Raw genomic sequence first — 128,089 nt, forward strand, 5'->3', positions numbered from 1 at the left:
ACGCCTGTGGCCTTATTTGTGCTATAAAAAATTTTTTTATAGTAGTTTTAAAAAAGATATTTTTTTTTGCTTGTTATAATCTTAATCAATCAGTGTCTGACTAATTAATGTAATTTTATTAGTAGATTGGTGTACTAAGAGTAACAAAGTCTTTTCACATAAACTGCGCTAAATAAGCAAAGAGTCAAAAATGATAAGACATTATAGCAATAATAAATCCTAGTACTTTGGACTTACATGCATTTGAACACAAATACATTTTTATTTTTATTTATGTGAAAGTTTAAAGGGAGCAGTTTTATTAAAGAAAAAGAAAACAAAAAAACAAACAACTAAATTGTATTGTATAATCTTATATAGCTTATACTCCACTATTTAAATGGATGATGTTGCGGCCAATTATCAAAAGTAACACATTTGATAACAATGTTAAAAGTTATAATGCCAAGTCAAAGAAACAAACTAAGTTCAGTTCCATGGAAGCACATGATTCATGTCCCAAGAACCACTTCAATCATGGTGTTCTGTCCTTTTGGCACATTTTTTTTTCTCTTGAAAAGCGCTCAAAAGCAAGATATGTTGTTGTCATTAATGCTTTAGGTGTGCTGGTACTAATGATACTTCTGTGAATAGACTGATATGACTGTATACCAGAACATACTGTATATTTATTGCATGATAGAAACATAATGACAAAAAGTAAAAGAAAAAAAGGCACCACACTAACTCGTTCAACACACTTGATTTTCTTTATGCATATTGCTACATAAGAATGATTTGCTAGTTTGATTGTTGTGAATATGAGGAAAGGCTGTGCTCACTCGGAGCACCCAGTGCACTGTAGTCTCTACACTCTGGGAGCGTTCACGGCTCTGTGGGAAGCACCAGAAGTGAACACTGGGCGACCCGGAAGCGCTGCAGCGTGGAGGCGCACAGAAAGAACACCGAGGTCTTTTAGGGTTTTTTTTTTTTTTTTTTTTTTTTTTTAATATTAAGCTTCTCCTGCGAGGGAAACTGCAGTCCGAGCACAAGGTTTGTGTGCACCATTTTTTTCATTCCTCCTTTCCTATTCCCCCCCAGTTTCACTGGCACGAAGGGCTTTCCTCGGCGCAGAAGAATTGTCTTTTATGTGGGCATCGGCATGCTAAATTCGCCCCCAGACGTCATTATGCGAATCTCCGTCTGCAGCGGTAAAAAAAAAAAAATCTTTTCCGTGCGCGTTATACTATGCAGCGTTATAACGCGCTCGTTAACGCGGACGCTGTCCGGTTCCAGCTGTGAGCACGCCGCAGCGTTTGTAAGCCATTTTCTTCCCCCCCTGCACGGCATGATTGTTGTAGGAAGTGTCATTTTTTTTTTCAAAGGGGCCGGGCAATTCAAAGGTGCAAATCTGTGTAAACAAATACACACATTAGCACTTCGGACGTTGTCCCTGTTAAAGCATAGAGCCAGTGTCAAATGAGAAGGGTGTGTGAAATATGGCGTCGTTCCATATGAAAATAAGACAGGCTGCCATTTTTTTTTTCTTTTGTCTCATTTTTGGGTAAAAGTCTGAGAAGGCCTGCATCAGGGTTTATTTTTTTACTCATCAGCGCCGACTTACTCATTAATGACTACTTTCACACAATCCTGGAAAAAGTTCTGCAACTTTGACATCTACAAATTTGACATTCACGCCACAAATGTACACCCTGGACGAATTTATTATTATTTTGCTCTATAAGTGCACATCAGTTGCTGTGTATATTTGGGAATTGTCGAAATCCCCTTGAACACACCCCCATAAACTGGAATCAGTTCTCACAATACACAATATGTCATTTGTGAATCATTTATTAGGTTTAAGCTTTTTGATTTTTTTATCCCACATAACTACAATATTTAGATCACTTTTCTTTCAGTTGAATGTTTCTTTGGTGGTCTGTTACATTTATATGAATCAAAGACTGGACATGCTGGTGAAATAAATCATTATAATAAAAGTAATCGTGTCACGTGAAATGCTGACTGTTGTGTTACGGTTGTAATAGTAGGATTTTGGATTGCATATTGTGCAGTTTTTGTGCTTATTACATTTGTGCTAAAGTAAGTCATTTTTATATCAGAGCAACTATTAGAAACTTCTGGTTGACAGCAACATCCAATTTACCTGATCAGAACTTTTTCATTACTGAGCCATTTTTTAAAAGGTAGAAAAAAAGGTGAAATCTGATGCAAGAAATTGATTTCTAACCAAACCAGAGTTTGAAGTAGTTGAGTAAGAGAAATAAAGTTGGTCAGCGTTTACTGATGAATCCAAACCAGGATTAAAAATGATGGCATCTAAAATTTGCCTGTGAAATGGTGAAGACATAGATGTCAAAGAATTTTGGATTCATTTTTGCATAATGTACAAATACAAATTTCGCACTGTACACTTTAATATTTCACTTTTTTTTTAAATATATATATACTTTTCTTCCCTTCAAGGCATGGCAGAACCTAGATTCAATAATCCTTATTTCTGGCCACCACCTCCCTCTATGCCTGCTCAGGTGAGACTTTACCTTTCAAATCATTTCAACTTGCACTGTCAAATTCTCAACATTCATTTTAGTCATCAGATTTTTTAAATTTGTTAGATTTTTTTAAATGTGACAAAAAATGTTCTAGATTGTATAATTTACTTATAATTAACTATTAATAATTAACTCACCTGTGTATTACATGTTATAATGTGGGTTATAATTCTCTAAACTTACCTGTGTGTGACTAATACACTGCTTATTATATATTAATAAATCTCAGGTAACAAGTTACATTAATATAAATTGCTTTAAAATCAAAATAAATGTTTGATGGGTAGATTATGTACGGTTTACTTGGTATTGTCTGCCATCTGCTTTCTTATCAGCTCTTACTATTTTGGATCGTCCTACAATGAACCACCATGGATATTGCAAAACACATGCCACTTACATTATGACTTGCATACATATGCAAACATATGCAATAAAGATCTCCTAGCATATGGTCATAGATCTTAGTATTTTTTATTTATTTATTTATTTATTTCAATTTATTAATTTAGTATTTTATTATTTTATTTTTTAAATAATGTCCCCAGTTTGAGGATAACCAATGATTCTTACAGCTGGATAACCTGGTACTAATCGACAAGATCAAAGAGCAGCTGATGGCAGAAAAGATCAGACCTGCGCATTTGCCACCCACCACTCTTCCCTCTCAGCAGACGCTGCTGGTGGCCTCGCCGCCCTCGGAAGCCGCGCAGCACATGATGCAAATTCCCAAACTGCAGCAAGTGCAGAGTCTGCAGGCCCACAACTCCACCCAACCCGACATTGCCCTGCATGCACGTCCAGCCTCCAGTACTGTTCCAGGTACTGAACCTGTTGTATGACACTTTGACGACAGCAGTGTATAGTATATTTCTGGATTTCAGAGAATGGTTTTGTACTTTGTAGGTGTTATTTATCACAGAACCATTGGGGGCTGTTTGTAATATATTGCATGTGGATATGTTATCAGCATTAATGGTGCATGGTGTTTTTCTTTGTTCTGTTTCTGTGATCAAGAAATGACCATGGATGACAAGGCAGCTGTGAAGGCTAAAGGATTATGGGAAGACTGGCACATGCGCCAAGCTGTGGATCAGGCTGCTAGAGCAAACCATCGTTCAGGTATAGGTAATCTTTTTCATTTCTGAAGCTATGTTGGTTGACTTCATTTTTTATTTTTTTTATGTGCTCTCTGAGAACTAGCGATGGGAGGAACGCCTGTGCCTGACCATAATAGAAACAAATGCAAATTTAGTCTTTTAGGAATGGGTATTTAATCCTGAGAAAGGACGTGTCCTGACTGCAGGCATATAAAACTTGACCAAGCTCACCCTTTTCAGTAAACATGTATTTTCTTGCAACCTTAACATTACTCTCTACTTTATTTTAAACATGCCTGTCTGTCACATTTATTGAGTTTTAATTGTAGCATAGTATTCCATGGGTAAACCATGGGTTCTCTTGCGGATGAAACGTTCCTTCTAGGCCAATCTCTCTGGTCTGACAGAAAAAGCACATTACAGTTACACCTGTGTATCTAAGCCAGGCCCCTTGGTAACCCTCACATGCAGTAAAGATATGAAGTAAAAGGAGCAGGTGTTTGTTTTCTTCCTACCCAGAAAGGCACCCTATGTGGACCCTATTCGAGGGTATGAAGGTCCAAGCCACTTGCCAGCATCCTGGCCACTTGACTAAGTTCTGGGGTTAGATGTCTTTTGTGACTGTTAGGAAAACCCACAACTCCACTCATTTTTAACCAAAGGCCTGGCTGTTTGTGTTATTTAGGGTGAGTTAGTTCAGGTTCTCAGCCAGTCATCCCATTTGATATAATTTTTATTCCTTTTGGCCTAATAAGACTATTGATGGAACATCGTAGTCCGTGGGAAGCGGACCTTCTCAGCTATGGACATCCATCAGTTGTTCACTGCCCAAAAATTTTAGGTGCTGACTCTTATGCTGAAGTGAGTCTTGATGAGGTATTACACTTATAGACCATAGTACATACTTCTATACTGCATACCCCTTCTATAATGCATTTTGTCAGCATGTCAAGTACAGATATATGAAGGGAGTAAACTCTTTATTGCCATTCAGTTGGCAGCTTATTTGGGATCCATCCTTGGTGCTGGAGGCATTATTAAAGCAGACATTTGAGCCAATAGAAGGTATTGATTTAAGACTGTTTTGAAAGGTCTAACAGTAGCAAATCTTAGCCAATTGGAAACTCACAACCATATAATAATTGTAATTGTGAAGATGGAAGTATTCCTGATACTGTTAGCGATTACCTGAAGTAAAAGCTAACAAAAGAAAGCAGTGTTTAAATACCAAATCTCTACATATGTTCTACTTGTTTAAATTCAGGTCTGGCACCTACTTCTCGTGCAGACAGCCACAGCACTTCGCAGGCCATGACGTCCACTACCACATCCAACAGTCAGAGCCGACTAGGACCAGCATCCTCTCTGAATGTCATTTCAGGCCTGGGCAGTGCTCCTGGCATGGATCAGGTGAAGAACGCAGGCTTGGCGGGGATGCTGGGGCCACAGCCCAAACCCCTACGTGGACGCAAGAAGATCAAAGCAGAAAACAACACAGGCCCCCTGCTGGTAGTGCCCTACCCTATTCTGGCATCGGGCCCTGACCAGTCAGTCACCATCGCAAAAGAGGGGAAAACTTACAGGTCTAGTACTAATAGATATTATAGATGACATCCCTTACTGGAAATCCTGATGACCAATATATAGTTTATTTAACTAGTCAATAGATATGATAATTTTGTATGCAAATTAAGTGGTTGTTTTCCTTTCCTTTATTGAACATGACTGTGTAGTTTGTGTCCGACTTACTGTGTGTACTATGCAATGCCATACTGACTGTGTTTCCCTGTAAAGACTATAGCAATTGCTTGACTTTTGTCGGTGTCTATTCTGTGCAGGTGTAAAGTATGTCCTCTCACCTTCTTCAACAAGTCAGAGATGCAGATCCATTCCAAGTCCCACACGGAGGCCAAACCGCATAAGTGTCCTCACTGTTCCAAGTCTTTTGCCAATGCTTCGTATCTAGCGCAGCACCTGCGGATTCACTTAGGGATCAAACCTTACCACTGTTCCTACTGTGAGAACTCTTTCCGCCAGCTCTCTCACCTGCAACAGCATACCAGGTCAGTTATACTGACAAAACAGCTCCCTTGAGGCCCGGATGAGAAATAACAGAACAGTATTGTCTCATTAGTACTTGGCCTGTCACAACAAGAAGTACAAATTCAAAGGAAAGTTTTTAGTTTTACACAAAAGTACTGCTGTGAAATAAAATTGAATTAACAAATTACTTAAAAATATTTAATATTAAATAATCTGGTGATTAAGATGCTGTGCACCATATCACATGGAGCACAATGGACATAAGCTTCTCAGAAAAATGTTTCTTCCTTAAAACTCGGTTGTGCCTCAGCTATGCTTAATATCAGCATTAGGTCTGTCAGGTAAAGATTCCACAAGCATCTTGATTTCCATTTGTTTATTTATTTATTTATTTTTTATTTTTATAAAACTTGCATTCATGTTTACACCAACTGCATTTATTCTTCAACAAAAATGTACTTTTTTTTATTTATATAGGATTCATACCGGAGACAGACCTTATAAATGCGGCCATGTTGGATGTGAAAAAGCATTCACACAGCTGTCGAATTTACAGGTGAGTATAACAGGAATAAAAATCTGATAGTTAGTCGAAAAACTAGTGAAAAATAGGGATTGACTGTAGACTAATTTGGACTAGCACAAACGGAAATTAAATATGAAAAGTAGTATTATTTATACTGTCTTGTTTCTATTCGATCTATAACTGCTGGCTGTCACTCATATCTGAGTATACGTAATTTGTCACTCAACATTTCTCATACTTTTCACCCCAATATGCCCAATACTATAGAACCAAAAGAACCTGCTTCAATGAAGGCTTGCTTTGGTAGTGTTTTTCTCAAATGACAGACATTTTTTTTCTTTCATTGCTTAGTCCCATCAGAGGCAACACAACAAAGACAAGCCGTACAAGTGCCCGAACTGCTACCGTGCCTACACAGACTCAGCCTCTCTACAGATCCACCTGTCAGCCCATGCCGTGAAAAACGCTAAAGCCTACTGTTGCAGTATGTGTGGCCGCGCCTACACATCAGTGAGTAATCATCTGCACACCTCTGCAAGCAGGGATATGGGATCAAATCTTTACAAGAGCAGTTAGGATGTTCTAAGCAGTGTTACCATACAACACAGTGTTTTTATTTGGAACTACAAACGTTTTCCATTTGGATTCTTTCTCCCATTATTTTTTAGGAGTAATACATTTAGTAAGCTAATAAGAAAAAAATGCAGTGAAAGAGGCGAATCCGCTGCCTGCACAATGGTTAATGCACAGCCTGTAGTCCAACAGTCACATCAACATGTACTTTTTAAGCACCAAGTGCTCCTTCAGGTTACAAGAATATGAGGTCATTGAAACACTATGATGTAATGGTTTTCACAGTTGACTGGCTCCACCAAATCTTGCTGCAGCATTCTGTTGAAATCAGAACACTTGCTTGAAAAATGAAAACAGCTGGGATGTTTGCCAAGCCTTGAGGCATCATAATATATTTTTAGTACCCCATGGATATGGAGAAGGCAATCTTACATAATATTGTACAAATTCTTGCTCAGTGAAAATGTTCCAGTGCCAGAATCAAAAAAAGGCAAGGAATAATTAACCTTTTTGGTGACCTGGTTTAGTTTTCTGTTATCACTACACATCTGGAGTCCCCCCACAGTTTTCTCAATGAAAATGAAGCTCTCTATCAGAGGTGGTTAAATGAATGCCTGCCTAAAGGTCCCTGGCAGACGGTTAATAGCAAAATCCCACTGGAAGTGTGAAGGGAGTTTGGTGCCACCCTGCTTACTGAACAGCATTTCTGCTATCGACCAGCTTATCCTAGGATCATGTTGTATTAGCTACAGATTACCTAGAATGATAGTTTGCCCCAGTGAGTTAATGATGAACAGAACGGAATAATTCAATCCTATCTGAACTTCATGCAAGGGACAGCATGAGTATATGGATTATTATTATTCAAATTTTTTTTTTGCTCTAACAAAACATTTAACAATAAAACTGCCCTTGTCCTGAGAGTTGCTTGTGTCTGCAAGATCATCCCAGCTCACCTGAATGCCAGAATTACTGGTGAACTATAATGTGTGGAGCTGTGACTTACCAATCAAGTGAAAGCCTGGTCTCATGACAGGAAAGGACACACTCCCTAAGCAATAGCTAGGTGCAGTGCAATTCTGTAGCTTCCATAGTTCTAGGAGGACCAGCACTGTTTCTAGGCATAGGTAAGCTAGGCGGTCGCCTAGGGTACAAAAAGTTGGGGGTCCCTGCAGCGCAGCCGTCCTTCGCCATTTATTTTACCATTTTTCTGCTGAAGTTTCATGTACAGTACATGTTTACGTGCTTCAATTCAGGCATGTTTGCAATGCTTATTAAATGTTATATATTTTTTTATGGAAGATTGCGAATGATTTGAATGGTGTGGGGGTGAAGCATTGTGGTGGGAGGGCAGCGCCATTGGGGGTGACAATGGGAATCTTTCATAGGGTGCAAAAAAGGCTGGAAATAGCCCTGAGGTTAAACATCTTTTCAACATTGTTTATTATACAATCGTCCTTTATTTATATATATATATATATATATATATATATATATGAGTAGCCAGGTTTTTATTGGCATTTTGATAATACATACTATATAGTTGTATAATTGAGCATGAAAGAATAGTATAATTGAGTATGAAATACAAACTTGATGGAAACATTGTTACTGTCTCAGAACTTAGACAAAACTCAGAGTTAACACACACGATGTGCTTGTGTTCAAGAAATGAAGTGTTTCACTCATCACTTCCTTTTTAAAGCTCACTCAGGAACTTTAGTATGTCTAGATCTGTACAAAACTGACTTTTTCTTGTTTTCCTCCTCCCTCTCTTTTTCTCTCTATTTTTTAGGAGACCTACCTTATGAAGCACATGTCCAAACACACAGTGGTGGAACATCTGGTTAGCCACCACTCTCCACAGAGAACAGAATCTCCCAGTATCCCCATACGTGTCTCTCTCATCTGAGTTTTGCTGTGCTCTTCTTTTGACCTTTTCATCTTATTCTGTGTGCCAGACTGATCTTCTGTTTAGAAAAGAAAATAGAAGACAGAAATGGAATAGACAGTACTGCGGTCCTCAAAAGGACACCTTGTCTGCCATTTTATTAGATTTTTTTTGCTTTATTTAGCTGTTTAGCGAAAATTAGTGTAGCGGCTCGACTGGCTGCCATCTGAACACCAAGGTGTCTGCTGCTGATTCGCTACGGACACCAGTGTAACTGACATGCATTCCAAAAAGATTTTTTTTTTTTCTTCATTTGTTTGTTCTTATGTTACTGAGGGTGTTTTAGGGTGGCATCCAAAGATAAGCTTTAAGCACTTTCCAGTCTTTGGAGTTCAGCTTAAATGTTTAAATTTTCAGACAGGACGTAAGGCCTTGATTTGGGGCTAACAGTCTTTTAGTGTCATGGCTGTTTTGTTTGTCAGTTTCTGTCTCTTTATTTGAATTTTTAAAATTTTTCATAAGCATATGGCAGAATCAGATTTTACAGGGTTAAGTGTTTATTGTTAGTGTGGATATGACAATGCCTCCACTTTATGCTCCTTTAACCATGGATAAACAGATATCAGACATTGGGATAAAAACAAGTAATATATCATTCTTTTTTTTTTTTTTTCTTTGCAAGTTAAAATATTGTGATGTGTAAACTTGGCAAGGTTGATTCGACCTAATGGGATTAATTTGTGGTCATTGTGTTCAGAGAACAACAATGATAGACTTGGTGATCAATTATTTTAGCTTCCTTTTATTATGTACACACCTTACATAAGCATTTTACCCACACCTTATCAACTCTAATGTAGTAGGCGTGCACCGGGGTTATGTGGTAAGAGTTCCTTTTATTTTTATACTATCTCTTTAAGGCATTTTTCTATGGAGGCACTATAGAAAAATGTACAAAGAGCATCAGTATGACCCGATGCTCTCTAAAATTATAATCTCGTCTATGAATTACATCACAGATGTACAGTGTATCCTTTTTATCGTGCAATGTGATGGAAATCGCTTTGATTTCCTGTCCTGTCCTTCAAGCCAATCCTAATGTTGTGAGGAAAGCTTTTTTTTTTTTTTTTTTTTTTTTTTTTTTTTATAAGCACTTCATCATACGACATCTTACGCTGTCCATCAAATGGGTTATTGTATTGATGCGGTGCAAATCAGGGGGTGTACGTAACTCCTCAAAGCCTTTTCCAAGCTTGTAAAAATAAGTACTGTAGATGCACCTCGACAAAAGATTGAGAAGCTGCAAAGAGCTTTGGGATTAGAGGACAAGAAAGCAGCAACCTAGTGCTGACCTTTCTAGTAGTGATAAAACTTACATTTTTTTTTTCTTTTTCCTTTTTTTGAATGCCAGTGATGGAAAAGATTCACCTGTAAATGCATTATAAGTTTTGTCTAGTTTTAGAAGATCAGCTATAGTGAGGGTTTACTTAAAAATAACACTTTTCAATTGGAAAAAGTAAAGGAAATAAAGCAGCAACAGTATTAAAATGGACTCGCTCAAACAATATAAAGTACACATTAGAACGTAATTGTACATTTGAGAACTTCTCAGCTGAATGTTGTGTTCAGTTAAATCGTTTGGGTTGAGATAAACAAGAGCGTTTATTTATCCAGTACCAGCCAGCTGAAGTGCTAGAAAAACACTCGACTGCCTACAATATAGACTATTAGATATATATGAATACAGTTTCAATTTGATGTAAAAGAGATTACATTTACATACAGTATATTACCCACAATCCTAGCCTGACTAGTGTATTTCTCAATTTTATTTCTCAATAAATATCTTGATAAAATAGACATTAGCATACAGCCAGATTTATAGTGGGGGGAGATAAGTTAAAGCTCATCCTGGTTTGAATCAAGTATAGATTCCGTATGATCAGTGTACAGGACAAATGTTTAGTATTCAGTATTCTTTTTTTTTTTCCAAGAAATTCCCCTGAATGTGGGCCCAGACAGGTTGTTTGCAAATGATTTAAAAAAAAATTTTATAAAAGAATTGAAATTGTAAAGTATACATTTGTTTGTAAAATCTTAAAATAGTAAATACAGTAAAGTTAAAGTGACCCAACATTGTTTTTTTTTTTTTGCAGTTCAGTAAAGCAGTACTCTGTATTCTGACTTTCTATGTTGTCAAACACAGCAACAACTTCAAACAGCAAAAACAGATTTTGTTTTCCATCAGTAATACCATACCAGTCATTTGTTAAGCTCGTACTGTTTTTTCAGTGGAAATCCTTTAGGCAACCGCCAGAAAGTTTCTATCAGCATGTAAATGTTCTTATAGGTTTTTATTTTTATTTTTATTATTGCTGTTTTTCTTGGTTACTGTTTTGCATGTGTACAGATTTCACAAGTTGTTGCTTCCAATAGGCCGAAATTACACTGGTCTAAATATGGATTTCTTCAGTTTTCTGATTTAACATAGTCAGTTTTAACTTGTAAGTGGCCCAAATGTTGCTTTTGAATTTAGAATTTTGATTTTTTTGAGGTTGCATTAAGTAAAGGAGTAATTTTGTGATTTGTCTGATACAGTGACATCTCTGCAATTCAAGAAAGCAAAGGGGTATACAACTATTCCTCATTCTCAAGGCTCAAGTGTTGGTTTGATCCCATCTCAGTGTGTCTGTGGCCTACAAATGAATGTCCTCATTGTGTTTAAAAAAAAAAAAAAAAAAAAAGAAAGAAAGAAAAAAACCTGAGTAGAAAGCTGTACAATGAAACTCAAGCATGTTTACATATCAAAGCCCCAGTCAGTATGTTCTGCCCATGTTGCTTTTCACATTTCTTTTAGAAGACTGGCAGAAACTGATTGTGATGTTCAATTTTTTTGCACATTAGTCCTGTTTTATTTAGCTCTCAAACAATACATCCTAACTGGGACTCCAGATTACGTTAGCCAGTTGTCCACTTGCCGAAATCTCTTTATATCAACGAGATGTGTACATTTATTATAAAATATACCATGTATTCATCATTAATAGTGCAAATAACAAGCTTTAGCTAGTGTACTTTGTTTTCAATTTGTTTTTTCTTTTTTGTTTTCCATCTGTATTTCCAGTTATTGATGATTATCTCTGTAAGTACTGATTGTTTTTAATATCCATTCTTTTTATCACTTATTTGTACCTTGAATATTCACCTTGATGGTTGTATTTCTTCCCCTCACTTCCTTCCCCTCACTCCCCCCATGTTGACGTTTTCAGTATTCAGTGTTAAGCCTTTTTTATGTTTCCGCATGGACTTTCTCCGACGGTAATTGTTATTAACTGTTAACGAATATATGACATTGTTATATATGTCTGGAAATTATTACATTTTCATTTGTCTTGCATTGTGGTCTCCAAGATTTAATTCAATATGCACAGACAATACAGCGAGATTTAATTTAGAAAATATCAATGTCAAGAACACTTTGTATCTATCTTGTTTAATAAACTCAGACTGTTATATGTGTGTGCACATAACTACAACTTTTTTGGTTAATTCGGGTAGCAAAAAAAAAAAAAAACAAACAACATAGGACAGAAAATTAGGTTTACTGCTTTTGTTTTTACAAAGTACACAAAGAACCAACGGTAAAACTTTGCAAGCTACATTATTTACGATAAAAGTACTTGAATAAACCATGAACTTGAACATAAATAACCTACATGTAACATTAGCAATGTAATGAGCACATGAATTCCCTACTGAAAAAAGTCTTTTTTTTTTTTTTTATTTCTTTTTTTTGTGAAACATGAAGGCCACATTAGGCAGTATGAATAAAGTGGTGAGATTCAGAACTGCATCTAAAAGCAATGGATAAATACATGGACATGGTCTCAAAGCAGCATTACAGAAGTAAATATATTACGTATATACATATAAAAAATATGAAATAAGTCCCTATACGTTTATCCCTAATGAGCAAGCCAGAGGCGACAATGTAAAGGAAAAACCAGTATGAGGAGGAAACCAGTTCTTTATCATGGGGTTTGGGCATAGTGTAATAAAAAGAAACTGCCAGTTTATGTGGCCTCATTTTTAATCTTGAACTGTATTATCCAATGCAATGCAAGGAAGCATAGCAGGTTTTTTGGGGTTTTTTAATCAGTAAATAAAATTGGAAAAAATATTAAAAAATATAACGTTATAAATATATTTGGACATTTGTCAGTAAACACATCTTAAAGTAACACGGAACATATTCCCCCCCCCCCTACATTTTTTATTAATAGAGACAGCAGCTATAGTAACATACTGTTTAACTTTCAGTTTATTGTCAATTATTTATTAAATTCAACAGATCTTTAAATTCAGGAACAGGCATAATTCCTAAAAAAAAAAAACATACTGTATTTCAGGCAAAGGAGATGGATTGTGACTGATTAAAATGCTAGAACAAGATTTGCATGTATACCATATGCATGTTCTTTGAACTGATATTCAAATGAAGGCTTTGTGCTTTGGGCTTTATAGATGCGAACTTTCTATTTGGTGTTTGGGGGATTTTTTTTTTTTTAAGTTGATTCATAATGTTTGTTTATAGGATATGCTTTTGATATGAATATGCTGTTCTCTTAAAAATCAAATGACTACAACGCTGAAAAAATATAATCACTGTTTAATAAGAAAATACACATTTTTGTGCTCAATTGTTTCACAGTGGTATATAAAAAAAAAAAATGCCATGAGCATTCATTGTCAAAACATGCAGGATAGTGATTTTTTTTTTTCTGCAGGTGATCATGTAATAATACTACATCACACAATAAAAAAAGAAAAGAAAATCAATACCCCTGTACCTCATTCTGTATGTACAAACACTGTAAGGCGCTTTAAATAAAACTGGAGATGATAACATATACTGTAGTGCAATACCTCAGACGGTGAAATAATTGTTAGAGTACCGTGTTGACTAATAATCTAGTCAATTTAACATTAAGTACCCTTAGTTTCCAAAGTGTGGTAAAGAAAAGTGATAACTGACAAATATAATCAAATCTGATTAGTAAAAGTCTTTCCCCTTTTTAGCAGTGTGTATTTTCATGTGTCACGATCAAACAGGACCACGGATATGGAGAATACTTGTACATTTTTGGATAAGAGCAAGTTAAGTACAAGATCAGAATACCATCATCAGACAGTTATGGAGAATAGACATATTTATATATACTGTATGAACAAATGTATTAAAACACCGGAATTGTGTAGTCACATTCGGTTTTCCATTATAACAATGCCCCTGTGCACAAAGCAGGTTCCATGAAAACGTGCTTTGCATGGTACGAGAGGAAGATCTTGCGTGGCCTGATATAGAGCTCTTACATCAACCCAATAGAACACGTCTGGGATCATTTGGAAACACTGACTGCACCCCCAGGCCTCCTCACCCTACATCAGTACCTGACTTGACTAACACCCTTGTGGCTGAATGAGCACAAATCTCCCTAAATACACTCCAAAATCTAGTGGAACATCTTGCTAGAAGAGTGGAGGTTATTATAGCAGAAAATGCGGACTAAATGTGGAATTGGATGTTCAAAAAGAATCTTATTAGAATCTTATAATCAGGTCCACAAACCTTTATCTATATATTGTGTATTAAAAAAAGGGAGGGAAATCTTAACTATGATTTATTTTACAGTGTAGATCTCAGTTATCCAATGTTCCTAAAATGCTGAGATTTGACACATGAGCTGTTTTAAACTTGCCATTCTGCTTTAGACCCTGTTGCCAATCACCCGTTTTCTGATTGTAAACATATTCACAATTCTTCCTTTGACATTAAAAGTGCTTAAGCTAAATCCCTCTTATTTTTAATACCCATCATAAAATGTCTCCTTTATGGATTATCATATTATAAACACAGTAAAATAAACACACACACACACACACACACACACACACACACACACACACACACACACGGCATATTACAGCTGCACAAAATAAAACAAAATGTTTCCTATCTTTTCCCCCCAGCTTTTATAAGGCTATAATTTGTGCTTTGGCCTTGATATCATATAAAGTATATTGCTTTTACATTTTGTCACACATTACACATCAATCCAGCATGGGAAAGTCTTTGACGCTCGAAGTCAGGAAGCAGGTACCTGGATTTATTGGATCTCGAAGCTTAAGAATTCCTGCTCAGGTTCTGGAGAATCCTAATCAGTTTCCTTTGACATTTCACAGCGCTGAGAACAGGAGGGTCAGGTGTGTCGCTGTGGAACTCTGACCACATGACTCAGCTTTATGGCCATCTGGAATACAAGTCCTCAAAAACTGGATTAAAGACCTCTACATGATACGAGTGGCAAAGGCAATAAAAGCTGAGTGGTAATGACCCTGAGTAAAATAAAAGGTAAATCTAATACATTATTTAAAAAACTAAAAAGTTCTAAAAATGATAATGATTGCTTAAGTCACAGTGAAGTTGTTTACTTTATGTATATTCATTATAATATATTTACTATTCATAAACATTAGCCCTCCTTTTTGGGTGTGAGGAAGCATTTGTGAAAAAAAAGTGAATCACCTAGAAATCTGATGCAAAATAACAGGACTTGCACTTCAGATTTCACAGTGAATTTGTACCACAATTCTAACAAAATTAAAACACAGGGCATGGAAGCCAAAACGTATCTGTTTAGTCTAGTCCTGTTACGTCTCGAGTTAATGTCTACAAAATCTTTGATCAGGCAACTTCTTACCCATTGACACTACAGACTGCTTATAAAATCTGAACATAGTTGGCAATCTTGGTGATGAGGTGCAGATTCTTTAGGCATCTTCGCTGGAGATGCTGTGTTTCTCCTCCTGATTCTGGATGACATTCGGGGCCATGGAGGAGCTCACGTTCAGGTAGCCAATCTCCGATGGTTGAGAGGTGGCCAATGAGACAGACGTTTCCAGGCTTTTGACGTGCTCGCCCACTTTAACCCTGCAGATGGCATCCAATAATCCCCACGAGTCGCCGAGCCCCAGCTTTGGACTTTTTATCAACATAAGATGGCAGAATTTTTGTAAGACAAAAACTATATGATTACTAAAACTATATGATTGACACCTCATAAAGCATTAGACAGATTCATCAACAGCATAATGATATTGGAATGCATATTTTTCACTGTTTTTCCCCCCACACTTTTTTCTTTAAAAATAATTGCCAAACTATACAGCATTTAGATGTAAGCCTCATATACAACAAAGATTTGCAATGCCTTAAAATGAAAATTGTCCAGTTACAATGCACATCTGGAAACAGCAGCTAATGTGACATCTATCATTTTCCTATATATGTGAAATTTGTTTTTATAAATAAAGGCATACCTTGATGTCAGGAAGAGGCCATCAGGAAAGGAACCAGAGGGAAAGAACCTTTTAACCTCCTGTCAAATATATATTAAATATTAATATGAATCCATTCCAACTATTTTAAGGACATTTATACACAGGCAACATTAATTAAGCTTTACCTCCGCATTACATACTGACTGAAGATTTCTCAGTGCACGTTCTAAAACTCCGATTTGGTTTGCCAGCATCAGGGTTTTGTCCTGAAGCTGCTTATTCTCCAACTCCAAGAACTTCACCCTATGAAAGAGAGATGAGCAGATCTTTATCAGGAATCCTTAAACAATGATCTTAATGAACTGAAAAAAATGTATACCTCTGCTTAGTGTCTGTAGCGGTGCGCATTCCGTTGTTGCCCATCTCCTCAGCCTCGTTCATTCTCCTCAGCAACTCTCGTCTCTCCAGCAGGAGCTGTTCATTCTCCTCAGTCACGGTCCTAATCCAATGCTTTTCCTTTCCAAAATGGAACAAAAGGACAAAATATTGCACTTTGCATATTTTTGAATTTCGGAATATGAGAAAGACACTCTTCTCACTTTCTCCGACAGACTCAGTGCAAGTGCTAGATCATTCTCTAGCATCTGGATCTTCAAGTCTCGCTGAGTGGTCGCCTTCATGAACATCTGCTTCGCCCTGCGTAGCTTGGATTTATGTACAGAATGTTTTTCATTGTATCGCCTAAAAAGAAAAAAAAAAAGGGGACAATTTAAAACACAACTTTCTACTGCAGCAACGATTAAAAACCTTGTGAAATCAAAATTATTAGTATTAAATAAATACAACATAAAAACAAAACAAAAAAAACTGTGAAATTCACTAAAAGTTTTCTTTATGACAAAAAGATAGATATAATGTCAGAAATGATTTACTCATTTTATATGATTTTATCAAATGGACACAATTTGGCCAAAAACTTTTGCAGACACCTTTTGCAGACACTTTTGCAGACACATTTTCCGCAGACTCTTGCCACACAGTTGTACAGGAGTTCTTTACATGCTGTAGCATTACAGTTTTCCTTTCATTTTTTCTAAGGTACAGAAACCAGCATGATATTTACACCTGTGCACAAAGCAAGGTCCATGAGGATATAGTCTGCCAGGATTTCTGTGGAAGAACTTGAATGGGCAGAGCTTTGACCTGGACCCTACTTAACACCTTGGCCTCACATCACTAATGATCTTGTGGCTACCGTATTTTCCGGACTATAAGCAGCTACTTTTTTCCCCACGCTTTGAACCCCGCGGCTTAAACAACGAAGCGGCTAATTTATGGATTTTTCCCGGGTTTCACAAACTTCAAGCCAAAACATTGAGCCCCATAACATTAGACCAATGAAATTGCCGAACGGGTTCAGATGAAACAACTCTTATATTAAATCAGATGCGCTCCCACTGAATCGGGTCGCACCACATCATAAATATGGATAAGGTTCCTCCGACGTTTGACCTGCCGCTCACTCGGACTGTCTACAGGAAAAGTGAATCATTCGTTACGCTGAAAACAACCGGGCATGAAAATACACACTTCACCTGTGTTCTGAGCTGCACGGCATCGGGAGAAAAGCTTCACCGATGATGATTTTTTAACGCACGACGATGCCAAAAGATAAACTCCCGAGAGAATAGTTGTGAAAGGAAGGAGGAAGACAGTGAACAATGAATTTCTTGGTAGGCTACTGTTTAGATACACGCCGTGTAACAGACACTGTCTTTCGTTAAAGCCTGTGTAAAGTTCATTAGTTTCAATGTGCGACTTATAGACAGGTGCGGCTTATTTATGTTCAAAATAAAAATCTTTGTAAAATTCAGTGGGTGCGGCTTATATTTGGGTGCCCTTAATAGTCCAGAAATTACGGTAAACCCAAATAGCAATACGCCAAAATCTAGTTTAAAACTGTTCTAGAATAGTGGAGGTCATTATAACAGCAAATTCCAGCAAAATCATGAATGGGATGTCCGGGGGAAAAAAATAAATATGGACATGAGGGACATGAGTGTCCATAAACATTTGGCCTTGTAATGTACATGCATACATGATATTTGTTTATGGTCCCTACCTGATGTTGGTATCAAGCTGCTGAAGAATATTCTGCAGTTCCTCCTGCAGCCTTTCTGACTCCTGCTGGGTGGACATGAGTTGCTCCTCCAGGTTATGGCAACTCTTCTGACTGAGGCTCTGCTGCAGGAGGAAACAGACAACAGCATGAAAAACTGTGACTAAAATAACTCGCATCACAGATCACACCATGCAGAGATTTACAGCAGCCAGCTTCAACTAGCTGTCAGCCCATTAGGTCTGCCTCATTAACACTCATCTCCGCGACACCACAGTGGTAGACGGGACCCCTAAAAAGCCTTAAATAACAATCACGCTTCTGATGAATAAATATATAAATAAATAACCAAACCTGCTCCTTGGCAGAGCTCAGCTCGTTCTCAAGCACCGCCAGCTTTGTCTCTATCTGCTGGGTGCGGTGGGAGAGCTCAGAGTTAGTGCGACCGAGGGTAGCCTCTTTCATCCGCAGAGAGCGCACCTGCTGTTGCAGCTCTTCTTCCCTCTGCTCCACTAACTTCCTATCATCACAACAACAGGGATAAGTCAAAAGCATGTTGTGAACACTAGTGTTTTGGCACTTATTCACATATTAAGTTGTTGGGATTTTTAACGCAACACATTTTTTTCATATGAAGTTGAATTGTGTGCCTCTAAGTTATGGTATGTCTGGTGGTGAGCTCACCTTTGGAGCTTTTCTTCCTGCAGTTTTGCTCGAAGGGCAGACAAGTTATCAGACATGTCTCTGGTGTCTCTTTCTAACTTGCTGGTCTCTCCTGCTCTGGCCTCCTCCAGACGCAGCTGATGCAGAGCGTTTTTCAATTGCTGCTGAAGCTCCAGCACCTTCGAAACAAGAACAGCATTAAGTACATATTTATATAATGTGAGCAATAAGCAGCTTTTTTAAAGCTCAGCACTAACCTTCTTGTCTGCAACAATAACACGTGCTCTCTCAGCACTGAGCTCCTCCCGGAGGCTACTGCTGCTCTGTCGGTTTTGGCTGTTCCTGGCCAGTTCCAGGTCCAGATCCCTTGCTCTCTGCTGCAGCCGCTCCAGCTCTGTTGCCTGTGCTGCTGCATTGGTTTCCAGCTGTGCCAGTTTGGCCTGAGCCTGCTTCAGCTCGGCACACAGCTAAACACCACAGAGTTGTTATTCAGCTTAGCACAGCACAAAAGAGGTACAGCAGAATGATCGAACTGCCATCATAAAGATTTAGGGGTGCAAAAATGAATATTGTTTTGTGCTCAAATAAACAATTTCCTAATGATCTTGATGAGTGAATTTTACCACTCAGCATCTGATATGGCTAATAGTAGTTCAATAATTAACATGGATTATCTTTTAAATAAGCAATCAGACTTAACCATATATTCACCATGAATTCCTATTAGAAGTACCTTTAACTTCTCTTGGTCCAAAAGTGCATTATGTCTCTTAAGGTCAAGATTTTTCTCCCTCTCATAACGCAGCTCTCGTTCAGCAGATGTAAAGAGGTGCTGGGTCCTCTGCAGGTCCTGCTTAAGCTGCTTGTGCTCCTCGGCTTTCTGCTGCAGGACAGAGTCCTGAGCCTGGGAATAGATTCAGAACTAGAATTGAAACAGAATTCATATGAAAGTACCATAATATGCATGTTTCTAGTGCCTAGGTAATATGATTGTAGCTGTGTAAGGACCTTGACCCGGGCCTGAGTTTCACTGATCTGAGCCTGCAGTGCCAGCTGGTGCTGACTAGCCAAAACTCGCTCGTGCTCCAGGGTGGTTTGCAGCTTACTCATTTCTGACTTCACACAGATCACCTGTAGAAGCAAAACACAAGCACTGGCTTAAGGCTTTCTTTCTGTGCAAGCTTCCAAAAAAAAGCACTTAATCCCATATAACCTTTCACAAATTAAACAACCATTGATTTAAATCTTACATACACAAATCTACCCATAATATCTGCTGTAATTGACATACTGTGCTAAAGTTTACTTCACACATGCAAGCCAAAGCGGCATTCTCGGCTCAGTTAGTGAATTAAGAGACTTGCCTGGCTGAGCTCGTCATCGTTTCCTGTAGAAGATTTGGGATTAGGGTCATGTGTTCTCTCCTGCCTGACAGCGTGAAGCTGTTCTTTTTTGAGCTGCAGTTCCAGACCAAGGCGCTCGGCCTGGCCCTCGGCTTGCAGCCTCTCCTGGGCTCTGATACTCAGTTCAGCCTGCAGCGTCATCACCTGCCTGCGATTCTCTACCATCTCATTCCTAACACACAGCACAACACATCCACCGCTGAAGTACTTTTACTGCATAGTTAAAATTAAAAAGATCTATTATTTTATAAATGTCTTGCTTCACTTGAAGTGACAGACATTTAGCCACTTAATTATAATTATTTCCACACACTAGATAAAGCAGTTATTAATGAAGAGCCATATGCACATTTGCGCAGTGCTCGAATTGAGGGGGGGGGGGGTCTGGGGGGATCCGGGTGCATGTAATAAACAGTCACTTGGGAAGACTTTTTTGAGGGGTAATTTTCACTTTCTGTCTTTCTACTATATTTATTTACTCCATGTCAAAGGTTTTGTATTTAACATAAATTACTAATTTTTTATTATTAATAGGCCCGGTTATGCGGAGGTGCTCGGGCGAAAGCATTCCTCATTTGAAGCTATTAGCCTATATTTGTGGAAAGAATTTGGCAAAAATCCAGTACATATTTAAGTTTTTTCTTATTCTTTCGGCTTCTCACATTAGGGGTCGCCACAGCGGATCATCCTCCTCCATACCCCCCTGTCCTCTACATCTGCCTCTTTCACCCCAACCACCTGCATGTCTTACCTCACACACATCCATAAACCTCCTCCTTGGCCTTCATCTTTTTCTCCTTCCTGGTGGCTCCATCCTCAGCATTCTCTTACCGATATACCTCATGTGCATTCTTTTCACATGTCCAAACCATCTCAATCTCGCCTCCCTCACCTTGTCTCCAAAACGTCCTACATGCGCTGTCCCTCTATTAAACTCATTTCTAATCCTGTCCATCCTTGTCACTCCCAATGAAAACCTCAACATCTTCAGCTCTGCTACCTCCAGCTCCATCTCCTGTCTTTTACTCAATACCACTGTCTCTAAACCATAAAACATAGTTTGCACTCAAAAACCTGACAGAAACCACACACACACACACACAAGAGGACTCAATTAGAGCACTACACTTGCTACATTTGCACCATATGCACATTTGCAATTCCTCAGTTGCACACGGATGTATAATGTGCAACACTTTCTAACTTATAGCGCTCCTTACCTCAGTGTGCCATTTTCTTTCTCCAGTTTACACAGCTCTGATCGCAGCTGTTCAACTAGAGCATTAAGATGTTTCACCTGCTCCCTGCTGTCTCGCAGGTCTTCCTGCACTTTGCTGCCCTCTATGTGCTGTGCCAGATCGTCCTGCAGCCGTGACCGAGCGCGCTCCAACTGGGCCACCTAAAACATCACGTGCAATTAATAACCACTTCATGTTATCTGTTTATGATTTTCTGTAAACAGGCTGATATTTAATGGCAAGTCAGTTATTAGTCAACATACTGACATCACCTTTTCTTCTAAAATTCCCTTTTCTCCCTTTATCTGTGTGAGGCTTGCGTTGAGGGATTTCCCTTGCTGGCACTCAGCCTGTAAGCTCTGCACCTCAATGCGCAATTTCTTCAGCTCCTCGTGCTCTCTCTGCAGTGCCTGAGGACAAGAAGTCCATATTCTGTATATAAATCAGTGTACTCTTTAAAATAAAACAAGCATTTTTTTCCAAAATTCTATTAGAACTGTATTGTACACTAGGTGTGAGTCTCACAGGCAATTTCAACACACACCATTGAAAAAATGGATAGAAATGAGCTGTTTATTAAAAACTTTTTTTTTTAATAGAAGCGAATATAACTATAAACTATAAAAAGACAAAATAACATTCTTTAATTAAGAAACAATTATTGGCAACCTGCTGCAGCATAAGAAAAATAAAACAAATCAACCATGTTTTTTAAAAAACAACAACAGCACATCCTCACATTTTTTTCTTTACATATTGATGAAATTCAACAAAAGTGAGTATTGAGTTAAGGGTTTTTCCATTGCCTTCTCAATTCAATATAATACAAAACATGTTACTGTAAAATGTAACTGTGGTATCTGTGGGAATTGTACTTACCCTACAAATATGGTATATAGTGCATATAGCATGCATTATATATATATATATATATATATATATATATATATATATATATATATATATATATATATATATATATATATATATCACACGTACATATGAATTTTCTACTTATTTACTTTAAGGCTTTTACCAGTAATAAATGCGTTTAAACAATTTCAATACAATATAAATGTTGCCTGTTTCATTACTTGTTTTTCTTTTTTTAGAGCAGACTGGGCGACTGTTAAATCCACTTCTAAGCGTTTTCTCCAGTCCTTCTCCTCAGCAAGCCGATTCTCAAGAAATGTCAGCCTCTCTTGAACACCACCTTGTAGCTTTGGATTCAAACAAGTTACATAATCATTCACATAAATACGATGTCTTAACAAATGCAAAGTGACCACTTGACATTTTCAATCTGTATTGTCTGGTAACTAGCAAAAAGAAAATGGATATCTGATATGTAAAATCCAACACTGAGTTTATTATGAGCACAACAGAAGGGAGTAGGCTTAGTAATGGAAAGATGGTTCAATCGACAATCTCTCCATTTTTTACTCTCCACATTTTTCATTTACTCTATTTCTGCTTGTGACAAAACATTAGCAAGCTACAAAGTCACGTCATAATCATGTCTTCCTCAAGTCATAATCTGAACCTCCATAGTTTTACCCGATCATGTAGTGTCCATTATCTACAAACAATAAAACGGAGTGCAGCTACCTCAGAGATCTCTTTAGTCTGATCGCACTTCTCCACAGGTCTCTTCACATTTAACTCTGCCTCTATGTTTTTAATCTGCAAAGACAAATTTCATTTTCACTTTCTCCCAAAGTGAAACGAGAATTATAATTGTAATTAAATGAGTTAATTGTAAAGTGTTCTCCCAGCACTTTCTTTGCGCTGACCTTTCTCTGCAAGCTGTCCACCTCACACTCGTGAGACTCTCGCTCCTCTTTCGCGTTGTTCTGTGCCTCCCCCAGCAGTGCTTCTAGCTCTTCATTTCTCTCCACCAGCTCCTCATATTCTTGCTGCAGCTTCTGCAACCTCCTCTCCAGCTCACGAAGACGGCAATCTTTGTCCTCCGACTCTCTTCGACACCTACTCACAAACACAGACAAATACATCCGCAAAGCTACGTACAGAAAAGTACGATCAGAAAATAAGTGTGATGGAATTCCACAAACAATTTCCTTATACAGCAGTTTTATACAGCAATCAGTCAACTAAAACTCATAAGCTTTATTAAGTATTTAATAAGTTTTTCCAGAGCATAACTGATTACCTAGTGCCATGCTGTTGATCATGCAAGTTTACATTCTTTTGGCCTGGAAATAGCTGGAACAGAGCTCTGCAATTTTCCTTATAAAGTAACGAAGTATTGGTGTAACCGTACACAAAATTTACGGTTCAGAACGTACCTCAGTTTTTAAGTCATGGTTCGTTTCAATTTCGGTACAGTTAGGGGAAGTATTGTAAAACATAAAAATGCTTGTCGTTTTTTTTTTAACATTGTTTTTATTCATTATTCATTATTATTAACATCTTTGAACATCAACATTAAAATTATTTTTTTTTTAAATAAATGCCTGCTTGGTTTAATTTAAATATATATCAAATCAAAATAGAATAAATCAAGTTAATACAATACAATTTGTTAGTATTAAATTGGCACAAATTAATTGTTTAAATAAATTAAATTTGTAATTAAATAGTTTACATTTGTTAGACCCCATTTGAGTAATACAGACGTGTATATAAGAGTGTGTCGTGTTTTTACATTTAATACACATTTAATATATACAATTTTCTAAAGAAATTTTCTACTTATTTCAGGGTACTTTAACAAATGTCTGCATTTAAGAAATACACAAGATGGTTATTAATTTATCCATTACATTTATCAATTCATTCCTTCCATGCTTCCTTCATTCACTCACTCCCTCGATATGCAGAATTTGTCAGGAATTTTCCTCTTATGAGAAATTATTGAAGCTATAGATTAAATGCAGAAGAATCCATAATCACTAGACTATCGTAAAAAAAAAGATTGGTGATGACAGAAAGTAATCGATTTCGCACATGCGCAGTATAAATCATATTTCCGGTACAGATCAAGAAGCCACGGTGACAAAGCGCCCAAAGTGCGAGGTGGAGACTAAACAAACTTGCAGTCAACCACTTAATATATTTGTGAGGGAACATTATTTTAAGCATGTTCCGCACGTAAAACTGAAAGGGTAAAACCGAAAGGCCCTATAATGAAGTATACAGAGTGGTGGCTCAGTGGTTAAGGCTCTGGGTTACTGATAGAAAGGTCGGGGGGTTCAAGTCCCGGTATTGCCAATCTGCCACTCCTGGGCCCTTGAGCAAGGCCCTTAACCCTCTATGCTCCAGGGGTGCCATTTCATGGCCGACCCTGCGCTCTGACCCCAGATTCTGAGCAAGCTGGGATATGCGAAGATCAAATTTCACTGTGCTGTAATGGTTATGTGACAAATAAAAGTTATTCTTCTATTCTTACATTCTTTCAACAGACAGGGTAGGAGGAAGCAAATTGATTATTGGTGTTTGCTATGGAACTGCAATCAACACAAGTAAACAGCTCAAAAAGATTTTAACTGCCCGTTTCTATCTACCAAAATATGACTATTATTACCTTTTATGGAGTTGATCCTTTTCATTATTTATCGGTGGACCTGACTGTTCTGAATGATCAGCATTTCCATCAACCTAAAACACATTATTTGGTTTGTAGGCTAGCTTTGTTCAAATGTAATAATAATAATAATAATAATAATAATAATAATATTTTGGCAAGCACTGAATTAAGAAAAGTAAAAAATGGAAGCACTTGTTACAGTAATTCACCTGTACAGATCGAGGAGATCCATGATCCATTGCAGGTTTGGCTTCACAGTTGGGATGTATTTTAAAATTCTCAATCTGTAGAGACAAGACAGTGAAGAAGTAAAACCATCCCTAAATGTTTCAAAACCCATTAATGCAACTTATTAGTCTATATCATATTCTACATAAGATGTTATAGGAAAGAAAAAAATCTATTCAACCTCAGAAAGGTAGCACTCACAATTCTATAAAGAAATATAACATACCATTTTCAAAAGAGTCTTCCTCTCAGAGTCCAAAGAGCGTACCCTGTCTCTCAGTGCACGAATCTCTGTATCAAGTCTCTCATTGTGATCCTTTGCCTTCTGTAGCTCCACCATATCTGCCAAAGAATTATGTTTTAAAAGCAATGATATTTGCTTACAGCATCAAAAGTATTCAAACTTTTAAACAGCTCTTACCACACTGCTTTAACTGTTCTACTTCCTGTTTTAGCCGTGCCACTTCCTCTCCAGTTGTCTGCAGGTCAGGACCTAACATAAACCCAGTGCATCATTTACACATTTACAATTATAATAAACTGTATAAATAATGAATAAGCACAAGTATGGTAAAGAGGACAATTCAAAACTTGTGCCTCTTCGTGATGCACTCACCACAAGCTTCCTGGGTTTTCCGAGCCAGATCTAGCTCGTCGGTTAGGTGCCGAATCTCCTGATGAGCCATACCGAGTCTGCAGGATGCTTCTTCGAGATCCCTCTCAAGCTTCTTCCTCTCAGTGAGCTGCTTCTCAAATTCCACACTGTGGGTCTAAAGGAAATAAATGGCATTTACACCTCTGTGGTTGTTAGGAGTCAGGTCAGCATCCATGCAGCTCACCATGCATCTGACACACTGAGGAGTCTGAGTGAAGTTCAATGGGGACCATGCTTTAGTGTGAGCAGAGCTGAAAACAGCCACTTCGGGCTCATACACCAGCTATATCTGTTTACATGCAGCCTAATCTCATGTTAATAACATATGTAGTTGCCCAAATGGAATAAAAACAATCATGTGCCTACTTCACTTGAACTACAATTACTATCCAACAAAACAAATAGAATCTATACACTAGCCCATTAAATAGAGGAATAATCGCCACAATGGTTCTAATAGCTTTCATAAACTGAATACCTTTTGAGAATAAGCACAATGCTTATACAATTCTGACAGAACTCACAGGTTGACATGGTGATGTAGATTCTAGTGTCATATTTACATGCATGCTAATTTGGTTCTAAATGTATTATGGATAGAAAGTCAGAGTTTTACAAAAATGTAGGCTGTGTTTAGGTTCATGTAAGCACATTCCAGATCTGTAATTACGGTTCCCAAAAGGATCTTAAGCATATAAACACAGCCAATAAGAACCAATAAAGAGACAAAATATTCTTAAAAACTAAGTTCTAGCGGTTAGACATGGAAAGACATGCCAAAAGCTGCATACATTCCGTTTATTTAGGGGTGTCAGCTGAGCAAGATCCGCATAGCTGAGAGAATACACATTCCTCCTCATAATTAAAGTTTCAGGCAAGAGCAAATACAGCAGTCATGGCAACATACAAGAGGGAGGCTCTGTGCCATTTTTGTTGCCTTGTGCACACCAAAAAGCTTCCTCCATGGACTCTGAGCTGCAGATTCTTTTTCCTTGGAAATAAAATTCAAGATGTAGATTCATAAAGGCTTGCGCATTTTTCAGACTTACTGACAAAAAAAGAGCATCTGTTCAAATGAAGGTTTCAAATAGAGAACAGCCAGGCATGGAGCATGAACTGAGATTGAAGTGGCCTCACCTTGGTCATACTCTCTTTCGTGATCTGCATCATTTCCTTTTGCTGCCTGAGCTCCTCCTCCAGGGTGTGCCGGATGTGGTCCAGTTCCTCCTAATTCCCATTAAAGACACCAGGCAAATGACCAATTCAACCAGAGTTCATTCTAAATTATATTCTAAACTTTAGGTCAAAATGTGTGACGCTCTCTGTTTGTTTCTGGTACCTGTAGGTGGACCTCTCTAAGGTTGCCTGTGAGGGTCTGAGTATCAAACTTCCTCTCTGCAGCTTCCAGCCTCTCTAGCAATGTGACTCTTTCAACCAGCAAGTAAGCGACCTGCTCACTGGAGCTGCTGTTACTGATTTCCGCCAAGCCTTCCTGCTCAAGCATCTCCATCACCTCTTTATATTGGCACTCTGCAAAACATCCACAAGCATTTTTTTTTTTGAAAGCTTGTGCAATGTAATGACAGTAATGTTTACCTTTTCTAAACAGTCTGAGGGTAGAACAACTTTGAAGTCTAGAGACTCAACTCAGTTTACTTGTATAGAGCTTTTTACAATCTATTATACGGTCACAAAGTGGCTTTTCATGACTAAAACACCTTAAGAAGAACCAGACAAAAAAGGAGCCATAAAATTAAATAAGTATTGAAAGCCTTTGTATTTGCAGCAAGTACAAGTCTATAGAATTGGCTTGAATAATGTCCACAATGTACTGGAAATTTTAGCCCCAGATAATAAGAACTGTGATTTTTACATTGGCAAGTCCAGGGTTTTAATTTGTATAACCTGGTGATTTGTGCCCAAAACTGGCAACCAACAGAAAAAATACTTTTTTCTCTTTTTTTCCCCTCAAACTATGCAAGTAACATTTTAAATATGTTCTTTAAAAAACAATGAATGTATAAAAATCACTTGTTTTGTAAGCAAGTGAATGACTGACACTTCAGTGCGTTGATTAACATTTTTAAAATCATATAAAGTAATATAACAATAATAATAATAATTTTTTTTTAATCCCCTCAGACAAAGAAACAAGGTTAATCCAAGAACTGCTTCCATGTTGGGTTTAATGCATTGATGCACACTAAAATGAGGATGTCACTTTTTTCCACTCACCGCTTAAGTTGCTGTAAAATGAACTTCAGCCCCAAACTCGTTTGTTCCATTATGAAAATGATTATATTAAAGTTAAACAAGTCATATCAAACTTAATTAATAGCAGCCGCTCAAAAATAATTGGATTGAGTAAAAACTTGTAGACACAACATTTTAAAAGACTTGCCTTGCTGGTGCTTTATCTGCTCGAGCTCAGCCCGGAGCTGTTCATTGTCCCGTTCATACTCAGCTGTCACACACTCGCGCTCCTCCAGCATGTTTCGAATATGCTCCACATAACTCTCCACCTATATGACACAAACACCCTGTTTTACATTGCTCAACCTTTGGTGATGATCTGTTTATTCTCTGTGCAAAGCAGAAAATTGTGAATGCAAAACAATGTATTATAAACAACACTATGGTTGCAACAAACATTCATATATTTAACTCAATGACAGTATTTTCTTCAATACTCTCTCTTGTTGTGTAATTTAATCAAAATGTTTCCATGGAGATCTCTTTTTAACATATGAGCTGTTCATTGTTTAACAGTTCGACGCTCTGAACTGTGTGACAGAAGCAGCGTGAAAGTGAAGGTCAAGCTGATGACAATGTACTATATGTGGGAACTTGTAGCTCAGTAGCTGAGGCTCTGGGTTACTGGGGGATCAGGGGTTTAAGCCCTGGCAACGCCAAGATGCCACTGTTGCCACTGCCTTTAACTCTCTCTGCTGTATACTGGCTGACCCTGTGCATTGATCTTCCCAATATGTTGGGATATGCAAAGAAATAATTTCACTGTATTGAAATGTAACAAGTAAATGCATCTATGTATATTGTCTAAGTGAGAGATCAATGGAAATGAATCTTCAGGATGACATACCTAAATAGCAGACACAATAAAGTTAATGTAGGGATGCACTTTTGTAGTGATTTGTTGAATTTACAATTATTTCTAGAGATGTTATAAAATACATTTACCACAAAAGCTAATTAATGTGACGGAGACAGAATTCGCATCACAACTCTGTAGAGGGAGAAAATGGAGAAGGGAACGAAAAAATTTTTTATTAAAAACTGGTCATTAGAATGTAATTTGATAATCATCTATAATTAAGGCAAGCATTTCAGCTTGATGAAAATAAGGTCAAAGTTTAAACAAGATCATTGAGTAGGTTAAATTTGGACTGAATTGCATGTTGTCCCACAAAAGATTATTTAAATGTAATATCTTTTATTATTGTTGTTTAATACATTTTTCTAACATTAAAACTCTTAATAGAATATTCAAATATTCAACTATTGTCTGTCAACTAAAATAAAAGCCATATAACTTATAGTATCAGTTAGAAACACTGTAAAATCATGATCATCTCACTTTGTTAAGAGCCAAGCCCATATAATCATGATAAAACGTTGCTGTAGGAGGGGATCATTAACTGATCATTAGCTATGCATTACAGTGGCTCCTGAGCCTGCCATCTGGACACTCACCTCTTTTATCTCGTTGGCCTGCTGTTCACGGAGAGCCTGTAGGTCCTGTGCGGCTGAGGCTAGACTGCCCTCGCTGCTCCGGAGCAGACGCCACAAGTGGCACTGACGCTCGTCTGCCGAGGCCTCAGGCGGGATGCCGTCCTGCTCCAAGCGCATGCAGAGCTCCTTCAGCTCGGTTTTAACCTTGACGAGAAATCGAAAGATGCTTGTTCACACACCAACAAGCCATCGTTCATAAGAACTGAAATTGTACCCAAGACCTGGGTTAGTCTATACACCAAGATAAAGACAATCTACACATTGCATTGTGCAAAGCAGCTAAGCTGTATTATGATGAAGTTTAGAGGTCGGAGATCCAATACACCCTCTTGTCAATTGTGCCACAAGCATCTGGTGTCAAATCGCACACAAGCCTTAACCATAATATCGCAATATCATCAATGCTTTCATGCATAATATACAGTGGATCAGGACAAAATAAATTAAGTGTGATCCAACATGGATCCAATGTCAATGTTTTAGGAGTCCGCTATCAGAGCATCTGTACACCAATATGCTGAATTTAAAGCTGCCATGAAATGACCTGATTTAATATGTCGATGTATTTCTTTACAGTAAATCAAGAAATTGCCCACTTGTCTATCAAACGCATTCAGGTCCCACCCTGAACACCAACCCGGGTGGATAAATAATGAAAAAATGTTTAACTGTTAAGGATTTTTTTTTTACCCCCACTCTATGCCTGTCAGTGACAGATGGTGATGGAGACTGTCAGGTTCATCACAAAAAGGCATGTGGCATGTTCTCAATCAATCTGAGCTAGCAAGATATTCTTGAATGCAACAAAAATTGGAAACAGTATTTCCACAGGCACAATGTGAAGGAAACTCAGAGGACTTAGACTAAACAGCTGTGTAGCCTTAAGAAAACCACTTATCAGTGAGGCAAATCAGAAAAAAAAAAGGCTTCAATTTTCTAGGGAGCATAAAGATTGGACTCTAGAGCAATGGAAGAAGGTCATGTGGTCTGATGAGTCCCTGATGCACCCATCATGCCTAGTGCCTACCGTACAAGCCTGTGGGGGCAGTGCTATGATCTGGGGTTGCTGCAGTTGGCCAGGTCTGGTTTCAGCAACGTTATGTGCCCAAAGAATGAGGTCAGCTGACTACCCGAATGACCAGGTTATTCAATCAATGGATTTTTTTCTTCTCTGATGGCACGAGCATATTCCAAGATCACAATGCCAGGATTCATCAGGCTCAAATTGTGAAAGAGCGGTCCAGGGAGCATGAGATCTCATTTTCACACATGGATTGACCACCACAGAGTTCAGAACTTAACCACATTGAGAATCTTTGGGATGTGCTGGAGAAGACTTTGCACATCGATTCAACTTTCCAATCATCAATACAAGATCTTGGTGAAAAATTGCTGCATCTCTGGACAGGAATAAATGCTGTGACACTGCAGAAGCTTATCGAAACAATGCCACGGCGGATGCATTGGAGCAAACGCTAAATACAAGAATCAAGTCAGCAAATTACTATTTCATTATTTTGCTGTATGTTTCTCCCAATTAGATTGGAAGCATTTTCTGCATTTTATTTCATTTCATTTCATTTTTTCTGCAAACTGGCAGACAGAAGACTTCAGAATTGAGTTATATCATCCATAAAGATAAGTGAGCTTGTTAAATAAAGATAAGTAAGCCTCCACCCTGCTCGTACATTTAAACAGTGAGATCATGAACAGATCCTATCTTTATTCACACTACGGATTTTCCATCACTTTTTAGAGGTTAATCTTTGTGCCTTATTGTTTTTTTTTTCTCTGCAAATTCCAATGTGAGCTTCTGATTCCTACTGCTACAGAAATTACAGCAAACAGTGGATTGTGATACCTTCACTTCTGCCCTGTAGAGGTTGTTGGTGTGGTATTTTGTTTTTAGATTTATATTCACAGTTCTCATAATGTTTCTGTCATCATCTAACCTAGTTTCTATGGCCAGATCTGTTCAATGTCTGGTTGTAGGAACAACAGAGCTTTCTTTCTTTTTCCAAGACATTTTGTAGTACAGGAAATGCCTAATCGCTTCGCAATGGCTCTGATAAATGTCTCCTATTGTTCATAACTTTTAAATGGCTTGTTTTTCTATCACTGACAGCTCTCTGTTCTTTGTGTTGGTTTATCTCTTTTAAAATATAAAATAATAGTTTTTACAGGTTTTTACAGGTGAAGCACAGCACCTGAACCAGACATTTTAAACTATCAATTGCTTAAAGAATCCATCTAACAGGGCACATCAGGGCAAGAAGTAACAAGTCTCATGTTCCAATATCACTTGAAAAATGGAGGGTTCAAAAAGAAATTCAGATGTAAACAACAGGTCATGAAAGTTGATATTCTGAGGTATTCAGTGTACAGCAAAACCAAAACGAAACAGTTGCAGTTTAATAGATTGCATGTCCTTGAAAGCAATTAAATAGAAAACCTAAGCCCAGTACTGAATGAGTATTCAACATTTTTAATCATTTAATGAACTATAAACCTGAAACTAGAATGTTTCCTAAGCTTTTTTTCCCCCTAGATGTCCTATTCTAGAGATAAACAACAAAGTTGGTCAGTATTGACATTTGATGTGACCTACTATACCGTATATAAGTATAGAGAGAAAAAAGGGGCAAAAAAACAGACACTGACACAGATCGTCTAATGTAATACAACAATTTGTGTTTTATTTTTAAGCAGCAACATATTCAGCAATACCTCCCTCTGTGAGCAGACATTCGGTCTGAAAAACTGTGTAAACCGAGATATCGGATTCTCATCTACATAATATGTAGAGTTTGTCAGGAAGCAAACTCAAGCCCAATATGGAAAAACTTGCCTTTAATTAGAAATCACTGACATTACAAGCATATGGCTGTATTGCTTAGAGCTTGAATAGCTGTATTAGGCTTTGGACTCTATATTTTTACTTCTATAGACTATTTTTATTGTACTATTAGTTTTCCCTAAAGTAGAAAACCTTACAAATAAACCACGATTAAGTTATGCAAGTTACAGATGAATGTTTTATTTTGTTTGTTTGTTTTTATTATGATATCATAAATGTGAAGAACCAATGCAAATCATATTTTAATTTAATGCAGTTTGGTATAATGAAATCAAGTCTGATTTTTGGCCTTTCACAAAAATAAATAAATAAAAAAAATAAATAAAAAAAAAAAAGTTTGGGCACCTCTACCCTATTGTAAAGGTGTTTAGGTTTGTGATGATTATGAAACTCAAGCTCTCATGATGTTTGCAGGAGCACTTAAAGAAATCAGGAATGAACTGATCCATACATGAGAGAGAAAAAAAGCATGCAAACATTTCCTACCCGTTTCTGTTCCATGGCCAGCTGAAGTCCAGGCCACTCATCACCAGTAAATCAGCTCACAGAGCAGTGAGAGAAACATCATCTCAGCATGAAGGGTCCAACATTTAATATCCCAAGCAAGCTGATCAGACATTCTCCTGAAAATCATCCTCTATATGGCACACAAACTGCTACAGCTCCTGCACACACTGTATAACTAGTGCAACCGTAAACCTGTTGCTCATCGTCCTCAGCTTTTTTACAGACATTAACACAAAGCCCTCCGAGACGTCTAGTGTTACAGCATAAACCTGATCATGCAGATATAAAGCACATATACGTTCCTGTTTCAGTGCAAACACCGCTATTTGTCGTCACTGCTAACAGTATCTAGCTCTAAAGCTAGCTAAACTTGGTACAGCTGAACACTTCGAACCTAACACAACGTATTAGCAAGCTAAAAAGTTACCCATGGCTTCATAACTATTCGTCACAGCCTACAAAATCTTCAGAAATCAACTTAAACAAAAAAAATAAATACATAATATCAGGTTATGCGGCTAGCACTGAGTGTCAACAGTGCAGAAGGATCGCGGTGGCCTGCTCCATATCTTTGTAAGGAGCTTGGGCCAAGCACCTTGGTAACGGAACATACCATAGAATAGGGGAGGGAAGTGATGAATTACTTGTTTTCCAAAAACAAAAAAAATAATCATCTGTCCAGCAGATGGCGACAAAGTCACTGCTATGCAGTCCTAACAAACCTCTAATGGACGATACCATCTATTTTCCTATAGATCCGATACCTTCAATTTCAGTATCATCGATATCGGTACCATTATCAGTATTTTTGAAAACTATAATTTATTTGTACGCAATAAAATAAGATGAATTGACTTCTTTTGTGCTGCATTTAGTTCAAAACGTTATTATTCAGACTAACTACATTTCCTTCCTATTTTAAGTTTTCATAAAGGAACAAAAAAAAGTCAACCTTTTTCCTTTCAGCCTGCTTCTTTTTAAACTGAACTCCTGCTTTGTTTTTTTAAACAAATTCTATTAAAAGTACAGATAATGCAGTCATCCCAATATATATGACTGAGTGGCGGAATGCTGACTTGCTTGTACAATGTACGGATGTACAGCGAAGTTCCTATACTTATGTTAGATATATTTTAATCCTACTTGTATTAAAAAAAAATCTCCCTGTACTGATCTATAGTGTAGTTAAATGTGAGAACCAAAGCTCTCTGTACAACACAGATATCAGAAATACTGATACTCTGGGATCAATCCACATCCCTACTCTCATAGTAATCTTGGGACAAAGTGATGACCTTATAATGATGGTGATCTTATAGTAAAGGTGAGACAAAGTGATGGTGATGTTCTAGTAATAGAGAGACAAAGCTTCTTGAAGCATTGAAGCTTTACAGCCACCTTCACTGTGAGCGAAAGGTTTGGAATATCTGACCCCTAGAACCTTGTGTGCTTATTTAGCATCCCATTTCAGATTTATACTGCTTTGATTTTATAATAACCTCCATGGATCTGTGAAGCCTTCAAACTCGAAATTTTGAGCATAGGGATTTTCTTATTCAATAAAAAGAGTATTAGTGAGATCAGGAAGAAATGCAGGGTTCATCCCAAAGGTGGTTAGTGGGGTTAAAGTGCAGGCCACTCAAGATCTTCTACACCAAACTTCACAAACCCTTCTGGGGCCTTGTCTTGCCTATGCTGGAATAGGTTTGGCCTCTTTAGTAGCAGTAAAGGAAATTGTACATCTTAAACAGTTAGGATGTACACAATTTTGTGATTACAGTTTGGGGAAGTCACACATATCTTGGTCATGTGTCAAAAAATCCTTTGGCCATATAGTGCATTGCATTAGGGTTGAAATATTACCAGTTTCTCAAGAGAATAAGGGATCACTGTTCATCTAATGGTGAAATATATTTGAGCCTGTGAATACCATGTAAAACTGTTTTAAATGAGAACTGCAGGTCTAACAGTTATATTACAGAAATAAAAAATTGAAAAAACGAAGTTATATATCACCACGTTTAATGAACAAGTCAGTCGCTGAAATTTAAGCCAACTGAGCATTGTTTTTTTACTGAGTGAAGCAGGTGTAAGCAGAAAAGTCCTGGCACCGCATCTAAAGAGAGAAAACGCAGCATTTGTTGATGTCCATGGGTCTGGACTTCAGGCAGTCATTAACACACATTAACACATACAACGCATACAGAAGGAGACACATTTACTACAGTCTTATGGATTAAGACATTACCAAAGCCAAAATACAGTCATACAATTTGATGGATTCATTTCCTGTTTACATAGATGTAGCACATTTAAAAAGAAAGCCTAGTAGAAAATGTTTAAACCAAAAATAATTCCTGTACATTAAATAAAACAGTATTATTGCTGACATTTCATTTGGACTGAAAGCTTCACTGAATTCACGCTTCTTCTAACATGTTTTGGTAAACACCTCCACAACTTCTTTCTGTTGGGAGTGGAAATGCCCCACTAAAATCTGGCATAACATTCATTTCCTGGAGGTCATGCTGTTTTTAAGTTTGTAGAAGAGAAGATATGCCTGGCTGGACCGAAGCTGATCCGCAGATATTTGTGCAACACTGTGAGAAAAGACAGAAGAGAATATATAAACAAAACTTGTTTTGGAATACACAAGTATTGGGACACCTTATTTTCCCAGTCATATGTGGTGCTTCCCAAATTGTTACCACAGAGTTCTACAGGCACACATTTGCATAGGATGTCTTTAGATGACATTGTATTATCTTTTCCCTTCACATGAGCTAGCAGACTTAGCATGACAATGCCCCTGTGCACAAAGAGAGTTCCATGAGGATATGATTTACAGGTTGCAGTGCAAGATCTTGAGTGGCCTTCACTAGAGCTCTAACCTCAACTCTGAACTCTTTTGGGATGAATTCGATTGCCGACTGCACCCCAGGCCTCTGCACCCTACATCAGTACCTGACTTTGCTAAAGCTGTTGTGTCTGAATGGGCTCAAATCTCCACATGTTCACTCCAAAATCTAGTGGAGCATCTTCCCGAAAGCATGGCGGTAATAATAACAGCAAAAGGACACTATATGTGGAATGGAACATTAAAAAAAAAATTAAAAGTCAGGTCTCCAAAAAATTTTGTATACATAGTGTAATATTGGGTAATCAGAGTTTGCTCTGATTAGAAAATTATCATAGCATCATTATAAAAAAAAAAATCTTATCATAAAACAGAGCAAAATCTACACAAAGTATACAAACTCCAAAAAAGAAAAATCTGTATATAGAATATATTTGTTTTTCTTAATTTCAATATAGTTGCTTTAAGCACCTGTTGTTGTTGTTTTTTTAAGATGTGCAGTGAATTTATACCATTCTATATATTCAAAATGTGCGTTGTGTTATTGATAAGACTCCCAAAATATGATCAGGGATTACTGTAAGAAAGGTTGTGCACTGACATAACAGTATTAGTATCAGAGTGTTTTCCACTCACCATGAATCATTATAACAGCACCAGCCTCCTTCTTCCTGGCAAAGAGCTGTGTAGTGACCCATATTCACAGTACCAGTGTGGTTGCATAAGGCATAAAGGTCATACAGCACCGGGCCTAAACACACAAATATTAATCTGTTGCATATTAATGTAATTATGGTTCATTGCTGAGCAAGGCGTATTGTGTTTTGTGGGTCATGTGTATTTAAGGGAAATCTGGCTCAAAATGAGGTAGTATCTATTGTTTAAAAGGCAGACACGGTGTCCTGAGTTTGGATTACTGTCTCTGTGAGGTCTCTGTATGCTTTAACAATCAGAATGTATAAATAAGTGATTTCAATGATCCTGACAAAGGCATGGCAGATGGCAACTAAAATAACCACTCATAACTATAATCCAATAATGTAATCCCACAAAATAAACCCTGGTTTACCAAGACTACACAGGTAAAGATCAAACAATGTCACCTGGTCTGGTGGACCTTAATGTTGGTTTCAACAATGAAGGTGTCAGAATTTAGCATTAACAGTTTAGGCTGGTGGAGGTCTTGGAATGGTGTGGGGAATGATTTTTTTAGTAGGCCTTGGGTCAAGAACCACTGGAATATCACAATTTATCAGAGTTTAGCATATATTTATAGCCACTATTTACCCATCGTATAATGACTTCTAGCATGATAATACATCATGTTACAAAGCACACACATCATCCAAAACAGTTCCATGAACATAACACTGAATTCATTTTATTTAACCAGATCTGAATCTGGTGAAATAAAAATAAAATGGTAGATTCACAGCAGGAACATTCTGCTGACAAATCCAGAGTGGATTTGTAATGTTTAACCAGGCCAAAATTCGCAAATGAATGTCTTCTATATGCAATAAATGCACAAAGGATCGATGGTGTTTCTAAGGGTAAATGTTTAGGGGTTGGTTCTACACAGAATTCATGTAGCATTCTTTAAACAAAATATGACCAGTGTGTGTGTCTATTTTGAGGGCAAATATTTGCATCCCCTTATAGAGAATTCATAGTATAGTGGCAGGAAATTGTACAAAACCAATTATTAAATTGAAAAATGTAAAACATCAGTGCAGATGTTTGCAACTCCCTTTTTTAATGATCTAAATGTTCTCTAATTATTCTTATGTCCACCCTTTGCCTCACACCTGCTATGTGTCCTCCAAACAGCCTTCGTTTAATCAAAGATAATGAACTGTGAATGATTAGATTAAATGTTGACCCACTATCTGAATACTCACCACAGCCACTGGGTCCAAATGGTCCCAAATCAAGATCAGTAAGAGGGAATGACACAGGTATGGTGTTTTTCCGGATTGAATATCTTGAAGCTGTAAAGCGTTTCAAGTCTAAGAATGGCAGTTAAGTGAACTCCTATGAACACTTACAATATTACTTAATGATTATATATATTATATAAGTATAGATTATTATATCACTTTTGTTAATTGCCATTATCCTGTAAATAAAGTGTAAAGGATACGTATCACCAGGATTTTAGGAAATCTCTGGATGGTCAGGCTTTTTGTAGCCTCTGTATGATGATTACACTTCTCACACATCTAAACCACATTAAACAAATTACATTAAGCAAACACATAGAGCATTGCCCATGCAGAAGTATGCATGAGCATTGCCCATGCAGAAGCTTGAGATGACTACCTACAGCCGAGTTTTCTTTGCTGAGTGTTTCCTTGTGTGAGAACAGATCCAAACAGTCCCGGAGTGTCACACCTGCTCTGGTGTCACACATCTAAAACAGAAGACAGGTGAACGTCAGGTCTACGCATGTCCCAGACAAGGCCTAAGGAGGGGGTGCGAGTTACCTTTGGGATAGGCAGTGAAAGATCACAGAACACATCGAATGTGTTGGAGGAGTGTGAGCATACAGAGCAGTGCAATGAGCTGCGCAGCTGTCCTGAGAACAAATCTGTAACCAGTGCAAAAAATCAGAGAACAAACAGTATAAGACTCATGAGCAGTTAAATTAAAGGTGCAATCGGTCATTCTGAAAAGGGGGTTTTAGAGCAAAGAAAATCATAGCGTTTTTCTTTTAAGTACCTTTTCCAGCTCTGAAATTACAGCTCAAAGAGAGCTCAATATAGCAAGCTGCTTCAATTGTATATCTGTTGATACCAGCTGTTAGCCAACACAGTCTCAGCATATTTCGTGATATAGTAAGTAATTTTAATCTATTGATTCCTGTTCATGGACACAAATTTCCCTCTTTTTGCTGACAGAAATACCAAAGGTAATCTTTTTTTTTATTTCCCATTTTCCCCATTTTTATCAGAAAATAAGGCAGAACATTTACGGTTAGGGTAACAGTAAGGTTTATAGTGTAATAAATGTGTGTGTCTCTAATTAACGCAGTCTCCTTAACTAACCGGGAGAATGTATTTACTGTATTTTGACTGGAAGGAACCACCGTCGATGGTTTATAATAACGAGTAGCTTAATGACTACAATGCAATAAAGACAAGGATTAAATCCCCTGCTTAAATGTTAAGCAATAGTGCTTGAACATTAAAAACAATCAATAACAAACGAGGAGGGAAAAAAAAAAACAGCGTCTGTGGTATCCAGTGGCAGAAAGAAAACTGGCGGAGGCACCAAAAATACTTCCTATTGAAATACCTTACATAGAAAGCCATCCTCAGTGAAAAATAAGAGAAATGTATGTCTATGAGCATAAATCAATAGATTACGGTATATAAAATGCCATGAGACTGGACTGTGTTAGCACAATGTTTAGTATGAGTGAGCATTAATTTATTATTATAATTACTTGGCAAACCTGAACAACACAGTTCCTATTGTAACAATGTATTGTTAAACTGAACGTCCAGGCTCGGAACATGTAAACAGAAGCCTGGAAGCAGACACTAGGTTTTGCAAATTACAATTCCTATCTTGATTGTTTTAGGTTCTAAATATCTTTCACATATTGCAAAGCGGCCCTTTAAAAAAAAAGGAAAATATTTTATATTGCCACTTATGCTTACCTACAATCATACTGTCCTCTTTATCCACATGTCTCTTCCACATAGCAGCAGCAGCTTCTGAAATTCTAATTGGAATAGTTAGTGTAAGAGTTAATTGACTATACCGATGAAAAGCTGCTAACTTTTGATGAGATTTTTTCTGTCTGTACCTGAACCGAGTGTTGCTGGGCTCAGGAGTGGTAGAGTTGGCAGGGTGATGTGAGGGTCGGCGATTGATTTCTGTATGTAATCGGTCCAAAAGGAATCGCAAGAACTCCTGAGCATCCTGCTGACTGTGGGAGTAGAGGAGTGAGGAGGTAATGTTTATTAACTACAAAATGTACTGTGTATATATATATATATATATATATATATATATATATATATATATATATATATATATATATATATATATATATATATATATATATATATTGTATATCAAATATAGTTCTGTGGATTGCTCCATTCTGATAAGTCAGATGGTGTTCATTCATTTTCTGTAACAGCATGGCTTATAAAAAAAAAAAAAAAAAAGTGTAGTCATTGATATAGTGTAATTTTTTTCCTATTTTGAAACATTTATGTAGCCCTTTCTGAATGACTATCCACTGTCAGCACTTTGTAATAGTCAGAAATAAAGCTGTCAGTTATCAGACAAAGTAAAATTTCAGGACAAACAGAATCACGGTTTCTTTGTAAAACAGCAAGCTGTAACTTCAGGTGAATGAAACCAGAAAGGCTGGTGAAGAAATGACTGTTTAGAGCTTTTCTAACGGAAATCATAACAGGAAGTAACTTTTTCGTGGTTGTTTCAAAACCATCAAACATTGTTATGAACGTATGAAAATTAGATAAATGAGCCATGCTGTTTTGCTTACATACTACATTGTACATTGTTACTACACGTTGTAATGCCACTGCAACATTCCTGGTCAGTTCTGTGAATCCAATTAACAATATAACACCAGCTATTAGAATAGATTGCTGGTGTACCTACTTGTATCCACTGAAGTAAGGCATAGCCTCTTTAAAGACATGGTAGAAGCGTTCAGGATTGACTGTCCTCTTCGCTTCATCTGTGCACCACAGCTTTTCCAAAACTTTAGTGAATTCTGAAAAAAAGAATTAAAGATAGTATGGCTGACAGAGTATACTTAAGTGAATTGAATTTCAGAAGTTTAAAAGTATTGACCCTTTAATTATATAACATAAAATATTACCAAGTGCATGAAATATTGCAAAACTTTTTGCTGCAAACTATTTTTAAAATATCAAATCGCATGTACTGTTTAAATTTTTTTTTTTAAAGCTAATGGAAACTGTCTTATAACTAATGTGTGAAGCAATGAAAATCAATTGGACATAATGAATTATCATAGGGAACACTGCTCACACCATTCATCAGCTCTGGCTCTTGACTAGAGCACATGTCCTGGATGTAGGTTTTAGTCAGACAGTAGTCTCTAAGGCCCTGAGTATGCGAGAGACACTGTACAATAGCATTCAGGAAACACTGAGAGAAAGAGAGCATAAATAAAAATAACAATATTTGTACCACAATAGTATCGAATACTCAATGAGGCAATAAGAAAGCAGTAAATATTATTTGACATTACTTTAACATACCATGTTTCCAGAATTATGCAGTCCAACTTGTCCACTGCAAAGAGTTAGCTCTTTCTGTAGGGTGAAACTTGAGATTGGTAAACATCCCTTATAATCACTCATGTACATTATATGGACAAAGATATTTTGGAACACCTGACTTTTCCAGCCATATGTGGTTCCGCCCCATACTGTTACCACCTAGTTGAAGACACTCGATTGTACAGGATGTCTTTGGATGTGGTAGTATTACATTTTCCTCTTCAGTTGAACTAGTAGACCCAAAACAGTTCCAGTGCACAAAGTGAAAAATCCTGAGTGGCCTCCTATAGAGCTCTGACCTCAACCCTATCAAACTCCTCTGGAATGAACTGGAATGCTGACCGCACCCCAGGCCTCCTCACCCTACATCAGTACCTGACTTTACAAACACCCCTGTGACTGAATGAGCACAAATCTCCACAAGCATACTTCAAAATCTTGTTAAAGGTTGTTATCACCGCAAATAAGGACTAAATGTGGAATGGGATGTTCAAGAAGCACAAACCTTTGTCCATATAGTGCGGCTAAAGACGGATCATTTCATTCTACTTCATAATAAACCATATCAAATGACCCTGTCAGGTTAAAATCTCTGGTTAGTGTACAGTTTCCAATTATACATATCTAATCCTATTATCACATACAGGGAACACGCTCATTGAGGTTGCATAAGTTAACTACAAAAGCATGTACTAAGTTCAGACAGTTTTTTATTCAAACTTGTGCACATGGGTTTTTGTTATTATGCAACAATAATGACTGTAATGTAAATATGCTACATGCGTAAACTAAAGGTCTAAGAAACGCTCCAATTTAACCTTCAAAATACAACCAGGTCAAAAAAGGGTAAGAGAATAAAGGAAAGAATCTGACCAGGAACACGGTTATTCCCCAGATAGCAAATCTTTTTCAATAATAACATTTCCCACAAATTTTTCATTTCATTTATACCCCCACATACTGTATATGCCAAATATCGTACATATTTATTTCTTTTTTTAACGAATGACATCATACTTTACGTGCTTTATATTTAAATTTTTATGTTGGAAAACATCTACAAAAATATTAGTTCTGGTTAATTATAAAAGTTTGTGAGAACAATTTAATAAAATTTAAAATATTGAATAAAACAAAAGAATGTGCAACACCTCGACCATTCAATACACAATTTCTAGCACATTATTTAAATGAATGCAAATTTGTCATATTGAGCATGTTAACTGCTTGATACAAAGAGAAATCTTTTTTCTGAGCCTTATCCCCATCAGCGATCCACATGGACACTCGGTCTGTATCTACAGAAAACAATAAAGACACCATTGTGCACAATGTCCACGTATGTGGACACCCAGGTCGTAGGAGGTTAAAGCAAAAAATGGAACATAGCAAATACTGCAATTCATGCAAATATTTCTAAAATTCAATTTTACATTAAAGTTGCAGCTGATCATTTCATTTGTAATTAAAAACCATGTTAAACTAAAAAAATAAATAAATTAATTAATAAATCTGAACAGAAGCATGTCTTTTTAGAATCCAGAAAGTACAACCTACTGGCCTGCTTCTATCATTGTCAAGTGTCACCATAGTAACTATTTAATTATTTTATTTTTTCATTAAAAGTTTTTTAAATCTGTTTTATTATTACAGTTTATATAAATGATTTTACAGCCTAATTTAATTACAACTTCTTGTTAAAGCTGCTGATCTAGCAAAAGTAAGACATTTGACCAATCACATCTAAGAATTACAGAGCACTGTGGTATAAGGTATGTTAGAATAAAAATAAAAATTAAAAAAATTTAAATTAAAAAACAGTAAATGATAATCTATTCCCCTGAAAAAACACTAAGCATCTCACCTCTTTGTCAGCCACCAGCAACAAGCCCATGAGAGAAGTATACAGCACCGACTGTGAGATGTCCATGTTTTCATTCTGGCTCACCAGTGAGCGACACAGGGCCTGGCACGAGGTGTCCATCTGAGCCTTCAGCATTGAGCCGTTACACTCTATACTTACACCATGCAATGTGGAGACGAATTTGAGGATTGAATCAATCAAGCATTAGCCTGTTTTCAAAAATGCATTGCATAAATACCCCACAAATAAAATTCTATGAAATACTGCAATACCGAAAAACACTTAACTGGTCAAGGTACACAGATGTTACTATATGGTTATTGTCTTTACCCAGGTTTGTCAAGTCTTTCGGCTACATTCCACTCTCACTATAGCTGCCAATCACCAGCCACCATTCAGACCAGCAAACCTTTAATCACCACTAATCTTTCAAGTCTCTTAGTAGGAGTGTCTATTTTTAGCCTTTCAGTCGCTTGGACATTTAAAACCCATAGGTTCAGTACTGAAATCTAGTTTTTTTTTTTTTAATTTACAAATATTAACTGAAAAGTTTAGTCATGACCATCTTATCTTCAAATGTGATGTGAAGAAATGTAGAAGATCAAGAACATCAAGAACAAGATGAATAAAAACCAGAATAATCAGAGGATCCCAAAAAATGAATAGTGAAAGATAAAGATTTAAATGAAAACAAAAGTAAAAAGCAACAGTTATGAAGAAAAAGTTTGGAAACACACATCAAAGAACACAACATTGTCTTTATGACATTTTAACATACATCGTTTTGCCATTTTTGTTATATGCAGTTAGAAGTGAACAGCACTGTAACTCAACACATTAAGTACAACCCAAGATATTTCATCTCGTCTTCTTCTTTCCCTATATAATGTGGACTTTAAAGTGAACCCAAATTACAATTGAATTTACAATCAACAAAGTTCTAAAACATAACAGTCGAAAGCATGTATATCAGTGTGTACAAGCTTGTTATTGCACTTCAAGCTTATATACGTCTATAGATCATAGAATACCATTTACTCATAAGTACATTGAGATCTCTTTCTGACATATTGTCATGGTTGAAATTCAACTTCGCATGAATCTTGTCAGTTTAACAGAGGGAAAAAAAATATTTTTTGCACCTACATTCACATTCAACATCAGATCCTATCACATTGCTCACAAGCAGTAACCAAAAGGGTAATGTACTACAAATCATTATAGCACAATTGAAATTACTTTTTTGTGAGTCTTCATTATACATCTATAAGCTACATAAGGAACAGTAATGAGCTCATAGGCTCATTGCCTAATAGACACTTATTTATGCAACTATTTATAAATACCGTTGACTTCATTAATAAGAAAGTTTGTAAACTCGATCAGGTCCTTACATGAAAGGATTGTGACTGCATGGACCAGGAACAATAGCTTTGTCCTTGTCACCTCTGACCTATGTGTCTATCATCTCCACATCAGAATTCAGGCTCAGTTCGGCGATGTGGTCGAGCGGGGGCTCAGAACTTCGCTGAGCTTTGAATTGGCTGGTCTGTGCATCTCTGTCTCGCGATTGGATGATGGCTTGGCGCAAGCAGGAAATCCATTGCTGCTTGTTGAAGGTGTCGTTGGCCTGCAGGCTGTGCGATTGAGCCTTAGTGCGCCCCCTGCTGCTCACACGGAAGCAGTTCTTCACTGTGAGTAATGGTGAGAAAGAGGTTATTAGCAACCAGACAAACACATTCAACTGGTGATGTGGGTTTAAAATAACACTCCTAAACTGATATGCAGTGACTTACAAATCTTACTTCGATGCCATAATAACAATGAATTGGATGTAAATGGAACTATTGATATGTTTAGCTAAGTCTAACAATATTTATATTTATTTAAAGTGACAAATTATACTTTTATCATTATACTTTTTAGCCCTCAATGGTCACACAACTTTCTGTAATCACTTCCATCTAACCAGCTATAACTAGTCATTCGTTCACCAGAATATTTCCCCAGTCTTGCAGCCAATTACAAGAAAGAATGCAGTTTGTTGTCTCACTTAGAACCACAAAAGCCTTATAAGTGATAACGGAAAACTTCTGACTGTTTTGAAGCAATGACACTGAAGAGAGCTTCATAAACTGTGTAATAAATGTATCCCATATAATAATGTATTATAACAGTCAAATTAATATGTTAATATTAATATGTTAATCATCGAAAGCACACGGTTAAATTACTCATTACAAGAAAAAATGCTACAAATGCTAGTATAATAATAAATGCATATACCAATATATAAGTTTAAAACCTTTTAATTTGACAACTAATATCCTTCACTAGGATAACAAGATCACTTAGACTCCGGCCGTGTCGCACTCACACCTATTTAAACAGCTGTTCACATTATGCAAAGAAACATACTGTACATTTTACCTTTGTCGTTGCCAGTAAAGGCACCACGGAACGATCCGGAACTGCTGGCCTCTCCATCAGGCAGGTCCTCCAGGAAAATTTGGGCAGCAGGTAAGGGTTGACGGTAAACCTGGAACTGCACCATGCCATCCTTGTCCTGCACCACTGGCCGAGTCAAAACCAGCACCAGCTCGAACAGGAACACGTGCAGCTTCTGCCGAGGTCAGGTAGTGATGAAACAAACAAACAAACAACAAAGTGTTTTGTCTTATGTTGTCTGTCTGCACTGTCTATCAGTACTGTTTTTCGTCTGCACTGTTTGCACTGGGTTGCACTCGATGCACTTTATGTAGCTTTGTGTTGTGTTGTAGCTCTATGTTGTTGTTTAGTGTAACACCAGGGTTCTGGAGGAATGTTGTCTCGCTTTTACTGTGTACCACTGTGTATACTAGAAATGACAATAAAAGCCACTTGACTTGACTTGCTGAAAAACAAAAAGTATAAGATTATCTTTACCTGTCCTTTGGTGCTCTTGAGTTCCCCGTGGCAGTAGAGAAAGCGTGAGGAGTGAATCTCTGGAACTCTTTGACCCTCCTCTGGGTAGCAGAGACCTCGTTTGTAAAACTGACACTCAGCCTCACCGGTCTTACTGTTCACCTCAGTAATGATGCTCTGGATTACCTCCATCTATATGCATAGACAAATTCAGGCTGTTTACATATATTATATTAATATTATCTCTACCTATAGTGCATTAAATATCTGTATTTAAATAAATATAAATATACTAAATATAAACTTAAAAAGTTATCTTTTTAGCTCTGACAGTTTCTCGGCCACAGAGAGAAGTGCTGGATGGGCTGGATGGTTTTTATCACCCTCTCCCACCTCTACCCATGTTTAGTCTCATTCAAAGCACCACAAATCAGCTCATGCTGTTACTAAGGATGAATAAATGCTGAAAATGAATGTGTCTTATAAAAACCCGTTTAGTTTTATTCCGTTGTGTCCCTCCTATTTGTATCTGTTCCTCTTTAGCTCTTTTTAACACATTATCAAGTCATTTCTTAATCATTTATTCACGTTCCCTAGTATTCACAGTAGGTTCGATTTGGGAAGAACTCACAGCCTGAGGCAGCGTGTCCTCATCAGGGTGATCGTGCGGCGTACTCTTCAGGATCTCCTTCAGAAGCAGCGGGTATTTCACCAGGCGACTGCGTGGCAGATCCAGGAAGTTCCACAAATCCAGTTTCCTGCTGAAGGATGACTCTTGGCACAAGCGGAGGAATTCCTCTACACGTCGTACCTGCTTTTTCTGGTCTAGCAGGGCTTTGGCACCCACTTGGTTACAGCAGTAAGTGACATATGCATCCAGGCAAGGGAACTAAAATAGAAGGAATACTGTAGTCAGAGTTGCTGAATGACAAAAATCCACAAAATCTGTAAAATTATCTATGAACTTCTTTTGCGAGGTCTGCTCCATTATAAAAGCATGCTTTTTTTTTTTTTTTTTTTTTTTATAACACCTACCCAGTCCATCAGGGTCGGCCCAATCTCCCCCACTGTCTTCTCTGACCCTCTCAATCCTTCCAGACGAGTCAAAAAATCTGCATCAACACAAAAACATCAATAACCTATGGTTAACTATGAACCAAGTATGGCCCAAAAGTATTGTATTCAAACAGCCATTAAAAAAAAAAAAAAAAAAAAAACACAACAAGGAATACAATGTAAAACAATTAGACATAAGAAATAACAATAAATGTATTAATAGTGAAGAATTTACATTATATTAACTTAATAATTTGTGATTCTTTTTTTTATATAATATAATTGGAATTATACATGATGGGGTTTTTCCAAAAATATTAAACCATAGCAATTTGCTACAAACAGATTATTTAATAGAAGAAAAAAACATTGTTTTATCATTTTCATGTTTTAAAATACAGCAGCCACACAAAGTCCATGTGTACACTGGCACAAATAGAACCAGCACAATCCTTTTTTTTGTTGTTTGTTTTTTTTAAATATGTACTTTCTGACCAATCAGAATGAAGCATTCATTAGTTATAACTCATAAATTATATAAAGTAAAACTAATGCTTTGTTTGCCAGTTTCTTTTGTATCTTCTAAACAGCACTTCAACCCCTTGAACATTACTGTTGACCGCTTTGTGACAACTTAAACATTGCTCACTGTATTGACAACTATTATAATTATTTTTAATTATACACTGATTTCTGACAATCAAGCCTGTAGAACAAGAACATCTGTACCCATTTGGCTTGTTTGCTAAGTAAAGGTACATTTCACTTTTTCTATTGAAAACCAATTTAAACAAATAAATTGGTTGCAGATTTACAAACACACCTTCATGGAGTGGAATCAATGAATCCAGAGTCCCAAATATTTGACCCAGTTCACTTTCAGTCATGATTTCCAGTTTTAGCATCGGCTCATAGTAAACCTGGAACCACAGAGCAGGACAAAAGTATTAACTAACAGAGCACAAAGAGCAGACTAACTGCAACATATGGTTACTGCATATAACAAACCTTTTTGACCAAATTGAGGTCTTCTATCAGCTGTTTCTCTCCTTGTGTCATTTCATAGATCACCTGTGAGACACAAAATAAGATCCAAAAAGTTCAGCTTTAAGCCACTGCATATTTTCTAATTATGGAACATGTTAAAATAGATCAGAGAAGAATGACTTAGAGATGAAAGGAAATCAATAGAAACCAAAAATGAGCGCACTTTACAAGTGTGGTGAGTAGAAAAACATTTCAGGACACACAACACATCAAGAATAAAGAATCTGCAGCTACTATGGAAACATACACCCCCTCCCCCAACACTTCCCCCAAATTGTACAGTTGAAGTCTGGAATTTTGCTTATCTTTAAGTGTACAGTTTGGGGGAAAACTGTTCCCATGCTAGCCTTCGATTCTTGTTCTTGGCAAACAGAAAGGAAGCCCAATGTGCTCTATTGCTGGTGAAGCTGATCACGCTCAAGGTTTGATGGTTTGTGCCGGTTTACATGTTTTTCTCCTCACCGTGGCAAATTCATTTAGGTTACTATACTATTCATGGTATGGAGTTCAAATCAATTATTTTCCTCTGATATCTTTTATGAACAATCAGAGGTGGAAAGTAATGAATTACAAATACTTTGTTACTGTACTTTTTCACTATTTATTTTTCAGACAACTTTTTACTTCCACTCATTACATTTTTACACAAAAGTCTTTACTCTCTACTTCTTACATTTTCAAAACAGGCTCGTTGCTTTACTGGTAATCTACTTGGTCACATGATCGATATCTTTTTTTTCCTCACTGCCTATCAACCTATTTCTTGTCATTGCGCAGCTTTTACAATCTACCACTGGTGTATCATTTCCTGGCTCTTACACACCACAGACGTAGGCTAGTTTACGAAGCTAACAACGAGCAAGGCAGAAGGCAGCAAGAAGTATAACTAACATGGATGAGACAGAGGGAGACAGTGATGTAAACATGACTGAGAACAGAGATCCCACTAATCATCAACTTTGCACTGCTTGTGTTCTATATGGTGGTTGTTCAGAATGAATACATTCATTAGATAACATTTTAAATTCTTTTGGATCAATATGATGTGAGGGCGACACCAAAACCTGTAGTGGAAATGGCTACTTTTTACCTAAGTACATGTCAGAGCCCAAATTTCTTTACTTTAAACTGTGTGAAAAAGTGTAGTCAGTACTTTTACCAAAGCCCTTAAAAACATGAGAATCTGTACTTCTACATGCATGAAGGATGTGTACATTTGCCATCTCTGTCAACAATTTATTTCCATTCCCAGAACTTTTGCTCATGCAGTGTTTTTTGCACCATTCTTTGTAGACATTTTGTCTTTCTCAGATGAGAAATACTTGAACCAGCTCATCCGGTACTGACAACCATGCCATGGTTAGTCACAGACCTCAAACTTTTCTTCGCAATGTGAACATTAGCTAAAGCTTGATGTGTATCTGCATGATTTTTTTTCTTTTTTTATTGTGCTGTTGAAACATGATTGACAATGTTTTGGTGTTGTTATTAGAGAGGAAAGTGAGTCTACTAGGCATCTGTGAATTTAATTTAAAAAAAAAAAAAAAAAAAAAAAAAAAAAAAGCGCTATACATCGTATGCTTGTCCTGGCTGCCAGAGCTATAGGCACTATAGAGCTCTCTATTCCCTAAGAGATGGGACAGTTTTCAGGGATGCCAAATCCAACTCATGAGTTAATCATTAGGTTTAGTTAAAGTGTTAAAGAAAGAAAGCCTGTTACCATAGACTATAAATCAGATAGCTGGTAATGCATAATAATGCCATTATACAATGCTAAGCAGCAGTATTAAAAGCTATTTATATAGTGTGACTGTTCATACAAACCAAGCCAATGACAAGTGCTGTGTTTGCTGAGGTGGCTCTACTAAAATCTGAAAAAGAGAACATGGCTCGGAGGCAGCTCAGTAACTTCCTGTTTCATAACACACATCCCTCAGTGCCACAGCCTAAATGTTGCTGTAGCAGTTCAGCAGCCTTTTAGAGATTTTGCAATATGTAAAATCTTGGATGCTGTAAAGGAACCTGTAGGAACTTAAACTGATCACCAGAAAAGAAATAAACACCTTTTTTCTCTGAAACAAATCAATTGTGAGTGGCAAACTAGTGGTTTCTTGTATTCCACTACCCAGTGGTGCAACTGCACATTTGCTGAGGGGTATGCAAGATCATGGTTGGCGCCCCCTCCCCCTCGAGAACAGAATGGTAAATACGAGAATAAAAGCACTGCGTAAACTGCATACCCTATTTTTGCGCCTCTGCCACTAACTACAGTAGAATAGACCCTTGGTTACTAGTACAGTATTGAACACACTACAGATGTTGACCCTGGTAATGTTTCCAATCCCCGGACAGCTGTCCTGCCATACCTCCTGTCTCTTAATCTCTTTAGCACTAAGATCCTGGCTCAGGCTGTCCACGGTGTCACTCCACAACTGGCTGCTGCGTCTCCGTGGGAATGAAGAAGCTTTCTGTCGGGTTCGAATCGGCATTGGTGGCATCGGCCTCGCTTCCGTACGGAAGCTGATGGATCTCTAGTGGTATGAACACAAGAATTTGCGCCTGTCGTTAGGATTTAAATCAGTCATCAGACTCAAAGCAGGAAACATCAAGTTTTTTTACATTCACAGCATTTGGCAGATGCCCTTATCCAGAGCTACTTACATTTTTCTCTCATTTATACAACTTAGTAGCTATGGGGTTAAGGGCCTTGCTCAGGGGCCCAGAAGAGGCAGCTTGGTGTGGCTGGGATTTGAACTTCAGATCCAAAGTCCAATGCTTTAACCAGTAAGCTACAACCTCCCCCTTTTTACACTATAGGAAGCTCATTAATTGAACTTTAACTGCTTAAATTAAAAATCACACACAGCTGTACACTATATGGGAATAATGTCCTCAGAAAAATTTACTTGTCCAGTCATATATAGTTCTTGCCCAAACTGTTACCACAAAGTTGGAGGCATTTTGTATAATTGTATAGGATGCCTTTGGATGTGGAAGCATTAAATATTCACTTGGACTATGAGATTTAAACCTGCTCCAGCCTGACTATGCTTTTGTGCACAAAGCTCAATGACTTACATGGGTTGGAACAAAAGATCTTACTATAGAGCTCTGACCTCAAACCTTTGGGATGAAGTGGAATGCTGACTGCACCCCAGGCCTCATCACCCTACATCAGTAGGTGACTTTACAAACTTCACTTACTGAGTTAAATAATCTAAAGGAAAACATGCTAGAACAGTGGAGATTTTAATAATAGCAAATTCGGAAAAAATTGAATGGCGAGGTGTCCACAAACTTTTGTCCATTTACTGTAAATGCTAATGGTAATATTAAAAGCAGGGGAGGGACGTGTGTTATAAATGATCTATAAGAGCAATAAAACCTATTTGATTTTTTTTTTTCCGATCAGCTTTTGGACCAATGAGGGGTATATCATAATGTTTTGAAATAATGTAGTTGCAGATATGCTCACGTGTCAACTGCACTGCAGTTAACATTCAATAAATTATCTTTTTTTTTTTTTTTTGCTTACCTGGATGGACTGTCCCAACCGCTTCAGTGCAGGGGTCTTCACTGGCGTTATAATACCAGTAACTCCACTACTTCTATCCACTGGTTTTACTCTCTTGTTACAAGGTCCCTACCATTTAAGTGACAAGACAAGATAGAGATGAGTCCTCTACAATCAAAGATTCATGTTTCTACAGATTTCACACATCTTCAGCTCTACATACTGTACCTCAGAGTCGTGTGGGGGATCAACCGGAAAGTCATCTTCATCCTGAAAAAAAATGAAGGATTCAAAATTTGGTTCCGAATGCGCCGAAAATAAAGAGTGCACGCAGAAAGGGTTAAGGAATGCCATCAGAATGCAATCTAGCAATCTGCAATTTTTTTTTCCCCCCAACAATTATAGTCTTCTTTTAATACACAGCATCTATTTAAAATAAACACCCAGCACTGCAGACGCTGTGGTAATTATTGAACAAATAATACATGAGGTTGTGTGATGGTGTTTCTGTGGTAAAGAGATGATGAGAGCATGTCAAGCTGCAAGAGATAAAAGAAACATAGCAGGGAGCTGAGCTGTGAACATGGTAAGGCCTCTTTCCGGTATGACAGGAAACTGAATTGTAAATTGAAAAAGAAAAAAAAAAAAGAATTCAAGTGAGAGAAAAATACATTTTCCTACTGACAAGTGAAGCGCTAAAGTCACTGCTGACTCTCAAACACATTTTATATTTTGACATTTAGTGATTTGTTGCTGGAGGAGTTGGTGAATTAGGAGCCAAAGAACCCCCCCCAAAAAAAAACACACTGTACTGAGAATCACAGTCACCTGGCCTCAGAAGCAAGGTTTGTGGCCTTAACTTCCGTGGCAAAGCAGAAAATGAAAGAATTTGTTACGGACGGAAACAGAGCAACGATTATGTCCATTTAAGGAGGATTTGAAATGAAAATGGATTTAATAGTAACAGATACAGTGGCAATTGAGACGTGTGGACTAAAAAAAATATATATATATATTTTTATATATATGCAGATTTAAAAATGTAAGCTGCAATACATTTATAATGTATTTCATGTTGAGTTCAAACACTCAAAATTTCAGCAGATATACTGAAACTCTATGCTTTAAAAAAAAAAAAAAAAAAAAAAAAAAAAAAAAAAACTCACATATTCTTCTGAGATTCGGGCTGAAAATTCAGCATCACTGCTTGGATCCTGTTTCCTTTTTTTCTGCTCAGAAAGTAACAGACAAAATATTGATTTGCCTTAAAGGCACATAGTTAGGCCTAACCTCCCATAGTCTGCGATAAAGCTGGCGGAGCAGGAAAGCAACTTACCCCTGCAAACTCTGAAAGGTTGGCACATGTGAGGAGTCTCTCTCTTGATACAGGAGACCTTCAAATATATGTAACGAGTTAGATGTTGGCATGACTAAAGAAGTCAGACAATAATCATGTTAACATAAAACCGGATGCTTATAACGGATAAATATATTACAGAAGTGTGAAATCCTGGAACTACACTAAAAGACAAAACGTGTGAATTAGGAAAGTCTAAAACTAATGATCTAGATCAATAGGAGAAAAATAAATGCAGGCAAAATGAATACAAAGAAAATAACTAACAAAAACCTGGCCGCAACAAATAATGAAGCCTTACCAGGAAGGTGACAAATTGGTCTCCGTCTCTTCAAGCTCCATCTTTGTCTCCTTCACAACATATTTAGATATTAAAACTCCAACTCCTCCAATCAAAAAGGACTCTTTTTTTTTTTTAGTCCTCTGGGTCTATCAACACCTGTTGCACCTCTTCGGGGGAATGGAAGAGCAGTTTTTTTTTCTTTTATGCGGTACCAACTATACACCTCCTCTCTTCCTCTTACATGTCTGAAACCCACATCCTGTATCAAGTTCTTGCTTCCTGTTAGCACAAAACAGATTGAAGCACAGGCCAAAGCCTAACTGCCTTTATAACACATTTTACAAATGAGTAGTATACATGAGGAAGTTACATATAATGATTCATTTTGTCAAAACGAGGTCAGAGTTACCCAAGGAGCAAGATGTTGCATGAATCCTATTTAGTCATTTATTTATTTATTTCACTGTGCAGCTTGCATGGTAGTACTGAAACTTCGGGCCCCTAAGTTTAGTCTTTTTCCTGTTGAAAACTTTAAACGCGCTTCACTAGATTCTAAAACAGGAAGAGGCGTAGCTCATTTGTTGCATGTTGAATTTGTGTACACGTAACCAGATTCAGTCATTAAATGTCACAGCTCTTTTCCCTCACACTCTCCCACAGACTCAATTATATCATAATCAGATGGTACATTAGGTAAAAAAACATCCACTTTGACCATTTCTTTTCATACACAGCACTACAAATAAAAAAGAAAAGGCCAAGACGAAGAATCTTTTACAACTTTATTCACTATCAGAATCAGACTAAGTGCTCCCATTACAGAATAAAATCACATTTTACTGTAATGTCACTTGAAGGTTAACAAAGTAGAAAGAACAGAGTTTGTCCTACAAGGTGTGCGCCATGACAACCATCCCCCCTCCCCACCCCCCTCAAAAAACAAAACAAAATACAGGTTATGTGCAGGTTCTATATCCCTGACCTGAAGATAAGCCAGGGAAGCAAAGAAGACACACCAACTGGACCCATGGAGGGAAAAATGAGTCAGCGTGAGGGGAACATGCCTTGAGACATAAACCAGAAGTAACACCTGGTCAAGTAACACCACCCACACCTTTCTTTTTCAGCATGTGTTTAAGGTGCCATTAAATATAATCCACAGCAAGACTAATGTTTTTATCAAATGATGTCAGCAAGTGAGGGGAAAGATTAAAGCACTTACATTGAAATATGACCATTTCCAGTTTGAATTATCATTTTGCCCTCATTCAATTGGATACCATATGCATGACTGGGATTAAAAAACAAAGCGAGACATTGCCCATCAACGAGGGAAAGGGTAAGACGCTGTTAGAAAGCAACAAAACACTGGGTAAAACAAGCTTTTTTTTTTTTGTTTTTTGTTTTTTTACACACAGTGCTGATGAGCAGGTTTATCTACTCGTGCTGAAGCTTTACAACCAATTTAAATAACAGTTAGTCAAAGCACTCATTCGCAAAAAGGTGCACTTTCACATCTCCTCCACATTTCTCTCATCCGTGCCAACAGGCCTAGAAAACATTTAAAAATGCAGAAATATGACCCCTGGGGTCAAACTCGGGTTTAAAGAAAAAGTTTTGCAGTCAATAACCACCCCATATTTTATGATCACCTTTTTATTTTATTATGTTTTGGTTTATTTTTTATTTATTTATTTTTTTACTTTGGGCCCCTTAGTTTCCTCAAGCACCATTTGAATTTTTAATCCACCTTCCGAATCCACTAGTATCCCCTTTCCCTCCACCTTGGACGTCCTCTCAGCGAATGGTGTATCTGACGTAGGGCACCTCCACATCCTCATCGGTTATATCGTTGCAGCAGAGTTCGAACACAAGTGCTTTAACGTGCTTCCCCAGCTTCTTCTTCGACACCTTCGTTACTATCTCAGTCATGCTAGAAGAAAAAGAAAAGAAGGGAGATGACAATTGTTACTACTTAATAACAGACTATCCATTCAATTTGCATCCAAGTTCTCTGTTGCGTGGAAAATACTCACGGCAGCTCGAGCCTTTCTTTGAGCTTGGCAGCGGGCATGAAGAAAGAGTAGAGCATGGACACGCCCTGAGAGAGCATTGTGATCTCCAGCTTGTGTTCATTCTGAGGAGCGCATAAACATGAATGAGTGGTTCGATGTTCGAAAAGATACGTCAAGACAAGAGATAAAGGGGATAAATACCTTGAAGTAATCTAGGAACTGCTTGAGTGTCATTTCCTCTCCGCTTGGCTGAATGCCTTTCACTTCAAAGCGGTCCCATAGCGTCCAGTCAATGTCATAGTACTAGAAGATAAACAAGGATATTTGCATGAACACCCTAAAAGTGTCCGGATCATTAACCCAACTTGTCAGCGTAACTCCAAAAACATACCTTGTGCTTGGGAGCAGCAATGGGTTCGGAGAAGCCAAAGAAAGGCAGGGCAAGGTTCATGAAGCCGTTCTTATACGAATCGAGCTTCTTGTGACCCTGAACGATTTTGAGCAGCTCCAGACACACCAGGCCGACGACTGCAGCTGTTGTTGTGGCGATGGCAGGAATGATCTTACCAGCAATGAGCTTGCTCTGTATATGAAAAAAGAGAGAGAAACAATTTTATCACAAATATGCTATGGCCATTGACAGCCTTTTTTTGTCTAAAGAAAAGCCACTTACTACTAAGGTTGCAAAAAATTATGGGGATTTTCGAGCCTGGAATTAAAAACAACTTACAAAATTGCAGCTTAGCCGATAACAGGAAACTTAAATGTAGTTTAAAACTATTTTTTTTGCAGGATAATCTTGATTAAAACAACCAGATTCAATGCACTTTCAGTTGAATTTCTACCCGTCATATATGCACACGTGCACAATTTTTTTTAATCCTGCATACAAAATCCTTGGGTAAACTTCACCTTGATGCTGTGTTTTTGTTCATTTAACCACACACAGAGCATTGTGTTTCCCCACGGATTACTGACGCCCTACCCGCCAAGGTAAAGACAACATTGCAAAATAAAAAACGGGGAGAAAACAGAGAGGGGCGAGAAAACACTGCACGGTGTGTTTAACCTTTTTTAACGTAACTTGTATATTTTTATATATGAAGAATGTACATAAAAATACAAATGCTCATTTTAAGAGACCGGTCTTATTCTCTCTTGTATATTTACTATAGTTTTTTAACTAAAGAAAAAAGTACTTATCAGTTTAATCCTCGATAAAATAATCGATAGCTGCAGCCCTAATAAATATTACAAACTTATGTTTAAAACTTCCATTGGCTGTGTAAGCTATTCTTCTTATTCCCATTAGGGGGCGCCACAGCGGATCATCAGTCTTCATACTGTCCTCTACAGCTGCCTCTTTCACCCCAACCACCTGCAGGTCGTTCCTCACCACATCCATAAACCTCCTCCTTGGCCTTCCTCTTTTCCTGCCTCCTGGTGGCTCCATCCTCAGCATTCTCCTACTGATATAACCTACGTCTCTCTTCTGTACATGTCCAAATCATCTCAATCACACCTCCCTCACCATGTCTCCAAAACGTCATACATGCGCAATAATCTCATTTCTAATCCTGTCCATCGTCGTCACTCCCAACGAAAACCTCCACATCTTCAGCTCTGCTACCTCCAGTGCCACCTCCTGTCTTTTACTCAATGCCACTGTCTCTAAACCATACATCATCGCAGGTCTCACCACAGTCCTATAAACTTTCCCTTCCACTCTCGCAGATACTCTTCTATCACGAATCACTCCTGCCACTCTTCTCCACCCACTCCACCCTGCCTGCACTCTTTTCCTCCCTTCTCTAACACACACTCTCCATTACTTTGCACTGTTGACCCCAAGTACCTGTGCAACAAAACTGTACTAACAATGTCATTTTAAAAAATCTGTATTAGTTTGCATGCATGTCAGCATATGACCAAACCAAAGGTTTATTTGTATATGATATAGTTTACATAAGTTTCTCAAAATTTTAAAAAATCCTTTGCAACCCTAATTACTACTTACCTTGTGTCTGTCAGCTGGAGGAATGTCATAATTTTCTGCTCTGAGATTGGATGCTGCTACTATGAAGTCCATGTGGAAGTTTGTATCATCATCCTGAATGTAAAAAAAACAAACAAAAAAAAACTCAAATTGATTTATACAAAAAAAAAAAAAATACAAAAAAAAAACACCTCACCCTAAAAACTTTGTATACAAAAAAATGTTTGCTGCACCTTTTCAAAGTCTATGGGACAGAGTTTAAACTGGGATGCTGCATCTACAGAAGGCAGGAGGGTTTTCAGCTCATCAAGCCTTGAGTCATCTAAGAAAAAAAGAGAAAACGGAGTTGTTACACAAGATATGACATTCTGTTACCAAATTTTCTACAGGTTTCAGTCAAATGTAAAACTTTAAGACCTTTTACACGACTGTTGTATGCAACTGGCCTTAAGCAAGTCTTAAAATCTTTTATTACATTTTTTAATTTTTACTTTGAGCCCTTGCAGAAACCCTGTTACATTAATCTTGGTTTAGATTAGGGGATATGTTCCATAGCAGTCAACTCATTCTAAAGTCCTTACCCACTGAGGAGTTGGCGCTCTGCAATTCCTGATCAGATACATGGATTTTAACTCCAGATTTAGGGGTAAACACTGGTACTTTGACATTCTGCAACAGCTTGGCCACAGCTTCACGATCAGTGGAGCCTTGCAGGCCATATGTCTGGGCGTACAGGTTGGCTGCAGCAATAACGTAGTCCATGTGCAGATCCTAAGCCAGATATAATAAACACGTTTAGATTAACTTGTTAACAAGGTGGCAACACATCGTTGAGTCTTCGTGTGGTTGTGCATCAGGGAAGACAGACACTCACATTACTGGTGCTAAAATCCAGAGGATGAGGACATCTTTTGGGTCCTGACCAGAAAGGTGCACCAGAGCTTGTTAGCTGAGAAACAAACAAAAAAATTGTACTTTAATATTTATTTAAAAAGGTGTTTGTAACTGAATGTAAGGGCGTATTGTTCAACTGAAGCAGATGTGAGAACACAGTACCTGATGAGGAGGGAAGTTGTGCAGTAACTGGCGGATGTTGTTACTGTATTGGCACTGCCAGTGATTGCGTGCCCAAGCTACGCAATCATCCCAGCTACGAGGACAGTCAGACACCAAACTCTTATAGACAGCCTCCAGGACTTCCGCGGGTTGGGCACCAGGCAACTTCAACGTGCGCTCCATGAACTTCGGGTCTCTATAAGCAGGTCAAGTTAACAAAATGAAAACGAGAAGTCGTCCATGTAATATATGCAGAACTGACACTAAAACTACAGCAGAGAAAAGATGAACTGTTACCAAAGACTTTTATTAATGACTTACGTTAAATACTGCATGGCATTCTCAGAAGGCTGTTTGAAAAGTCCCTCAAACTCATCACGAGCCCACTGAGAAAGGAGCCAAAGAAATTACAAATAAGAAATTAAACTCAGTTGGCCAGTGACCATAGAAACTGAACGACAACACAAGCATCCATTTGGGAAAATTCGTACCTGGAGCGTGTGTTCAATAGCATTGGGGAAGTTCTTCAGTGTACAGATAGGGATGGATTTCTCTGGGGGATCCTGACTAGAGCTGTAAGACTCGGTGAGGAAGGGGATCACTACCTGTACATTCCCTTTAGTGCCCAGAGTACCAGACTCTAGCAGAGGTTTACGGTAGTACACACACCTGCGGTCCATATACATGCCTGTAGGAAATACACAAGAGAGGTTCATTAACTAACCAATCACTGAGTTTTGTTTGTCTCCTACTTTATACATTTAGGATGACTAACAGCCAATTAATTAACACTGAATTCATAATCATTCCATAATGGAAACGTCTCTATTTATACTCACGTGCATCCACATTGTCCAAGGCATTGGTCACTCCATTAAGGCTCTCGAAGAACTCATCATCATAGATTTTTTCTGTGTCTGGCCCAACACGATTTTGATGGCCTGTGATGTGGATAGATGGATTCATCAGCTTCACGGCAGCAGCAGCAGTCTCACTCTTCATCTTCTGCTCGTAAGAATTAAATGGTACATAAGTCAATCATCACCTCTTGTTATTATTGCCTAAAGTTACCAACACACAATGCAAAAGTTCCAAGTTATATAAGGACCCTGGAGTTCGATGAAAATAATTACGGAACAGTAAAATAAACACATTCACTTTTCAGCATACATGTGTGTAGAGAAGTAGAGAAGGTAGAGAAGTTCCCAGGGAATAAAATGCACAAAGCAGAGGCACATGGTACAAGGCTTTAACCACAAATCATAATTTTAGTAACGCTCTAAACAGACAGTTGCAAATTTGCGGTTTTAATGAGACCAACTGAAAGTAACATCACGCATGTTGTTACAATAAATTGTCATTTTACCAAATTAAAGGTGCAGGGTTTTGCACTGCCATAAGAGATATTACAAAAACCTGGTGTGCTTAATTTGGCGCTCACCGTGACGTCCCATGGCCTGAAAAGGAACTGGCGGTTGAGGTTTGATTTCTCAATAGTGTCCATGTCAGTAACAATGACTTCGCCCTCCCCACTGGCCAGACCCATCATAGCGAAGTTCTTTAGTAGTTCACAGCCAATAGCACCTGCACCCACCTGAAATAACAACAGGCTATTATTACAATCAAAAAAAGAATTGCTTATATTATAATTTAAGTGAAAATAAGAAAAACTGACCAAAAAGTAGCGCTGTTTGGCTAACAGGTCTTGCAGCTTGGTGCCAAAAACAGCAATTTGTCCATCATATCGGCAGCCTCTCTACAGAAAATGAGTTTGAAACTTCATTGTTCATGTATATGTTGTGCAATATACAAATATATGGAGCATGTGGCAAAAAGCCAAGGGTAAAACATTCTTCAAACTTACAGGTGCACATTCCTCCTCCGTGAGAAGTACCTCCTCATCTTCAGATAAACATTCCAGTGCATCATAATACAGCCACTGCAAAATGGGCATGAATTTGCCTGTGCAAGCCTGTAAGAATAAAGATAGACTCTGATGACAAAACTCCCCCAAGGGCAAAAACTTCACTGAGGATCAAACAGTTATGATCATATGCAACATTTTACATCTCTAATATGGGAAGCACAGTCAGATCTGCAGTGGCACAGAAGTAAATGAACATAACAGCAAGCTTTATTACCTTCATAACCTCCTGGGCCGCCAGTCCACCAATAAAGGCATTGATTGGAGCCAAGTCTCCAGCAGCAACACAGGAGAGCTTCTTCATCAGTGCCTTGTCCACCTCCTCCTGCTTGGCAGAGCCGGACTGAGCTGCATTCAACTCCTCTGCCAGGGCAACCAGCTCATCTGCATCTGACTGCAGGGGACAGAAAACATCTGCTGAGTCAGCTGCACCTCAAACAAGAATCAGCAAGAATCATAGCAGTACACAGAGATAATTATTTTAGGGGCTATAAAGATATATATAAAAAAAAACAATAAATTAGGAAAAGCCATTTGCAAATGAGTTTTAAATACAATTAAACTTCCATTAAACAGTATACAAAATGACCAAACAGTGCCAGTGCTAAGCAGTTTCCTATGGTCCTATGTAATTTGACTCCAGTGCCAACAAATTTGGAATGCAATAACTATGAACATTTTAGTTCTGTATATAAATGCACCCTACATAAGTATTAAAACATTTTTTTTTTTCTACTAATAATTAAATATTGGGTTTGTCATCACTTGGTTCTTATGCAGAATAAAAATAATAAAATAATTTAAAAAATAGTATAAAAAAAAAAAAGAAAACAGCAGACGGACCTGGTTCCACGGTTTGGGTGAACGGCTGTGTTTCTTGTCAAAGGCGTGCAGAGCCTGGAAGCCCACATGCAGCTGGCCAGGACGATCAAACTTGGCGAAATCAGTCAGCATAATCTCGGGCTCAGATATCGATGACGAAAATGTTTTCTGCAGTTGGAAAGGTAACGTGAGCAATGTGATTCAAGACACTTACTGCAATCGTGTTTAAGTCAGCTGAAACCAGAGTTTGACTTACGAAAGCCACTTTTTTGGGCATCTTAACCTGTGCCACAATACCACCTCTCACATAGTCAGAGAAAGATGTGGTGTCACAAATACTGAAAGTGTAGGGGCCTGTGGAGAGACATGACTATTTTCACATGCTGTGCGTTTGTCAGATGGCAGTATTAAAATTCTCAGAAATTACTAATTTTATTTGCTTGCAGCGAAAACACACTCACCAAGTACTTTAATTTCAATTGGCTGGCATCCGTTAAGCTCAGTCATACCCTGCACTTCTGTGAAAGTGACGTGGTCACCACTCTCAAAACCGTGTCTTACTTCATCCAGACAGGTTACTACACCGGCACTGTCCTGAAAATACACAGCCACGCTCATTTTTAGTTCCACAATTGAAGACAGTTGGTGCTGGGAAAAATAGACTAAACACACAACGCAGCCTAACAATGTAATATGTGGGAATAATGGCTGCTCATAAAGTTCGTCAGTGTCTTTATTAGTCTTTGTTACTGTAAAATTTGAATTTGAGAAAGAACAAACTGACAATTTTTACCTTTGTGATCATAGAGATCATGGCACTTAGAGGCTGCTCGCCATTGGTGTCGTATACAGTCATTTCCTCCCCAAAATCACAGAAAAGTTGCCTGCAGAAAAAAAAAAAAAAAAAAAAAAAACTTAACTTCAACAGTCATTCAAGATCTAAATATTTTTCATAAAGAAAAAAAATCTCTATATGCATGAGATGTCAGTATACTAAGAGAAATATTTATAAATTACAATCAAATATTTTTTTTAGGTTGTGATCTATTGATAACCTGTCCTTATTATAAATATGAAGAACTAAATAAAACCAAATGCAAACAAAAACAGTAGGTAAATAGGAACAAGAAAATTTGGACAGTCTATATCCAACAGGACAAATCAGTTTTTCAGCTATGTTTAGTTTATGCTCCAAAATACCTTCTTACCCAAATAATCCGCGTGTGTCAGCAATGATCAGCTTAATGCCTTTGCTGTGACAGAAGTCACCAATCTGTTTTTGCTCATCAAGTGTAGAGTTGGTCAGCACCACCACCTGCATCAACATACATTTACTTTGATATTTATATAGGATTTATATATGTATATAAAAAAAAACATACTGAACAAGTCCTGCTTCTAAAGCCTTTTCCAATTATCTAAATAAAGGTTGTTCATGTAGATTATAAATCAGTCATACTTAATATTAATCAGGCAGACATGGTGCAATTTTTTTTTTTGGCGCATTCAGTCCTTATAACAAAAAGTCCTGGAAAATAACGGTGAGGCGTGCTCCATTTTTTTTTTTTACCAAGCTAAATGTCTAACCTTCACTAAATGCTCTTTTCATTGACCTACGATTGTCATTTTTGACCACCATTTGAAAATACAAAACTACCTGGTGAGATTTGTGCATGTGTTTAGTATCATACTAGAAAACAGCATACTGCACAGATAGTAACATGAGAGCAGTCAGATGGCAATGCATTAAATTTTAAAGAGGTGAGAGTGTGGTTAAAATAAATGTACAAAGCTGATGCAACAGTCAGCACAAAGTAAAGGCACCTTGCAAATGCACAGACATTTTTACAGGAAAGCAACCAAAAGCCTCTGCTTAATAAGTGTAAAAACTATACTGTTACTTTGGCCTGTTCTAGAGAAGTTAAAAATGCTTTGAATCAGCAACTTGCATATAAACCAATTTTATAACTTGTTTTGTATTTTAAAAACATTGTTTATGCTCTAATGTCTCATGCTGGTAAGTATTAATTACATGGCAATAAATTTCTCACTTAGAGCATCTTTAACGTTTCATTATGTAAATTTCCACAAATTTGGTTTTCAATTTATGATTAATTTAATTTTACATGAATAACTGGCACATAAGTTTATTAAAAAATGAAAATATTTGCCATTATTTGGACAGGACATGGCACAAAGCTTTCTGCTTTAATACAGGTGATATGCTTCAAGACTGCATGTGCAGTACCTGAAACTGTGTCAGGTAGTCATTGGTGAGAGTTCCAGTGTAAGATGTCACAGGAACGTAGCTGTTGAGTTCTGCCAGCCTTCCCTGACTGACATCAGCACGGTTCTTCCCGAGGTCATCCTCACGCAGGTAAAACTAAAACACAACAATCAGGGTTTGAGATTCATACCACATCTATATGGCGAAACTTAATGCAGTCAACCTCAAATAGACTGAGCTACACTTTCATATGTATAACATTTTTAGCCAAAAACATTAACATATCAACTAACCCGATAAAGCTTTACCAGTTTGATCATTGTCATGGCAACTGAACATGCTAAATAATACTGTCTGTGTTCCCGTTTGACGGCCGGACAGACACGGCACTAACCTGTGATGAGAGGTCTCTCCACTCCGCCACTCCCCCGTCATGCAGAGTGACACTCTTAACTCCACCAAGAATGACATTCTTGGCAATCTCCACACCTAGACCACGCAGTCCTGAAATCAGCACGTTGGAGTTCTGCATGCGCTTCATAGCATCATGGCCCAACACGTACCTGAAAACCATCACCCACCGTCACTGACTGACTGTAGATATTTATCAGACTCTCTATAGAATGAATGTGCTATGGATACGAAATGTAAATGAAAGTAGAACTTACAGCTGTCTGGAGTACAGGCCTTCATCAATCTCAGTATCATTTCCATTTTTTGCCATACCCTGGAAAAAGCAAAAAAGTCAAAGTACTGTTTACAACATATAAACTGAATATATGAAGAACAGGACACCATACTGGAACCAGTCGCTGTGAAGTCCTACCAAATAAAAAAAATGGACAAGAATCCCGATTATGTACATTATTTAAATATTGACCATAATGAATGTTTATGGTCATCTTTCGGCTGCTCCCTTTAGGGGTCACCACAGCGGACCATCCGTCTTCACACTACTGTCCTCTACATCTGCCTCTTACAAACCAACTACCTCATGTCTTTCCTCACCACATCCATAAACCTCCTCCTTGGCAGCTCCATCCTCAGCATTCTCCTACCGATATACCCTGTCCCTCCTCTGCACATAAATAAACCATCTCAATTGCGCCTTCCTCACCTTGTATCCAACACGACCCCTCTAATTAACTTGTTTTTAAACCTGTCCATCCTCAACACTCCCAATGAAAATCTCAACATCTTCATTTTGTTGCCTGCAGATCCACTTCCTGTCTTTTAGTCAATGCCACTGTCTCTAAACCATACATCACAGGTCTCACCACAGTATTACAAACTTTCCCTTTCATGAAAATATTTACTAGATATATTTACTAGTTTTTTTCCCCTAAACTACACAACAACTAGAAGACAACGATTTTAACTTACACCCATATGTGCCTGATCAAGCTTAAATAAAATGACAGTGCAATAGACTCAAAATGAATTAAATTACAGGTGAGATGTTAATGCTTATGTTACGGGTTCAATTTAGGATGCCTGTATCTGAATTACCAAAGTTACAGGGTCATACCTTTCAGCCATATCCACCTTAGCCCAAAAAATATGCTGAAATATACAATTCAGACCACATATTGGCACTTTAATACCCCATTTACCCACTGAACCTCACACAGACAAACTGTGATCAACACAGAATACTATGGGAATGAGCTGAAGGGTATGGAGCAGCTCCATTATAAAGGGGACTTACGTTAGCTGGTGTGTGCGACACTTCAGTTCTGACAGAGTTTGAGGAGGAGCAATGGGATCCCGTCTTCGTCTCTGATCCTGACACGCGACGCTTCTTGGACAGCGGCGAGCTGGACATCTGCAAATCCATTACACAAATTAATAATCACAACATAAAAATACATTTTAGGCATCACACATTTATTGTGACTGAGTTTAGCTTGTATATAGAAACTGAAAAGTTAACAATTTTGACTAAAGAGCACAGGAATGAATAAACTACTGCTTTACCACATAAACACAAAGTGTGATTTTTGTATTGTGACTTTTGCCTGCTTCGAAACATAGCCCAAATCAAGCCTGAAATTAATTTCACCACTGGGTCAGCAGTTTGCACACTCCTGGAAATAGGTCAGTGGCCTTGTGAACTGGTGTTAGCATTGGTCTTTAATCAGAATTATCCTGGGTGACCGCGTTCAGGACTGGACAGTTCCTTTAACAAACAACCAACAAACTGAAAAAGTCAAATATAAAATGTTGATTAAAATATGACCAGGGGTTTCAAGTGCTCATGCTAAAGAAAAACAGTGGATAGCAAAATTTAAATCAAGTTTGATAAAAAAAAAAAAATTTCTAAAAAAATTTAAAGAGCTGCATGTTTCATGGTTTTTAACATCATCTAAAAGCACAGTGAGCGCCTGAGTGCTGAGCCCAGGGCAGGGGCTGCACTGTGCCGCAGACTGTAGGTGCCCAACCTGCTATAAATAGCCTTTGGACAGAAACGCTTTTGTTTACGAAGAAAGACTCGCCCAGTATGCCTGCACAAAAACCCTGATTCATCAAAACCGCTCATGTTCAGTAGCCACCTTTGATCGACCAACTTTTACAATGATGATGAATCCTATTAATAAATCCTGACGTGATCATCATGGTATGCGTTTCACGATTCTTTTCGAGCAGATTCGGAAAACTGCCGCTTCCTCCCCGGAACCGGACATGAATATGAAAAATGACAAGGCTGAAATTAAAATCCGTGCCACCGAAACGAACAAGAGGAAAAATCCGCAGTACAACACAACACGACAACGAGCTGTTCGACTTTTAAAATAAAAATACAAAAAATATGTCGCAATTTAGAGACAAGCTTATACGCCACGGGATGTGAAAGCGGCTGAGGTGAATGAGCTGTCGACATTAAAATCGGCAATGCGGAACAGAACGGCACAGTATTTATCAGCAGCAACCTTACACCTGCTCTTTATACATTTCTGCCAACTCGCTTTTCTCCCCATTTCTGCCTGGCACTCGTTTGTCGGTAAGAAAGAGAGAGAAAAAAAAAAAAAAGATAAGTCATCCGCGAGATAGTCAGATCCCATGCTAACCCTGTACATTAGCTTTGGCTAGGTGGGGTACTGAAATCAGGGTTAGTCCTTTTAATCGGGCGAAAAGAAAAGCAATCCGCAGCTAGTCTGATTTAGCTGACATGCTAGCTCCATACATTAGAGACAGATGCAGTTTTCTGACTCAGGTTTGAGGCCTAGCTAGCGCACTTGCACTAGCGAAGTTGGCCAGCCACCTCCTGACTGTTAATCACAGCAGCGAAAAACGAAACTTTCCGAATTTTGGTTGTTTTTTTTTAAACATCGAGCCAGGTGCCCTAAGCAAATATGTCCGTGTGTGAGCTTTGCTCATCTCTAAACACTCACAGAACAGAAATTGAGCAGCATAAGAGAAAGAAACGAACAGCACCAAGTTGCAGCGTTGAATGGTTTCTCTCTTACCAATAACCCTTCTCTCTGTCCACTCTCAGTGTCGGCAAAACCGATCCGCGTGTGAAACGTCGACAATGCGAATCTGCTGGCTTGAGAGAGAAAAAACAACAACGAAGAGCTGTACCACAAAGTCACTTTAAAAAATAAATCATTTGGCTTCAGTCGCCGAAAAGTCCCGCCGTCGCTTTCCTGCCGAGTCACCGTGTCCAAAGCTCTCTTCACCGTGTAACTAAGCGCAATCCTGCTTTCACTTCAACGCACGGAACAAAACCAAAATGGCAGCTGCAGCGCAGGGGAGGAGCCTTTCGTCAGTACTCAACCGGAAGAGGCTGGGCCTCGGGATACAGCTGCCGTTCATTGGTCAGTGGCGCTTCAACTTCCGAAAATAACTACCGTCACCGCGAAAACACACCACATGTTTCATTATTCATGTGCACAGCGACAAATAATAACACCATACAGCTGTGAAATGATGTAGTACAAGCACACACGTTATTGTACAAAAACATAGCGAACTGTTACTACTCCGAATCATGTTTTACAAAGTGGCATGTGCACTGATATCTACTGCAAACATTTAATTCTGACCTGATTTTAACCAAGTAAAATGATCTGCAAGACCACGTGTTCCTTAACTACGAGCTACAAACATTATTACTGTGAGCACTTGTGTTTCTATAAGTATCTAAAACGTGTTTAATTCTCAGCACTGTGTAAATGTATTAAATACACTGAAACCGGAGACACAAACACTGTAGGGATTTGAATCGGAGCCTTCCAACCCAGTCCTCAGGGACCTGCAGCCTGCCCATGGTTTTTGTGCCATTACATCCTAATACATGAGTACTTATTAACTAAAGAGCACAGATTAAATCAGCAGTATGGGTTCAAGCTTTTATCCACTTCTAAATGTAATTCACAGTCACATTCAATTCAAATTCAGAAATCACATCAAGTTCAAGGATGGCAAGACCCCAGGACCTACGACCCCTTCGAACAAAAACAGAGCAATGTGCATTGTGGCATCACATCCAATGACCCCAGAGAGAATAAAGACGTAACTAATATACATAAATAAATAACGGGGCTAGGGCATGGGTTGAAACGAGCATTATGCATGCTATAAGAGAGTTGATTAGACAAAGCGCGCGCGGGGGGGGGGGGGGGGGGGTGTTTTAAAGCTGATGATGTAACCCATCAACAATCTGCCTAGAAGGTATCACACCACTTGTTTTATTTGAGATGAAAACATTACTGCCATCAACGCAGACAGTTATCTTCTGTGGGTAGAACTTTCTCTACATGCACGACCATCGTATCTTATGGGAGTCATCCACACAAAGCCCGAGGTATGGACTGGAAAAACCCCGGCAGGATAAGAGAGCAGGGAATGATATGTCCCTATCCTTATATTTTTGTGTTAAATAGTGCTGGTTGGGGGAGGGGGCGGTGGATTCTGACAAAGGCCCAGGTTCCCTATGGTGTTTCTGGGCTGGGGTTCTTTTTTTCCCCCCCAAAGAAAACATTGATGCTTTTCGCAGACACCTGCACGAACTCCATCGGCCTTTTCTGAACGCGATCTGCTCCCTGAGTCAAGATCAGGGTTCCGCTTACGACACTGGGTAGAAGATGCTCCACAAATGAAGAGCAGATCCACGCGGTTCTACAATTCACACGGTTTTAAAAAGTACCGCCGGGTGTTGTTTTTTATTCAAACTACAAGCAAAACTACAACTCTTTTCGGGGGGGGGGGGGGGGTTTCTCCCGTTTCAGTCGCCCTCCTCTGTTCGGGTTATTATTCGGATACACTGCCATAAACGCGGGTGGGAATTGTAAACGAGCCGGTGGATAGGCAGCTTATTTGATTAAGTCAGAAAGAAAGCGAACCAGTTCACTGAGCATGAAAAAGCAAAGCATACGTTAGCTTGTTAGCCAACGAGGTTCGCTTCGGTACAACTGGCTCCACATAAAGCCGAAAAAGGCAGCTTGTTAGCTCGCTCAGCTAGCGTGCCTTCCCAATTTAGGGATTATTCCCGAATAAATGAATCCTGAGCCATAAACCAGTGCGTGGGTCACTTTTATCCCTCAAACACACAACCGCTCGGCTGTGGTTCATTTAAGGGCACAGCAAACCCACAGGCTGGAGTCTTCCAAAAAAAGAGCCAACTAGCCGGTTAGCAGTGTGTGCATTCACGCCCGAGAGGTTTGAGTGAGTGCGGCTAGCTAGCAAGCTGCAACAATGTATTCTTATAGAAAGCGTTAGCCAGCTAGCATTAGCTCGACACAGAAGTATGCAGGAACTCACCACATCCGATATTACCCAGGCCTTTCCACGGTACTGAATACACAAATATTTCTCAAGGTTGGAGAAAAAAAAACGAAAGAAAAGCAACTAAAACAAACGGTTTATATGTAGCTGGTTGTTTGTGGAAAAGGCGAGAGCTGCCTAAGGGGAAATCTGTGCAGAGAGACGGACCGACTGCGCGCCTACAGCTGCTGCACCGTTAGCGCTTCACTCTCAGATCGAGCACCGCTCACCAGTTGTTCAAGAGCCGACCAGCAACATGTGCGGAGTTTGACTCGAGAGCGGACCAACGCTCAAAAATGGGATGGGTACCAAAAATGTAAATAGATATCTCACTAAATTCAGGAGCCGAACCCGCTTATATGGGACTCGTTATTACATTTATTTTATTGTAGTTAAAAAATAATGTGTACTTCTATGATAAACTATGAAGAACACCATACGTTATTCTGCAATCTTTTTGAACACCCCCGCCCATCTCAACATGAACTCACCCATAGTTTTTTATCCGCTAAGCATGGCGGGAAACGCAGTAAGCAGCTCTCCAGGAATGAGTGCCACATTCGATGGAGTACAATTAAAACAAAATGTAATTTAACGTGTTTTTTAGGGTAAGGCAAGTTTCCTGTAATATATCTAACAACAGTTGTATACATGGGGTTTATTTTTTTTTCACATAAAAAAATTGCACAATGTTGCACTCAGCTAGATAAAATTTTTGTATGTATATTTGTATTGCGTATTTGGTTATAAGAAAATGTAATTTATTTTAGCAAGTATGCATACTGTAGCTGAGATGGCAACAGTGCACGAATCCTTCACTTAAGTAGAAGTAGATATAATCATCGTTTAAAAGTCAAAAGTTGATAAAGTACTGACTATACTTTTTTTTTACTCAAGTTAAAGTAAATAAGTTTGGGCTCTGACGTAATTAAGTAAAAAAGTAGTTATTATTACTATCTGTTTTAGTGTCACACTGATAACTGGACCTCACGTTAACCAATATATTAATATTAGGGCTGTTAATCATTTAGAATATTTAATCATGATTAATCACGTGATTGTCACATATTAACTCACGATTAATCACAATTTAATCGCACATTTTTATCAGTTCTAAATGTACCATAAAAAAAAGTTTTTAAAACTCTTATCAAGATGGGCATGGACAAATATGAATGCTTTATGCAAATGTATGTTTATTATTAGTAAAATCAGACTCAACATAGATCATAAAGACATACTATTCTCTTTTAAAGTAATTGTTTGAAGTTTCGTAAATCTTCAGGACACCATACTAAACTTGTGCTGTTGTGTTTCCAATGTTTCCACACGGACTGTTTTAATTGCTGGATTTGTGCATCATGGCGGATTTTGGTTGGATTTAAGACTTAGCACATCAGTAAAATAAATGTTTAGTGATTCAAATTTTTAAAATGATTGAAGGAAGAATGGCATAAATAAATGTGTTGCTTTAAAGGATTTCATTTTACCTCTTATATTATATATATATATATATATATATATATATATATATATATATATATATATATATATATATATATATATATATATATATATATATATATATAATAAAGGTCAAATGCATGTCATGGGCAAAAATTTTGGCACCCTTGCAATTTTGTCAGAAAATGCAACACTTCTCTCAGAAAGTTGTTCCAATTCAATGTTTTGGTATTGTTTTTGTTTGAACTGCTACAACACACAAAAAAAAAACAACCCCAGGAAGATAAGTTAAACATGATTTAACACAGAATTAAAAAATGGACTGGACAACATTTTTGGCACCTTGTCCAAATTGTAAGAAATAATTGCTTTTTAAGCATGTGATGCTCCTGTAATTTGTATTCAGACACACCTATATCAAGTAACAGGTGTGGGCAATATAGTAATCACACTTGCAACCAATTAAAATGGAGAAAAGTTGACTCAACCTTTGTGTTGTGTGTCACACTGAGCATGGAGAAAAAAAAAGTGTAAAGAGCAGTCAGTGGATTTGAGAGAAACAATTGTGGAAAAACATGAACAATCTCAAGGATACAAGTCCATCACCAGAGATCTTAATGCTGCTGTGTCCACTGTGTACAATATCATTGAGAGGTTTACAATCCATGGCACTGTAGCTGAACTCACTAGCTGTAGATGTAAGAGCAAAATGAACAAAAAATTACAAGAAGGATTGTTTAAATGGCAGATAAAGAACCCTGATTAACTTCCAAACAAATTCAAGCTGATCTGCAGACACAGGGTACAACAGTGTCCGCTCACACTATCCATCGCCATATGCATTAAAAGGTACGCTATGGTAGGAGACCCAGGAGGACACCACTGACGGTTTGGGGAAAGGAAAACCACTCAAGACAGGACAAGTTCTGAATGAGAGAGTATATTTCTTATATTTTCTAAATGATCAGTGCTAAAGACACAAACTCACAGGCACACACACCCACTGGCATGCCCTCTCGCTCCTATTTTATGCTTCCCCTGATCACTGCAAGAGAGAGAGAACGTTCATTAGTCACAATTCCCCTCAGGTGTGTCATTCCCACGCTTCCCTGCTCCCGGCCTCACCCTCCATTCACAAACCGGTGCTTGGCCACGCCCCCGTTGTCACAGTGACAAAACCACAATCATTCTCTGGGAATATACTGTGGACAGATGAGACAAAGGTAAAGCTTTTTGGTAAAGGACATCATGGCACTGTTTACAGAAAAAGAAATAAGGCTTTTAAAGAAAAGAACACAGCCCCTACAGTCAAACATGAGGGAGGTTCAAATATGTTTTGGGGTTGCTTTGCTGCTTCTGGCATTGGATGCCTTGACTGTGTGAACGGTATCATGAAATCTGTTGATTGCACCCCAAAGAATGTTTGTAGAACAATGTAGGGGCCAGTGTCAGAAAGCTGCGTCTCCACCAGAGGTCATGGGTCTTTCAGCAGGACAATGACCTGAAACACACTTCAAAAAACACTCTGAAATGGTTACAAACAAGGTGCTGGTGAGTTCTAAAATTGCCAGCAATGAGTCCAGATCTGAATCCCATAGAACACCTGTGGAGAGATCTCAAAACAGAAGTTGGAAGAACTTAAATCTAAATGACCTGGAGCAGTTTGCAAAAGAAGAGTGGTCCAAAACTTTTTTTTATATATGTCAACTTCTTTGATAGACCCATGTGAGGCCTGTTCCAAGTGGAACCCGTTATGGAAAACCTCTGATAGACCCTGGCACTGTACTGTAACTCAGTTTCCAGGTGTTACTGATGGCCATCTTTGTGTAGAGCAACAATTCTAATTCTCAAATCCTCAGAGAGTCTTTGCTATGAGGTGCCATGTTGAACATCCAGTGGTCCGTATGAGAGAATTGTACAAAAAGCATAACATTTTAACTGCTCTAATACAAGATACACACATTTGTATGGTCCTGTCAAGTAGACGAAAACATGAACATGATTAATTGGACATGTGGCTTTGCATCGGTAAACAACGTATAGCTGTTATCACTTGGGGTGTACACCTTTTAGTTGCCAGCTAATTGGGCAATAATGGCTGCATGTTGAGTTATTTTCATAGAACAGTAAATCTGTACTTCTATGTAAGCTGAATAAATTTAATTAGTGCAATAATCGTTTTTATTATATTGATTAAATAATTGACAGATTAAATTGATTAATAAAAGTTAAATCAATGGAAAAATAACATTAAATAGTTTACTTTTGTTAGACCTCATCTGGGTAATACAGGTGTGTGTGTGTGTGTGTGTGTGTGTGTGTGTGTGTGTGTGTGTGTTACATTTAATATTTAATTTTCTAAAGATATGATGACTTAATTGTTCTACTTGTTTCAGCATACTTTAACAAATGTCTTCATTTCTTCCAACCTTTAAGCTGTAAGATGTATCTAAGCTCTACAAGATTGATCTCACGTCTAATATTTCTGTCTATTAAAGAACTTGAGTCAAACACATAAAATGTCATGTTGGAAATAAAGTACAGTAGATGTAAAATGTAACCCCATTTTAACTGTTACGAATAGTGTAAAATTGTTAAAAAGTGAATTTAAAGCCCGAACAATCAAATAAAGCACTTACAATATGATTCCATCTAGATTTTATTGAAAGTTTTGCAGAGTGCAAAAGTACTTTGAAAGAATATTCACATCACCATGACAAAATATTTGAAAAGAGGAACCAGAGCACAGAAGTATGGCTGTTACATTTGTTCATGTCAAAATGTTTACATTTCGGGAAGCCGTTTAAAATAATTGTACATTTTGATAAAATCGGCAATATGTGTGAGGAACCTCAGGTATTCAGAGGACAAAAGACTAACTTACTTTCAATTAGGACAAAATAACTTAGATTATAAATACATGCAGAAACAGTACATACAGAATGAACTATACACAGTAATAATAGATAAACACACTTTTTCAGTTGATATTGCAAATATATATTCTTGAATCTAGTTGTCCAAAATAGTAGACTTCCCAGGCTCTTGAATCCAATGTGCTTTAATTCTCTGGAATGCTGTGTGCATGAATGGCAGCTGATGGCAACAGTGCATTAACCTGACTGATAGCTAAAGTAGCTGTATATACAAAGACCAATGATATTAATAAGAATATATGGCCATGTTTCTTTAGGCTGAAATTTATTCTACACTGTACATGTCTAAAAGAGTGTTATTTTCACACGCTAAACACCCTTTCTTCTGATTGCTTAAATGTAGACTGCTGTATTATGGGTATGAAATTACTTGTGGAAAATATGCTCTCTAAAATATTGCAATGCCACACGTACCTATTTACAAGGCAGTAGTCTCATCTGATGTTCCTTTATTGTGTGGTGTATATAAGCTAAGTCTGAAATCGCACATACGGGGATGTTACACTATAATTTTATGTTCATAACAGTCCCCAAAGCTTTGAACATGTAATTGTGCTGTTCTGCTAGAAACCATCGTCATCACAAATGCAGCTGGTCATGACTCTGCTTATCTAACAGCAAAGAGGAGCAAAGCTACCCTATAATTTAGATTTAAAAAATCTTTGTGCAGCCTTAAAGCTGCTACTTTGACATCCATGCTTGTTCTAAGATTTGTTCTCAGCTTTTCTTACAATTTACTTTTGCTCACATAAACTTCATAAGCCTCGGCCTGCCCCTCCTCCTCTTGGTGAATGACTCAGTCTCGCTGCACCCCTCTGTCCATCTCTATCATCTTGCTCAGTGGCCGGTTGGTTGTGACTTTGGGTTTGAGAGGGTGGGTTAGGGGGTGGGTAGGAGGGCGGAGGAATGGTGAGGTGTGGTAGAGAGGGCAAAGGTGGCCGTGGGGTGGTAGGAAGAGGTGGTGGAGTAGAACGATCTTGGTAAGAGCGATGGTGAATTGAGGGAGAAGAGTGAGCACTTTTTGCTTTTCGCACACTTTCAGGACAGTCCCTAATCTGTTCCAGTAGGGAGGGCATATCGCCTTCAATCTTCTCAAGAACAGCCACCATTTGCTTTTCTATCTGTTCAATCACGCTGTCCATTTGCCAATCTGCATTGGTATCCCCTCCTTGTAGATCATCGTATGCTGCCCCACTGCTAACAGAGTAAGGAGAACAACATGGATCCCTACACGCAGCACCATGGCTTGTATCTCTCTGTTCTTGCACATACACAGTCTTCTTATGACCCAAACTTGAGGGATCTCTACCAGCATACAAACTGTGTGCATGCCTTCCTGACTTATCTCCTCTGCTTTCTTCCCTCTCTCTTCCATCAGGACTACTCACTCCTATCGTCCCAGCACCTACCTGTCCCTCTGCTACTGTCTCTGGAAGCTGTGTCTGACACCAGCTCCCAGGAGATTTCTCCTGCGTACCTGCTGCCTCAGCCTTCTCCTCATTTGCTACTGCTTGTTCCTTCTCAACAGCTGCACAGCTAGTCTTAGGGCCATGCCCCAACCCATAATCCAGAGACAAGTTAGCAGCCATTTTGCGGCGGTTTGGGGTGTCAGGTGTTAATTTCTTTTCGGTGGTTTCTTTCTCTGTGGTAAATTTGTTTCTTTGGCACTCAGAGGATTTTGTGTGTATACTTGTGGGCTCCTGGCATGCCTCTGTTTTTTCATGGTCCAAAACAGGTGTCATTTTCTGAGAGCCCTCCACATTTGCTTTCTTCTCAACTGTCTTGTCCTGTTTCTCCACTTGCGTTTGAGTTGAGGAGTCTATTTGCGCCAGTTTCTTTGACATTTCTGAAAGAGAATTTGTAACTTCTGTCTCTTCCTCCTCTTGCACTTTTTGCTCTTGATCCTCAACTGGAGTGTTTTCCACCGTCATCTCATTGGACATGCTCACAGATGAACCTCCCCCAGAGTCAGTGAGGACACCTTCACTCCCTCCTCCATCACGCTGGACACCCCTTTGTCCCGCTGTTGCTGCTTCTGCAGAGCCCAGCTCAGAGGCCCGAAGACGCTGCATGAATGTAGTGACTCTAATTGCTTTCTGAAAAACAGAGCAATAAAATAAGAAATTGCCAAATTCAACAAAAAAGTCCACTTTGATTCTGGGTGTTTTCACACTTGAAATGCTTTCATCCAAACGATGGATTTTTCAGAACTAGTTGAGTTTTTCTGTTGGCAAGTTTTTTTGCCATTAACTTCTAGCTATTGTGTTTCATTGTCTGTGAGGGTTGTTTCAATTCACCACTAAACAGTAAGTTCATGGCAAAGCAAAATTCAGCATCTAACATCTATTAAAGGCGGATAGTAAACTGTATAAATCTAACACCATTACAGCCTCTCATGAGGTAGTTCTAGTTTGTCATGTATAGCATGTAAAGCACTTGTTGACCTGCATAAAATTTTTTAATTTGTTTTCGGTTTCTTAACTCTCCATCTGCTTTTGTGGTTTCTCAATTGAATAGTAAACTGCTAGATCTATTCTGCTTCTAAAATGCTGTCAAGCGTTGCACTTGGTCTAAAGAAACCCATTTGTTTTGCGCTGATATTTTCAGCATTGTTTCATGCATGCAATGGTGATATTGATACATTGTTGGTTAAACCACAAGCTATAACTATGAATGTTAATGAGTGGGAGATATTCCTTTAGTTTCACAAAAGCAGCTTTAATATCAGCCTGCAATGCAAGTATATGAGCCCAAAGTCTTCATTCTACTCTGATAATAAGCCACTTGTGGGGCTATCAGCATTAATGCTTGGAGTATGTGATGCAGTCACAAAAAGCACTTTAGGGTGCGTCTCTGTATGCAAGGCAGCTCTAGGCAACTAAGCTCCCCTGAGCTCTACACTTCAATTTGTTGTTGCACTGATGACAGCTAACAGGTCTAGTATTTGGCCCATGTTGACCCATGCTGACAACCAGCTTCTGTATGTCTTCTGATACTGCCCCTGCAAGTTCGCCATGGAGCTTACATTTATATTCAGGTTACACTGCCATATCTACTACTCCTTTCTCTCTTGAGGTGGCTGCAGCTCCATCTTGAGGAAGATGTTGCAATTTATGCGTCAGGCTTAAATATTTAGACAGATTGTGAATTGACCTCATCTATTAATAGTCAATTTAGCAGATTAAACAAAAACATGTTAAGCAAAAAAATAAAGGATTCGACAACTACTTGACAAAATGATAATTGAAAAGACAACAGGGTGATGTATATGCTACACTTTTATAGGCTAAATTGGGAGGCCATGGTCTGTAGATGACGGCTTTGTTATTAATACCTTAAAATTGGAAACCCCAATGTTTGGAAAAGCTGGGAAGTAAGGAAGTAGATTTCATATATGAAGGCTATCCAGTGTAGCTTGATTCAACATGTAATGTTATTTTCCATTTGAAAATAACAAGGAAAAGGCATTGGGTGTTTGCAGAGGAAACAGTGCCTTCTTGATATCTGGAATGAAAAAGCCGTTCAAAGTTCAAGGGAGCTCATAAAATTGATTCGTTTTTGAAAATTGAACCAAAAGCCTTCACCCAAATCGGAATCATGACATTAAGGAAACGGTGAATGAATAAGCATAAAAAGCCCCCAAAACCACTTTGTGAAAATGAACTGAATAGACTCTTGCAGTTCAAGTGTAAAATCACCCTTATTCACTGAACTATTTTATTAGTCACTGATGTTAGACAAATTAGACAAGTAGAAATTGAGCCTTTTTTTATGCTATTTTGTAGAAAGCGTAAGGAAATGTTTCATCTTATTAAAGTAAATACTGAAGTTTGATAGTAGCACAAGGTGGACTAAAATAGACCAATGAATTGGGGACACGGGTAATAATGTGATACAATGACCCTCTCCTCACTCCTCTGTCCCTCAACCTACTGCTGTTTCTCCTACAGGACAGACACACAGACATATGATTGCGCTCTCACACATACAGGTGACACTTCGATGAAATTTAACTTGGGTGTTTCTTCAGTGACGGTGGAGGTCTTAGGAGAACTCAGTGTGGGTATAGAGCTGGACTGCATATGATTGGAGGCATATGGGAGTAGCTGGGCAGTGAAAGGCTTGCCATTTATTGGTGTCCAGACAGAGGGAGGCTTGAAAGGATAAAGACTCTTTTCAGCAATCAGACTTGAACTGCATATTTCTTCCCAATGACGGGTGTCAGAAAGCTGTTGTAATTGCAGTTATTACTCTTTGTATAATGTGTTTTGCTAGAGGAGATATGAGTGCTCAAGTCTGATTGTCATGGCAAAGAAAAGAGTCAGTGCCTCCTTCCTGTTTAACAGAGAATAACAGTACCTTCAGTTCCTGGGTATCCCATGCGAGGGGAAAGGAAATGATTAATAAAGTAATCAGAACCCTTAGTCTCATATGAATCACCAGTAATTCTGTCATGCACATCCTCAAAACTGTCCTTGTCATCTATGATTTTATTTATTTTATATATAATTTATAAATATATATATTTTACACTTTATTCACAAGGACATTGTACAACTTCAAATTCAGTAGAGCAAAGGCTGATCTATGCCCTTACCCTCCACTTGGCTTTTGCGAAGTTCTTCTCGAACTGTGCGCACACCCCAGCCTTCAGGTTTTTTTCCGAGGCTCCATTTCCAGCAATCCTGTCAATTTCACACAATAATTTAAAGCAGAGAGCTCATGCGAATAAATTATCCATATGTTCGGTAGAGTTCCCTATTCGCAGCTTACCACTCATGCCACAGGGCATCTTGTGCTGTAATTCGTAGCATCTGGTCAACCTCCATCAACCTACACACTAAATCTTTAGCTGTAAAACAAGAAAAGCAGAACAATCCGAATTGTTTTCGCAATAAAGGAGATTCTAAAGAATAGTCTCCTTTTTGTGTGTACCTGCAGGCGATATGTCATCCCAGTAAGGAGCGTCAAACTCATAGTCTCCAGCAACAATCCGGCAGAAAATAATACGATTGTGCATGTCCGTGTTCTCCTCTTCAGTCTCATCATAGAAGGGAGGATTTCCAGACAGCCTGATAATGGACAATATGTTAAATATCCATGTTGAAATTTGTATTCCATACTGTATTATAATGTGTTTTATATATATATATATAAAAAAAAAAGGTGTTTTTCATATACTTTAATACTGGCCAGTCTAAACAACGCATGGAAAAGTAAGGCTAAGACATGTTTCCTGCTAAAATGCAAGCTTACAGCATATACATGATGACCCCAATAGCCCAGCAGTCCACTGGCCTTCCATATCGGTGTCGAGCCACCACCTCTGGGGCTGGAAGCGAAAAAAAAAAAAAAAAAAACACAGCCATGAAAATCTTCAGAGAACATACTCAAGCACTCTATAACATATCCAGCAATCATCTGTTGTTGTTTTTTTTAGGGTACCTAGATACTCCGGCGTTCCACAGGGTTCGGTAATTGAGCCGTTTTCAAACCGGGAGAGATAGAAATCACGGAGGACCACTTTGTTGTGGTTGTTCTCAGTGTAGTACATCAAATTCTCCAGCTGATAGACACACAAAACATAAAGACACAAATCGGATGGCTGAGGATTTACTAAAGAAATGATTGCATCCATTGTTTCAAAAGAAGGTGAGAATTGGGAGACCGTTCTTTCGCTTGATATCCCGGGTTTGTTAAATGCAAGTAAAACAATTTCTAAACCGTACTTCACTGTCTCCAATCTGCCGAATTGTTTTATAGACATTTAGGAAATAAGCACATCAAAAGCAGATGTTACTGGAGCTGCATTGATGCACTAGAGGGCACTAGAAACACATGTCGAGCTCTTTAGTAGGGGAAGATGTAACTGACTGCTGAGGGACAAATCAGATTCACTACGGGCCATAAGACTATTTATTTCAGTCAGTTAAATTTTGCAACATTAACACTAACCATAAGGGGACATCTGTTATATCACGGCTATGCAGTTTTATGAGCTGAACCGGGCTCCGAGCTTGGGTAATATCTCTGATTACTGATTCTGATACCCTGCAGTGATTAGGTTAATCTCCCTCTCTTGTGTTCTCTCTCTCTCTCTCTCTCTCTCTCTCTCTCTCTCTCTCTCTCCTCTCTCTCCCTCCCTATCCTTACACACACACACACACACACACACACACACACACACACACACACACACACACACACACACAAAGCACAGCACACAAAAGCCAAAAGCTCCCCTTCATAACTAATGAATCACATCCTCCCATAGCTGCAGGTTTACAACAGCATCATTTTAAACTAATGATAAAGTCATTGAGTTCTCATTAAAGCCTTGCAAGATTATATAATATTGCAAAACTGATAGTGAATGGTAGTAAGAAGAAAAAAAAGAAAATGATATGCAAATATATCCCAAGCTCACCTTAAGGTTCCTGTGAACTATGTTGAGAGAGTGGAGGTAAGCCACTGCCTCTAGGACCTGCCTGATTACCCTCGAAGCATCTCTCTCCGTGTAGTTCCCTTGATCCAGGATCCAATCAAACACATCCCCACCTGTGGCCCTGAGACATATGCGCACTCGGTAAGACACGATGTACTGTACATTCATTCCATCAGTATGCAAACGTTTACTCTAGCAGGAATTCATTTTATAGCACCACATTCAGTCTATTAGCATCCCTCTGTCTTATATTTTAACTATAGATAATTTGTTACTAATCCATCACTAAGACAGACACGTGGCTTGAATCTGATTCGATGACATCGATAGAATTAGCATATTGAAAGTATGTTGTTTAACGTGTCCAGAGTAATCCTGATGCAAATGTTCGCATTAGACAAGTCTTTTTAAATATTGGACTGATGAGAAATGAATCCCCGATTCTGCAGGATATGTGGGACCAGTGCTGCATAGATGACAGACTCACAGCTCTTGGATGATGTAAAACTCTTTCCTGGTCTCAAACGCATCTATCAGCTTCAGAATGTTTGGGTGGTTGACCCTGAGAAGAAAAGGTCACAGTAAATAGTTCTATTTTCTAACTAGTAAGAAGAGTTGCTTTAAATATAGCAACCTGCTGGGCTTGGAACGGAGGAAGTGGCCTCTTTCTTTCTCTTGATTTCTACATCTTTCTCTCTCTCCCTCTCACGCTGCATTTTTATTGTTTAGATGAGTTGATTCTCTCCATTTCTTTTTATGTGTTCCTCCACAGATCTTCTATGCTCAATCTCTCTGTTTTCCCACCAGAACTGTCTGTCTCACTCCTTATGAATTGGCCCCTTTGTTTTCCCGCCTCCATCTGTCAATCTCCGTCTCACATTCTTTCTATCTCTTCTTATTTCTCGCAGACCCAGACCCATCACCTGCTACTGACGTTTTGAATTATCCCGTACATTTTCAGGATCATGATTTCGTTCTTTGCAGCCTTCCGCACTTTTTTCCCATCTTTCTTGAGGAACTTCTTGCACACGTAGACCTTGTCTGTCTGCCGTTCCTTTACCAGGCACAGCTCGCAAAACTCCTTCCTGCAAAGACAATAGTAGTATGTATTTATTTCGCTGCAAATTCCTACAAATGAATGATACAGGGTAAATCGAATATAAATATAAACCCACTTTTTTGTGTCAGGTTCTGTAAACTTACCACACTGTGGATGTAATCAATATAGGTAAATATAAAAAAAAAAGCATTTTATTGACGGAACGGAAATTTCCTCGTTTCATGCAGTATTTATACATCCTGCTAATACTTTGTGGAGGCCCTATTCATTGCAGAACTATTCAAGCTGGTAGAGTTTTTTCTTTTTTTGGTTTTCACTGAAGGACAGCGACCTTCCATTATGTCATTCCATTGATTTCAGTTTTTTGATTACGCCACTGTCAAACATTCACCTTGTTCCTAGAAAGATTTGTCCATAAGATTGCAGTCATTGTTCTTTTGAAATATGAATTTCCATTATATTCTCTCAGATATAGAGTCAATATTTTGTCATCAAAATTTTCCCCAGAATCTCCCTGGATATAAAAGGCTATAGCATTGAAGAGTTGGTGTTAAACCTATATTGATCTCAAATGTTGAGTTAATTAATGAGTTGCTCAGAAGCACCTGGTTCCACAACTCCAACTGACTGCATAAGACTGTAGAAAGGACATTAGTCATAATCACACACTCTGGTGCTCATATTTCTCACTCTCCGGTGTTTGAAAAGTTTCAATGATTTCTAATCACACTCTTGGTGTCACCCAGATGAGAATGGGTTCCCCTTTGAGGAGCCATGTTGGGTTTTCATAAAAAAAAATAAAAAAAATGTTGGAATCCAACAGTTATTTATAATGGTTTTTTAATGATTTTACATAATCATAAAGGAATTTCTGAGATATCTAGATATCTAAAGAATTAACTTTTTTTTACGACTACACGCCTGTATGCTGCAGGATTCATTTTTGAAAACAGAATTCCCGATAGAACCTTTGCAGAAATTTGCTGCTTGTCACGTTCCCATTCAGACTGCATGAGTGCAATATATATTTAGCATTGCTGTGTAATACACATTTTCTATCTGCTGGCTATAAAACCCTGCAGGTCTTTCAAGGTCCTGGTGGTTCCCCCTGACCAAGTGTCTTCTCTCCCGGGTTGTGTAGTTTTGATAGACACCCACATTATTGCAAGCTGTGGGTGGTGCATTGCACTTCAACTTCTAACAGTACTTTCAACTAATAACAGTGCTCCGGGTATCTTCAAAGCCTTGGAAATGGTTTTATATGTAATTTTCCATAGCTTTGTTGCAGAGTTACTTAAGGAGGTGTTTGGAGTACATGGTGCTTCCTTTGTGTGGACTTGCATTTTGTTTGTAATTCATTCAGGGTGATTATTATATATTTTTTTTAAATATAGCAGTTTCATCATAAGTAAGATGACCAGGGTTATAATAAAAGAGATGGTTTATTGTGCACACAGAGACTGGGCATTCTATAAAAAGACACACTTGAGACTATATAGGTAAAGCCCAAGGCTAAAAAGCTAGAGAAGGAGAAAAGACATGAATAAAGACAATAGCATCTAGACAAAAAGATCAAGAGTGAACAAAGGGGATGGATTGAATTCACTGGATTCTGTACATCTAAAAATATTTAGCTATATATCTTTCATCCAATAATCATGAGAAACTAAGAATGAATCACACAAACTGCAAACTCAAGGGTCATTGTAAACAGCTGTTTTTATTCATGCTATCAAGTTCACTGCAGTGATTGCACAGCTGTGGGAGAATCAAGTGAATGTGACTTTGAAATATGAAACAATGTTATTTTCAAGGTGGTTTGATATAGTAAGGAGAGTATATGAATAGTTATCAGAGCAGGATATTGTTCCTTTTTAAATAGTTATATCTTAATTCTAGGTTATAGGTCATTAAAGTGGTGTATTCCTTTTTTATCCATTACACATGTATGAAGAGTTCAATCAAATCTTCCAAAGAAGGGCTCAATTCAGGATTATTGAAAATAACCTTCACTCTATTGGATTGTAAAGCAGAGGTTGACATTCGAGGTATTCGATGCTTTGATACTCACGCCTTTAGGACTTGTCCAATCTCATATTTATCGGTGATGTCTGACAGGCTGTGGTACGTCCTCCCATCTCGTAGAGCAAGGCACCCAAATGGCATGACAGCATCTACCTACGCCATGCAGAATCAGGAAAACAAAAACGTGTCATTTCAATAAATCTTGTAAACCAACCAGGGGAGGTTGGTATGAATCTGCGAGCAGGGCTAAGCCGACGTGTCTTTCAAAGATAAACCAACATCAATACAAGATTTTCGCATCGGATTTTCCGGTAACAAAGGTCTTAAGACGGATTATTTAGGAATTTTGTGGAACCATGAGCAGCATCACCACATCATTTTTATTATGCCATTGATGAGATGCCATGATATAATACATTGCTCAGTCTTCCACTGAGGAGCTATTTATAAATAGAATACCATCACTGAATTTAACCTATAGTCCACATCTCAACTCATTTATACAGTATATTGTATAGCATATTGATCCTTGATGTTGGGAAGTTAATGTGATTCACCATTTCCTAGTGTTTATCTTCACATCGATTTGGTGTAGCAGAATCTGCCCAATATATCATATGACCAGCATCTGGAAGAAGATACCTTAATCACAGGAATCCTGCAAAAGTTATGATGTGGCCATGAGCAAGGAGACTAATAAACATTTTATCATCCTCTGAGTAGAGAGGGCAGTTGTGAACTCTGGTAATCCAGGTCTAGCCCATAATCCTTAATCCCCCAGACAGACACATACATTTTGGGTAGGAGCACAGATGGGAACAATCTGACATCGGAAAAAGCTGAATAGAACCAGCATTATTGCATAGAATTGCATTATTGGGCATGGTGACCTAACAAAAGCCTGAAAAATGTTCTGGCAAAATGAACCCTGGGTGTAATACCCTCTGTTCGCCCTGCGCTATGGTGCAGACGTGGTAATCAATGGCCTATTTTCAGTGTGAGGGTGCCGGAGTACATCTTACCCGAAGGGACGCTACACAGCTGTGTGTCCACGGAGAGATCCTTAAAGCCTGATGCCTGCATGATCTAGCTTGCCGATTTGGCAAAAGATGTTTCCTGAACAGCTGAACTACCCTAAAGATAGAAACCGGCAGATTCTGTCTTTAGGACAGTTCAGCTGTTCAAAAAATATCTTTCGCCAAATCAGCAAGCTAAATTATGTGCACATGGGAGCTCAAGGGTCTCTTCATGGACTGTTTCGCTCTGGTTTTTTAAAAGTAAAGAACTGTTTATTAGTAATCAACATCTTATTGTGTTTGCAATGAGGAACTGATGATGATGGTGATGATGATGATGATTATTATCATTAGGAGAAGTAGTAGTAGTAGTACAGGGTCAGAAATAAATGCATCATGAAGGTACAAAAATGTAAATGAATCATTCATCACACCATATTCTACAATTCAAATTCTTGTTCCATTAACCAAAGTTTGAGGTCCCCTTGAGGGCAACCACGGTGACAAGTAAATCCCCAGTTTATAACCTTTTCTTCTTTAGTATGCCAGGAGGGTCATAGCAAAAAAAAAAAAAATCTTGAATAACATTTGATTTTAACAGAAAATGGTATGCAAAATATATATATTTTTTTGTGTTTATTGTTTATTAGTTCTTAAATGCATTCACAAGGTACAAATAAAATCACATTAATGGAGTTTAAAGACTATGTACTACTACTACTAATGATAATGAATATAATGTAATTCATTCTGCTGACACAGTGGGTAGCGTTGCCACCTCATAGCTCCAGGGCACTGCGTTGACTTACTGCTCTGCAAAAAAGGTCTTTGCGAGTAAAGATATCTTGAAAAAAAAGAAAGAAAGTGTAATTTTCTCATTTCTATTTCATATAAGATCACTGAGACTTTAATCTATGAAAATAAATAAATATATTAGAAAATGTCTTTCTGTAGATTTTCTCCCACTTCACTTTACAATTATACAGTACAGGTTTGATAAGCAATTGAAGAATAATCTAAATGATCTCTGTGGTCTATTTTTAGAGGGGGGGGGTAGGCAACCCCCCCCCCCCCCCACCCTGTATTGAAAACCTTTTTAATCTTTGACCCAGTTCCTTCTGCATGCTGACATTCATCACTCGTCTTTTATCTCAGTGTTGTCAGTGTCACATGCAGTACCACTGTATTATATATGCTGGCTAATTATAACCAAACTCGTGAATATCAACAAGAGACATAGCAAGAGAAAAGAATTAAAAATGTGTCACATGATCCCAAGACATACGTGTACATATAATGTAATATAAATAATATACACACCAGAGATCTGCAAGCATTTGTACATCACAGCGAAATTAGCGTGCATCCGTGGCATCAACAGATGCCCTGTCTTCCAGAGACACACTTAAAAAGATATGGAGACAAGGATAAAATTGGAACAAAGGGTCCGAGAGAGGACTCTGCTCCCTTCCATCATTAAAGACAGTCCTCTCCCTTTGCCACCTTTCTTAGTTTTGTCAGATAGTGCTCTAGCTCCTCACTTCCCTCTCGGAGGCTGTTCTTATTAAAGCAATGAATCTTTATCTCCAGAGACACACACATTAAACACCACACTGAATCCCACAGGATAGTTTCAAGGAGCCACACTGTTCTTGCAACACATTTGAACCCAAAGCACGTCCTAGACACACACACACACACACACACACACACACACACACACACACACACACACGAGTGAGTGCGAAAGAGAGAGAAAACAGTGAGTTCACGAGGAAGCATGCAACAGTACAGAGGTTACAAGTGGAGTAATAGTACTGTCCCTCCTCTTGTTGTCTTCTTTCCTCTACTTAATCTGGTGCTAAATTACCATAAAACATCCCACAGAGTGATGTATCCTAATAATCATTACAGTGCTGAGCTCATTTGTGCATTTGGAGGTTTTAGGCACAGTTGGAAGAGATATATGCCAGCTGCCTGGCCTAGATGCACTGAAAACTGATGAAAAAGGAAAACGGACTCATCCTGATTTTTTTTTTTTCCCCTCCCCTGATGGGGACTAAAAAAGACCTGAAAAAGCCATGGAGATTTGGAGCGTACACTGTAATTTAACACAGTCTCTCTCTGTGACCATTACCAGTTGCATTATTTAATTGAATAAAAAGAGTTAATATAATTTCTGGTTTATTGTTCATAAATGTAGAAAAAAAAGTATATTTTGTCTGAAATGTGTCACACCACAAAAACAGGCAAAATAAATATGGAAAAGACAAAAATAATTGGAAAAATTCACAGTGCACACATTGGGGAGAATATCTCATATATACTGTATATATATTTATTAAAACATTTTTTAAGTTTTGTTATCCGAAGAATGAAGATGTTTTGTAACTGCTGCCTCTGATCCACTCTGATCCACTTAGCAGTCTAGTTGAAGATGATTTGAAGTACCATGTTACCCTGAGCACTACCCTAAAGCATTTCAGAATAGACTGTTAAGTGGCAGCAGCTACAGTGTTCTTTGCTGCATCTTTATCAAACAGTTTACCAATCCGTGTTTGTTCGTTCTCAACGGCTTTACCTGCCAGTCACATTACTACTTTACAGATCGTGTTCTTACTCTTCCTGTCAGGGTGAGCACACCGTCACAAATATCTCACGGCTATTTTAAACATATCGACTGACTTCTAAGTGTCTGCTCTAAGAGCATTTACTGCTTAGTTTCTCAATACAATCTAATTTACAATCAATATACGTTTCTAAATATTGAAAACCATGCAGTAGTGGCTGGATAAAATCAATCCCATCCCTCATTCAGTGGAGCTTTTGCTGGGGGATGACTTAGATGTACATGTGTCTTTTTTTTTTTCTCTCTCTCTCCTTCATTTCTGAAGGTCATATGTGATGTTCATGACTGCTGTCACATGCTGTTGGTGGATATAGTGCAGTGGACAGGCTGCCTGAAAGGATGGATTATGTGTAAGATGGCAGCAGGATGATATCAGGGCTGATAAGAGCAACTTATGAATGGTGAATAAGAAGTGTTGAAAATTCCAGTTTAAGATGAGAGAGGTGGGAGGAGATCAGCCAGCTTGAAGGAAGGCTTCTGTGTGTCTTTACAACCGTAGTGAGCAGAAAAACATCTCAGAATGCAAAAAAGCTTCAGGTGGATGGGCTACAACAACGAAAGAGCACAACCAGTTCCACTTGTGTCAGCCAGGAACCCAGGCTGCAATCGGTCAAATTGAGCAGTTGAAAATATTAGAAAAAAGTACTTTTTTTTTTTTTTTTAAGTTTTCCTTGTATATAACTGTTACTTGTAGCTGTACATGTACATAAATGGGCTTTATTTGGTTTTAAACTATATTTAAGCTTTTTGAGTAAAAGTACACAGTGTGCTACATAACTGCCTGGTCCATCCTGATGCATTGATAGAGTTCTTATTGAAAACCACTTGCTGCTGCTAAGGATGGCTCTACATGGACAGCCAGGAAAAAGAAAAACTCTTGAGATTGCTTTGGATGGTACTACCCGCAAACAATAAAAATTTGGACTGAAATGAATATGATCAATTTTGCTATAATGGTTAAAGACCAGAACAACCACAAACAGTTGTGCACTCGTGTCCGTCAGTGAACAATGATGCATTGGACTAATATCCTGTCACCCAGATGAACTTAGGTTTGCTTCTGAGAACAGCTCCTCTCAGAGTTTTTTCCTCATTATCTCAGCCCCCCCTAAACTTATTGGGATGAAGTTATACTTTCGAATCTTATAAATTTAAATTGTATTTTCATAGTTATTTCTATAAAGTTGCTTTGTGGCAATGTCCAGTGTCAAAACTGCAAATACAAATGAACTAAATCGAATACACTACTCGAGGTAAAAGTACAAACTAAAATTGACCAAAAAAAGAAGTGTACTTAGCCAAAAGCAAAGGTACAGTATAGTCTAATGCCCCCTGTTCTAAGAGTGTAAGAGTGAAATAGATGTCAAAGAATGTGAAAAAGCAAAATAAATCACTTCTGTAGTACACAGACGCGCACACAGATATTACGAGTTATTTCTAACATCTTTGCTTCCGTTTCCCTTTGCATTTTATTTTCTTCTCGCCACATTTGCGAATGATTCACCCAATTCTAACCACAGCATCTCTCATCACTGCTCTGACTGCAGGCTATTCTAAGACCAGAAAACAATAGACACGTCCCTTTTTAATAAGCCGATGTTGCTGAGTCCAGTGTGATGCAGATTCAGAAAGGCAAGCACCCCAGTGTGCTCTGGCTGAGAAATTAGAAGCATATTTTAAAACGCCTCTGAAATCGAAGTGCAAATAAAGTCTCGCGGATAAATCGCGGTACCACTGAACCTGTATTGTGCTCTTTTGGAACACAAGAGCTGTGAATAACACTTTCAGTGCAATAAGGATTTTTTTTTATTATACATCCTTCAGCTAGAGCTTGGTGTCACACAAATCCCAGGCCCTGTTGCCCAGTTCAATGTGCTCTAATGAGGCCTTTTCCCCTTACCCCTATTCAGGAAATATGTTGGCATGGCAAAACCTGTGTCTGGTCCCTCAGCCTTGCTAATAACAGCTGTAAATGGCAGTTGAGGAGCACTATAGCTGTTTATGAAACTATCCTGCAGCAGGCCTGCTGCTTTTCACCTGACCTCCAATGTCCTGCCTGCCATTTATCTCTGGGTCTAAATGAGGTCTCCGGGGTGTCATGGCTGCTGAGGCAATATATAGGAAATTTACATCATTACCTTTTTTTTTCTTCCTTCTCGACAGGAAGAGATTTAGTTCCATCTCTGACAGAGACAATGTGGTAAGGGAGTTTATGCATGTAGCTTTTGGTATGTGAGTACTGGAGATTAAGCTGTTTACTACCTGAGGAGAACAGGGAGCAGAAATCAATCGGTAGTGAGAGGGACCGGAGTGGTGCTATAAATATGTTGCATCAACACACTCTGAGATTCTGTCCTGTATGTTTGCTGAACAGCTCTAAAATGTGTGGTACTGGCACATGATTTCCTGGGTAGCACCTAAAGCCTCGAGTTTAAATGTGAATGAAACTGGTTCAATAGTGTTACAGAAACCAGATAAAGGTTAAATCTAGAACCCTACCACAACACATTGTTGTTTCAGAGCGAGTTCTTTTAAAAAGCCCTGAATCCCTGAAGAACCTGTAAATAAGGTGTAATACAAGTCAAGTGTTAAAGGCAAAACTACCCTCACGACCAAGAATTTTTGGGTGGGATTAATGTGTATTATCTGCATTGGTGTAAATATGATTTGGAATATAATAATCATAGTAATGTGTCCATGTTTATTTTATAACAAAGAATGATAGCAATAATGATGACTGAATATATGATTGTTATGAGAATATAATGTACAGTTGCCAGTGATTAGGATAAACCCAAAATCAAATCTATTTTAGAACAGACAAATAGGAGATGGACCATTTAATTATTTTTTCCTTGACACATCTGGTCAGAAGCACATCTTTTTGACACTATATTTATCCATGTGGACTATTACACGTAGAAAAAACCTTTATGTACAATTTTTGATAAGAACGTGTTACTGTATGAGGTATTGCCAGCTTTTATTTAATATTTTATCCTTAGTAACTGCCTGGCCACATATTATGCCACTGATTTGTTCTTATTTTGGGAAATAGAACCCAAATGTATTAGTAAATAGTGGCAGTGGGTGCAAATATACTAACCTGTGATGGCAAAAAAACAATCCCATTCACATTACAACTAATAGAGAACCGGAGTGATGTAGCTGAGGTTAAAGAACTGTCAGAGACAGAGCAGAATATAAAGGCAGGGTTTATTTTGAGATAAAGAAGAGAAAGTAAGACTGATCTGGCATTGCTGATGCAAAAAACGAAGTAAATGAACTATAGTTTTATAATGCAAATTATGACTGGATTATGGGTTAATTACTGACATTTTGTTAGTGTGAATAATAAAATACAATCAGCCTTCAGTTACAGCATTTACATATAACCTGACACTAAAAAAACCTAAAACATTAAATGACCTAAAACATTAAATGAAAGACACCCTGTCCTTCTGGCTTGTCAGCGATGTTTTAAAAGTCTAATGTTGGAAACTTTGCGTGTGAGTGTTTAGAGGGCATGTGCTGAAATGAAAACTTCCCCCCACACATTATCTGTGTACATATTAGTGGATTAAAAGTCTCGAGTAATTGAAGAAAGGTAGGTGTCGTGCTTCATCCTTCAGTAACTTTTACTTCATTAACACATACCCACATCTGTCATCATTAATATTAACGACCTTCAAGAAATTGCTTAGCAAAAGACGAAACCGTTTAAACTTCCATTAGCTACTTTCACCTTGTAGCAGCAGTGACTCAACCCCCCCACCTCCTCAAAAAAGGCAAATATTAGTCTAGACCAGCAGTGTTGTAAAACTAGGGGAGGGTGGAGATCATTTAAAAGGCTGTGTAAGCCCTGTGCAAAACTCCTACGGACACCCTTGATTTTGATTAATCAACCATGTTTGTAGTGCGGAAAAAAAATTTACATTTCCAAGTTCCTTTTACTAATAGTGTTTAAATAGACATCTTCACATCAGCCATTCTCATTTGATTAATTTATTCATAATGGTGGTAACATGGTTTATGACACTGAACAGGCTAACTAGCACTGATTATCCATTTGCATATCACCTTTGGGGAAGCTCTTTTGTAATGTTACACTCCTGCAGTCACATCAGAAGAAGGCTGAAAAATCCTCCTGGAAGTCGATAAATTAGGAGTGAAGGAGAGGCGGAAAAAAGCATGTCGTACTTGTCATTGGGTATAATTAAACAGATTCGTCAAAATATAATGGTTGAGGGTCGTAAGTTTGAAAGGAAACAGACACAAATTCAGACACGGATACACACGCGCGCACACACACACACACACACACACACACACACACACACACACACACACACACACACACACTGTAGTATTGTGACTTTGGTAATTCTCCTTTTTTGGCATATACTGTATGCGTGCCAACAAAGATAATTAAATCATTAACACCTGTCAGTCCTTACAAGTAAAAAAAGACATGAGCATCTCTTTCAGCATGCACACACACACACACACACACACACACACACACACACCATATATACAGTGAGGAAAATAAGTATTTGAACACCCTGCTATTTTGCAAGTTCTCCCACTTAGAAAACATGGAGGGGTCTGAAATTGTCATCGTAGGTGCATGTCCACTGTGAGAGACATAATCTAAAAAAAAAAATCCAGAAATCACAATATATGATTTTTAAACTATTTATTTGTATGATACAGCTGCAAATAAGTATTTGAACACCTGTCTATCAGCTAGAATTCTGACCCTCAAAGACCTGTTAGTCTGCCTTTAAAATGTCCACCTCCACTACATTTCTTCTTCTTCTTCTTCTTTCGGCTGCTCCCATTAGGGGTCGCCACAGCGGATCATCCGTCTCCATACCACCCTGTCCTCTACATCTGCCTTATTCACACCAACTACCTGCATGTCTTCCCTCACCACATCAATGAACCTCCTCCTTGGCCTTCCTCTTTTCCTCCTACCTGGTGGCTCCATCTTCAGCATTTTTCTACCAATATAATTCATGTCCCTTCTCTGCACATGTCCAAACCATCTCAATCTCACCTCCCTCATCTTGTCACCAAAACATCCTACATGTGCTGTCCCTCTAATAAACTCATTTCTAATCTTGTCCATCCTCGTCACTCCCAACGAAAACCTTAACATCTTCAGCTTTGCTACCTCCAGCTCCACCTCCTGTCTTTTACTCAATGCCACTGTCTCTAATCCATACAACATCGCAGGTCTCACCACAGTCCTATAAACTTTCCCTTTCATTCTTGCAGATACCCTACTATCACAAATCACTCCTGTCACTCTTCTCCACCCACTCCACCCTGCCTGCACTCTTTTCTTTACTTCTCTAACACACTCTCCATTACTTTGCACTGTTGACCCCAGGTACCTGAACTCCTCCACCTTCTCCACCTCTTCTCCCTGCAACCGCATCACTCCACTGCCCTCCCTCTCATTCACACACATGTACTCTGTCTTACTCCTACTGACTTTCATTCCCCTTCTCTCAAGCGCATATCTCCACCTCTCCAGGCTCTTCTCAACCTGCTCTCTACTCTCACCACAAATCACAATATCATCTGCAAACATCATAGTCCAGGGAGACTCCTGTCTGACCTCGTCCGTCAACTTGTCCATCACCACTGCAAACAGGAAAGGGCTCAGGGCCGATCCTTGATGCAGTCCAACCTTCACCCTGAACCAGTCTGTCGTACCTACTGCACACTTCACTGCCGTCACACTGTCCTCATACATGTCCTGCACCACCCTCACATACTTCTCTGACACACCTGACTTCCTCATACAATACCACAACTCCTCTCTCGGCACCCTGTCGTACGCTTTCTCTAAATCCACAAATACACAATGCAGCTCCTTCTGTCCTTCTCTATACTTCTCCATCAACATCCTCAAAGCAAATAAGGCATCTGTGGTGCTCTTCCTCGGCATGAAACCATACTGTTGCTCACAGATGGTCACCTCTTCTCTCAGCCTGGCTTCCACTACTCTTTCCCATAACTTCATGGTGTGACTGATTAACTTAATTCCCCTGTAGTTACTGCAGGTCTGCACATCTCCCTTATGCTTAAAGATCGGTACCAGCACACTCCTTCTCCATTCCTCAGGCATCCTCTCCCCTTCCAGAATCCTGTTAAACAATCTGGTTAAAAACTCCACTGCCATCTCTCCTAAACATCTCCACGCTTCTACCGGTATGTCATCTGGTCCAACCGACTTTCCATTCTTTATCCACCTAATCGCTGCTCTCACTTCCTCCTTACTAATCCTATCTACACCCTGCTTCACCAACTCCACATCCTCCAACCTTCTCTCTCTCTGATTTTCCTCATTCATCAGCTGCTCAAAATATTCCCTCCATCTTCTCAACACACTCTCCTCATTTGTCAACACATTTCCCTCTCCATCCTTTATTGCTCTAACTTGCAGTACATCCTTCCCAGCTCGGTCCCTCTGCCTGGCCAATCGGTATAAATCCTTTTCTCCTTCCTTAGTGTCCAACCTCTTATACAGCTCCTCATATGCCTTTTCCTTGGCTTTCGCCACATCCCTTTTTACCTGCTGCCGCATCTCCTTGTACTCCTGCCTACTTTTCTCATCATTTTGTCGATCCCACTTCTGTTTTGCCAACCTCTTTCCCCTAATGCTCTCCTGCACTTCCTCATTCCACCACCACGTCTCCTTGTCTTGCTTTCTATTTCCAGATGTCACACCAAGTACTTTTCTAGCTGCCTCCCTCATCACTCCTGCAGTAGTTGCCCAGTCATCCGGCACCTCTTCACCACCACCAAGCCCCTGTCTGACCTCTTCCCTGAACCTCACACTACACTCTTCCTCCTTCAGTTTCCACCATCTTATTCTTCTTTTAATCCTTACTTTCCTCCTCTTCTTCTTCGCCTCCAAAACCATCCTAGAGACCACCATCCGATGCTGTCAAGCTACACTGTCCCCCGCCAACACCTTACAGTCTCCAATCTCCTTCAGGTTGCATCTCCTACACAGAACATAATCCACCTGTGTGCACCTTCCTCCACTCTTATACGTCACCCTCTTATACGTCACCTCACTTCTTCTTAAAATACGTGTTCACCACTGCCATTTCCATCCTTTCACAAAATCTACCACCATCTGCCCTTCCACATTCCTCTCCTTAAAACCATACCTACCCATTACCCCCTCATCACCTCTGTTCCCTTTACCTACATGCCCATTAAAGTCTGCCCCAATCACCAATCGTTCTTTCCTAGGTACACCATCTACCACTTCATCTAATTCACTCCAGAATCTTTCCTTCTCCTCCATCTCACAGCCAACTTGTGGAGCATAGGCACTGATGACATTTATCATCATCCCTACAACCTCCACCTTCACGATCATCACCCTATCAGAAACTCTCTTCACCTCCACTACACTCTTACTGTACTCTTCCTTCAGAATCACCCCTACACCATTTCTCTTTCCATCCACACCATGATAAAACAGTTTAAACCCACCTCCAATGTTCCTGGCCTTACTCCCTTTCCACTTGGTCTCCTGAACACACAGCATATCTACCTTTCTCCTCTCCAGCATATCAGCTACCTCTCTCCCTTTACCAGTCATAGTACCAACATTTAAAGTACCAACCCGAACCTCTACTCTCCTACACTGCTCCTTTTCCTGCCGTCTCTGTAGACATCTTCCTCCTCTCCTTCTCCTCCTTCGGCCAACAGTAGCCCAATTTCCACCGGTACCCTGTCGGCTAACGATACCTGTGGCGGTCGTTGTTAACCCGGGCCTCGACCGATCCGGTATGAAATTCTCATTTGTGATCCGCATATTTGATTTGGCACATGTTTTACGCTGGATGCCCTACCTAACGCAACCCTCCCCATTTACCCGGGCTTGGGACCGGCACAAAGAGTGCACTGGCTTGTGCCCCCCTAATGGCTGGGTTCCCACCTCCACTACATTTATTATCCTAAATTAGATGCACCTGTTTGAGGTCGTTAGCTGCATAAAGACACCTGTCCACCCCATACAATCAATAAGAATCCAACTACTTACATGGCCAAGACCAAAGAGCTGTCCAAAGACACTAGAGACAAAATTGTACACCTCCACAAGGCTGAAAAGGGCTACGGGGAAATTGCCAAGCAGCTTGGTGAAAAAAGGTCCACTGTTGGAGCAATCATTAGAAAATGGAAGAAGCTAAACATGACTGTCAATCGCCCTCGGACTGGGGCTCTATGCAAGATCTCACCTCGTGGGGTCTCAATGATCCTAAGGAAGGTGAGAAATCAGCCCAGAACTACAAGGGAGGAGCTGGTCAATGACCTGAAAAGAGCTGGGACCACCGTTTCCAAGGTTACTGTTGCTAATACACTAAGACGTCATGGTTTGAAATCATGCATGGCACAAAAGGTTCCCCTGCTTAAACCAGCACATGTCCAGGCACGTCTTAAGTTTGCCAATGACCATTTGGATGATCCAGAGGAGTCATGGGAGAATGGTCAGATGAGACCAAAATAGAACTTTTGGGTCATAATTCCACTAAACGTGTTTGGAGGAAGAAGAATGATGAGTACCATCCCAAGAACACCATCCCTACTGTGAAGCATGGGGGTGGTAGCATCAAGCTTTGGGGGTGTTTTTCTGCACATGGGACAGGGCGACTGCACTGTATTAAGGAGAGAATGACCGGGGCCATGTATTGCGAGATTTTGAGGAACAACCTCCTTCCCTCAGTTAGAGCATTGAAGATGGGTCGAGGCTGGGTCTTCCAACATGACAGCGTCCCGAAGCACACAGCCAGGATAACCAAGGAGTGGCTCTGTAAGAAGCATATCAAGGTTCTGGCATGGCCTAGCCAGTCTCCAGACCTAAACCCAATAGAGAATCTTTGGAGGGAGCTCAAACTCCGTGTTTCTCAGCGACAGGCCAGAAACCTGACTGATCTAGAGAAGATCTGTGTGGAGGAGTGGCCAAAATCCCTTCTGCAGTGTGTGCAAACCTGGTAAAAAACTACAGGAAACGTTTGACCTATATATATATATGCATTTCTTTTTCTTTGCTGCTGTAAAATAGAAATTTCCCCACTGTGGGACAAATAAAGGTATATCTTATCTTTATATATATTTATATACAGACGCCTTTTAAAAGTCAGTAAAAAAAAAAAAAAAAAAAACCCTGCTTATTGAGCTGCTTTTATATATTAGTTTAATATTTAGATCAAGCATCACACAGCGCTCACACAGCACAGAAATTTGCTTAATTTGCTTACGGCTGCTTTGATCTTTTTCACCATTGTTCATTTTCGCAGCTTCCCTTTGTTAAGTGCTCTTTCGCTGTTTCAAATCCATCCATGTGAAGCATCACACATGAACCCGAGCGATCAAAACATAATAGCAAAAGGCCCGATTTTTAAATGTGAATCTTAATAAACAAAGACATTACATTGAAGCTTTAATTGTATTTAAAAGAAAACAATGTTATGAAAACAATATAGACTTCACCGAAAATATCCTTATTCATTTCAAGGCCACGTTTAACGCGATAGAACGTGCGGTCCTGAATATGCCAGATGTCTAAAAGGCCAATACGGCATTCATAACCCTTTGTCACTGCGTGGTGAATTGTGGATTTGTTGTCCAGTTCAATCAAAGGACAGTACATGCAGTGCTAAACTGCACCTGTAGCCTCAGGTGTAATTAAATATACTGCCACTTCAGCACTACACAATGCATTGGGTCCTGATGCTGTTCTTCATGACTCCTGTGGACTTATAATTTACAACCTAAATCGTAAAATGAGCACCTCTAAGCTCTCCAAAGAGAGAAGAGCATCAGGAAATATTAAAGCAGCAACATCCTTCACTAATAACGTGATTTAAGGGGAAATGCTGTGTAGCGAGGTGAAGCTTGGGACATGTACAGTGAGCATGTGGTGCTCTGCATGTATGTGTGAGCCTTCTGATGATAATTAGGTCACTCAAGCTCCTGGTATAGTGAGAGACAAGAAAATAGAAAGAGAGAGTGAGAGAGAGAGAGGGAGAAAGAAAGAAAGAAAGAAAGAAAGAAAGAAAGAAAGAAAGAAAGAAAGAAAGAAAGAAAGAAAGAAAGAAAGAAAGAAAATAGAATATGACAATGGGTTGAAGATTAAATGGGTACAAAGAAAAGTACAGAATAAAAAATGGGGTGGAAAGAACAACTTAATAAGAACAAAGCTGAGAGACCGAAACCTCACACTTGGAACAGGCCTCTATATTCCAGGCCAAACTACAAACCTTTTACAGTCAGGGAGGTTTGAATTATTATTATTTTTTAATAACAAACTAACTCTTAAAAATCTAGGCGCATTATTTAAATGAGTACAGTAACATTTTGGCAATTTTTATTTAAATTATTGTTCCATCCAAATAATGATGAAATTCCATTTTACATGATGATATTTTTGGATTGGGATTTTCACCTTTGTATCAAAATTACATCAGGATTTGCATCACAGACCTCAGTTTGATAACCTTCTGCCCTTTGACCCCAGTTTCCATGATGACTCTTATTACTGACTTGGGCACTTAAGATCCTCTCGATCTAAACTGATATGATATGATGTAAAGTTGCTTGAGGAAGTGCAATGTTGCATCATTTTTTACTGAAGCTGAAGTACCTGAGATCACAATGCCAAATTACACAGAGATTGCACCGTTTTTAGTATTATAACCCTCCAGTTGCACATGTACAACTCTCAGACGACACCCCCCCTTCTCCCTCTCCTCTCTGTACTGTAGGCCCTGCCTGACATTGTACTGGGGTAATTAGCTGTGGCTGGAATAGAACGCTGAAATATTTAGGGCCCTCCAATGGGACCAGGCTTCAAACAGGAATCTAGTTGGCCATCTGGAATTATGCCATACAGTCATGTTAAAAAAAAAAAAAAGCACCTACACACATATACTACAGTAACTCGTATGAGGCAATGAGAAGGAAGTATACTGCCTCTTACCCAGATCGAATCATTGTTGAATATTATGTTAGAATAATCTCTGCTTTAACAGCTCTTGCCTCTCAACCCAACATCAGAACGTGTATATCGTTTTGGCCCTTTCATACTCTTAGTATCCTGTTTGCTATCTGGCATTATTTTAAGGAGGGCCTTTAACAGAGGAAGGCAGGCAGATTCATTTGTCCAGAATTAAGCCGCTTTATAGACACGGATGACTCCCTCTAGGGGACAAAGTGGTGGGAGAAGTGCTGCAAGGGCATTGACTTCAGACAAAGAACAGGAAGGACCATGAAAAAAAGATGGCCACAAGAGAACAAGAGAGAGGAAGAAAATAAAAGCAGAAGTACATGAAAGCAAAAATGTCAAATATACAATGGTGAAATTATTTCCCACAAGGATAGAGAGCTAATCAGCGATGTGAGGCTAATGGTGGCTGAGACATAAGAACTCTGAATATCATTTAATCTTCTTTTCATTAAGCTCAGCTTTGTCCTTGTACAAAATTGTGTACATTAGGAAGGTTTGGACAGAGTACAAGCTTGGACTGAGCTCACTTACAATCACAGCACATGGAGAGCTTACGTAAAATGGTAAGACTACATTTCTAGAGTTTGAGAAACAAAGTTTACACCAATAAGGATAATATTCCTATGACATTTAAAACAACGGAAGCTTGCCTTATTCCCCCACTATCAGTTTTTGCGAAAACTTTGGAACAACTTTGAAAGGCAGAATGCATAAACTTTTTTTTAACCCAGTTACTGTGTGTTGCGCCGAAATTTCACTTGTTTCCCTCATGGAAATCTGAGCAGGGAAGTGCGTATACTGGTCGACAGATTGTATCTTTCAAGATCCTGGCTCTTGTGGCCAGAAAAGTGTAAAACAGATAACAGACACTTAGAAATCCATCCATAAAGAAATCCATGGGCCAAGCAAAGATGGTCTGCAATAGTCAAATTCCTGGTCGCTTAAAAGATAGCATTGTTTTGTTTTTTGTTTGTTTGTTTGTTTCTGGCAGATGCCACTATGTATTTGTGAACAATACCCAAGTGTGCTCTATTTGTGCAGACACAAATGTAACATATAGTACTGCATTGCTAATTAGGTTGGACTTAATCCAAACGATTTTACTTTGTCGCTATTTTTGTGGTCTGAAAGGATGGCGTCTTCACTGACGTAGATGAAGCAGAAAAACAGGGGGTATGAAATTTGATATCTGATCATACAGTGGAATTTTACAGCTCAGTCTAATCCACAATTGCAGCACTGGTAAAAATCGTTATGGTATAGCTTGTCCAATCAGTGGTTATCGATGTTTCATATATCTAAATGGCCATAGAAATAATATGTGGATCTTGGCTCCAATAAAATAAAAAAATAAAAATAAAAACCTGTTGAGTTTTTTTTCCATTACAGTGCAAAGTATTCTGAATTGTCTGAATATCTGACTGAGACTGTGTTTTCCCACAGTCATTCCCAAAAATAACCACAAGTCAACTACTACATCCTCCATATTGAGCATTATGCCCTATCCTATTAAACTTTTAAATAGTGATGTTATTTCTCTCTATGTTATGTCTCTGGTGCAACCACTTTTGATTTTCCTTACAACCTACTTGTGCATATGCATGATTTATGTTACCCACTTAGAAATACTGTTTATGACCCACTGTATGTGGACACCTGACCAATTATATACCACCATCCCAATCCAGATTGAGTCACACTTTTCTGTAATAATGATCTCCATGAGTAATAATCATCGTAATAATGATCTTCTGGGAAGGCTTTCCACTAGAGTTTGAAAGATTTGCCCATCCAGCCACAAGAGCATTAGTATGGTCAGGTAATCATAATGGGTGAGGAGGTTCATTTTAGTGGTTTTTCAGTCAGGGTTCTGTGTAGTCCACTCAAATTCTTCCCCACCAACCTTGACAAACCATGTCTTCTTGGACCTTGCTTGCGCACAGAGCAGCCAAATACCGATCTTCTGCCAACTGAGCATCAATCAAATCTTCTCACTGCAAACTGTATGTGATCTGGAGTTTACTCTGTCACGTTACAGTGCTGTACTCGGAGAACAGATCTTGCCAGCTCGTTCACAGATGGCAGCATGCTTCCTACAATGGTGCCGAATGATAAGCTCAGAGGTGACGTTTTTGGAGGTTTAAGGAGGTGGATTATGTACTAAAACAAGGCCAGAAAAAGGCACCACACACTCTGCTCTTGTTTCCTCGCATACTCTTCATTTGACGCTGAATTTGTTATATAACACCCCTGCAGTTCCTTTCCTGTTTACGCTGCTGCAATTATACTGTCTCAGCTATCCAACAATCTGGAACATCAGCTTAGACAGTGTCTGGTTAAAATGTCTGGTTTAGCGCAAATAAAAAAAAAACAAAAAACATTTATAGAGATACAACATTTAGAGAGATGAGTCTTGCTACATGCATCAGGATGTTACACAATTCCATTATTTTTCATGCTACAAATATACATATCTTCATTTAAATCCCAAATTAGAAGTGTTTCTTTTCTTTAGTTTTTTTTAACGTAATAAATATGAATCCCAGCCAATGGTCTCCAAAAACACTAGGGTGAAAAAATTCTGTCAGCATGATCTGGGTATTTTAGCACTGTCCGTATAATTTTTGCTTATGTGTACTCACAAAATTGTTTATTAGTTGCTTTTATTTCAGACAATATTAACAAACATCTCCAGTTTACGTATGTAACCATGGTTCCCTAAGGGAGAGACGCTGCTTCGAAAATGCTTTGGGAACACTTCTGCATTGTCCACACTCAGAATAATGTGTAATCAGTCCAATGGAAAGCACAGTGACACCAGCAGGGTGGCGTCATGACCAGGAAGCATAAAAGCACATGGAGTGAAACCAGGGATGTAGGCAGTGTGGCATGCAGATGCAACGCCTTGTTCCCTCGGGGAACCATGGTTACATACGTAACCTGGAGACGTTCCTTTTCAGGAACTCGAGCAGAGGGGCCAGGGGGTGGCACTGAGGCCGAGGCTAAAAAACCTAACAAGGGTCAGCGGGGTGGACCAGACCGCAGTGTTGCAAATGTCTTGGAGGGAAACTCCAGAGGACAAAGCCTTAGAGGCAGCCACACTTCAAGTGGAGTGAACTCTGACCCTGAAAGAAGTGGGGAGACCAGAGGATTCATATGAGGACAAAATAGCATCCACAATCCATCTGCTCAGCATCTGCTTATTCGCAGTGAGACCTCTCCTCTAAGGGCCATAGCAGATCAACAGTTGCTCTGACTTCCTCCACAGTTTTGTTCTGTGGAGGTATATGTCCAGTGCTCACACTGGACACAGCCATTTAAGCTTTTTCCACTTTAGGGCCTGAAAAGGAGGAGGAGAGAATGCCTGGAGCCTAACAGGTTGTGGGATGACGAGGGTACCTTAGGAACACACCCTGATCTAGGGTAAAGGAAGGCACTCACCAATCCTGGAGTAAATTCCAAGAAAGAAGGGGCCACAGAGAGGGCCTGAAGATCCCCTAATCTCTTGAGAGAGGAGATGGCCAAGAGGAACACAGTCTTAACTTTGAGGAGCCTTAAAGGCACCTCGGTCAGAGTCTCAAAGAGAGGCTCCGACAGTTCCATTCAAGCACTGTTGGTCATGCCGTGGAGAAAACGTGTCTTACCTTGTGACTGCCCCGCGAGGGGGACATGACAGGCCGCAATAGCGGACATGTAAACCTTCAGGGTGAAAGGAGTTGTTGAAGAACTGTTCTTAAAGGAATTCCAGCACTGAACCGACTGGCCGTTAACTGGATCTAAGGCGTGATGTTCACAACATGCAGTGTATAGGCAGGGTAAAAGGCCTTGGCCATGCCTGTACCATGGGATCAGGCCCTAGAGGGGCTGGAAAATCAGAGGGGGCAGTGCAATATCACCTGAGCTCTGTAAAATTCTTCCCAGATTTGCTCCATCACATCCGGGTGGAGTCACCATTCCTCGGGCCTAGCTCTTGCTTCAAGAGGGCATCTGCTCTCTCATGTAAGTGGCCAGGGGCACTGCCTTCAACAAAAGCAGCTTCCCTTGGGCCCACAGAATGATCTGACGTGCCAGCTTGTACACCAGGCAAGTTCACAGACCCCCCATGTAGATCCCCAGAGACCTTGAGCGGAGCGGCCACTCATGACTGCTCCTCACCCCGTAAGCGTTATGCGAAGCCCAGGAACTCCCAGCATAGGGCCCTGAGTTAGGAACCCAGGATCTCTTCACACATCTTAGGCATGTAGGGCTCACCATATTACCTTGATCAAATGGAGTGCATTGCCCCTCTGAGAGAATCGTCGGGTCTTGGGCCATCACTGAATGGGTCTCATGTGCAGGATCCACACACTTTGTGAAGGTGCGAGGTAAGAGGGCAAAACCAAAACCCTCCAGAACCCAACTAGCATGCTCTGTTTTCAGACAAGCGACGCATAGCTTATGTGAGGACAAAACGAAAGCTTTTCCAAAACATTTTTGACATAGCTTAAGTTCCTTAAGGGGAACTAATGAATGAATGAATGAATGAATGAATAAACATGGTACATGCATTGTATTTTATTAAAACTTGGTTTTTGCCCTTTGCCCACAAGCTTCATATCCAGCCACTCACTCCAACATTAAAAACGTTGCACTTGTGAACCTTTGTCTGTTGCGAACTTCAAGATCTCAGGTGAACACCTCCAGTCTTAGATGCCGTGCGAACTTTTTTGGCAAGCTTTCTAAATATAAGTAAATAAGTAAAAAGGAAAACGGCACTGCCTCTTTGTATCGGTATCGATATCTGTTTAGACCACATTCTGTTCATTCTGGATAATGTATTCATATTCTGTTACAGCCCCAATATGCATGCATGGCAGCATGAGCAAGAACATCCTGTCACAAGGGTTGACACAAGACACTGCTGCTCTGAACAGGAAACTGTAGCAAAAAATATACTGAATACAAGTGAATAAGCATTGAATGGAAGTTGTACCATGAAACAACATGTGTCAGGTACAGGACGCTTTCTTACTATTACAAAGAGGTATGTTTGACCAGACATGGTGATATTAAAATCATCAATCTTTTCCCTCTGCAGTCAGAACAACATTGATTTTAACTGCCGAACAGTCATACGCGTCGAGAAATGTAATACATTCAAACGGATCATTAGAAGGCTTCTGTAAGCCTGCTTACTTTTAGATGGGAAGTTGTACATTATTTGATACAAAAGTGAATTCTGGATATACAGTAGGTCCAGCTGCTTTCAATTTTTTACTCCCTTGGAAAATATGGGAGAGGACGCACTAAGAAGAACAGAGTGAAGAGAACAGAGAGAGAAAGAGAGAGAAAGCGAGAGCAGCTGAATGCTGGCAAGAATGATGGTAAAACATACAGAAAGATCAAGGCTTCATCTTGTCATCTGTCTCTCCTTCATTATCTTTCAATCTCTTTCTCTCTCCCCTTTTTTTTAAACATACAAAGAGAGGAATGGAGGATGCGGGATGAAGTGCCCTTATAACAAATTCATGCACCTGCTTTTTTTAGTCTGTGTATTTAATTCACTTTTTGTCCAATGGGGAGCTCCAAACGATTCCAAATACACACAAAGAGTGGCAGTTTTTGATGTGATGTGATGTGGAAAAGCCTCGGCTGTACCTCACCCTCATAAATCACAATCACGGCTCTTACTCTCTCAGTATTGTTCTGTAGACAAAAAGGGGAGACTGATCAATGTTTATACATCTGATTAAATCAAACGATGTTGTTAAAAGGACCCAACATACCACATGATCCAAAGATCAGGTCATTAGATTGATTTGAGTAACTTGTCTCTTGTAATATCAAGTAATACTGTACATCTACTAGAGACTAGTTAATCAAAGTGATAAGAGAGCAAAACTGTGTGTGTGTGTGTGTGTGTGTGTGTGTGTGTGTGTGTGTGTGTGTGTGTGTGTGTGTGTGTGTGTGTGTACACGTGTGTACACGTGTGTATGTTTGGGTAAATGATAGCCTAAGACACCATGAGCTCTGTAATAGTTTGGCCAGTCATGTGTTCACAATTATACAGTAATTGATGCTCGGTTGCTGGTAAAGGCCAGCCTTAACACAACCCCCTGTGAAAAATTCTGAGTATGTTGTTGCACAAACAGAGATGAATCCAGCTTCATTTCCAGTAAACTACGCCACATAAAATTAGTCTCAAATGAGGTGTTAATGACACAGTAGTAGCTCAGGGGTTAAGCCAGTGATTAGACAGTTGTATTGAAATCTCAGTGTCATGGCTTAGCTTTAATCTTGAATTGTAGTCTTTCAAATGTAAATGCATTACACTGAAATGTTGTCAGGAATCCATGTACAATAGTCTAATAATTCACCTGATTATCAAACGATTGATCTTAACCCTATAGCCATTCATATGGCTGCTCTCACAGTGCTTTACTCTGATAATTGGTGTTTCTATGTGAATTAATGTACATGATAAACTCACACTTCATTAGAAACACAAAACAATATTATCTATTAATAATAAAGTTGTTTATATCGTTTGCACTGGTGAGCAAACACAATACGCAGTTGTAATTAACAGCAGGCTATGCAGCGAAAGCATGTGCATGTGCTCTCACATTGTGAATGAAGTTTGTTTAGGGTAATTTACACAGTGAGATTTCAGCATTTGCTTACAATTATTACTTGTTTCAATGTATGAGGTAAAATTTTAGACAAATTCTATTAAAATGCTGTGGGATAATGTTTCCAAATCAGATTATATGATAAAGATCCTCTAATTAAAGAGGAAAAGATCCAGGCATAAACATAAATAAAGGGTCAAATAAGCTAATATTTGTTAAAGTGAGCTGTTGGAAAGAAGGATATTTTCATTTAGGATTGGCCACCACCACTTCTTTATGTAAAGTTGTTCCATGTATTGAGTAACCGAATGCCATCCTCTTTCTAGTATTGTTTAAACGAGCTTGGCTGCTTCGATCATAATCTAAAATTTAAGTCCAATTTTCTTGACCAGCATTCTCATCAAACAACCTAAGAATTATTTTATGATGTGCAGAATTTAAGGTAGTGGCACTTATTTTTGTGTGTTTTTTATTTCATAGTGTTTACTGAAACCCTGTAAAGTAGAAGGCCTCTTGTCAAAGAAAACCCTGAGTTTACAGTTTGTATAGAGTTTTGCATGTTCTCCCTGCTTCCTTGTAGATTTCCTCTTGGTTCTCATATTTCCTCCTACCTCATAAAAACATATAAGTAGATTAATTACTTAATCTACTTATATACTAAACTTACTTAAGTAGAAAAACTACTTAAAATTTCTCCTTGAATTGAATGTGCGTGTGTATCGTGCACCATTCTAGGTGTATTTAGACACCACACAGTGTTGCTGAGATGACCCTGACAGGGTAAAGTGGTTACTGAAGATGAATGAATTAATAAATTTAAACCTCTAGAGATATCGCAGGGCCTCAAGCAGCACACGGATAAAGCCGTGCAATAATATTGTGCTGTAGTGCACTGTCTGCTGAATAAATGCTTTATGTTTCCAACTTGGCACATACAGAGGAAACTGTAAAGAGGGTAGACTCCCAAGAGCCTCAGATTAACATCATCATCATCTGTTGTGAAACCTAGGCAATCTGTAGTTTCTCTCTTCCAGCTACTGATATTTATTTCTCCCAGCCCCTTTGTCAGTCTCGCACATGCAGAGAAAAGGTGGCCCAAAGCTCAGCTTTATGCCCAGCACCCAGGTGTCTGTTTGTTTGTATACAGTAATCCAGTGTACTCGCTTCACTGTTTCTCTCAGTTCATCTCAACAGGACTCTGAAAGAGTGTAATAACTGTTTTTATTTCAACAGTCATTAGATATAAACTTATGCTTATCGAATCTTTCATTGTCAATAAGAGGAAAAATAAGTTGACGAGTGACTAGTTTCTTCATAGCAGGCTAATTCGTGATTAATAGCTTCATTAGATCTTGGCTCTGAATAGTGCTTCTGAAGTTATGAGATAAATATTGGACCGGATTTTGGAGCTTAGAGTCTGAACACCTCGTTTTCCACACTCTAAACGCTGTGCAGCATACTAACGTGATGTCTAGATTACAAATAATAAGCAGCCTGTGCAATTTTATCCTCAACATTGTCATTTTATAGAACGAGACCCAGTATTACATTATTCCTAGCAGTTATTATGCTTTAGTGGAGTTTGATGCTGACAAAACATTTTGTATACTTTAATTATATACATATCAGTAAGTAATTTTTTTTCGGTGGTATATTTAATAACTTTCCATGTTGTCAATGTTTTTTTTTTTTTTTTATTTTATTTTTTGTTTGCTAACTTGCTAGGGGTAATATTTTGCTTTTTTATGACATAGCAGTTGACAGATGCCTCTCCTCATTGCAAAACACATGAAAGCCTGCTTAGAATTTGCAAATTCTTTCATGTGCCTTACACTGAGGAGAGGTTTCCATCTGGCCACTTTGACATAAAGCCCACATCAGTGGATTGTTGTGGTGATTGTTGACCTTGTGCAAATTTCTCTTATCCTCACACATGATCTCTGGAGTTAAGCTAGACTGACCATCGGTTTCTTGGTCACTTCTCTTACTCCAATTCCTGCAGACAGCTCTCAGAGGAGTCCTGACTGTTCCAAACTTCTTCCATTAAAGAATTATGGAGGCCACTGTGCTCCTGGGAACCATCAATTTAGCAAAAATGTTTTGTAGCCTTCCCCAGACCTGTGGCTCATCACAATCCTGTCATTGAGCTCTGCAGCCAGTTGCTTTGATCTCATCGCTTGGTTTTTTTTTGCTATGATCTGCATTTTTAGCTATTAAACAACTTTATATACACGTGTCTGTGCCTTTCCATAGCATGTCCAATCAAATGAATTTGCCACAGGTGGACTCCAAATGAAGTATCGAAATATTTGACATGATTTGATGATCCAGAGAAGTTTCAAGTGCAATTGCAAAAGGGTCTGATGTTAATACGATATTTCAGTTGTTTCTTTTGAATAAAAAGTGATTAGACAGTAATTACAAATATTTTTTGCTTTGTCTTTTTTGCTATAATGGGCAATGGAGTGTAGATTAATGTGGAAAAAATAAACATTTAAAGCATTGAGGCATAAGGCTGCAATAAACTGAAGTGGTTTGAATACTTTGTACTGTATGAAATTCATATTGAAATACTTCCACGCTTCATATGCGTCAAGCTGCTACACTTCTGATTTTTTTTTCAGAATGCAATAAAGTGTTAATTGCCATCTTCCAGTAGGAAAAAAACAATATTTACCATCATCTTGCAAATGAGTATCATGTTTCTAAATGTATCAATGTACAATGCCAATAATGTTGCTTGTCTTATATGCTTCTTACTTTTTTAAATAAAATTATTCAATTCTCTAAAAATGGACCTAAATGGATTACAGGTTAAGGGTGAAGTTTTTTTAAAGGACTTGGTGGAGTAAATGGAGGTAGAAGCATGTAGGGTGTGAGCTAGCTTGGGGCATGTAAGGTCTGTTTATGTAATGGGACAGATTGTGCAAATTGTCAAATTACATTAAGGATGGCAGGAGAAGCTGGGGATCATGGAACAAAAATTTACTTTTGGCATCATATATTCAGCCTAGTATTTACCGAAAGGTGGCTTCTCTAGCAAAGATGAACTGGTTTATCCTTTTCCTGTTTAATTCTTTCCCCTCCTAATCCCAGAAAAACAACAAAAATGACAACCCATGCAAGGCCTTCAACTATTCATCTCACCCTAATAACAAAGGCACATAAGGCAACATGTCAGGTTTTCAATCATCCAAAACACACACATATGTGATACCCTTCTTCATCTCACTTTATTGACTCCCTTCAGAGCACACTCGAAAATTGATGCCAGAACACCTCAAAGCTTAGGGATTGCATGAATCATAATGACTTCTCTTTAACCTTCCAATCACCTTTGTGGTAACTCTGTACTCGTTCATATCATTTCAGTCGGGTTATCAAATTATTTAAAAAAAAATAGTTACATTTAGCATCATTTGGTTTATGCCTCTGGAGGAACCAAAGTAAAAACCCATTTAGAACCCTATAATAGAAAAAGATCAACTCTTATTGATCCTAAAGATTTAATTGATGCAACAATATGTACAACCTGTACAATAATGAGCTGCAATCTGCTGATTTGATTGGTTGAACAGTGTCCCAAGAGTGCTTATATTACCTCTGAGACATTTCGCTGTGTATATATTACTTCACTTTCCAGTTTTTGCCATGTAAATTTACACTTTGGAACTGTTACTAGAGTAGTTTTAGAAACATTAGGTCAAATAACACTTTTTAGAAATATTTTATAATTGAATTGAAAAATAGAAAGGAAAAAAGCAATGGCAATTTTATTAAACGTTCCTTCAACAAATCAATATGAGCTAGCGCATCAACGAGCCAATATGCCATAAAGGGATATGCGGCTTCTTCAGGATCTATTTCCACTAGCAGGTCAAATAATAAGCAGAACATATTTTGTCTGAAATGTCATGTAATCGATATGCATTTTTTGTTTATAGGCCTGTAGTTTAAAAGCAATATCACATATTCAGTATAACAGCACCAGTGAGAGTGTGATATTGCTTAATTAATCAAAGCTGCCTGGACATGTATAAAAACACTTGTGAAATTAATTCTACAAGGGTTCTATGGATATATATATATATATATATATATCTCCTTATATGGGTTACAGTTTTAAGCCCTGTTTCTAGCTCTGGGATAGTAAAAACTAGTTTATTTTGTTGATTATTTTTTTTTTACACATAACCCTTAAGGGGCCAATGGACCCTTGGCTCTAGAATTGACATTCTAAAAGCTGTTAAAAACACAAATGGATGAATATTGAAGGTTTTATTTATTGTCATTTGTGATTTAAAAATGCAAAAAGCACTTCCAAAGTGTTCTTCTTAGTAAGAAGGGTTACTCGAATAGATAAGGCGTCTTTTCTTTCTAAACAATGCTCTCCTTGTAACATTCTTTGATGTAATGATGTAACTTAAATTAGTTCTTCCAGACAGAAAAGCCAAATAAACCCTTGTTTTGTTTTTTTTTTAAACCAGGTTTGTCTGGACTTATTGTCCCTTTTGCATTTAAGCACTACGAGAGCATAACTAGGATAAACTGTCTCTTGGTGGTTCTTTAGATGAATACTGGTTCTAGCTTTGTAAATACTTTGTTCTACACGGGAGATGATTCTGCCCACCATAGCAAGACAAGGCAAATAAAAAATATTATTTCTCTTTTTTCTAGTGTATAGTTTATTTTTATATTTCCCGATATGTGATCTGTATTGTCTGTAGTTTGACTGCGGTATGAGTGTTTGCAGAGTATCAGCAAGCTTACACCAACCCTTGTGCTTATTTATGTCTCTTCTATCCTTTCTATAACCATCTTGCACTTGTGTCTCGGAAAAAAAACGGTTAGAAATTGAGTTCTATAGCACTTGTATCAATTCCTTTAACAGCCTGAAGCTTGAATCATATTCCGCCTCACTTTGGATGAAAGCGCCTGCCAGATAAATAAACAAATAAATAAACAGAAATGTTGCGATGTTGTGACTGTGTGAACCCGGCATCTCACATTTTCATTTGTTTAATTTTATATGTCTACAAATCCATGGCATCACATGTGGTGCCTCACATGCTGTACTGTCTTTGGCACATTTTAGCAACAACACACCGACTGGCAGCTGTTAACCATTCACAGTGCATCTGGATTTGTAGATGCAGCATGTTTAAATGGAAGAGTGCTGGGAAATCCTGCATCATATTGAGATGTGTTGAGGGGAAGTGTGAGAGTCGAGATCACAGCTCACCTGTTGGTGCATCTCTCACTTTCAGAAACACCTCTCAAGCTGTCAGGAGTGTGAAGAGAGACATTTTCTTAACACTGTGCACGGTCGCATTTGGCAGCATGTGTTATGCAGCTATGCACCGTAAATAACACGTCCCGAAGGTTCCCATAAATGCACAAGGTTACCAGAACAATGAATGCTTACATCAAACCAGCAAAAAACGGTGCTATGGCCGTTGTTAGGCCACTGGTTTATTTTCAAAGACAAGGTTGGATAATAATGTTTAAGAAAAAAATAATAAACCGAAAAAAAAAATGCATGTTGTAACATCGCTGCTTTTAATTTCTATCAAAGCAACCTTGAGCATTATTTTGAGGCTTTCTGATTAGTGCGATTTTGCCAAAACCTGGTTAAGAGTGTGATGTATAGGTAGGTCAGAAGGAGATATGATATGGTTATATATATGGTTATCTGTCCGACTTATGCCATTATGTTTGTTGGAATCAAATATATGACACCAAAAAAATTTCTCATTAGACAAAGTGACTGCAAGCAATTAATGTATCATTAAGCATGGTATTGTGCTGTAAGCACAACATAGATGGATTGTCAGCACATTGCGCTGTTCTTTCGAAACGAAAAACACATACAAGACTTCCTTAATGCTATACTTAAGATAATAAACTGAATTGATGTCATTAACACCATTGAGGCACAGATGGTGCTTTATGATACGCCATTCGAAGTGCCGCTCTTTGAAAAATACAATCAGATTTGGTTTGGTTGGGTTTCAAATGGGGAAATAAAAGACGGGCACTGATACAAGGTCAGGGGTCGTGGCACATCCAGACCCCATCCCTGTGAGTGTGAGGTGAGAATACATCCACAGGAACACCAATCACACATGCACTTACACACTTACACACACTTTTACACCTAGGCATATTTTTGGGTGGGAATCGGAGAACCTAGAGAAAAGTCACACAACGAGAACATGTGAAATTACGCACAGACAGAGACACCTGAGATAGAAGATCGAACAACAACATTACCTGCTGCACCATCAGTGCCTCCATCTACAGAACCAAAAATATCTAAATAACCAGATAACTATTTGTGCAAAGAAGCATGCATGTAATCAGAGGGGGAAGTGTCTTTGTACAACACAAATACACTACTGCTTATTACAAATTTCATTACATGCTAAGGAAGTATTGATAGATTTATTACATTTTGCCGTTAAATGAATAATAATAATAATAATAATAATAATAATAATAATAATAATAATAATAATGAACATCATAATTCTCTGAGAGCTTATTTGTAACCCATGCAGGTGTGCAGGAGATCGCTGATTTGTTCGGTTTAGGTGTAGCTCTGCAGGTTACTGATGAACTGCGTGATAGCGGACAAACAACATCACCTGGAGAAGGATTCCAGCACGCGCTCCGTTAAAGACCGAAAACTTGCTTTACCTGCACCGCTCGCTGGCTGAACACAGAACGCCGTTCCTGGGCTTTAAGACCCAAAGCAAACTTTGACGACAGGTGCTACAATCCCTTCTTCTTTCTCGCTCGTAGTTTTTGTTTCCCCCCTCTCTTCTTTTTGAACGGAGCCTGCCGAGAGCTGAAGCGCTGAAGCTGATGCGGGAAGATGCTCGCGATTTGACACGCCTATGAGCGCGCGACGACTCTGAGCCTCCCGCCCGCACGCGCTGAGAAATACATAATCTGTTCTCTCTCTCTCTCTCTCTCTCTCTCTCTCTCTCTCTCTCTCTCTCTCTCTCTCTCTCTCTCTCATTCTCTCTTTTTCTCTCTACCTCTATCGTTCTCTTTCTCTCCTTCTCTTGCACTCTCTCATTCTCTCTTTTCTCTCTCCCTCTATTTCTCTCTTTTTCCCCTTCTCCTTCTCCCTCTCTCTCTTTTTCTCTTTCTCTCTCTCTCTCTCTCTCTCTCTCTCTCTCTCTCTCTCTCTCTCTCTCTCTCTCTCTCTCTCTCTCTCTCTCTCTCTCCCTCTATCTGTCTCTTTCTCTCCTTCTCTCTCTCTCTCTCTCTCTCTCTCTCTGGAACTCAAGAACTATGAGAATGGATTTCGACGGTAATTAATATAAACAGTCAGCTATAATGGATTCGTAACTGTTCTGCATTTAAGTGACCATCACTGACCAGTACACCTCAACAATGATGGAACTATAATGAAAGGACATTCAGTGCTACCCAGTTGAGGATGGGTTCCCCTTTGTGTCTGATTCCATGCCTGTGATACTCTGTTGAAACCGGCTTGCTACAAGGGAAAAACTTATAGGCATTAAAATATTAATTAATATTTTATATCCTATTAATCTCTGTAAAGCTGCTTCGGGACAATGTCCATTGTTAAAAGAACAACTAAAGCTGAATCAAAATTAAACTGAGTGGCCTCCTATAGAGCTCTGACCTCAACCCTACTAAAGACCTTTGGGATGAATTGAACGCTGACTGAACATTTACATTTATGGCATTTAGCAGATGCCCTTATCCAGAGGAACTTACAACTGAGCAGTTGAGGATTAAGGGCCTTGCTCAAGTCCCAGCAGTAGCAGGTTGGTGGTGCTGGGGTTTGAACCTATGACCTTCCAATCCACATTCCAATGCCTTAACGCTGAGCTACAACCTTTCAGAGTGCCCCCTGGGTTTCTCACTCTACATGAGTAGCTGACTTTAGTCACTCCCTTGTGGCTGAATGTGCACAAATCTCCACAAACACACTCCAAAATCTAATGGAACTGCTTCTAGATGTGGGATGGGGGACTAGATGTTGAATGGGATATTAAAAACAACACAAATCTGATGGTCAGGTGTCCACAAATTTTGTTCATTTAATCTACCAGTTTTGGCATTGTAAAGACTTCTGGCTTGTCTCATTGAGCAAAACTGTTTTTGTTTGTTTTCTACAAAACTTGTTTTTCTTCAAATAAAAAAAAATAATAATAAATAAATAAATAAATAAATAAATAAATAAATAAATAAATAAATAAATAATACAAGAGTGGTTTCCTAAAAGTTAGGGTTAAATGTATGTTAATTAGTTAATGAATGATTATAATTTAAGTAAAAGTCCTTTGAGGAATGATATGTCTGTCTGTTAGCAAAGCATAGGTTTTAGCCCCTGTGATCAAGTTCGAACATGCCTGAAATGTGAAGAATACATGGCAATTTTGAGCCAATTGGCAATAAATGGCAATTCTGGTCCCTGCTTTATGTGAATTATGTTTTGTTAATCTTAGTTAATGTTGGTGTGGAATGTTGAAGTATAATTTAGCTGCGTAGATAAACAAGCCACAAGTGACTGCATGTGAGTGCAGTCACATGCACTCACATGCAGTCACTTGTGGCTTGTGAGTGCAGTCAGTGTGTGTGTGTGTGTGTGTGTGTGTGTGTGTGTGTGTGTGTGTGTGTGTGTGTGTGTGTGTGTGTGTTCTCTTTTCACTCCAGGTGGATGAATATCAACTCTTTCACACCAGGAATAAATTACAAGAAAACACTGACCCGCCAAGTAATTGTTTCTCCTCTGGGGTAAAAAGTATTTTTCTATAGATAGCTTGAATGTTAAAAGCTTCTTGTGTTTATTGGATATAAAACTGAAAGAAATATATTGTTCTTAGGCATACAGTAACAGGAGCAAAATGCAAAAAAAAGCAACAAAAAAAAGAAATACTTCTCTATATACTGTAAATACATATTTATGGACTTTGTAAAAATAAAGTTGTTTTACTTCAACTCATACGATTTCTTTTTAAATGCACACTTTGTTATATATTTGTTATTATGATTGATTCATGTCAAACTCAGAACAATAAGTGCTCCCTTCCAGACTCCTTAGTTACAAACCTGCTTTTGTTTCACCTCTTATATACTTTAGGATCAACAAATCCAAATATACAGTAGTAAGACAAAATATAATAAAAAAAATAATTAAGGTTTGACAGAAAGACCACAAGTGAAGTTCTACCCAATTCCTACTTGATGTCTTACACACCTTGCTTGTATTTCTCCAGTCTATAACCATATAGTGTATTTAAGTAAGCATTTAAAATAAAAATGAGACCACCACTTTCGTCTTTTTGCCTTGTACACGTCAGCCCTCAAATGCACTTTTGAGCTATCTACATAACAGCTACAATCAGAGCTACAGGTAATATGTCCTCCAGTGCTGGCAACAAACTCCTATCAAAATCTTTTATCTCTTGATGTCTGTAGTGAACGTATTTTCTACTTTTTTTTTAGCTATATTTGGAACTCCAAAGCTACCAGCCTAAGTTCTGGTTGAGTGCTCTCAGCAATTAATAGAGTCTAACAATGGACTGTGATGTTTGACGCTGGTTTCAGAAGCATCCGGAAATTAATCTGAATTAGCCTCTACCAGCTTGCATGAGTCACAAGGTTTTTTCACAAAACTCTCTGCCTGGAAGCATTTGAAATCTTCTAAACAGTTCTGAGACAGCATCACTTTCTTACAGTCACCAGGGAGACATGGTCCTTTCAGCTCTCTCTCTGCCTTGCATAAAACCTGGTCAGGTGGTCACACCCAGCTTTAGCTTCACTGACAGCAACTCAGGGGCACAATGGACATGATCCTGGGGCAGAAGTGATATCTAGAAGGGGTAAAAGTTTGGCAGGGTACCGACATCTTCTTGCAAATGGTAAATCGAAGCTGTGGTTCACAATGGCAATGCATTAGCCTATCAATTGGCTTATGAATTTGTATTAATTTCGCCTTTACAGCACAGTACTTTACAGCCATTTGTGTGCCATCTAGAGAACTTAATTTGGACTCTATTGTAATGTGTTGTGGGATTTCATCAGCGGATATTCATCAGGGCACTTTCAGATATGGCTGGCTCCTCATAATAGTGCCCTGTACACTGAATAGGGTCTAGTTTGAGACACATTACCTGTTTTTCACACCATATATTGCATTTTTCTTTAAGTAGTCTGAGCCTGTTGTTAATAACAGTATACTCATTTAAACTTTTGATACCTGAGCTAGATTCTATTATGCTGTGCAGTGCAAATGTTTGCTGATTTCATTTAAGGTTGCCTCATAAATGTATCCCATTTCTCAGAGTCATTAAACTGTATTAGTGTCACCCATAATGAGGACATACTCCGGTTAAATCTACCGGGCCTTCTGGGTAAGTAAGCAGTAAGACATTGGATAAGTGGATAGGCCAGTGAACTACCCTGTGGCAAGGCAGCAATCTTTCACTACTTCATGCCAATGGGCTACAGACAGATGGCTGTTTAATTATGCAGAAATGAACCTGTGTGTGTGTGTTTTAGCCAGTTGCTATAGTTTTTTTAGCTATTAAAACCAATAACCCACAGACTACACGTCAGTGTTTATAAGGTACACTTGATTTTAGTCATCTTGATTTTATTTACTCTAAGCTTTAGTTGGATGTGATAGTAGCAGTAAATCTTTCTTGTGGACTACTGGATCACAAATCATAAAAAAAAAAAAATCAAGGCTGAAATAATTCGTGCTTCATACTCCCTGAATAAAGTTGTGCTGTTTCTGAAGTAAATATACCTGATTGTTTGATATAGGGTTGCCACAGTAGTCCACTTTGTAATATTGCCACATCATAGCTTTAGGGTCCATGGTTTGATCCTGAGCCTGGGTTGCTGTTTGTGAGGATTCTCGGATGTTCTGCGTCCATGTGGGTTTTCTTCTCCAGATTTCTCCCACCTACTAAAAACAGTAGGTGGATTATCTATGCTATATTTCCACTAGAAGTGAATGAATGTGCACAATGCACTGCAATGGAAGGCACATCAAGGGTGTATTCCCACGTCACACCCAGGGTTCCTAAAATAGGCTCCAGCTTCACCACGATCCTGACTGATGATTAAGAACAGACAAATAATGTGGACCTTTGGACTGTTCCTTAGAAACAAACTAGGACCTTTAATATTATTACCAAAAATAAGGCATGCCCTGTGCTTTTAATAGTTACTTTTTAACAGCTAAAATAATGATCAATTAACTCAAAATTGTGTTGCCGTTCAGGAGAAACAGTTCAATTACAACACAGTGTTTTCCAAAAAGGTTTATTAATACAACCTTAATATTTAATAGGAAAAAAAATCTTTATTTTTATACAACTATAGGTACAATGTAATGATGCAATATTATGCAGTAAAGGAGCCATGTAGGTTTATTTAAGAACTGCTGGACATCTTTGGAAGGCACCCTGCTATTCACTAACACATAGTTATTTGCATTTGATGTACATCATACATCAATACATTTAAAATATTGTAAAATTAAACATTGCTTAATTGCTAGTCCTTAACATTAAAACCTAAAAAAAAAAAAAAAAAAAAAAATCACATTTATTCTGAAGCAGCTATAAATGTAGGTTTATCACATCACATAGAAGCTGACACCTGACATGCTACATACTGCCAGCTAAATACGACTGCCTTCAACATAGCATATGAACGCATAGACATCCTAACGTTTAGTGACTGACCTTAGCAAATTAAAGGAACAGGAAATTGGCTGTCAGTGTATGGTATTTTGTAAAAAAGAGGCAAGCAAGTAGAGCTCTTTTAGTAGGAAATATATTTCAAGATCATTCCCTGTTCAAATTTGGTTCTTGACCCGCAGTCCCAAAATGCCTCTGTGTAATTATTCAGATGTGGGGCGACAGGATGGTGTGGTGTTTTTTACCAATTTTATTTGAGGGGACAGCACTACTGCCAAACCATTATAAGACAACCTATAATCGTCAAACATGAATTCACGATTCACCATTCTCAAATCCTCTCACATTACACATTATATTGCTGCATTGCCAGGACTGTTCAGAGAAGACTTTTTATGTGTTCAGCCTGCATACGATTTTTGTTTTGCTTTGTTTGCACAGTGTTTTATATTATTTTTTTGGATGCTCATTGGTGCAGCTCAGATAATTTACAGTAACTCACATGATCATCCACACCGTTAAGAGCCTTTAGCACACTAATGATCAGAATAATATAACTTATTTCTACAATGCAGTTGACTGAAAATATGATTTGAAGATTCTTTTTTTTTCCCCATATGTTGTTTACAATTATTAAAATGATTTCTAATCTTTTTGATGCACACCAGCTCTTGATGCATGCTCTACCGTTTTTTAGATTGCAATGTGGTGCAAAAGCTGTCTGCAATTTAAGCCCACACACATTCATACCATGGCCTTGAGTCTGTGAGATGTTCTTCTCTGTGTATGAAAAAAAAAATGGAAAAAGAGACATTTAAAAGGAGCTACAGAAAAATGTGTATTTGTAGGTTTGTGCCTGGCTAGAACATACATTTTAAAGACGAACATTACGCATTTATTTTTTACTTTCCTTTGTAACATGAACAAATTAATAAAAGATGAGGGAAAAGAAACTTTAAAGGTCAGACTTAAATCATCGAAAACTGTAAAAAAAATTATATATATATCTACTTAACAGTATTATTGTCATTTTTAAGTCACCTTAACATGTTTCATTACTGTACCTAGCTGTGCAGATGTTTGGTGGGTGTGCAGTATGTCTAAAATGAATCATTCCCCATGTTAATGCCACAATGGCCACGTGATCTGCATGACCTTAATTGTCAAGCTATATTTGAATGGAGATGTAGGGCAGGGATTACTGATCTTAGCCGTAACAGACTCTAGAAATAAGGAGCAAAAGACTTGTTTTGATATCCTGGCACTTGCACGTCAATTATACTACATCACTATTCTACTTGACATAAATACAGGGAACTTAAAATGCCAGAATTGACTGGTCTGGATGAGAAATTGTGAATGTTGTGGCTCACAGTGAGTCAGTGAGGACAATTTCATTAGTCAAGCAGACACTAGTGTGAGGAAGGTGTGAGAAAGTAGGACACCACGATGGCTGTAATTTTGGAAAGGGTGAATATTTTATTTAGAGCGCTCTGCATTAATTGAATATTGGCTTAAAAAAAAGAAAGGATATATATATATATATATATATATATATATATATATATATATATATATATATATATATATATATATATATATAAATATATATATATATAAAAAACCCTGGTCTGCTCAGCTGTGTTCCCCTTAGACAGAGGTCTCCAATTAGTATGCTCTTTTGTCTTCTGGTTCTCAAAAAACTACAGAGGCACACACTTATGTCCACAGGCAACCACATAACTCGGTAAGATGTCACTTATGCGACTAAAATAACCCACGAAGAACTCCCAAAAGCCCAGTTGCCAGAAAAAAGCAAGTTGGTAGGCAGGAATAATATTGCATTTAAAGTTGGCATGTTGGGATGTAGCTAATAGATGCTTAAAGAGTGAAGAACAGTTCACCAGTGTAATTGACATTCTCAAATAGAGTACACTCGAGAAATCAGATAACGTTAATGTGTATGGCTTTATTTATTACACATTAATTCATTATAATTATACATTTATTATACATGTATTAAACATCCATAGCCATTAAAAATAACAATGCAGGTAAGAGCCAAATGTAGTACATAAGACTGGGAAAAAAACAGGAGATTTCTAGTCTTCGACTGTCTCAGTTTCAGTGCATCTGTGCTCATAATAGCCTCAGATCCTTGTTCTTGGCTGACAGTAGTAGTCTTCTGTTGTTGTAGACCATCCACCTCAAGGTTTGATGTTTCATGTATCCTTTTCTGCTCACTAAGGTGTTTGAATTAATAAATACTTCTTTGATGCTTGAACCGATCAGTGCATTTTCGTCTAACCTCTTTAATCAATAGAGCATTTTTACCCACAGAATTGTCATTCATGTTTTTTGTTTTTTTGCAAATCTAAAGATTGTTGTGTATAAAATTGATATATAGACAGCATTTTATGAAATACTTGAAATATGAAAGCTTTTATGATAGCACCATTAATGCCACAATCAAACGATACCTGAAGCTCTTGACCTGTATCGGCATAACTCCTATAAATATACAAGGCTTAGTCAGGTTAGAAAATGATTAAGAATGGCAATATATGTTAAACCAAAGCTGAATATTACATCACCAATTTGCCATTATAACATATTTAGATTACTGTTTGTTTTGTAAGCCCAAAAAGCAATCTTACTCTGCAGCGAGAACGGTTTGGTTCGAAAAACAATAACATAAACTAGGCAAATAGAGATTCACAACAGCTTTTATTGTATTACTGATAATATTGGATGGACCTTGGGTCAAGTGGCGCACCATCACCTTCAAACCCTCCATCCATAGAGCAAATCAAGTGAGCAGGCAACCAGTTTATTGTTGCAAAATAGAGGGCTGTTTTTGATGTACCAAGGAAAATCAAAGTGAGTCAAATCACTGCAAAATATAATACGTATATATATCTGTGGGTATGAAGACCAGTGGCCCAAAGCAGTCTTTTCCCCCAGATTTTTAGAGTTTATTAATAAAATGACAAGCAAGGGAACAATAAACTGGGTCAGAGATGACATCTTTCTTCTATGCAGGTTTTTCTGGAAAGGGTATGCTGCTATTTTTTTATTTTCTCACAACATCTAATAAGGAAAAAAAGAGCATAAGGTTAAGATATGATTCACACCTTATATATGCATGAAACAAAAGATTTTACTTTTAATAGAAAAAATTGATGAATGACAACATACGTATATATCCACTGCTACATACATACATACATACATACATACATACATACATACATACATACATACATACATACATACATACATACATACATACATACATACATACATACATACATATGTAGGCATTATGCCTATTGGATCTTTGTTAATGGGTAACCATCATAAAAACAGTGAGAGGACACAAATCCATACAAGCAGAAATGGAAGTCACCCCTTCCTCACTGTGGACTCTGTCAAACGCCTTTTGTATTTCGGCCTTCACCATTCAAATTCTCCAACCTTGAGCTCTCATTACTTGAAAGAATAAAGAGAGCACGGCTAGGAGTCAAGTTGCAGATCTGAGTGAGAGTGAGAATGCGAGGGAAAGAGGAATATGGACATTGAGAACGAAAAAACGAAATTACATCAGGTTTTTGTGCTTTCAGTCAGATCATGGGATAACTAATCCATGCACTAATCCATGCAAATTTTTCAAAAAGCCTGATGAACAGCCGGAATTCATTCGGCTGATTTTATAATGGTCCTTTTATTTTTTATTTAAATATAAAGTCTCTGTGTAAATGCCTAATACATGAACATCCAACATTTCATGTTTTCTACTAATCAACGTTAGTGGTCCCCATAATAAAAAAAAACAGTGTATTTACAGAGAACATGGTGATCCAAGAGAAAGAAAAAGGCACAGATTGCACTTATGGCCAGTGACCAGAGAAGGAAGTGAGGGGACAAAGTTCCAACTGTTCAGTAGAGAACCCCACTGTGTCCCCTTGGATAATTCTATAGCAATTCGTCAGATGGAGATCATGTGATTCATTTAGCTCTGGCAACATTGTTTGTTTGACCTGACACTAGTAGACACCATTAGGGGCTTAATGCCAATTACAGCAGAGGAGCAAACCTTAAAAAAAATAAGCTCTGGTGATTTAGAAGGGTACTGAATATAATTCAGCTCTATAGCCACATCACATGACAGCAGTATCCATTATAGCTGACTGCAGCATTGTTCGGCACATCCTGCTTCAATGAAAGTACAATTTACTTTTTTCATAAAAATACATCAGAAAACTATATAAAATAGCACTACTGCATCAAAACATATTTAATATCACTCAAGGCAGCTAAAGCTGATTAAATATTAAAGAAATTCATTGTAATTTAAGGCTCCCTTGATGCCTCCGAGGCAAATCACAATGTCAAACTGCCAGACATATAAACAAGACCCTGAGACAAATTAAATGAAAAAACAATTTGTGTCTTATTAAGGTTTTGGGCCATACAGGCTTCCAGAACAGCTTCAAAACATTTGAATAAAGATGCTGCAAACCTCTGAAACCGTATGGAGAGATGAACACGATTCTTCCTAAATATATTTTCTCAGATTGTGGTTAAATGATCGTGGTCAAGAGTGCTGGTCCATATTCTCCCAGTCAGGTTGAGATTTGGTAAGTGCAACAGCTAAAGCCTATGATTAATAATATATATATTTTATATCTACATCAGACCACTCGATGAGCCATTGGACTTATACCATGCCAGAAAATTCCCCCACAGGAAAAGGAGCCACAATCTTTTCTCTTTAATTTGTCGTCCATCTGTATTTCTTGCCTTTTAAGGGCAAAAAAGAAGCAGAGCTCTGTTGCACATGGGGCTGTTCCTGGACTGAGATAATAAAAACCTCTCTATCTATCCAGATTTCTTTGTCGCAGAAGGTTTGCAGTTTATGAAATCATTTAAATATGAAACAAAGCACTTACGGTAGCACCATTAATGACACGATCAGGCGATCACATCTTTTCTTCATTCTGGTGTTCGGTGAGAACATTACCTGAAGCTTGACTTGTACTGGCATGATTATATGCATTGTTTTGCTGCTACATTTGATATTTACATGATTGTAAGGGTGTTCCTCATAAAGAAGATGGTAAGTATATACTGTATAGCTATTAAGCTATAAATATACAAGGCTAGGTCAGATTAGGAAATTAATTATATCACCAAAGCTGAATATTAAACCACTATTGTGTCTTTATAATGTATTTGGATTACTGTTTTAATCAGTACATTTTTCAGCAGACAAAGGGCACAAAAGAGGCAGAGCTTCATTGCACATGGGGCTGAGCCTCTTCCTGAAATAAGAAAATGTGTGAAAAAATCAACAATAAAAGATTTCTTAGACACAAAATGTTTCCACAATTTCCCCAGAATGGCACCTTTAACAATAATAACTCGAAAAATTCATATGTTTACTTAAGCATCTTTCCATTCACATCCATAGCTTGAAATTTCCATGTGCACACACCTGTGGGAGGTTTTTTTTATCCTTCTTTTTATACACTTGTCCAGTAATGAATGGTTTGTAACCTGTAACATATTCGCTCAACTCCACTTCAGTGGAAAATAAACGAGCACACTGTAAACCAGGCTGCCACTGCGTAGGTTATACCTGAGCACCAGAATGCAACACTCCTTTCCCTCTGACCTTTCATTTTGTTAAATCGGCTATCACACTCCTACTCCCACACACTGATACAAGCTGAACATAAACGGAGCTGAAAACAAAAACAGACACGAGGTATACTATTGCCATCTAATGGTCAGAAAAAAGCCTTCAAAAAGATTCAGAGTGCTTCATGAAATCCATTACATTACCATTGCTCTTTCATGCTAGAGTTCATGCAAGTTATGTCCATAGATTATTATCTTGAAATGGACAATAAGCATGACAGAAGACGTCTTCTGGCAATAGCTTATTGCTTAGATGTCCATCAGGATATAATTTAATAGCATCAGTAAACAATATATCCAGGCAGACATCTTTATTCCCAAATGCTGTTTGGGTTTCAGACTGTTTTATAGGTGTTGTACAACCCAATGGTTATTTGTTAAAGCAAATAATCATATTGCCAAAAAGCGACCAGAATTAAGCAATAAATAGTCTATAATAGCATCACTAAATATTGCACCATGACTGCATATTTTACCTGTTTTTAAACATGTCATAAACCAACTAACAATGCAGTTCACATTATATTATCCTAGTAAACAATTCCTCACTAAAACCCAGGAAAGAGAACATAACAGTGCCTTGTGATTGCATGGCAGCAATTTTCCAGATGAAAAAAACCAAACAAATACAAAATAAGCAACTACTTACAAAAAAAAAAAAGTACCCCCGCTCATTCATACAATTATCCAATAAGCCAATGACATGGTAGCAGCACAATGTGGAAAATCATTCAGAGGCAGATTAAAAGCTAGTTAATATTTACATTATACAACAGAATGAGGAAAAATTGTGATCTCTGTGACCATAGCAATGGTTGGTGTAACCAGATGGGCTGGTTCGAATATTTCAGAAAGTCTCAGCTCTAGTGGGAGTTTCATACACAACTGTCTCCAAGAACAAAAAAGCTAATCTTCATCTGGCCAGTTTTAGTGAGCTCGCATCAAGTGCATAAAATGTATCTTGTTCTTAGCTAGAAGGAGTTTAGGTTTTAGTCTCTTGAGATACCATTGACTGCTTCTCAGCTCATTCCAGGCTGGCCATCTTTCTCTCTCCTCTAGCACCAACAATGTCAGTGTCAATGAGGCCACGCATTCTAATGTTTGATGTGAACAGTAACTGAAGCTTCTTTACCTGTATCTTTGTAATTCTATGCACTGTGCCCCTGATACATAGTTGGTTAATTATATAATTGCATGTAATGAGCAGGGGTAAAGGCATTCTTCTTAAAATGGGCAGAATTCCATCCTTTCTATCCATTTATACCTGAAGTTGATTCATTTATTGGTCATGACTGCCATTTGCAGGAGCAGGATCAAGTTTTACCTGCTCACGACCAGGTTCTGCTTAGCAACAGAAAACTCATGGTTAAATGGTGGATGGAGTGTCACATTGAACACGCTCTCTTCCTGTTAAAAAGACTTTTTGCTTTTCTAATACTTAGCAATTCACTCTGCAGCAATGCAAAAACTTTGAAACCTCGTGAAACCACTAAAGAGATTTCTAGGGCAATGTTGATTGACCAATCCCTTAACCTGAACCCTGCTAACTCCAGATTAAAAGGTGGAGTTCTCTATAGGAAGTCGGTATTTTTTAAATATATTTCCTTTACCTTCAGGCAGCTGTCAAAAAAAAAAAAAAAAAAAAAAAAAAAAAAAGAAACACTCTCCCAGGTGGAAAAAAAAACTCTGGTTTCCATGACACCCAGAGTCTGAAAATGTGGACCATCAGCATCCACACAATCAGCACAAGAAGTTGCCTTAACTTGCTGCATTCGATTGTATGTTGAGCTTCAAAACAGTTAGCGCCCACTGACTACACTTGGAAGGCAAAACAAATAAAACAACTAGACACTGAAAACAGCTATAGCATACATTTTAAATCAAAGTGGTTATATAAAACAGGATTGCGATATCCACTATGGATCCACCATGACCCTGGTCAGCATACAGGCGGTTACTGAAGATAAATAAACTGTTTTATAATAACTGTTTAAAACTGATTTATCTGTTTAACCTTAATGTTCGTGTCTCCCTGTCTGTTTCTTTATTTGCTGTAGTTCAGTGGTACATTTGTGGCTCAGTTGTCAAGACAAATTTCTACAAAGTCACTTTCGCAAATTTTGATAGAGAGTCGCCGCTGGGTGCTTCATTAAGGACTTAATTGCTTGGATTAGATACTGAGTTGCATACGGGGTTTATGACTATATTGAGTTTCATTTTGTATGTATTACATATTAGACTGTACTCTGATGTTTCTATTAAAGATGAGCTTCATCAATATTAAATAGTGTGTGGTAAAAAGGTAATAAATGGAATTTTGCTGTACTTGAAAGGAACTGTGAGATCGGCATAACGATTCGCAATATAAACACCAACAAATAGATGGCCAAAAGTATGTGGACACCTGACTATCATATGAAACCCTTCCCCAAAGTGTTTCATATGATTTAATGTTTCCCCTATTTAATGTTTTTTTTTTTTCTAAAATCGAACAGTTCAACATGATCCAGCAGGACAATGCTCATGTACACAAAACAGCATCCATTAAGACAAAGCTTAACAATGTAGGAGTAAAAGAATTTGTGTGGCCTGCACAGAGGCTCTGACCCCTTTGGGTTGAACTGGAATGCTGATTACACACCAGACCTCCTTCCAATCATCTCCTTACTTCCCTAATTGTGGCTGAATGAGAAAATCCCCACAGTCATAATCCAAACCCTTGTGGAAAGCCTTCCCAGAAGAATGAAGTTTAGCATCACAGAATCTTCAGCAAAACACATATTATTGTGGGGGTATGTTCAAGATGCATGAGTTGATGCTGTGTTCTCCAGTCTACTCCCACTGTCTAGAAAAATGCCAGTAATAGGATGAGTTGTCTCTGGGTTTGAAAGTCTGTGAAAAAAAAAAAATATATATATATATATATATATATATATATATATATATATATATACAGTGAGGAAAATAATTATTTGAACACCCTGCTATTTTGCAAGTTCTCCCACTTAGAAATCATGGAGGGGTCTGAAATTGTCATCGTAGGTGCATGTCCACTGTGAGAGACATAATCTAAAAAAAAAAAATCCAGAAATCACAATATATGATTTTTAAACAATTTATTTGTATGATACAGCTGCAAATAAGTATTTGAACACCTGTCTATCAGCTAGAATTCTGACCCTCAAAGACCTGTTAGTCTGCCTTTAAAATGTCCACCTCCACTACATTTATTATACTAAATTACATGCACCTGTTTGAGGTCGTTAGCTGCATAAAGACACCTGTCCACCCCATACAATCAGTAAGAATCCAACTACTAACATGGCCAAGACCAAAGAGCTGTCCAAAGGCACTAGAGACAAAATTGTACACCTCCACAAGGCTGAAAAGGGCTACGGGGAAATTGCCAAACAGCTTGGTGAAAAAAGGTCCACTGTTGGAGCAATCATTAGAAAATGGAAGAAGCTAAACATGACTGTCAATCTCCCTCGGACTGGGGCTCCATGCAAGATCTCACCTCGTGGGGTCTCAATAATCCTAAGGAAGGTGAGAAATCAGCCCAGAACTACAAGGGAGGAGCTGGTCAATGACCTGAAAAGAGCTGGGACCACCGTTTCCAAGGTTACTGTTGGTAATACACTAAGACGTCATGGTTTGAAATCATGCATGGCACGGAAGGTTCCCCTGCTTAAACCAGCACATGTCCAGGCACGTCTTAAGTTTGCCAATGACCATTTGGATGATCCAGAGGAGTCATGGGAGAAAGTCATGTGGTCAGATGAGACCAAAATATAACTTTTGGGTCATAATTCCACTAAACGTGTTTGGAGGAAGAAGAATGATGAGTACCATCCCAAGAACACCATCCCTACTGTGAAGCATGGGGGTGGTAGCATCATGCTTTGGGGGTGTTTTTCTGCACATGGGACAGGGCAACTGCACTGTATTAAGAAGAGGATGACCGGGGCCATGTATTGCGAGATTTTGGGGAACAACCTCCTTCCCTCAGTTAGAACATTGAAGATGGGTCGAGGCTGGGTCTTCCAACATGACAATGACCTGAAGCACACAGCCAGGATAACTAAGGAGTGGCTCTGTAAGAAGCATATCAAGGTTCTGGCATGGCCTAGCCAGTCTCCAGACCTAAACCCAATAGAGAATCTTTGGAGGGAGCTCAAACTCCGTGTTTCTCAGTGACAGGCCAGAAACCTGACTGATCTAGAGAAGATCTGTGTGGAGGAGTGGGCCAAAATCCCTCCTGCAGTGTGTGCAAACCTGGTGAAAAACTACAGGAAACATTTGACCTCTGTAATTGCAAACAAAGGCTACTGTACCAAATATTAACATTGACTTTCTCAGGTGTTCAAATACTTATTTGCAGCTGTATCATACAAATAAATAGTTAAAAAATCATACATTGTTATTGCTGGATTTTTTTTTTTAGATTATGTCTCTCACAGTGGACATGCACCTACGATGACAATTTCAGACCCCTCTATGATTTCTAAGTGGGAAAACTTGCTATATATATATATATATGTGTGTGTGTGTGTGTGTGTGTGTGTGTGTGTGTGTGTGTGTGTGTGTGTGTGTGTGTGTGTGTGTGTGTGTGTGTGTGTGTGTGTCCTGGCATTCAAAGTGTATTCTGCCCGTGTGTGTGTCCTGGCATTCAAAGTGTATTCTGCCCTTGTGTTTTTCAAGCTAAACTTCGGACCCACCATGACCTTGCACAGAACAAAGTCGTTACTAAATATGAGCAAATTATTAGTTGATTGTATCCTTCAGGGAGACTTTTTTTTTTTTTTTTTACTGTTGCTCCAACATTCCTTGGCTTCATGAAAAGAAATCCATTGTAAAAAAAACCTTACTTTTAAAATTTAAAACAAAATTAACAAATATACAGAGATAATCACACAGTTAAGAAACAAACATAACACTGAGTAATTAATGAACACTAATAACTTAGTAACTGTCCATAAAAAAAGATTTTCTGCACAAACATTCATTCCATGTGTGTTTTCAAGTAATTAGATGAAGATAAAATGGTGAAGATTAAGATTGAGTCTAATTAATTAACCAAGCACATCTGGAAAGCAAGGGTTGGAAATGAGCCAGTAGCTAACAGAAACTGGATCGTGTTCAGCATTTAGCAGCACACGACAAACACAAATAGAGCAAGCATGCCTGAATGTGTCATTTGAATTAATACATCAATTCAAAATATGAATACTTACGGTGATTTGGAAATCTTTTTTTTTAATTAGCGGGTACCATCAAATAAAGTCCTTATAAGAATCCTCTGTACAAAGGCACATTCATAAATAACTGCATAAACTCAGGATTTCAAAGTTGTACATAATTAATTACAGAACATGCAAAATGTTATGTAATTCAGTCCCAAATCTACTGAAGAAGAGTGACTTTAAGGAGTATCATGGCACAGACAGGATTTTTCTCGCCATGCTGTGCCTGAGGTCCCCACAATTTCACACATTTCAAAGAGAGAAAAAAGACAGCTGCAATATGACAACGTGGCAGACAGCCAGACACCTGCATGTACACATAGGACTGTTCGTATTTTTCACTCTCATGTGACCAGTTGTTTGCAAATGGGCCTGAGACCCCAAAGAAGAAGCCCAGAAATACAGATATTTGACCTTAAAGCCTATACCCATCTAACACTCTTTCACAACTTTTCAACCCCAGGCCAGTTCTTCTGCTTATTAGCATTTACGCTTTATAATTAGCCACTTCTGCATTTCACACAGGCTGTTCCCTCTCCAGCTGATGCCCATGCTGTATAAGACACGTTCATTAATCAGAGGCTGTGAATTAAATCAGCTCTAATTATATCAAAAGGGTGTGCTAGCACTCAAGTAAGTGCTACCCGAACCTTTCATGTTTGCCTTTTAAGTTTTTTATTCAAGCCTGTTATTTCTTGATGTACTGGCTAGCTGTAGTTAGTGGCTGACCTCTTCTTTTACCTCTCCACGTTTTTACATGATCATTTGGAACATTCATATTCACCTTTGGTTCTACTTATAACTGCATTAACCACTTTGGATTTTTGTTTCATAGCTCATGATTTGATGTATACGAGTTTAATTGGGAATCACTGACTAAGCTTAAGTCAGAAGCACCACATGAACCTAATTGGTGTACAATGTTGAAACTTGAACTGATTAGGAGATACTGACAAATTCTACTCGCAGTATCCTCACCCACCACTGCAGGAAGTTTTCCTTTTTGACAACAGGAGGCAGTATAGGGTATTCACTGACACCAGCTTCCTGCCTCCCCTCCCCCACGTCAGTGCTGCTCTGCAGACAAGACTGCAAGGGCCTCCATCAGCCAGCCGGGCCTCTCAGAGCCTCCTTTCCTTCCACATGCGCGCGCATACACACTCCCTTTCTCTCTCAGACTACGACAGCAGATTACAATGAGTCGGGAGGGGGAGGGGGATACATTCTCAGACTTTCCCT

The 128,089-nt window shown here is 38.5% G+C and overlaps 6 protein-coding genes across 24 annotated transcripts; 1 reads left to right on the plus strand and 5 right to left on the minus strand.

Annotated features, from left to right (window-relative positions):
- The first annotated feature begins 905 nt into the window (after positions 1-905).
- On the plus strand, positions 906-12,206 carry znf362b (zinc finger protein 362b). 6 transcript variants are annotated; one of them, XM_083570620.1, is made up of 11 exons: positions 906-1,032; positions 2,470-2,534; positions 3,134-3,380; positions 3,576-3,680; positions 4,923-5,241; positions 5,497-5,721; positions 6,179-6,257; positions 6,579-6,737; positions 8,596-8,683; positions 9,311-9,335; positions 11,290-12,206. In XM_083570620.1, exons 2-11 carry the CDS (start codon positions 2,472-2,474, stop codon positions 11,414-11,416), a joined length of 1,437 nt encoding a protein of 478 aa, XP_083426746.1. In that variant the 5' UTR covers positions 906-1,032; positions 2,470-2,471; the 3' UTR covers positions 11,417-12,206. The 6 variants fall into 6 exon arrangements, with proteins under 6 accessions (XP_083426746.1, XP_083426750.1, XP_083426745.1 ...); XM_083570624.1 differs by having other exon boundaries at positions 3,233-3,380; XM_083570619.1 differs by lacking the exon at positions 906-1,032 and adding an exon at positions 1,067-1,190.
- Positions 12,207-13,340: 1,134 nt separating this feature from the next.
- ccdc30 (coiled-coil domain containing 30) lies at positions 13,341-33,588 on the minus strand. Of its 6 annotated transcripts, none has more exons than XR_014538137.1 (29): positions 32,979-33,572; positions 29,597-29,779; positions 28,287-28,407; positions 27,225-27,415; positions 27,023-27,112; positions 26,793-26,876; positions 25,847-26,000; positions 25,652-25,723; positions 25,457-25,572; positions 25,212-25,286; positions 25,000-25,073; positions 23,249-23,441; positions 23,064-23,138; positions 22,550-22,675; positions 21,728-21,865; positions 21,438-21,616; positions 20,179-20,389; positions 19,823-19,945; positions 19,548-19,718; positions 19,072-19,281; positions 18,836-18,993; positions 18,506-18,671; positions 18,155-18,276; positions 16,632-16,773; positions 16,412-16,548; positions 16,218-16,335; positions 16,072-16,130; positions 15,463-15,733; positions 13,341-15,002 (listed from the first exon to the last, which is right to left on the minus strand). XR_014538137.1 is itself a non-coding variant. In XM_083570617.1 (28 exons), exons 1-28 carry the CDS (start codon positions 32,991-32,993, stop codon positions 15,523-15,525), a joined length of 3,714 nt encoding a protein of 1,237 aa, XP_083426743.1. In that variant the 5' UTR covers positions 32,994-33,572; the 3' UTR covers positions 13,341-15,522. The 6 variants fall into 6 exon arrangements, 2 of the variants coding, with proteins under 2 accessions (XP_083426743.1, XP_083426744.1); XR_014538139.1 differs by having other exon boundaries at positions 14,885-15,016; XR_014538136.1 differs by lacking the exon at positions 26,793-26,876 and having other exon boundaries at positions 15,453-15,733; positions 32,979-33,588.
- A 1,799-nt stretch (positions 33,589-35,387) lies between these two features.
- usp21 (ubiquitin specific peptidase 21) lies at positions 35,388-43,390 on the minus strand. Of its 4 annotated transcripts, none has more exons than XM_083570025.1 (13): positions 43,345-43,390; positions 43,015-43,223; positions 41,130-41,183; positions 40,899-40,974; positions 40,501-40,615; positions 39,671-39,793; positions 39,522-39,586; positions 38,343-38,446; positions 38,183-38,269; positions 38,000-38,078; positions 37,758-37,865; positions 36,493-36,607; positions 35,388-35,599 (listed from the first exon to the last, which is right to left on the minus strand). In XM_083570025.1, the coding sequence occupies exons 2-13, from the start codon at positions 43,147-43,149 to the stop codon at positions 35,509-35,511; spliced, it is 1,152 nt and encodes a 383-aa protein (XP_083426151.1). In that variant the 5' UTR covers positions 43,150-43,223; positions 43,345-43,390; the 3' UTR covers positions 35,388-35,508. The 4 variants fall into 4 exon arrangements, 3 of the variants coding, with proteins under 3 accessions (XP_083426151.1, XP_083426149.1, XP_083426150.1); XM_083570023.1 differs by having other exon boundaries at positions 40,899-41,016; XR_014538060.1 differs by having other exon boundaries at positions 35,465-35,599; positions 37,758-37,847; positions 38,007-38,078; positions 40,899-41,016.
- Positions 43,391-43,752: 362 nt separating this feature from the next.
- Positions 43,753-53,714, minus strand: arhgef3l (Rho guanine nucleotide exchange factor (GEF) 3, like). Of its 2 annotated transcripts, XM_083570021.1 has the most exons (13): positions 53,194-53,714; positions 52,872-52,929; positions 52,702-52,764; positions 51,764-51,805; positions 51,557-51,664; positions 50,388-50,552; positions 47,983-48,045; positions 47,798-47,894; positions 46,954-47,030; positions 46,550-46,807; positions 45,940-46,110; positions 45,445-45,637; positions 43,753-44,706 (listed from the first exon to the last, which is right to left on the minus strand). In XM_083570021.1, exons 1-13 carry the CDS (start codon positions 53,232-53,234, stop codon positions 44,468-44,470), a joined length of 1,575 nt encoding a protein of 524 aa, XP_083426147.1. In that variant the 5' UTR covers positions 53,235-53,714; the 3' UTR covers positions 43,753-44,467. The 2 variants fall into 2 exon arrangements, with proteins under 2 accessions (XP_083426147.1, XP_083426148.1); XM_083570022.1 differs by lacking the exon at positions 52,702-52,764 and having other exon boundaries at positions 53,194-53,377.
- A 229-nt stretch (positions 53,715-53,943) lies between these two features.
- On the minus strand, positions 53,944-69,450 carry uba1 (ubiquitin-like modifier activating enzyme 1). 2 transcript variants are annotated; one of them, XM_083570008.1, is made up of 26 exons: positions 68,979-69,450; positions 64,924-65,040; positions 63,884-63,942; positions 63,610-63,778; positions 63,237-63,371; positions 62,197-62,303; positions 61,782-61,872; positions 61,450-61,582; positions 61,245-61,342; positions 61,010-61,156; positions 60,384-60,560; positions 60,107-60,214; positions 59,918-59,998; positions 59,684-59,836; positions 59,082-59,247; positions 58,734-58,930; positions 58,564-58,628; positions 58,243-58,438; positions 58,061-58,135; positions 57,768-57,957; positions 57,420-57,508; positions 57,208-57,300; positions 55,582-55,773; positions 55,392-55,493; positions 55,212-55,312; positions 53,944-55,108 (listed from the first exon to the last, which is right to left on the minus strand). In XM_083570008.1, exons 2-26 carry the CDS (start codon positions 65,038-65,040, stop codon positions 54,973-54,975), a joined length of 3,177 nt encoding a protein of 1,058 aa, XP_083426134.1. In that variant the 5' UTR covers positions 68,979-69,450; the 3' UTR covers positions 53,944-54,972. The 2 variants fall into 2 exon arrangements, with proteins under 2 accessions (XP_083426134.1, XP_083426133.1); XM_083570007.1 differs by lacking the exon at positions 68,979-69,450 and adding an exon at positions 66,683-66,994.
- A 3,636-nt stretch (positions 69,451-73,086) lies between these two features.
- Positions 73,087-111,617, minus strand: camkvl (CaM kinase-like vesicle-associated, like). 4 transcript variants are annotated; one of them, XM_083570015.1, is made up of 11 exons: positions 110,908-111,617; positions 82,958-83,064; positions 80,780-80,911; positions 80,314-80,388; positions 79,809-79,947; positions 78,827-78,947; positions 78,638-78,713; positions 78,317-78,453; positions 78,155-78,233; positions 77,979-78,066; positions 73,087-75,477 (listed from the first exon to the last, which is right to left on the minus strand). In XM_083570015.1, the coding sequence occupies exons 2-11, from the start codon at positions 83,050-83,052 to the stop codon at positions 74,137-74,139; spliced, it is 2,283 nt and encodes a 760-aa protein (XP_083426141.1). In that variant the 5' UTR covers positions 83,053-83,064; positions 110,908-111,617; the 3' UTR covers positions 73,087-74,136. The 4 variants fall into 4 exon arrangements, with proteins under 4 accessions (XP_083426141.1, XP_083426143.1, XP_083426142.1 ...); XM_083570017.1 differs by having other exon boundaries at positions 80,761-80,911; positions 110,908-111,139; XM_083570016.1 differs by lacking the exon at positions 110,908-111,617 and adding an exon at positions 85,248-85,562.
- Positions 111,618-128,089: the final 16,472 nt, after the last annotated feature.

Source organism: Silurus aristotelis, assembly GCF_946808225.1.
Source record: "Silurus aristotelis genome assembly, chromosome: 19".
In the NCBI taxonomy this organism is placed as follows: Eukaryota; Metazoa; Chordata; class Actinopteri; order Siluriformes; family Siluridae; genus Silurus; species Silurus aristotelis.

What these genes read in the sequence shown, in the direction of transcription:
- znf362b (XM_083570619.1), top strand. Translation starts at nt 1,142, where the DNA reads ATGCTAAATTCGCCCCCAGACGTCATTATGCGAATCTCCGTCTGCAGC. An exon ending in AAAGAGGGGAAAACTTACAG is followed by an intron (nt 5,242 to 5,496) that starts GTCTAGTACTAA and finishes TATTCTGTGCAG; the next exon opens with GTGTAAAGTATGTCCTCTCA. An exon ending in AGACATTGGGATAAAAACAA is followed by an intron (nt 9,336 to 11,289) that starts GTAATATATCAT and finishes TGTCTGATACAG; the next exon opens with TGACATCTCTGCAATTCAAG.
- ccdc30 (XM_083570617.1), bottom strand. An exon ending in CGAAAGAGAGTATGACCAAG is followed by an intron (nt 26,877 to 27,022) that starts GTGAGGCCACTT and finishes TTTATTTCCAAG; the next exon opens with GAAAAAGAATCTGCAGCTCA. An exon ending in AGACTAAAGAGATCTCTGAG is followed by an intron (nt 22,676 to 23,063) that starts GTAGCTGCACTC and finishes TTGAATCCAAAG; the next exon opens with CTACAAGGTGGTGTTCAAGA.
- usp21 (XM_083570023.1), bottom strand. Translation starts at nt 43,149, where the DNA reads ATGCTGAAGGCTCAGATGGACACCTCGTGCCAGGCCCTGTGTCGCTCA. An exon ending in TTTCACTGCCTATCCCAAAG is followed by an intron (nt 38,270 to 38,342) that starts GTAACTCGCACC and finishes CTTCTGTTTTAG; the next exon opens with ATGTGTGACACCAGAGCAGG. An exon ending in TCCTAAAATCCTGGTGATAC is followed by an intron (nt 37,866 to 37,999) that starts GTATCCTTTACA and finishes TGCCATTCTTAG; the next exon opens with ACTTGAAACGCTTTACAGCT.
- arhgef3l (XM_083570021.1), bottom strand. Translation starts at nt 53,234, where the DNA reads ATGGAGCTTGAAGAGACGGAGACCAATTTGTCACCTTCCTG. An exon ending in AAGAGATTAAGAGACAGGAG is followed by an intron (nt 48,046 to 50,387) that starts GTATGGCAGGAC and finishes TGTGTCTCACAG; the next exon opens with GTGATCTATGAAATGACACA. An exon ending in GGCCGACCCTGATGGACTGG is followed by an intron (nt 46,808 to 46,953) that starts GTAGGTGTTATA and finishes CTTCTATTTTAG; the next exon opens with TTCCCTTGCCTGGATGCATA.
- uba1 (XM_083570008.1), bottom strand. Translation starts at nt 65,040, where the DNA reads ATGTCCAGCTCGCCGCTGTCCAAGAAGCGTCGCGTGTCAGGATCAGAG. An exon ending in TGCCCAAAAAAGTGGCTTTC is followed by an intron (nt 61,157 to 61,244) that starts GTAAGTCAAACT and finishes TTCCAACTGCAG; the next exon opens with AAAACATTTTCGTCATCGAT. An exon ending in ACAACTTCCCTCCTCATCAG is followed by an intron (nt 58,136 to 58,242) that starts GTACTGTGTTCT and finishes TTTGTTTCTCAG; the next exon opens with CTAACAAGCTCTGGTGCACC.
- camkvl (XM_083570015.1), bottom strand. Translation starts at nt 83,052, where the DNA reads ATGCCATTTGGGTGCCTTGCTCTACGAGATGGGAGGACGTACCACAGC. An exon ending in ATTGGACAAGTCCTAAAGGC is followed by an intron (nt 80,912 to 82,957) that starts GTGAGTATCAAA and finishes TTGTCTTTGCAG; the next exon opens with GAAGGAGTTTTGCGAGCTGT. An exon ending in GATGCCCTGTGGCATGAGTG is followed by an intron (nt 78,067 to 78,154) that starts GTAAGCTGCGAA and finishes TGAAATTGACAG; the next exon opens with GATTGCTGGAAATGGAGCCT.